The 128,576-nt window shown below is 36.4% G+C and overlaps 6 protein-coding genes, 3 long non-coding RNA genes and 12 pseudogenes across 18 annotated transcripts; 5 read left to right on the forward strand and 16 right to left on the reverse strand.

Annotated features, from left to right (window-relative positions):
- Positions 1-5,346: 5,346 nt before the first annotated feature.
- LOC104709477 (tRNA nucleotidyltransferase cca2-like) lies at positions 5,347-6,887 on the reverse strand (annotated as a pseudogene).
- A 570-nt stretch (positions 6,888-7,457) lies between these two features.
- LOC147939951 (uncharacterized) lies at positions 7,458-8,400 on the forward strand (annotated as a pseudogene).
- Positions 8,401-9,938: 1,538 nt separating this feature from the next.
- On the forward strand, positions 9,939-12,478 carry LOC147939952 (protein CANDIDATE G PROTEIN-COUPLED RECEPTOR 8-like; annotated as a pseudogene). The gene is made up of 6 exons (XR_015564524.1): positions 9,939-10,306; positions 11,203-11,394; positions 11,559-11,721; positions 11,829-11,932; positions 12,016-12,097; positions 12,181-12,478. The product of XR_015564524.1 is annotated as a protein CANDIDATE G PROTEIN-COUPLED RECEPTOR 8-like (transcript).
- Positions 12,421-13,498, reverse strand: LOC104707075 (acyl carrier protein 5, chloroplastic-like; annotated as a pseudogene). The gene is made up of 4 exons (XR_015564525.1): positions 13,364-13,498; positions 13,005-13,130; positions 12,795-12,917; positions 12,421-12,715 (listed from the first exon to the last, which is right to left on the reverse strand). The product of XR_015564525.1 is annotated as an acyl carrier protein 5, chloroplastic-like (transcript).
- Positions 13,499-14,493: 995 nt separating this feature from the next.
- LOC104707077 (sodium/hydrogen exchanger 1) lies at positions 14,494-18,822 on the reverse strand. Of its 2 annotated transcripts, none has more exons than XM_010423352.3 (14): positions 18,354-18,822; positions 17,611-17,909; positions 17,403-17,521; positions 16,934-17,031; positions 16,762-16,821; positions 16,629-16,675; positions 16,341-16,535; positions 16,205-16,251; positions 16,048-16,114; positions 15,837-15,937; positions 15,492-15,732; positions 15,334-15,396; positions 15,168-15,251; positions 14,494-15,067 (listed from the first exon to the last, which is right to left on the reverse strand). In XM_010423352.3, the coding sequence occupies exons 2-14, from the start codon at positions 17,776-17,778 to the stop codon at positions 14,738-14,740; spliced, it is 1,620 nt and encodes a 539-aa protein (XP_010421654.1). In that variant the 5' UTR covers positions 17,779-17,909; positions 18,354-18,822; the 3' UTR covers positions 14,494-14,737. The 2 variants fall into 2 exon arrangements, with proteins under 2 accessions (XP_010421654.1, XP_010421653.1); XM_010423351.3 differs by having other exon boundaries at positions 17,611-17,904; positions 18,354-18,817.
- A 1,883-nt stretch (positions 18,823-20,705) lies between these two features.
- LOC147939953 (uncharacterized) lies at positions 20,706-21,229 on the reverse strand. Its single transcript, XM_087461095.1, has 2 exons — positions 20,956-21,229; positions 20,706-20,872 (listed from the first exon to the last, which is right to left on the reverse strand). Exons 1-2 carry the CDS (start codon positions 21,227-21,229, stop codon positions 20,706-20,708), a joined length of 441 nt encoding a protein of 146 aa, XP_087317221.1.
- Positions 21,230-21,646: 417 nt separating this feature from the next.
- On the reverse strand, positions 21,647-22,471 carry LOC104709478 (uncharacterized). The gene has a single exon (XM_010426086.1). It carries the CDS (start codon positions 22,469-22,471, stop codon positions 21,647-21,649), a length of 825 nt encoding a protein of 274 aa, XP_010424388.1.
- Positions 22,472-26,941: 4,470 nt separating this feature from the next.
- LOC104709479 (protein HASTY 1) lies at positions 26,942-35,642 on the reverse strand. Of its 2 annotated transcripts, none has more exons than XM_087461908.1 (22): positions 35,106-35,456; positions 34,411-34,512; positions 33,819-33,962; positions 33,624-33,704; positions 33,467-33,536; positions 33,116-33,186; positions 32,882-33,045; positions 32,725-32,796; positions 32,403-32,640; positions 31,987-32,049; positions 31,592-31,870; positions 31,401-31,514; positions 31,161-31,287; positions 30,897-31,066; positions 30,661-30,762; positions 30,038-30,141; positions 29,666-29,951; positions 29,297-29,538; positions 28,684-29,187; positions 28,302-28,596; positions 28,150-28,206; positions 26,942-27,096 (listed from the first exon to the last, which is right to left on the reverse strand). In XM_087461908.1, exons 1-22 carry the CDS (start codon positions 35,217-35,219, stop codon positions 27,070-27,072), a joined length of 3,426 nt encoding a protein of 1,141 aa, XP_087318034.1. In that variant the 5' UTR covers positions 35,220-35,456; the 3' UTR covers positions 26,942-27,069. The 2 variants fall into 2 exon arrangements, with proteins under 2 accessions (XP_087318034.1, XP_087318033.1); XM_087461907.1 differs by lacking the exon at positions 26,942-27,096 and adding an exon at positions 27,466-27,928 and having other exon boundaries at positions 28,023-28,206; positions 35,106-35,642.
- A 2,204-nt stretch (positions 35,643-37,846) lies between these two features.
- LOC104707079 (uncharacterized) lies at positions 37,847-40,508 on the forward strand. Of its 4 annotated transcripts, none has more exons than XR_002033112.2 (4): positions 37,847-38,086; positions 38,668-38,739; positions 39,729-39,881; positions 40,125-40,508. It is a non-coding gene; the product is annotated as an uncharacterized LOC104707079 (long non-coding RNA). The 4 variants fall into 4 exon arrangements; XR_002033111.2 differs by having other exon boundaries at positions 38,668-38,744; positions 40,125-40,506; XR_015564618.1 differs by lacking the exon at positions 40,125-40,508 and having other exon boundaries at positions 38,668-38,744; positions 39,729-40,118.
- Positions 40,509-40,865: 357 nt separating this feature from the next.
- Positions 40,866-42,768, reverse strand: LOC104709480 (putative nucleolar protein 5-1). Its single transcript, XM_019228732.2, has 4 exons — positions 42,642-42,768; positions 41,870-42,070; positions 41,280-41,780; positions 40,866-41,199 (listed from the first exon to the last, which is right to left on the reverse strand). Exons 1-4 carry the CDS (start codon positions 42,702-42,704, stop codon positions 40,996-40,998), a joined length of 969 nt encoding a protein of 322 aa, XP_019084277.2. The 5' UTR covers positions 42,705-42,768; the 3' UTR covers positions 40,866-40,995.
- Positions 42,769-48,351: 5,583 nt separating this feature from the next.
- LOC147939954 (uncharacterized) lies at positions 48,352-49,913 on the reverse strand (annotated as a pseudogene).
- A 2,749-nt stretch (positions 49,914-52,662) lies between these two features.
- On the reverse strand, positions 52,663-53,214 carry LOC104709481 (agamous-like MADS-box protein AGL97; annotated as a pseudogene).
- A 3,644-nt stretch (positions 53,215-56,858) lies between these two features.
- Positions 56,859-59,971, reverse strand: LOC104707080 (putative nucleolar protein 5-1). The gene is made up of 9 exons (XM_087460446.1): positions 59,801-59,971; positions 59,441-59,542; positions 59,319-59,360; positions 59,040-59,219; positions 58,794-58,958; positions 58,390-58,590; positions 57,776-58,273; positions 57,557-57,691; positions 56,859-57,367 (listed from the first exon to the last, which is right to left on the reverse strand). Exons 2-9 carry the CDS (start codon positions 59,516-59,518, stop codon positions 57,077-57,079), a joined length of 1,590 nt encoding a protein of 529 aa, XP_087316572.1. The 5' UTR covers positions 59,519-59,542; positions 59,801-59,971; the 3' UTR covers positions 56,859-57,076.
- On the forward strand, positions 59,949-62,410 carry LOC104709482 (pentatricopeptide repeat-containing protein At5g27110 pseudogene; annotated as a pseudogene). The gene has a single exon (XR_015563178.1). The product of XR_015563178.1 is annotated as a pentatricopeptide repeat-containing protein At5g27110 pseudogene (transcript).
- A 1,094-nt stretch (positions 62,411-63,504) lies between these two features.
- On the reverse strand, positions 63,505-72,038 carry LOC147939955 (agamous-like MADS-box protein AGL80 pseudogene; annotated as a pseudogene).
- Positions 72,039-75,299: 3,261 nt separating this feature from the next.
- On the reverse strand, positions 75,300-76,337 carry LOC147939956 (agamous-like MADS-box protein AGL90 pseudogene; annotated as a pseudogene).
- A 12,431-nt stretch (positions 76,338-88,768) lies between these two features.
- On the reverse strand, positions 88,769-89,690 carry LOC104707082 (uncharacterized). Its single transcript, XR_754547.2, has 2 exons — positions 89,420-89,690; positions 88,769-89,168 (listed from the first exon to the last, which is right to left on the reverse strand). It is a non-coding gene; the product is annotated as an uncharacterized LOC104707082 (long non-coding RNA).
- Positions 89,691-89,879: 189 nt separating this feature from the next.
- On the reverse strand, positions 89,880-90,493 carry LOC147939957 (uncharacterized). Its single transcript, XR_015563729.1, has 2 exons — positions 90,394-90,493; positions 89,880-90,294 (listed from the first exon to the last, which is right to left on the reverse strand). It is a non-coding gene; the product is annotated as an uncharacterized LOC147939957 (long non-coding RNA).
- Positions 90,494-97,842: 7,349 nt separating this feature from the next.
- Positions 97,843-98,710, forward strand: LOC104709484 (agamous-like MADS-box protein AGL93 pseudogene; annotated as a pseudogene).
- A 15,026-nt stretch (positions 98,711-113,736) lies between these two features.
- LOC147939958 (uncharacterized) lies at positions 113,737-115,038 on the reverse strand (annotated as a pseudogene).
- LOC109125928 (uncharacterized) lies at positions 115,023-119,357 on the reverse strand (annotated as a pseudogene). Its single transcript, XR_015563223.1, has 5 exons — positions 119,257-119,357; positions 118,952-119,014; positions 116,979-117,055; positions 116,596-116,901; positions 115,023-116,500 (listed from the first exon to the last, which is right to left on the reverse strand). The product of XR_015563223.1 is annotated as an uncharacterized LOC109125928 (transcript).
- Positions 119,358-128,576: the final 9,219 nt, after the last annotated feature.

Below are 128,576 nucleotides of genomic sequence, written 5' to 3' on the forward strand. Positions count from 1 at the left end.
TTTCCTATAAGTTTGAATAAAACATCCAAGATTTTTGAGTTGATACACATTGATATTTCCACAGCATAATGGCAGGGTGGAGAGAAAGCACAGACACATCCTCAATGTTGCGAGGGCGCTGAGGTTTCAGGCCAATCTCCCAATTGAATTCTGGGGTGAGTGTGTTTTTACTGCTGGTTATCTGATTAATAGAACTCCAAGTTCTGTTTTGGGCAACATTACACCTTTTGAAATAATTTTCAACAAACCACCATCTTATGATCACCTCAGAGTTTTTGGTAGTCTCTGCTATGCTCATAATATAGGACATGGAGGTGATAAGTTTGCATCAGATAGTCGAAGATGTGCATTCATGGGGTACCCACATGGGAAAAAGGGTTGGCGTTTGTATGATCTTGAGAAGATGGTATTCTTAGTATCACGTGATGTTGTGTTTTCCGAATCAAAATTTCCTTTCTCACCGGACATGACCTTGCCTCTTGTAGACGACGAAGAAGATGGTCAAGTATTGTGGGCACCGATCTCTGAAGGTATTGTTTTAGAAGAAGATTTGGGTCCGAGACTTACTCCAATAACCGATCCTGAACCGAGTCCATCAATAAACAATATCACGCCAACTGGGCCTTTACAACCGGCCCAAAATGAAAGCTTGATTATTGAGCCCAGTTCCAATCCTTCTTCGTCTTTGACGCGTTTACCAGAAACTGAGCCTCCTACAATCCAATCACAGCTCGGCAAAGGTCACCGGAAAAAGACTCAATCAATGAAGTTAAAGGACTATGTCATGCGGCAAGCGGTGAAGCAACCAACAGAAGAAGCAAATTGTTTGGTTTCATACCCAATTATGAATCACGATGATGTTCATCGTTTTTCTGAATCTCATATCGCCTACATAGCTGCTGTTATCTCTGAAGTCGAGCCAAAATCCTTTAAAGAGGCCATGACAGATAAACATTGGCGCCAAGCTGTTGGTTCAGAATATGATGCATTAGAGGAGAATAACACATTTACGATTGAAGATTTACCTCCGGGCAAAACAGCGATTGGTAGTCATTGGGTTTTCAAGGTCAAATTTCAATCGGATGGAACGGTAGAAAGGTATAAAGCATGGTTAGTAGCAATGGGGAACAAGCAAGTTGCAGGAGTTGATTATGGTGAGACCTTCTCCCCAGTCGCTAAAATGGGTACAGTTCGCTTATTTTTGGACATTGCGGCGAAACATGGTTGGCAGGTACATTAGATGGATGTCCACAATGCGTTTTTTCATGGAGATTTGGAAGAGGAGGTTTATATGAGATTGCCACCAGGTTATCAGAAAGAAGATAAAAATAAGGTATGCAGACTTCGCAAATCTTTGTATGGTCTCAAGCAAGCTCCTAGATGTTGGTTTTCCAAATTATCAACAGCTTTGCTTGAATATGGCTTTGAACAAGCACTTGGAGATTATTCGTTGTTCACATATGAGAAAAACTCTACATGTTTACATATCCTTGTATATGTAGATGATTTGATCATTACAGGGAGTTGCGAGGCTGCTACGAAACAGTTTAAAGAGTACTTATCAGCAAAGTTTCATATGAAGGATTTGGGGTTTTTGAAATATTTCTTAGAAATAGAAGTTGCAATGAGTGCATCAGGTTTTTATCTCTGCCAAAGGAAGTATGCTCTAGACATAATTTTGGAAACAAGATATCTTGGAGCTAAGCCTATAGCTTTTCCTTTTGAGGAAAAACATGGTTTGGCTTTTAACACTTCGACTTTGCTTGAGGATCCAAAACCGTATAGACGTTTGTTAGGCAGTCTTATCTATTTGGGAGTAGCACGACCTGATCTGGCTTTTTCAGTCCACATTTTGGCACAGTTTATGCAAGAACCGAGGGAGGATCACTGGCAAGCGGCTTTACGGGTCGTCAAATATTTGAAGTCTGATCCAGGTCAGGGTATTTTGTTAAGAGCAAACACAAACTTTGAAATAATGGGTTGGTGTGATGCTGACTGGTCTCGCTGTCCGTATACTCGACGCTCAGTCACAGGATATTTTATTCAGTTTGGTGAATCACCAGTCTCTTGGAAGACTAGAAAGCAGAAAACAGTGAGTCGGTCTTCGGCTGAATCAGAATATCGAGCGATGGCTGATCTGGTTCAAGAGTTAAAATGGTTAAAGCGCATGTTATACACGCTTGGAGTTCGCCATACACAGCCAATGATTGTTCTTTGTGATAGCAAATCAGCAATTCATATAGCGATGAACCCAATGTTTCATGAGAGGACAAAGCACATAGAAAATGACTGTCACTTTGTCCGGGATGAAGTGGTCACGACGAATATTGTTTTACAACATGTTCAGATGACTTATCAATTGGCTGACATCTTTACAAAACCAATTGGACGTGATGGTTTTTGGCGGTTTCGAAACAAGCTAGGCATACATAACTTGTATGCTCCAAGGGGGGATATTGGAGTTTAGTGTAGATTCTGGTTGGTAAAGTATATTCGTATCTTTCTTATACGTATCTTTGTTGTTGCACCTAGATAGATTCTCCTAGATTTCAGTGTTCGGTTTGGCATTCTTGCTATATATGTACTCGCTCATCAGTCTGATCAATATACGAACTTCTTTGGCTTCTGTATCTTCTTTAGTTTGTCTCTGGAGTTAGTTCTTTCAACTTGTGAGCTTTTATCTCCGGAAAATGTATAAAAACTATATAGAGTATAGATAGGTCCAAATAATTTTATGTAGGTAAATTTATCTATAATAATAAAATTTTATTGGTCCAGAAAGTAAAAAAAAAAATCAAATTGTAAATGATGTAAATGAAGGTTTAATTTCTATATATGTAAATAAGAACAACAGAGAAATATTTTATATTGTAGAAATATTAGAATAATGAAATTTTAAAGAAAGAATTGTTGTTGCTCAATTTATTATTGTGTTTGATTTTTATTTATATATTAATGAGAAAAAAAGAAACGTAATATTTTCAGTTCAAAATTATAGAGAAATTTTTTAAGTACCAGTTTGAAATACCTTTTGTCAGTATCAAAAGTTGTTCTAAGGAGAAATTAATTCATATTTGACCAAAAACTCATTTTATATAGGCAAGTAATACTTGGGTATTAATTATATTTCCTTTACAAAAAGAAATAAGAATATTTTAGAAAATTAGAATTGCCAACTTAGTTGTATGTGTATTACTGTTATGTTGTGATTGAAAATCAAAAATAAAAATTTTAATTGATGTGTCACATTAAAAAAAAAAAAAAATTGATGTCTCAAGATTGTAAAGAATTCTTCTGTTCCATTTTATTAGATTTTTTAGCTAAAAGCACAATGTTTAAGAAACCATAAATGTTTGTTATTATTTTTACATAAAAATTATTATTAAACATTTATTCAAAAAAATTAACCAATATAATAAAAGACTGAAAAATACAAATGGTCATAACATACTAAATAAACATAAATAATGTATAGAAATCTGGAAGAAACAAAATTCTTATAGAATGGAACAAAAACAAAAGGCTAAACAAATAGAGTTTTATGCTTTTAATTTTTTTTAGTAATGATCTTTCACTTATGATCATCGACCTAGCTTTTTTTTATATCTTTGTTCTTTCTTTTGGCATCAAGTATAATCATCTAACTAAATGACCCAAAAGTTATTGGCTATGAATGTTTGAGAGTTTTCAGATAGTTTTGGATTTTAGATTTTGGTTTTTAAAATTTAGATTTGCTTTTAGTTTGTGGATTTGGGGAATTAGTATAAATAATAGAAAATGAAATCTAGTAACATTTCCATAAACTCATAAAAATGAGATATTGGATTTTGTTAAGAAAATTGTTCTATAATTGGATAAACCGATGGTTTTTGAAAGACAAAAACCATATACCATGCTAAAAACCAGTAAACCACTGTCATTCAAGGCCAACACTCTTATTAAAATATTCTGACCAAAACTAAAATGAGGATGAGACGATTGAGTCGGAGAATGTGCCAAATCTCAATTACATGAAAACTGAAAGTCCAGAAGACTTTTAAAATTTTGAAAGCAACGAAAATATTGATTGGCTTGGCAGATTGTGCCAAATCATTTACATGAAATAAATAGTTTACTTTTGTTCAAAAAAAATAAAAAAATTGTTTAGGTTCAAGAAACATATCACTTGGATGTATTTTGGCTTGTTTGAGATTTATGTCAAATGTATGATTTTGTTTTCTTTTAAAAAAAGAAAAAGCCTTCTGCCACTTTGGTCACATGCACAACTCGATTGTGACTCATCAACAAAGCCAGTTCTCAAACATATATAGAACAAAAGAACACAAAAAAATAAAAGAGGGCAATGTCTTGTAAAAGGAAACAACAGCCAAAGATGCATAATCATGTTCAACGAAGAGAAACGATTTTGATCGAGACATCCCCTTAGTCCCACATATGCATATCCTTTCCCACAAACAGTTAATGGACCTAAACAAGATAGCTAAATTACAATATATAGGACATGAGAAGATGACACTCCAACTTAATTCCTTTGAATCCATTCTTCTTCAAGTACACCGTTATTGACTTATTGTACAAAGACCAAAACTCTTTATCTCGTTAAATTTATATTTATTACATGAATATTCTAACGTACACAAATTTTCCATATTATTCCACCATTGTGATTAGCCTAAGAAAGTTCATATAAGTGGTAGAGTTTTACATCGCACTAGCTAGAAGTTGTGGTTATGGTTTCAGTAAAAGGTAAAGATAAAAACAAGAAGTCATGAGATAAATAAAAACAAGACTATGTCTATAATATATTAATAGATTAGACAAGTTAAATGATAAATATTGATTACTAGTTAAAGAACTCGATAAAATATAAAAAGCTAAAACAGTTTTCAGTTTCACAACCATTTTGTTGCCGTGTTGCGAGTACTCCTCAATGCCTTGTTTGCTCTAAAATTTTGCCTCCCGAGTCCTAAGGACATCTGATATCTCCTCTTCTAGATATTTCATTTATTTATTATGTTAGTTCAGGCTTTCTTTGATTCACTATTATATATTAAAAACATATTTTTGTCTACTAATTCTTGTGTGGTATATATGAGCAAATTTTTACTATTTGGAGTTTTGGTAAATACAGTTTCTAGTATAAAATTCAGCGAGTCTGAGATTTGGTAATAATTTTTTTGTAGCTACGTCAAGTTATATTTTAGTTCACAAGTTTAAGCTTTGTGTGTGGTATTATATGATTTATATATAAAAAATGCCAAAGTTTGAGAAATTCTCAGTTTTAAGTAACCTCATTAGATTTAAAGATTACAAAACAGAGCGAGCTACAGATTGTACATTCTAAATTCACTCTGTTCTTTGTTTTTTTCCTTTGGTTTCTCTCATCCAATCTTTGCATTTATCTGCTGAGCCACTAGGATAAGCTAGTTGCCATGTAAGCACTTTCTGTTGCCATTTACGGATGATGGATCCTCCCGTAAGATTTGCGATTTGCATGATCTCTCTGCCATTCACCAGTGGCTTTACGTCCCCAATTTTATCAAGACCCATTTCACAAATGGTTTCCTCAACTGTTAGATAAAGTTCATGCGTCTTGTCTAGTTTGAAGTCCACTTGCCCGGTTTCTTGATCTTCATTCATACCATCAAACGTACACAACAACAAAGACGTTAAGAGTGCAACACGCCACAAGTCTTTGATTTCTCTAAGAATAAACCCTGTGGTTACTCTTAGTCTTGAAGCTGCTGGGACCTCTGGATCAAGAACATCAGTATCTGAATCAAGTTGTATAACATCATTCTTCGACTGAAGGGGAGGAATCAACGGTATCAATCTCTCTGCGGTGCAGTGTATATTCAGAACTTTCTCAGCGTCAATGGTCTTCCGCTTCATGGACATTTTGAAGATTTGGTTAACAACAGGAACGAGCTTCCCCTTCTCGTCTTTGTAATCTGCTTTCCTAAAAGGTAGAAATAAAGCAGCATATAGAGCAAGTCGTCTTTCTTCATCGCTGAACTTACTTATCCCAAGTGTTTGGATGAGACACCACATAGCATCCAAGTAGGCTTTACACAATCGTCCCTCTGATGGTGTAGGCTCCAAGGAAAAGACTACACTAAAAAGTTTCAAATCACAAAGACAAGTAACCGCTGAAACTGGTCCATTCCCGGATATCATCGCATCGATTTCAGTCCCTATCCGCTCCCTGCTTATCTTTCCTCCAAGAGCTAGCTTTACTTCCTCACTTGAAGCAGCTTCTTTAAGTTCTTTATCTAGCGTAAAACCAAACCTAGCACTAAACCGAATTGCTCTAAAAACTCGCAAAGGATCATCAAGAAACGTAACTTTCGCAGGCAAAGGTGTAACAATTTTCCCGGACTTAAGATCCTCGATGCCTCTTTTTGTAAGATCTTCAACCAAACCAGTATTGATGTTATAGAACAAACTATTTATGGTTAGGTCTCTTCTATAAGCATCTTCTTCAGCGGTGCCAAACTTCATCACCGTAGGAATACGACTAGTTTCTGTATACTCTTCACTTCTCAAATTAACAAAATCAATCCATTGGTCATAAAGCCGCATCCTTGCTGTTTCCAAGTGTTTGGATTGGTCTGGCTTCTTTTCAATAATAATAACTCCTTGTACTTGTTCGTCTATAGAAGATAGATACTCCTTGACCTTATCAAGAAACGCACTTCCCAACATATTATCAATAGCTATGTCAATATCATTACTCTCTTTCCCTAGAACTTATCCCGCACCCAACCACCGGCGACACGAAGCTGTGTGTTGAGGTTGCAATAGCGAAGAGTACCGAGAAGCCGGTCGAATATTTTCCTCTCTATCTCAGTCAGATCAATCTTCTCCTTCACTTGGACGGTCGTCATCATCGAGAATTAGTAATTAACAAACACAAGCTTTTATATCCTCCAATATATTTCTTCTATAGAGAACTAGAGACGCAAGCTTTCATGTACACAAACCTATATTTTATACGCATCTTAAACTTGTCACAACTCACAACTATAGATATTTCATATTTCCTTTATTTTGTATATGTAATTTTAATAGGAAATTATAATAAAATAGAAAACTATAACATAAACAAAAAAAAATATATAGAAACAATAATAATTACCCCTAGAAAATATGTAAAGCGCTTAACTAGAAAATCCCACAAATTACAGTATATCGCATTTGAGTTAACCTCGTCTTTCACGTGACGGCTAGCTAGGAATTACCTTGTTAATCGTTAATTAACCCTAGTTTCATTACTTTGTGTCTTAGTCTTAGATAATTTTGTTAGTAAAGATTATAACAAACAAGAAGTTCCCTTGAGTCGGAGTCTAATTAGGAGTATAGATTTGCGAGTAAATATTTGCTTTTATATAGGTAACAAATACAGGTTAGACCTCAATTCGAATTACAAGAACCATTAGTATTAATGTATTAGAGATATGACATCACGTCTCGGCAATCTCCGGCTTTACAAGTTTGATGTGCCTTCTATACTTTGACGTCGGAGTTATATTAGTAAGTCGAGATGGACAATGGGATTGTCGATTTCGATTGACGCGATATATCAGACAAAGAGAAAGAGATTCAAAGGCTCGATTGTCTCATTCATTTGTAGACTTACTTGGTCGTTTATTCTTCAGGAGAAGAGAAAGATTCTAATATAGCTAATCAGATCTTCACTTACTTAGTCTCCTATTTCTCTTTCGAGGATATTGATTTCGTACCTCCCGCGTGTCCCGTCCTTGTGTTCCACTTCCATATCAGAGAGTTGCATCAGAAAGATCCTGCTCCTAAGATTGAGATCATGGAAGCTGCTATGAATGTGTTAAGACTCGCAGCAGACACTTTTTTGGATGTAAAGGAAGATGTCGTTTGAGATACATTTGTGCGGTCGATAGCTCCAATCGTAGATTGTTACCGAGTTAAAAAATTGTGCTTTCTTTGTGATAAAAGGGTATCTTAAAGAAAAGAGATTGTTTACAACAGTATGCAATCACATATTCCATGCTACTTGCATCTCAAGTCACTTGTTGCATACTCCTCAGTGTCTTGCCTTGTTTGCTCTGCGAACTTGCTACCAATCGACATTTGATTAAGACTTAATTTTACTATGTTAAGTGATATTTGAAGATGTTGTGTTGACTGAAGTTTTATAAGGTCAAGAATATGTCATGAAACCTCTACTAAGACAAGAAGTGATGGTATGAAAAGAGACGTAGATACAGAGATGGAATTGTCATAGATGGTGTGACAGGTCATACAAGGATATTAGACAAAACTGATACAGAGGCTGATGCATTACATGATATAGATGTTGGTGGAGCTGACACAGAGGAGGAAGTATTAGTTGATACAAGTGTTGGTACATCAGACCTTAAGTAGCACTTGGTGGTCGTTCTGACACAGTGATGGATACAAAGCAGAGAAGAATATAAGATGTTGAATCAAGAACCCTGCAGTTAGATATATCATAAGATGTATCAAACGTCTGAACCAGTTCTTGTACTAGTTCCGACGTTAATACATGAAGTAGTACAAGAAGCTGAACTGAAAAGTTTGAGTACATAAGCTTATGACCAACTTGGACAAGCCAAGTGGCGGCTGCTGAACTGGATGAACATTTTGAATGGAAAATTCAAGATGGGATCATGGAGGTAAACTTTCATATTTGTTGTATAATACTCCCTTCGTTTCAAAATATAAGATGTTTTAGAAAAGTTTTTTGTTTCATAATATAAGATGTTTTCAAGTTTCTATGCAACTTTTAGATTAGTTTAGTATTTTATATTATGCAATATTGTTTATGATTGGTTGAACTTGTTAAAAGTAAAAACTTCTTAATCTGCGTGTTTTAGTTAAAACATCCTATTTTTTGAAACAGAGGGAGTAGTAAATTTCATTTTGTTGTATAATAGGAAAATTGTCAACCCTAGGGGTTGTACTCCTATTTGTTTTATAATAGGAATGTTGACAACCCTAGGAGTTGTGCAATTGATATAAATAACAAGAGGGTGCTTCATGAAGACTTGCGCGCTTCAAGATAGTTTCGAGAGATGCACACAAGATGTGTAGTGTCGCCCCATCAATAAGGTAGAGAGATCTTTTGATGATTTATTCATCTAGAAAAGAATGATATGCATAGTAGTGCTTGTATCATATGTAGTTGTAATTGCTTTCTTGCTCTAATAGATTTGTTCTGGACTAAGTCCCAAGAATATATGTAGGAAAAACTGAACTCTGTTAACAAAGTTCTTACGTTATTTACTTTATGCTCGTACAAAGTCGAAGTCAATCATACACGTACTTAAGCATATAGACTTAGCCACAAATATATGTTTTCAATATTAATTCACTTTTGTATATCAAAGTTTTGGTTTTATTGGTTCTTTGTTTTTTTTTCTCTAATAAAAGACCTTTTAGAAATGAACCCTCGTTATATATATACTTAAAACATGTTTTGTGGACTAGTCATTTTGTAGTTAGAGCATATTCTTATGCTGTCTTCTTTTGCTGTTCTATATTGCGATGTTGTCACAAGTAGAGGTCACGGTTTTTCAATCTTGGTTCGAAGCATTTATTGATAGGTTAGTAAACCCATCTACGGTAGCTACCTTGTGTAAATTGGCTACTTAACTCAGTAACACCGTGACTATAGTTACAACTTACAAGTTCAGCTATACAATCAGTTAAGTACTCAAGTTACTTACTAACATGTACTGAACTAACAGTGAGATTTCTAACTTCAATTTGCGGGAGTGAACTGTGGAGGGTCTATTTGATCAAATTATTTACTTAGTGGTTTTTTCAACACGTTCTTAAAAGCTTCGTATTATATTTCTCTCCCTAGTATATTACTTTAATTACAATAAGACTCAAGAACTATCTTATATTTACTAATTTCAACCTCAATGTTTGGTTTTGGTCAGAAATCATTTATTAGGTACCCAAATTTCCAAATCCAGTTTCGCTCTCTCTCTCTCTCTCTCTCTCTCTCTCTCTAACCATTGATGAAATGAGAGTTCTTGAGGAAATTGCAGAGTCACCATTTCTGATTTCAAGGCTAAACCCTAATTCGACGGCCAGTGGATATGGATGGGTCGATAAGTGCCATGGTTTCCTACATAACACGGTTCTTGTTGCGGCTTCTCTCTTCTTTGTCGCCTACTTAGCTTACGAGGCGAAGAAGAGCTTGTCTAAGCTCTCGAATCGGAGATCTTATATCATGATCGCTTATTATGGGTGTCTTTGGCTTGTTACCTTGCTCAATCTTGTTTGGTGCTGTCTCCAGGTTTGTTTTGATTTTATAAAGATCGCTACTTTGATTGCATGAGTGAGATTATTATGACTATTTTAGGCTCTGGGAAACTCAAAACTGAAGAATCTGTTAGAAAGATTAGAACTTTTGATTGAATGATGAGTATATTTAACACTATTTTATTTAGTCTCTCTGAATCTCAAATTAGAAATTTTAAGACTAGTTCTTTGGGAGGGATACATGTTTTTGGATCCAAGTAAGATGTGTTTTGTTAGGAAGATCGTAACTGTAGTCCCGGCTGTGTATGGAAATGGGTAAATGTTCCTTGTCTCCATTTAGTTTCTTGATTTCGATTCAGTTATCCGAGTAATGAAAGAATCTTTCAGAAAGATCAGAACTTTGATTTAGGCACATGGAAACTCAGATTCCGAATAATCTTTTAGAAAGATCAAAACTTTGATTGAATAATGAGTATATGAAGACTATTTTAGGTTCTGTGAAACTTACATTACTAAGATTATTTTCAGAAAGATCAGACCCGAGTATATTAAGACTAACCTGAGCTCGATGCAACTCAAATTAGAAACTTTTTGGTCATAAATGTAGTCATTAGATTGTTTTTCGAGGGTTTCTGGATAGGTTATTGCCTAATGAAAGAATCTTTCACAAAAATTACAACTTTGATGGAATGAATGAGGATATTAAGACTAATCTAGGCTCTTGAAACTCAAATTAGAAATCTTTTGGTCATAAGTTAAGAATGAAATCATAATAGTATGTAGTGTTTCTGGATTGGTGTGAGATGTGTTTTGTTAAGAAGATCGTAACTGCAATATGCTGTTCATGAAAATGAGCTAATGATCCTTGTATCCATTAACTATTCCAGGTTTAGCTTATCATGTTTCATGTAATTTTTTTGTGTGTTACAGGGTTGGGAATGTACTCCTGGGAAAGAAGTTGTTTGGAATCTGTTAACTTTGGTCACAACATCTGGAATGTTGTTTCTGGAAGTAAGCCTAGTGGCTTTTCTCTTCCAAGGAAACTATGCGAGTGGTTCAGAAGCATTGACGAGAACTTTCCTTATCTCGGGGTTTGTTATTGCTCTTGATTTGCTTTTCAAGGTATCAATCTTCTTCATAACTACTACACGTCTCAACTTTGTCTACTCTACCCTCTGAACAAATCTTAGATATGGTGAAATGACAAGTTTATGATCTTTCATTGGTTTTGCCAAACTTTCTGATATAAGTTTAGGCCTTACCATTTCTTTTCGCCTTATATTCAGACACTTTTTCTATTTGGATTTGGTGTGCCATTGTTTATTGACAACAATGAAAATGGAAATACGTTCAAATGGGGATTATGGATCATTCATAAGCTTCTACTCACTGGCGTTTATGGGATGATCTTCTTGATGTACAACTCTAGGCGGAGAGAAAAATTGCCCGGTAAGTTGATCAGAAGCTTCTACATTCCTTATAGTCGCACTAGCCCATTATATTGTTCACTGGTTTCTTTCTATTTCTTTTCATTCATATCTTAATGTTTTTAACAGCAAGGCCTGCATTTTTCAAGTACATAGCCATCATGTTTGCCTTATACGGACTTTACCTAGTTGCATCTGTGTTTACTGCAAACGGCGCACATTTTTGGATTCTGGTAACTCTATCTGATACCATCCCAACAGAGAATATTGTTTTATATTCAGCTTCTATCTGCCTTTGAACTCAAAATACTTACAGGTTGTATGGGATCATGAGTGTTTCCTACCACGCTTTATACCTTCCTCTTCTTTACTTTACTTTTCTCGCAGACTTTTTCCAGGTTAAAAGTCCTCATCATTCATCTTCTCTCGCTCTGTCGCTTTCCTTTTCTTTTCCCTCTAAAATGCAAATGGCTTTGTGCAGGAAGAAGATCTGAACTTGGAGAATGTATACTTCTCAGAGATGAAGGACGCTGGATTCTTCGATTCTGATTGGGGATAGAACTAGGGCAACAAACATCTTCTAAATCTGTATATACACGTTGGGTAGGATCTCATAGGAGTCATGGCCACTTGTTCGGGCTTTGGGTTACATTTTAGGGTTAGCTGTTGTGTGTCTGTCTGTACTTGTCCCTCATGTTTCCTACTCTTTTATAAATCTAAGTTTCATGTGAACCTCTCTGTTCCTTTTAACTGATAATCTAAAGGAAAGTTTTGTAGTAGTCAAAAGATTGACACAACTAACCACTAGGGCAGAGACATACAACAAAGCATTGACACAATTGAGCAAAAGACAATAAGAAAGACAAAGCCGTTGGTTGTTTCCTTAATTAAGCGGTCTTTTCTTGGACGAGTTCTTCAATGAGTTCAGCAGCCTGTTGGACTGTTGCAATCTCCTTTGCTCTTTCTTCCGCCATTGTTATCCCAAACTCTTCCTCCAAACCCATCACTATCTCAACCTGCAAACAGATCACAGTTTGGTGATGGATGGCCATTAATGAGTTTTTGAGACAAAAAAAACAATTGGTGGATACATACTGTGTCGAGAGAATCAGCTCCGAGTTAAGTAAATTTGGTTCCTGCAGTGACTTTTTGATCATCGGTGAGCGACAATTGCTTCTTCACAATCTCAGACACTTTCTCCACTGTCTCTTGCTTGGCCTTGAAGCACATATAAAAACCCCTTTTAGTCTTTGGAACGCAAAGATCAAATAAGCTCAATGAAAAGTGAAATTTAAATCAACGTACTGCACAAGATACTTGGAGGCGAGCAGGCATCGAACGTCTTCGTAGGCTAAAGGAGAGATTATTTTTAGTCTTTCCATCGTTGAAAATCGAAACCTGTTTTTGAAGACTGAACCTTGTTCTTGTAGCCTGTTTTTTACCATGCATCAACAAACGACAAAGATTTCGATGAGAAGAGCTTTCTACAACCATAGTTACCGGATTTTTATTGAGTTACAAGAACAAAGTTTCTTAGAAAGAAAATCTTTATAAATTCTTCAATATTGATATATAGTATCAGTCTATCAGAAAATGATATTATAATCGATGGTAACGAGGAAACTATTGTATCGTTAGCACAAAGAAGAAGAGGAACTATGTACCGAGACACGAGCTTGCATGGAGATTGAGGAACAGAGAGTTGTCGCCATATTATCGATCTGATGGAGAAAGATGGCGGATTGTTCAAGGAGCGTGACTTACGATTTGTAGTTGATATGGCACTAAATGCGACTTGTTCTGTATTTATAGCATAAAGTGGTCCGGCTGAAACGATTCAATGACTGGGGACAACATATTTGGGTTATTGTAGGGCTCATTCGTAGATTACATGAAAGCCCAACTAAAATATACTCAGCGTTTTGTTCCGTAGTTGGACTTGGAGTTGGAGTTATATTATTTGCAACCGGTGTTTTTCTGTTATTTTTTTTTGGGGTTTTCTAAGCAAAATAATTACTTTTTTTTACAAGTTTATTCTCTATATACAAAATAAATATATTCTATATGTCAAATCGAATCTTAATCCGGAAAAAATTCAGCCGCCATTAGCGCGACTGAGATCAAATATATCATTCAACAAAAAAGGGTTCAAAGTTATAATTGAGAAGCGTAAATCAAAAAATTAATGTCAATGGAGCATTTTACAATGTCATATTTTGCAGTTGTTAGTAGAGATTTCATCTAATGGTAATCATGTTTAATATGTTTGCAGATGTTTTTGTTTTTTATGTTTTCCAAACATTCATGTAGGACTATTGATAGTTTCAACTTGTTTAGAATGTGTCTAGTAGGGTTACGACACTTTATGCATTTCAGGAACATTACAGTCAGTATTTCAGCAATAAATATTATGGTCTTGTAATAATCAACTGTGTTGCGAGAGTTTAAGAAAGTAATATTGAAATCGTTCGAACAATGATCTTTTTGCAACGAAAAACAAAATTGTAATTGCTGATCAGTATGACTCATACTGTATGAGTATGCAGAAAACAAAAGTGGGTTTATAACGTTTACACAAACTTATTGAAACAAAAAGTGAGTTTGCCGGGGGAAAATCAAAGTTAAAAGGATAGTATCAAATGTTAGCTTTTCTTGTTTACATTTTTCTTTGATAAAATTTTAAACAAATTGTGGAATATGTTTAAGATTGTGACAAAGAGTAAAACAACAATACAGAAAGCATTTTGTTTATTCTTCTTGTCCAACCCGGCAGTACGAATCAGATCCGGTCAAGTTCGAAGCAATAACCAAAATCAAAACATAAACAAATGTATAGTTTTGTTACAACAAAACAAATATGAATATACATACATCACTCAGACCTTCCCAAAGTTTTTGGCTTTCTGCTTTCAAAACGTAGGACAAATTTCTGTCCTCACAAACAATATTACAAATGGATAATTACACAAAAGCATAATTTTAATCACCCTTTTCTACCAAAAAAATAATAATAAAGCTTTTTCTTCCACATTTTTTCCTCATGCCTTGCTGAGATCAGGAGGGTCTCTCTCAGTTGGAGAACCAGGGACGAAAGGGACAAAGCCACGACCTCCAAAGACGGGTCGCATGAAAGAGTCATCGAACTGTCTCCAGTAGTAATGCACGGTTCGAGTGGGACGTGTCAAGAAACCACGTATACTGTCAGGCCGAGGCACATTGTGGTTCCCTGAAGGCTCAATGAACGAGTCTTGGTCCAGCAAAGGAATATGGATGGATTTTGGGGTGTTTTCATCAGATAACATGCTCGTTGTGGCGCTCTGGTGCGGCAATAGGTAGCTTATGAGCGGTTTGGTCAGCATACCAAACACCTGAAAAGACCAGGTTGAAAAGAATCTAGTTACCAAATATCCAATCTAACTTTAAAAAAATATGTTATGTAACCAATTTGAATATCCGGAGATTACTTACCACTGTGCTAAAAAGACAGACGGTTATAGTACTGGTGATCATGATTGCATTTCCTCGTACCTCCGTGTGTCCCGCCCTTGTAAACTGCAACCGTTACAAGTGTTAAATAATGATTCGTGTTATTCAAAGCTTCATATAGAGTAAAGAAAAGACATTCTTATGATACCTTGTTGTATGCAAGAGCCATTGATACAGCACCTCTCATGAGACCAGACCACCAAATCACAATCTGGACGACGGTTGGAAAAAGATAAATATAAACCGGTGTAAATATCCGGAAGAATTATTGAATCTTTTATTAGTACCAAGTGGAATGATACATACCTGCATGTTAAAGTTGATTTTCTCGTTTTGGTTCTTCTTCGCTAGGTTAGATAGAAACGATAACGGAAAGATGAATGCTGCTCTTCCAACCATGATAAGGCCCATTAGGATTGAGCTCACTGCGATTGATGTTCCAGGGGTGTCACTCACGGATCTCCACTTGTCAATGTCCAAGGCATCCATTCCGACATACAAGAAAATAAATGTCTCCGCAAGAAAAGACAAAGTTGCAAAGGTATGCCTGTGTCATCGGAAAAATTCATATGATAAACATTGGGGAGGTACAAAGTGTTTTTGAACTAAGTTAATCTCAGTAAAAAGGTGGAGAAACTGGAGTTTGCATACTTGGTTGTGATTCTTGAGCTCTCGGTTACGTTGTGCCATGTGTAATGGGACATCACAATACCACAGAAAAACACAGTGAGAATACCGCTCAAGTCGAAAAGCTGCAAGCCAAAATAATGAAACATCAAATATAGTTTGTGTGTGAATGCAATTTTAATGTATTAGTGTCAAACCTCAAGTGGCTTGGTATAAGATTTTATTAGAATCTAACCTCAGCAAGCATATAAGAAAGATACGCCATAAGCATCATGAGTGCAACCTCTCGGTCAGTTGAGTGCCTAAGACAAGCAATGTGGGGAGATATACATTAGACCAAACACGAAAAAAACTTGCAGAAAGCAGTCACATATATGACGCCAAATATGTACCTTCCAAAATAAAGCTTTTTAATGACATACGCACTTATCAGACCGGTCTGCAAGATAATGATAAATATTTTAGATGGTGGTGAACACAAGTGCAAGGTACGAGAAATAAAGGCAGAGAAGAAAACAATGGACTTACTGCAGCACCAAGCAAGGTACTCAGCAGAAACAAATACAAGAAGTTTCCAAAAAGATGAAAAGCAGCTTCATGGTTAAGATGGGTGAGGTCAAAGCTCTGAATTGCGTTGAAGACCACAACTGATGTGGCATCATTCACAACACCTTCTCCGAATACAAGACTGTAAAGCAAAGGTGTCTCATCTTGATTCAGAACCTATATCACAACACCACATAAACAACAAAACTTTTGGTTCACTATGTTTCTGAGTTTATAAGTAGTTCCAGTGATTTGGAGAAAACACATTACCTGCAGCGTACACACAGAATCTGTCGCGGCAAATATGGCACCAATAGCTGAGAATTAAACACCAAACAAACAAATCAAGTCTCTCTCGAAAGAAAGAAAGCCAATAAAGCAAAGCTCTTAGTTCAGGCATTACCAAGAATATCACCCAAGTCAAAGGTACCAATGTCCAATTTCTTAAAGAACTGCGTTACACCTGTTTCAAGCACCACCAGCTGATAATCAGTAGATATACAAAACTATCTGAACCTAATCCAAATGCAGCCTTCAGCAATGTTTCAGCTAAACTGAATGGTAAGTAAGGTTACCTAGAGATATGATCGTGCAAGAAATAATAGTCCCAACAGCACCGAAAAGCATAATAGTCACGAAATTGCGAAAAAACTGCTTCTTTTTTACTTGAAACCTGAAAAATAGACAAAAAGAACAAACAAAATTATCAATCTGAGAAAGCATGAAGATGAACAGAGTAAATCCATGGGACCACTTTTAGTTGCACGTGGATAAATCTAACTACTACAAAGAGAAAAAAAAAAAGACATCATGCCCTCCTTATTTATTACAATCACAAGTACTAGAAAAAGGTTGATGAATGACAGTTATATTTATAGAAGCAGAGAAATAAACACATCTATAAAGCTTTCTCCTAACTTTTGTCATCTAGAAAATCACATAATGCATGTTTTGCGTAACCAACTTTGGTAGGTAAAACCCGTGGTACTAAAACGTATCAGATCGTCCTGTACAAAAGATTTTATGTAAGAAATGATGACTAACCCTGCATTGAATATAATGGGTGGCAAAAGATATATGAAGAAGAGATCTTCACTGAAGACGAGCAGATGTGAGCTTTTTCCTTTACTAATCAACAAAATGGAAACACCAGTACCAAGTCCCTGCAAACCACATTTGCTCAACATGTCATTTTCAAGATGATTGATTCCCTATTCGATTCTACTGGAGATAATTCGCAGTGGAAACTTACAATCAATAAGGCGGTGATGGATTCGTTCATCCATCGGTTTTCTTCTAAAAGATGACCAAGAACAATACAAGCACAAAGAAGTGCAACAAAGAGATTCAACGCAACCACAGAGGCGTGATCAGATGTAGTCAATTTAGACGCTAGTGAATCGAGATGTGATGCCAACATTGTTTATCTTCTAGATCCACCAACCCCTCCCAGATTCGATCAAGTACAAAAACTAGTCAGATTTTATGGATCAGCAAAATCGGAAAAATCTCTTTTATCTTTCCGTGCTGTCCATTCAAACCAATCCTGTACTAACATCACCAAACAAAAATCTTAATAAATCTCTACATGAAAAGTAACAAAAGATATAAAACAGAGCTGAGACTAAACAGTGAAGCTGTGTATGACTTAGCAGCTATAACATAAAAACATTATTAAAACACACACACACACACAAGGGTTTTAAAAAGTGAATCCAAATCTGAGACTTTTGAGACACACACACAAAAAACAAAAAAAAACAAAAAAAAAGCACAAATCCCAAAAGGCTAAATATTATAAACGAGAGAACAACATAAACCAAATTGTCAAAATTTCCCATTTTTGGGTATTACCCAAATCTAACAAGCACAACGGGACATGAATTAGGTCGAACTTTTTTAAAAAACCCAGATTTTAAAATTTCCCAACAACAACAACAAAAAAAAACACCAAAACTAGACAAAACAAAAACGATGGATCTGAATTTGCTTTACCTTGAACAACAGCTTCTTCTTCTTCTTCTTCTTCTTCTTCTTCTTCTGGGTAATCTAAGTGTCTTCCAGGAAGATATAATTCTGATTCAAAGAGATCAAAACACGAATTTCGAAGCTTCGAAAGCTAAAAACCTGAGAGAATCTTCTTCTTCTTTCTACGTCGAAGACGAACGAAACAGAGAAAGAAAAAAAAAAAAAAAAAAAGAAGGAAGTCGAGAAAATTACGGGACTGAGAAAATTTAAACGAATTCGAATTTTGCTGGAAATAGAGAGAGACGTGTACGGTCCCTTTTTTTTTTTTTTATAAAGATAAACGAACGAACAAAGAAGAAGAAGAAGAAGATTCCAATTTCTAAGTGGAGAGAGCGAGAGAGAGAGAGAAGAGAGAGTATTATTCTCTCTGTTTGTGTAATGAAAGTACAAATGGCTAATTTTACAGCCGTTGATTTACATTTACGATCTTCAATCTGAACAGTGTACTGTCTGAGGGGTTTTAACGTTAACGTGGACTTTATCGCAGATGATTATAACCCCTGACATTTTCGGCTGTTTATTTTATTCTACTATTTTAATTAGATCAATGATTTTATTTCTAATTTCCTTTTTTTTTTTTTGAAAGATTGACAACTCTGTTTTGGATTATTTTTTTTAAAAATGTAATGTTAATTTATATTTAAATATATATATATATATATATGTTTTTATAGCTTGTGCAGCAATTACTTTTAGAATGCAAATAGCTGAAAAAAACAATTTAAATCGCTTCCTAAAAACAAAACTGAAGCCACATCTGAAAAGTTTCATCATATCTCTGATTTCCTAATAGTTTAATGACTTGAAGTTGATCTCATACGGCAAAATCGCATCCTAAAAACAAAACGGAAGCCACATTTGAAAAGTTTCATCATATCTCTGATTCCCTAATAGTTTAATGACTTGAAGCTGATCTCATACTTGTCGGTCGATCCATTCAACATTAGATGTTACAGTCTTGGGTGTCTCATCATGCCGTCGACTGTTTTTTTCCCGTCAAACCGTATAAATAACCACTTGGAAGACATAGCGGATAAAGAATCCCTCTACCAGTGGAAGATGTAGATTTGATAGATAAGCAAGAAGAATAGACTAATCAGTCTTATATCGTGTTGTTAGCAGACCCTGAGCAAGAGCCGACCACACTGATGAGACAAAATGACAAGAGAAGAAAAGATGATCTCAAGTTTCCATGGTGAGTTGACATAGCACACAAGTGCCCGTAGACCCCCTGTTCCACGCAACCATACGAGCACCCTTCGAGAGGCGTTCAAGAGCTGCCAACCACACACAAAAAGCAAACTTTGGGGTAGCATGACTAAACCAAAATCCCTTTTGCCATGCCACCGTACTAGATATTGTGCGAATGTGATTCCAAGTATCTCGAGTTGAAAACTTAGGGCGGAAAACATCATTCTTACCACTCCAAAGCACTCTATCAACTCGTTATTGGCGTTGTTGCAAGTGTAAATGCAATGCATCCTCTATCACATTAAGATGGTTTGCACGGTGCCTTCGTCGTCGACGGTGAGCCCATGCCTCCGCCACAAAACTCTGCCAAGCTTTCCCCAAATCAAGAACACTGCTACACCAAACCTATGAGGAAGTGTACCCAAACCCGACTAGTTATCAAACCAGAAAAATGCTTGCTCCCCATTTCCTGTTTCCACCTTACAAAATGTTTTAGCTAAATCCCGATACTTAAGAAGTGTAATCCAGATCCAAGAACTCCGAGTAGTGGAGCTCTTCACCGACTAGAATAAAACTTGTTTCAACAAATTCATGTGAACTCATTTCATCCATAAAGAGTCACCATGAGAAACCAACCGCCAAATCAACTTCAAACAAAAAACTATGTTAGCCTCCTGAAGTGCTCGCAACCCAAGCCCTCCCTCTGTTTTTGGTTTACAAACAGCCTCCCAAACAACCTTGGCTTTCCGAGTGTTCATCTCTGTCCCCGACCAAAGAAAATGATTTAAACTCATCAAGACATTCTTTAGGCAAACGATAAGCAGCCATCCAAAAGTTACAAACACTCCAAAACACAGAAGATATTAAGTTAAAATGATTGGCAAAAGAGAGATAACGAGCCGTCCATGACCTAATCATCTTCTGAATCTGCTCCAATAACGGTGAACAGTCTGTATTTGTTAGACATTTAGTGACTATCAGGAGCTCCAAATAGCGAATTGGCAAAGAGCCATCCCCAAAAAAAGAAATTAGCAGAGTCCAAGCGTTGAGCGACACCCCCTCCCCCCACCCCGGCCAAATAAAATATACATTTTTCATACTAATCGCTAGACCGAAAACATTTGCAAACTACTTAAGTACCGCTATGATCCCCTCAATTGATTGTAGTTTCCCATTAGAGAGAATCACTAAATCGTCCGCAAAGCTAAGATGAGTGAGACCTAGGTTGTGGCACCGTGGATGGTACACAAATAAGTGCTCACCAGCCGCCTTGTCCAGTAATTTAGAGAGGACATCTATGCAAATTACAAACAAATACGGAGACTAGAACATCCTTGACATAGCCCAAGAGAAATTCTAAAAAACCCGGCTAGCTCACTATTGATTTGGACCAAAAATGAGGTGGTAGTAACACAAAGCATTATCCACTGAATGAACATAGGTGGAAATTGCATAGCAGTGAGAACCTCAGACAAAGAGGACCATTGAACCGAATCAAAAGCCTTTGAAATGTCAATCTTAATAGCACATTGTCTAGAGAGGGAGCTCTTTTGGAAATCTTTAACTATCTCTGTAGCCAACATCACATTCTTAATCAATAACCGGTCTTTCACAAAAACAAACTGATTACTGGAAACAAACTTTGGCAGCATTCTTTTAAGTCTATTTGCAATGATCTTTGAGATAACTTTATAAATCATATTACAACAAGAAATAGGTAATAGTCTTTCATCGCCACTGCAGATACTTTCTTGGGAATTAATGCCATGATAGTAGAGTTGATACCTTTGGGCAGAACACCTTTTGCAAAAAACAGACTGAACCGGTAAGACAAATTCTGTATCCAACAGCTCTGAAGTGGATTTATAAAACTCCAAAGTATAACCGTACGGACCAGGCGACTTATCAATGGACATAGAAAATAGAACTTTCTTGATCTCCTCACCTGACAATACTCGGGTTAATGCTTGTTAATCAGCCACAAAACAACGAAATAGCAACAAGAGCTCAAACTCATCCACCGTGGAACCCTCAAAATCACTAGGAATAGCCTACAGAAAATCTTTAACTTATCGTTCAGACTCCACCTTAATTTCATCCTCCTTCACAACCACTCTTTTGTCTTGGCATTGTATCTCCTTAACAGAATTCATAGCTGCCCGCATTGTAGCCGCTCTAGGGAAAGCTTTGTTATTCCTATCACCCACTTGCAACCAATGCAACTTTGATTTTTGCTTAAGATATTTCTCCTCCAGACAAGCTAAGAACTCCCATTGCTTAAAAGCAGTGTTCTCCACCTCCATTGGCTGTGGTGATGGATTAGCCAAGTTGGCATGTTGCTTTTTGCACAACGAATCAAAAGCTTCCTTACTCTTCCAAACCAGATTACCCAAATGATGATTTTCCAAAGACCGCAGAGCTGATTCTAAGCCTTTACGCTTCTTAGAAAAGCGGAAAAGAGAGGAAGTGGATAAAAACAGAGGTTGTGTGTCCTGCCAATAGGAACCAACTATCGGTAGATACTCCTCCATTTTCGTCAACAGATTAACAAAGTTAAACTGTGCTCCCTTCACCATGATCCGAAAATTCAAATGATCTGAACAACCCCCAACATTAAACACGATATAAGCGTGTGGATTCGATCGTTTCCATGCAGAATTCGCCATCACTCTATCAAGCTTTTTAAGAATCAAATCATTTTCCCTCTTATAACACCATGTAAAAAGGAGAACATGAGAGGCCACATCCGAGAGAGAACAGAGGTTAACAACCGTTTGGAAATCCCGCATCGGATGAACATCGACATGGAAATGCTTCCCCATATGCTTATTTTGTATAAGAGGCGAGTCATGGTGATCTTTGATCTCCTGCCATAAAAACTTATGAGCCTCCATAGTGTGCAACGCGTAAACAAAAGAGCAAAATAACTCCTATGTTTCCTCATCAAGCTTCACTGAACAAATTATTAACTGCCCACTCTTCAAAAATGGATCCAAACTCACATTATCTTTCCATATACCCAAATGCGACCACGACTATTATGTTCATAATTCGTCAAAATAGACCATCCCAGAAACAAACATCTCCTCAACCACTGAGCTTTTGTTTCCCGAACCATAGTCTCAAGCAGACAACCAAACTGAAATTTGTTTCCCTCCACCCACTGTTTTATTACATAATGCTTAGAAGATTTGTTAAGACCTCAAAAATTCTAACAAAATCCTGATATTAATGTTTTAAGAGAGGCTTTTTACTCTGGTCTCTATGGGGATCCCTGGCAAAATGAGCAGGATGGTTTGAACCTTGTTTATTTGCCGCTTTGGTACCCCGAAGCAAATAAGTTTGCAAAGGCACATCTGTTTGTGATCCACGCTTAATAGTTGTCCTAGTTTGACGAATTATGACATTCTAATCCTCCAAAGAAGTTTGATTTACTTCCTCCTCAACAACCGTCTCAGCCTCCTTTTGAACCATATTTATTGCCAAATTTTCCTCCACCTTTTCTTCCTCCAGAATAGAGTAGGAGTTTTTCAATAGTGAGACATCTCCAAACTTAAGCTTTGTCTGCTTATTCCCCATACTACCATAGCCTGTTTTTTTGTGTAATCAACTCTTCTGCCTTCTTCTCCTCCACTGAAGCAAGTAAAACGGTATCTCAACTGGGATTACTCGGAACCAGAGCTACGACCAAACTTTGAGACCCATGAGCCTGAACTGGAATAGAACTAAGATTTTTACTTACTACCTTGTCAAGGGACAGTGGCTGAGCTTGCTTTTCAGGAACGACATACGCCACAGTGGACAAGCAGGTAGAACTGAGATGACCCCACTTTTGACAACAAGTACACCTTGGTGGAAGCCAAGGGTAGCTATATTGGACGACAGAGTCTACCTCCCCTTCTTTCTCGTCTGTGACAATATGCTCTTTGGGAAATTCTTTCGTCAAATCGGTGTCTACCAAGATCTGAGCTTCATCAAATCTGACACACACCTCGGTTTTGGGATGCAACCTAATAGGCATACCCACTGCACTCGCTAGAAATTCTAAACCTTTTTCCGTAAACATTGTGGGTGGAACGTTCTTAAGAGTTAGCCATAGTGGAATGACTTCATGGCTGGTTGAGCTTCTTCAGCAAAGGGAGTCCACTTAGAAACGATCATAGGTAGATCCGTTATATTCCACATTCCACGACTCAACACCCTATGCCTCATTCCGAATATGAAACTTCACCGCTGATTCATTCAAAACAAATACATCAATCAAAAACGTATGATCGCCAAGCCTCCCGATCTTGTTCACAATCATGTGAATCTTTCCAACAATGAGGAGCTTTTGAGTTTAGGAATTTCAATTACAAAATCCTCCCATAAAGGTTTTGCATCCACAAACACCTCACTCGGCACTACAACCTTCTTATTTCCATCCACCTCAGAAATTACAAACTTTTGTTGAGTGAAAACACGTTCTTGAGCGACTTGCAGGAAGGAAAACTTCCCGTTCTGAACCACTATCACCGGTTGAAGCGACGACGATTTGACTGGACTTCCTCCCGACGAAACCTCTACAAGATCCTCCGAAACCCCCACACTACTTCTCCCCTCTTTTTCTCCCTTTTCCAGACCCCTCTCCCCCAACCTACATCAGATCTACCGTAGGCGGCTAGGTGAAGTCTCGGACAGCATCATATGTGACAAAAATGTCATAAACCCTAGTTGCTATCTTTTCACCATTGCCACGTAGCAAAATAAAAGAAAAAGATCACTAATATTTTCAAATATTAGGATCATCTTATTTTATGCATACTAATTTATTTTAAAAATATTAATTATATGTCTATGACATTTTTGTTTATGCAAGACAAGTTTTTTTTTGTCATCTTATCTTTTAAGATAATTAAATAAATGCCAGTTACTTTTGTCTATGACATTTTTGTTTTTGGAAGACAAGTTTTAGGTCACTTTAGTTATTATAAAGTTATGCCTCTAAATAAAAATGGATAAGTGTTTCTCTAAACAGACATGAAACCTACAAATAGCTGATGTGAATAGTAAACATTGAGAGTTTCGTTATTCAGTAAGACAAGCTATGGTAGTATATACCTAATATATTAATTATATAGATTAGTTTTCTGGCTATTTATTTTAGTTTATTAGATCAAATGAGTTTTCTATTTGTTTTTGTCTTTTACAGTACCTTGCTTTTGTTTTTGGAAGACAAACAAGTCTTTTTCTTTGTTTCCTCTTTTTTTGTTCGTCAGTTTGATAAAGCTTTTTAGTCACATTTTTCCTGAAATTTTATCTACAAAATTCGAGTTTCATTTGTATATATTTCAAAAAACTTGATGAAGTAATCTAATGAAAGATAATATATATAGATGCAATACTATGTATAAACTTTTGTTTGAGGATCACGAGAAAAATTAATTTTTACTATTTTTTAATGAGTTTATTTATAATTTATAATTTATCAATAGAATCTAAGTTTTTTTTTAAATTATTTTCAACAATTATCTTTAAGAAATTTCTTTTGATTGATTGATATTTTTTTATAAATCTATATTCAAACATTTAATGGAACATAAAAATATGATAAGGATGAGTTTTTGTGTAGAAGAAATATATGAGGAAAAGATCTTATTCATATTGAGGTAGTTTTAATGGCAAATTTGAGGAACCAAAGGAAAACTAACTTCTTAAGTTATAGTATATTATATATATTTATTTATTTATATATAAACTCTTTTCCAAACTTCTGAAATTGCATTTGTAAAATAAATTCTCTAAATTAAGCTATCAATTATGGTAAGATCTTTTTCAATTAATGTGTTGACAAAAAAAAACTTCTTAAGTTATTCATGATTAAGATTTTGTAACGATTGTAAGATGTGTACACATTAAGTCATACAATATGTGTACACATTAAGTCATACAATATGAGTACACATTAAGTCATTAACAATATTGTATATCGGAAGTTTCGGATTCATGCATTGCAATCCAATTTTCACCATATATGATGAGTGCTACGACTAAAGATAAAATAAACTATAGGATCTGAAACACCCTGCGAAAGTAATAATGATATAAAGAGATTACGAGTCATGTAATTGTTAATTAGTTTATAGATGTAACTCATAAAAAAATTAGATTAGTGAGAGTCTATATATGTTATAACCATAAAATCGACTAGTTAATTATCGTGGTTCTACCATTTCTCTTTTAACAATCATATGACATATATGTTCTGAATCAGAAACAACGCAACAATACATATGTACACAATACACACACCCATATATATATATGTTTGAAAAAAAGAAAATAGTTTGGTAAAAGAAAAAAGAACTTGTTTTGATATTCTTTTTTTTTTTTTTTTGAATATTCTTAAAAAACGTGTTCAGTTTACTACCATATCTTCTAGCCATAATGCCATCAAAGAGGTTACGGATCTTCTAGTTCCCGTGTCTAATCACCTTTTTTGTCAACAACAAATAATTTATTTTTCAAGAACAAATATTATGTGAATTAAGTCTCCTTTTTTTTTGTAATGACATAATAACGAACGTAGCAGCACAAATTATTATACTACGTGTATTAGTATTTTTTTTGTAATGTTTTTTTTCTAATGTTGTTCTTCTATCAAATAGTGTGAGATCTCCAATTATTGAGTGTCAAAGGAATATAATATAATCAATTAAACCAAGATTCAATCTACGTGAATCGTGACGATATGATAAAATTTTCTTAATCTAAATCATACAAACTCCAAAGTCTATCCACGTCCTAGAAATTATTTTAAAAACACAGCCGATCGAAATCCTCATTAAAAAACAATTATCTGAATCTCTTTGAAACTGGATTATAACCATACACAGTTGTCAGGTATTTAACGTGCAATTTAGTGCCAAGCAAGAAAGGTATATTATTACCAAGGAAAAAAAGAGAGGATAATATTAACATTATTTACATAGACTTAGTCACGTAATTTAGATAAGTTATGTTATATAACTTATAAGTATATTGTTGTTCCTACGAACAAATTGTTTTTATTATCACGGTTATATAATACATAAATTGGCCCATGGCTTTTCAAATATTTAAAAGGTCATGTCGAATAAAGTAGGGCCAAATTCATATAGCTATCCACTTCTTTTGGAATTAAAGGTTATGTACAAATGTATCAGTCATCACCTACAGAACCAAATATTCTACTACCTGATTCCCAAATTTAGCTATTTACAATAAGGTATCTGTCTCTGTTTTTTCTTTTTTGCTAAACGAGTAAACATCATATAAATGAAAATAGTTTGGAACTTTGGATATTTGACTTAACTATAAGTAAAAAAGATACGGGTATTTCTCTATTTTTCGAGAAAAAACAAACAGCGCATTTTTTTATTTCTTTTTGTTGTGAAAAAAACAAACAGCCCATATGTCGTCCAAATGACAAAAACACTTAAATAATACTCCCTCTATTTCAAAGTATAAAATGTTAGAAACACATAATAAGAAATATATACTTTTTAAAAGTTTAACCAATAATAAACAAAAGTTATATAAAATAAATAATATAAAAATATGAAATTAATTTAAAAGTTGTCTAGAAAGTTGAAAACATCTTGTATTATGAAACAATACAAAATCTGTAAAACATCTTATATATACAAAATCTGTAAAACATCTTATATTATGAAATGAAAAGAGTACTTTTAATGTTTAAAAATATCAATTCGGAAAGGAAACGATTGTTAATTGTTCTTCTTATATAGATAGATTGTTAGACCAACCCTCATTTCCTAGAAATCTAATTTTTATTTGGTATTTGTTGGATTCTTAGTCATGCTCATGCAGACGAGTGTTCGTATCTCGAAAGTGAAGATATCAGAGCTTTCGAGATTGAAAAAAAACACTAAAAAGCCGGAAAGTAAATAACACTTTTGAGATCAGAGCTTTCTCTACATCAATCATGGATGTGCCAAGGTTCGTGGATTCGTGTACAAAGATACAAATATGGGCATTTTATAGAGAAGTAGCATCGCAATTTCGATAGGTTGGATATGCGAAACCTCGTTTATGCATCGTAAGTTCAAGGAAACACTTGCTCCTCAATGTATCTGCTCATCCATCTGTGTGTGTCAAACAAACAAAAAGCCGCTTCTTTGTTACCTTCCGCAAAATCTTCTTTACCGACTAATTTACATATCTGTACGGTCTCGTTGTAAGAATTCATCCTCTTGCCTCTCTTTAACTTCATATTATAATGGGTTCACCTCATAAAACACTAGCCAGCCCAATTGTTTCCCCTTCGTTTTCTTTAGCTTCTGAAGTGTTTGCTGGTCCACGTGACCTCACTGGAGGAAGGAAAAGTAAAAATAGAAAAATGTCAAGAGTTTGAGGCTTCTTTCATATGAAACTTGCGTCGTATAGAAGAGTAGGGATGCTTACAAGTGACATTGGTGATAACATTAACGGTTTTCTGAGCAGCAAGCGCTCTTAAGTTATTCCCTGTACCTAACAGCAACAAGCTTTTCATGAGCTGCTTCTGCTCCTTGGGACTTGGAGTTTTCGCCACAGCTTCTTCAAAAGCACGCAAGTCGTTGGGAGTGAGACAAGGGAGTGAAAGCAAAACCTGATACAACCAAGAAACATTTTTCACCACAGTCAGATTTCACAATACAGCATGCAAAAGGACTCCAGAGTGGTTAATTCTGTAAGAATACTGACCTGACGGGGAGCTGGGTCTCTGTCAGCGAAATAAAAGAATATTTCACGGCATAGATAAACTAGATCAGCGCTGTTAACGGCATTTGACTCCATGGCTAAGCCTTTAATGACCGCATAAAACAAATCTTTTGACACAAATTCTCTGAGTTCCACGTTATTTGTTAGAATCGCTAGAAGGACAACAACACCACAAAAGCAACAGACTTTGGTGGTTGCTTCCCCATCTGTCCATGTAAATACTTCCAAACAGATTTGCAGTGCTGGGAGAGCCATGTTTTTGTGATTTAGGAGGAAACTGCATATATGATACACTGTTAACTCTATTCTCATCCAAAAAAGTTACCCAAGTAAAGAAGTTGAAAAGCAAGAACAGTATGCATACCCCACAATAGAGTTGGATCTGAAAGCTGACAAATCCTTGAGAGTAGACATATCCACACGGCCCACATGGCCTGGATGCTCCAAAATTGGAAGCCCAGGGTTTAAACCAGGAGAAGCTATCGTTGAAAGGAGGGTGGCAATCTCCCTAGTTAATTCCCTCAGAAGTTTTTCTTCCATTACTTCAAGTTTCATGTCAGGCCCATTTTGTACACCAAACGAATCTGGAACTTGTGCTCTGCCGTCACGCATAAGACTGGCCCAAGAGGAGCTAGTAGCTTGCTGACAATGAATAAACAACGGTTGCAGGAGCACTTCAAGCCATGACTCCCACATGTCAGCCGGACAAGATTTAACAACAGAAACTACAAAGGCGTGAATAAGCTGTCGTATGTGCCTGAACTCCATCGACTGTAGGTTCTCCATGAGTGCCACTGCGACATAGTTCGCATCTAGGCATTTGAAGAATGTATCTCCGATTGTTGTCGATAGACCCAACACATAGTATCTGCATTTGTAGACAACATATATACCACACAAAATTGATATAGTTTAGCTAACCAGGAGATATAGAAATGTCGTACGTAAGACCTAAAGGAGGTTACTAGATCCCTTACCCACTATCTCGGATACCTTTCAACCAATTTCGCACATTGGCTTCATTTGCCTCTGATTGTCCGCCTTTACCACCATCAAAAGATCCATCAGCATACACCGAAGAGACTTTTGACAATTTAGGATTTGCTTCCCCAAGGAGACTATATCGCTCAACATCAGGCATTGTCATTGCTGCCCTCATCTCTGGGGGTAGTGTTTGATATACTGAGGGAGACCAAAGGGAATGGATAACACGGAGAAGCTGAAGAAACAGGATAAATAAGTGTTAACGCGTTAATCTAAGGAAATCCTTACCAGGTTTTGGTAGCAACATAGTTTAGTTACGTGTTAACTAAGAATATTTAAGTTTTGAGAATATATACACATACTTTTAAGAGAGGTGGCAACATCCAAGATAGATGATGAGCCATAGGATGCAAATCTTGACTTTTTACTGAGGTTGTATTCAAGTTGCTTTTTCCATGTCCACTTCTCTTGAGAGCCTTCTCAAAGAATGTAACAGTGTGGAACAAAGACCACATGAAGGGCGTGTTGGAGCAAAGACGAACAAACCCCATAGGATCTGATAGATAATTATTCTGCCACTCTGCTTGGACCCACTGTTGGCTCAGTGGCTCCAGTAACCAAGCAAGAACTTCTTGCTGCTGTTGAGCTCTGCACCAAGATCAGACCTAACTTAAGAACATGATAAACCTAATGCTGGATAAATGCAACAAAAGAATAAAAATAAATCATGTTACCCTGCTGCTGAAGCCATAACAAGAAATGCTTCACCCAAAATGTTATGCTCCCCCTGGAGCAAAGTTCCTTCTCTTTGCATATATGCCATTGTATCAGCAATAGTCTGTATCAAAGAAGGAAGTTAACATGAAAATCGTACCACATTAAAGGATAATTCCGAGAGGCAAATGTGAAACAACAAAAACGAAAAGTCGTGCAGTAAAGAAAGGTGTTGCAATGGATAGTGGTCGTATAAGAAATACTGTACATAATTGCGAATAGGCGACCTTCACAATATAAGTTCATCGGTTTAGCACATAAATGAAGTCATAGTCTAAAATAATCATGAATAGGTGAGCTTCACAGTATAAGATCAACAACCAACGTGAACAAGACGTATAAAGTAAACACCTCTGATTGAAATCCTGAAAACGAACAACCAGCTCAAAGATTTTCCTATGCGTGCAGTGTGGTCTCCAATATATATATATATATATATATATATATATATATATATATCCGAGCATATAAGGCAAGCTAATCAAAATCACAAGGGAACTTTCCAGCCATAAGATCTGAGTAAAAATAGGTCCTGGTTTTTGATCTGAGTCTCTAAATGGATGGAGTGGGAGATCAGATTTACCTTCATGTGAGGCAGAACACTTTTTTCAGCGGCTTTGGCTATTCGTATAAAAGACGTACAAATCTGTAATCTTGCAATTCTTGAAGTACTAGTTGCTGGATCCTGCCAAGGAAACATGCTATAAATTTACTCATTCACTTCTTGACTCTAGGCAATGCACATTGGATATTGTTTGTATATATATGCATGTGCATGGATAAATTCAATCACTGAAAATATGTAATATAGTAGGAAACCTTGACAATGTGTGGAAGAGAGGTAAGAAGTTCAAATAATTTGTTGATAACACTCCCAACTGCATCTGGGAAATACTTGAGGAAGGGACCAACTGCATCCAGATAGTGTGCATGCATTTTTATAAGTTCCGGCTCAGTCCATTTCAAAGAGAGAAGCTGCTGAAGCAAGCCTGCTTATCAACAAGCCGAGAATGAATTAATGGGGTTTGGAAAATGTGAAAAATAAACAAAAGCTGGAAGAATATAAAATATGCTATCACATACCTTCAAATATTCCACGCAGTGAAGAATGAACTTCAGAACCACCACCAGCAAACTCATTTGACCCATCAAACACCGTTGCCACAATACAATCGAAAGCCAATTGCAGGCTGTCCATCACTGCTACATCCTGAAAATGCACGTTTGTATCAAGATCACATATAAATACTGAATATCACAGCTATCAAAACTAGAAGATTGTGAATAAACTCAGCAGAGAAAAGTAAGACTTTGTGAAAAAACCTGAAGAGGCACTGGAGAAGCCAATAGATCCTTAATGAGAGTGATAATCCTTTCGGCTATTTTAGTACTAGAAACAAGGGGCTTGTGAGAAGCAATAAACTTGATCAATTCTAACTGCACCAAATAAACAAGTTTCAGGTTAATGTGTTGTTTGCGAAGTACTATCTAATGCATTTGTCTCAAGAACTTACAAGCCTTGATCGGTATTGGCCAAAGTCTCCCTTTCCATCGAACTCATCACTCCACAGTTCCAGTGGCCCAAGAGAAAGAGCAATTCGTGGAGGGACTTTTTCTTTCTTGAGCATTCGCTGGAAAGACACATCCAAGATTGCGCAAGAGATATCATCATTAATAAGACTAAGAATCTTTTTCTTTTCGCTCTCAACATGGCTTGAACTACCAACTGCTGGTCCCTCTCCACTTAGATAAGCAGCAGCCTTCGGCTTTGTAAGTAAATCCCTCATTAATGCCTACAAGACAATGCAAAAGAGCACAAATGTCAGCCCGACAATCTTTATTATGTCTGTGGTTGATATTTTCCAGTGGATGGTAGGCGAGGAAGTCGTTATTATAAAATACAACATACCAGCCAGAAGTGCATTGCTTCAAAGTGAAGACCCAGCTTAAAGTGTTGAAAGAAACCAAGCATCTACGTTAAAAATGAGAATAAAAACAGTCAAACAAACGTGTCCAAAGTAAAAGATTAAAATAGTGTTAAATAAAACAAAATAGCCATAAACCACATCGTAACAGAACGTAAAAGAAATAAAAAATTGCCAAAAAACCATCTAATTGAGGAACAAGATTAGGATAAGATAACAAAGCTTTTGAAAGGTTGGCTCATGATTAGAAAGTACCGATTTATGTTATATAAGAACTAGTCCATTATGAGATAAAGTGCAGCTACATCCTAGCTGATGATTTACTTCCCAGGTTTTCCATGAACATTATAGACAACTTCAACTTCATCATTTAAATTCAATTACATAACGATGTCAGTACCTGTTGAAGATATAAAGCCAGAACACCACCATCACTAGCAATACATTGCAAGTTTGTTGAGCCTAAAGAAACCAAACTTTCACATATGCACTCAGCAAACTCATAATCACTTTCATCTATAACCCCAGCATTTGAGGCTGATCTGTATAAGAATTCTCTGGAGACATTCATCAGACTCTGAAACAGACTGCTGATTGCAGAATCGAATTCAGAACCAGGAGCATCACTGGGTCTTTTTCTGCAGACAAGGAAAGTTTTTTTTCTCTCATATGTCTACTAGAAATTATATAGATATATCAGGTCAAACAGCCCAGTTGCATACCTTGAGCAGACAAGTTTGAAAAAGTCACAAGCATGAAGACGGAAGTCATGAGAAGAAAGTAAGACACCACACCTATTACAAATTTAGGGAGCACGTTTAGCAGGAAATATTTAAATGCTGATGATCTGTATAATATTTTCTCCATGAGTAACCTTACCCATTAATAATTCCATATCTGGAAAGATCTAGAACAGGAGCCCATTCGGCATATGCATTGATGGCATTTAAACAAGCTATAACCACAGCTGCGTGCTGTTTTGCCAAGTCAACCTGTTGCCTACTGGCTTCACTCATCGCAGCTCCAAAGTGCCTCTCGAGAAGCTGGATTATGTAATGAATCAAATTACCGCTACAACAAACAACATAAATGAGTGAAAAAAATGTGGCATACATTATACAATAAAGGCAAAATCTCAGGCAGAGATTGAGTAAGTCCCCGCAACAATAACCGACGCCTGTCACCTGGAGAGAAAGTCCAACTAAAAATTAGAGAGGAAAACAGACAGTTTAGATGAAAATTTTAGACTCACAAGGTACATATAAACTATCCAGATTAAGGTGCCATTTTTGTAAAATATATCAGTCGACTAACGACCGAAAGCTTGCACTTACAATATAATTAAATTTCGAAGGTTAGCAAATATGTGTTTTTGTAACCTCACTATTATAGCATGAACAAAACTACAACGCTGAAAAGCGCAACACCACAGAGAAATGAGGAAAAATAACCCCTCTTAGATACCTTCCAAGTCCTCATTGTGAACTGTTATATCTTCTGGGAGCCATCTTAACATCATTGAGACCACTTCAGCCTGGTATTTTGAGATTATTCAGTAAGATTTTACATCTCCGCCTTATAAAAAAATTGAACAAATTAAAGAAATGAGAAAACATTATACTTGTAACGGGCCCTGTGCAGACAAGGAAGCAAGTGAAGGAAACAACTCCTGCCAAAGATCGGGGCCTTCTCTTCTAACAATCTGCAACAAGAAAACAATATTAATCCACGAGTTGGTTCACGCGAGCACCAGCCGCAACAACAGGAAACTATGACCAATAGAGAATGAATGCAAACACTAAGAAACTTGAATTACCTCAGCTACAAGGGCAGCTGACTGACTCTTCAGAGACCACTCCTCACACGGACTAGCAATCTCGGACATTAGTTCAACAGATAGCTTAGCAAAATCCCTGCGCTCTGAGGGGCTTAATTCCTCCCACCGTAGTCTAACCAAATGCTGCAAAAAGAGAAAGATAGCTCCAGATAAAGTTGGTATGCTTTTCTTAATATAATGTTTGCAATTATCATGGATAGATATAGCACACACAACACGCTGCATTGAGACATTGCGTAGGGTTGAGATATATTCAAAACTCAAATACTGATAAGGTAATCTCATTACAGCACTGACATAAAGTCATTAAATTAAGTTTATAAAAAATATATCGAAGAAGTCCATCAAAAAAAAATATTGAAGAAGTCCATCAAAAATTGACTTGTTAGGTAATTAGTTTCCCAGAAGAGTCTCCCAAGTTTCTCATTCTGTAAGACAATATTTTAAAACTAAACCTCCCGACTATTTTGGATTGCGAGTTTAAAACTCTGAAAAAAATGTAACCAAAGTTATGTATCTACCCTTTCGCCCTAACATCTAAAATTTCGCAGTTTAACAGCTTTGCACAAACCTGTAGCATTTTGAAGGCATGCAGTCGAATTTCCGAAGAGCACTCCTTTTTCACTAGAAGTAAGGAAATATTTGCTAGAACCCTGATATCTCCAGATTTAATCTGCAGTTATTGTATCAAAACAGAAGGCGTACAGTTCAATAAAACGCAAAGAAGTTTATAAAACCCTCAGGTATTCAAGAAATAATCAAATAAATTGAACAAGATTTATGCTTGCCCAAAACAGCGATCGATATTTAATATTTGCCTAAATAGAGTTGAAGGTAACTTCCAAACGCCAAAAACATCTCTGAAGATGATCCATAAGGCAAAACAAAGAGCTTGAAAGAAATCGTAAACAAGGATCACTAGTAATCAAATAACAGCAACTAGCAGAAACCACTCAGATAACAGCAACCGAAAACACAAACCCTAAAACCAAAAGCTAGGCAAATCCTTAAATCGTAATTTTGCCAGAATAAACCCTTAAGCAGGATCGCTGAACCTTTAAGAAGCCTCCTCAGCATTCAGATATATAAACCTCAGAGAGAATCGCAAACACAAATACCTAAAAATAGTGAAAGCAATACAAAGCTACTTAAAACTTAATACACCGGAAATTACAGCACACTATTCTCCACATAGACGCAAACCGATCACAGAGAACAGATTGAGGGAAAAAAAGAAGAAGAAGAGAGTGTGAAGTTTAATCATACAGATTCGAGGAATGCAACGGCGGCTTTGCGAGCATCGGGAGTAGAGTTATAATCGAGAGTAGCGAGAATCGCCTGGGCGACATTACTGGCCGTGGAATTGGTGCTAACATCCATTGTTTCCCGGCGAACAAGAGCTTTCCCTTCCGTCGAATACCTAACACACGCAAAGAAGATTCCTATTCCAATTCCTAGTCGTCGTCTTTCAAAATCAACAGCGAGAGAGAGAGAGAGAGAGAGAGAGAGAATAAGGTCGCTCTCTGGTTTTTTAAGTAAATTAGAATTAAGGACTAAGCCGACTTGGAGAGAACCTTTTTCCGGGTTTTGGGGATTTCACAAATTATTTAGTGTATTAAATAAAAAAAACTTCCGTTTTCGAATAAAATGTGGGTTATACTTTGTTTGTATGCAAAGCTGATGAAGACCAGTGTGGGTTATCAAGGACATTCTCAAGGTTTATGGTGAAGCAGATGATTAATTTGGATAAATCTTCTAATAACTTTTGGATCTAAAGTGGACTTGGTTGTTAAAACGCTAGTCAAATATCCAAGGGGGAACAGGCACTTAAATTCATGAAAAACTCAAAAATACGTTGTCGGGATAGTTTGCCAGATCGCTCTCCCAGGATGGTAAAGAGATATTGCTGAAGACTGTGGTGATGCTTATGCCAGTTTTCGCAATGTCATGTTTCAAATTGTCTAAAGTTACGTGTGAATCTTTTTCTAGTGCAATGTCAATGTCTTCCTTCTGGTGGAATTCAGTTGAAAACCAAAGGAAGATTCATTGGATTGCTTGGGATCGATTATCTTTGTCAAAAGAGAAAGGAGGTTCAGGATTCAAAGACATTGAATTGTTCAATCAGACACTTCTGGCCAAGCAAGCTTGGAGGTTAATCCAATACACTAACTCCCTTTTCAACTGTTTAATGAGAAGTAGATACTTCCCTGAAGACCGCTTCCTCTCAGCAGTTCTTGGAAATAGATCTTCTTTTGTCTAGAAAAGCATCATTCATAAGAGAGTGTTATTGGAAAAAGGTCTTCAGCAAAAAGTGGGGAATGGTAATTCTTTAAAAGTTTGGTCCACACTTTGGCTGGAAGATGGTAGAATAAGAGCTCCTTTCCTGAAAAATAATTTGGTGGATTTGGAACTAAAGGTGAGTGATCTAATCGATCTGGTTGCTAGGAGTTGGAATCCTTTGGCCCTCGATGAGCATTTCTTTCCACGGGATGTGGAGTTGGTTTGAGCTATTAAACCTATCCTTTCATTGTCAGATTTGATGGTGTGGAAGCACAATAAGAGTGGGGAATATAGTGTAAGGTCAGGGTAATGGTTGGCGTGTCAGGTTTTTAAAGAAGACTAGATTACCTTTGCAAATATGCTTCCCTCTCTTAATTTTTTTTTTTGAAAATTTCTCTCTTAATGGAATCAAGGTCTTGATTTGGAAGTTGTTTGCTCCTTCAAAGATCAAAATCTTTTTATGGAAGGCAGTTTCAGGTGCTATTCCGGTAGTAGAAAAATTAAGATCCAGGGGCATGCATTTAGACTTGCACTTTCAAACTTGTGGAGTGGAAGGTGAATCCATTAACCACATGCTGTTTTCTTGCACTCTTGCTAGACAGGTTTGGGCTCTATCGGGATCCCTTTGCCGGAGGATGACGTTGATCCAAATTTCATTTATCAAATTTTCCATTTAGTGCTCACTCTTAGTAAAAATGTTATGCTGCCCCTGCAGACCAGAAGATCTCTTCCTTGGATTCTTTGGTTGCTATGGAAAAACCGTAACAACCTCGTCTTTGAAGGCAATGTTGTTCTTATTTCAAATTTGGTAAAAAGATAAGAGAGGACAGAGATCAGTCGTTTCAAGCAAATGAAATGGATTTTCTTGAAGAAGGAAGGGTTCAAAAGAAGCCGCAGTCTCATGTTCGGGTATGGAAGTCACCGAACAAACCTTGGTGGAAATGTAATGTGGCTGTTTCGTGGGATATAGATAAAGCTACTAGTAGTGCGACATGGGTTTTAAGAAACTCAGAAGGAACAGTTCTTCTCCATAGCAGAAGATTCTTTGGGTTTATTTTATAAAAAGGGGAAGCGGAATTGCAAGGTCTCATTTGAGCTATAGAGAGTATGATGAGTTTGTGCATCCCCGAGGTCGTCGTTGCGATGGATCAAAAGGATTTGGTTGATGCCATTCTCATACCAATAGCTTGGCAAAATTTCAAATTGCAATAAGAGGTCTTGTTGCAGGCTTTATACCTTTTACCTTCCCGTAAAGTGATGTCAGAAGATAGGAAGGCAAACCTTGGTGCTTCTCTTATAGCAAAGAGTGTCACTCGGGATGAACGATCACAATCGTATGTAGCTTAGGGCTACCCTTTTTGGTTACAAGAAGTTTTCGAAGCTGAACAATTCTTTTCATAAACTGTATTTTTGTGTTTGTATATTGATTGTCCTCGTCTCCTTGTTATTGTCAAACTCATTTGGTTTAATTAGTGGAATCATTCGGTCAAAAAAAAAGAAAGAATAAAATATACTTTTGTAATGGTTTTATATATATATATAATTTTTACTTATTTTTGTTATAAATACAATTCAAAACAATTTAGCTTTGCAGCTAATTCTATAATATTCATTCTCTTATAACAATATTGTTAATCAATCAATATTGCTTTTTAGTTGAAGGAAGAACTCAGTGAGTTCAACTCACACATCAATAAAAATTAACAACCAATAAAATTATAACAATTAATAGACATCAGCTCAATTTTGATTACCTGTCATCGTTCATGTCAGCGTTCGAATTATCTAATCTTTCTCATTCTCCTTCTCCGCTTCACCATGTCTCGAGGACTCAGTTGTCACTGTAAAAAAAACATAAACGGGGAAGGGGGTATTATCAGCGGATCTTCACTCTGCGACAAGATCCGGTGATGTAACTGTCGTTCAATATATAATCTGATCTAATCTGTTGGCTTTTAATTCTAGGGGTAAGAATTCTCGGACTCCGTATATTTTTTTATATTTTTTTCTATCTTAGCAAAAACACTCATCTTCGATTTTAATTCTGGTTGATTGTGAAAGTTTTAATTATCTGGAGTCGTTTTGTTTCTCTTATGATTACTTAATGTTATTTGGCACTACCTTAGTTAGGGTTCATGGCAAGCTCCGTGTTGTTTTTTTAAAAGTAGTTATCATTGTTAATATAATTCCTCATGTCTTTTACCTTTATCTCTATCTTTTACTTGTTGATTATGATAGCCTGGTTTGGTAACTATGCCACAGGTCACTATATTGTATGTATCAATTCAGAAAGTTACATGGCTTATATAGGCAAGCAAGATAACGCTGAGAAGAGTGAACTGCTTGTACTATATTTACATGTTGATTCCAATTCTTTATTATTTTTGCAATCTTTACTGTTTTGATTATTTATATGTGCATGATAGAATTTTCACGGATGTCTTTTCAGAATTAGTATTTGTCAACAAGTACAATGTAGAAACTTCGTGTATACTATAATAAGCATTCACAAAAGAAGAAAGTTTAATGAGTTGTGTATGTTTTGTAGAGAGGAAACTCACGGTTTGAGGGTTGCCATCCGATCATTTTGGCGAAGAGCAAAGCTAGAGCCATTTAGAAAGTAAGGTGATTGGTTTTCTCTTCTCCTTTCCCTCTGGTTTTCTTTTTATTGTCCACGTTTGTCGATAAACCAAGAACAGTTGAGTAATTTATTATGTTACAAGCATCAGAATTTGTACCCCCCCCCCCCCCCCCCCCCCCCCCTTCTTGTTTCTTTTTAGCCTACAAATTCACCCCATAATCATTTCATAGAGCCTCTAAAATTAGTTTAAGTATATAAAGTTATCTCTGTTTTTTTTGTTTGATAAAACGGAAAACCTGTTGGCAAAGAATGTATGAGGAAGCAAGCGAAGTAGCGAATGATGTAGTTGGTAGCATGAGCATTGTTGCTTCATTCTGTGCAGAGTAGAAAATGTTGAAAATGTATAAGAAGAAATGTGAAGGTCCTACGAGAAATAAGAATATGTCAAGGCATAGTCAGTGGTATCAGTTTCAGAGTTTCTTTCCTTTTCCTCTTCTCTTCTTATGCTACTAGTTTATATGTCGATGCAAGGCTTGTCAAAGACGGCAAAACAATCTTTGATTCTGTTTTCAGGGTAAAAAGCACCAAATGTGTTTCAGAAACTCATGATTCCTGTTTTTGTTTGTGCCCCTTTCTAAAGACTGTTATGTTTCGAAATAGGTTTCTTTGCTTTGACAATGGTAGCAATCTCTCAGTCAAGTTCATTGTCTCCTGATTCCAGTAAAGCTAGCAATGCAGCTGCATCGATCTTTACAATTATAGAAAAGGAATCAAAGATTGATCCAAGTGATGAGTCTGAAATTGTTCTTGATAATGTTAAAATATCCTTCAAGACCAGATGTTCAGATCTTCCAAGATCTCTATCTATCTATTTGTGGCGTTGGAAAAGTTAGATATAGAAGAACTGAAACCGATTGTCAAATAAAATAAAAACTATAACCATATAAGTTAGTTTGATATAAATCCAACTCAGTTCGGTTCAAGTAAATTATAAATCCTCTTATTCTATTTTTGGTTCTCTGTTTTAGACACTAGCTTTGATTGGAGAGAGCGGAAGCGAGGAATCAACAGCGACTGCGTTGTTGCGAAGGTTTTACGAGCTTGATTATTGTCAGATCACTTTTGATGGAGTTGAGATCAAGACATTTCAAGTGATATGGTTAAGACAACAAACCGGATTGGTGAGCCGAGAACCTTTTTTGTCCAATGAAACGATCAGAGCAATATTGCTTATGGTAAACAAGAAGATGCTACTGAAACCGAAATAGTATCTGCAGCTGACCTATCTTACGCTCATGGCTTCATTAGTGGCCTACAACATGTAACTTTAAGTGGAATAATCGAACGAAATAAACAGATTGTCTAGCCCTAATTCCTAAGTCCATGGCTTCAGATTAAACTGAAAGATTTACTTACCATTGTAGGTCTATGATACAATGGTTGGTGAAAGAGGTGTTCAGTTATAAGATGGGCAAAAAAGCAGAGAGTATCCATAGCCAGAGCAATTGATAAAGGCCCTAAGGTGTTGCCACTTGATGAAACCACGAGTGCTCTAGACGCTGAGTCAGAGGGTTTGGTCCAGGATGCATTGGACCGGGTTATGGTTAACCGAACCACCGGACGTTGGTGGCACATCGGTTATCAACTATCAAGAATAATGATGTAATTGCGGTGGTTAAGAATAGAATCATAGTGGAGAGAGGAAAGCATGAGACTTTAATTAATATCAAAGATGGTGTTATGCTACTTTAGTGAGCTTTTAAATCTTCAAGCAACAAATAATAACGAAAAAACAAAAATTTACCATAGAACACAATCAAATATTTTATTAATTTGATTTGATTCTAAACAACATAAAAATATATATTTCAAAAAGTACGAAACAAAAAAATTATGAAATAAAAAAATTTAATAATCTTTTATTAAAGTTACATTTAAAGACTCTTTAACGTTCTATGAGGATGGCTGTTTTGGTTTGATTTTTTTTGTCCGTAATTGGGATAAGTTATGGTTGGGGTTTTTAAGTTTTACAGTTTTATAAATAAAAACCATGTATCGCGGTTTCGGTTTGATTCTGGATTTCTAAGGTTATTCAGTGATTTTACAACCAAAAAAAAAATATAATTTTACTACATAAATAAAAAAGAATCTAAAAAGAAAAAATAAACTAAAGAATATGATTATCTCAAATATTCATAAAACCCAAAAAAGAACCTAAAAAAAAACCATCCTGGAACAAGTAAATTGTGCTTTTGATTGGTTTCATCAAGATGGATAAGAGAAATTAAGAAAAGTTTACAGAAACCATAAAACGAAATAGAAAAGAGCAATTAAGAAAAGCAGGATTATTATCATCTTCTTTGTCTTCTTTGCCGGCTCTTGGCATTCTGCTTCTGTCTTCCCATTCTCCTTCGAAGGCTCCTCAGTTTTGGCTTCTTCCTCATCATCAGACACATGTCCTGAACCTCTTCTTCGGAGATCTCTCAACCGTTCTTCAAGCTGTCAAGAAAAATTAGACCAAAAGGAAGAAAATAGCTAGGATCGGGCCGAGAGAGGAAAAATTATTGAAGAGTACGTACCTTTAAGAGGCTTTGCACTCCCATAGAGTTGCCTTGTCGGCCATCACCATGAGCATCACAACGGATAGCAAGAGCAACTTTTGCAGCTAGTGACCGAGAGATTTTAGCCTTGTGCTCTGGTGCAGCTTGGGCAACCAGAGGTGCGTGGTAAATGAGACCATACTTTGGAGTGTTGTGTCCGTACTTGAAGGCTCTTAATAGGGCCTTTTCAGATCCAAGTATCTGAATCTTGCACGCAGGTAGCTTTGAGAGGTTCAATAAACTACCACGATGAGAAATTAGGCGTGCACCAACCATCTCCCCGACAAGTGCAGTTAGGTTTGGTGCAATTGTGTTCATTCTGCTCTTCAAGATGCCATGAAGCTGAGCTCTGCACTCAGTAAGAGCAAGAATCTGGTCACAAATTTCCCTGATGCGCCTCAAGTTAAGGTCACTGACTTGAGGTCCCGTAGATATCACAGCAGCATTTTTTAGTTTTGCTTCATCTTCATCAGTCAATATCTGAGATGACATTAATTGGACACATAAAATATCTAAGTATCAAATCCAGACAAATAAAAGACAAAAGAGAATGGTAAACAAGTTTTAACCTCAGAGAAGTCTAGCTTTGGTGCATTAATCCGATTCCCCATTAGCTTTACAGCCTTGACATATTGGATTTTGTCATGTACGATCTTAGCGAGCTCAGGAAAATGCAAATTGTACAATTCAGGAAGCCCCGTTGAGTAAGTGTTAAGCTCTTCGTCAAGATCATCAAGCTTTCCTATAGCTTTGATTACAATGGTCTCCACCTAATAAAATATTAAGTATTGAGGGGATAAGTAAACATATATAAGACGTAAAACAAACACAATGATCATCGACAAACTCAAACATCTCTCTTCTCTTCCCAAAACCTAAAGATTATGATTAGAATTAAATTAATGGTCTACATATCATCTACATATGATGAGTTTAATTATCGACTTTTCGATCGTCATAACTCATTAAGTTTACGATCAATCACCAAGATAACATTGTTTGCTAACTTCCAAGCCAAAGAGTATGATATATTAATATTTGTAAGTACTATGGCGAAAATATTTGCACACTTGTCAAATAGATCAATGTGGGTAGACAAAAAATTATTTCTATCTCCAGTGCAATATCCAAGAAACAGAACCCACAAGGCAAATTGCATGCCAAAAAAGCATGACCATAAGACGTACTTAAGTCGATAATTTATTTTGAAGGAGAGTATCCAATTAATGTATAAGTAACACGAGACGTAAAACAAACACATCATAGGATATACAGAGGAACTTAATAGCAATTTAGACCAAACATTGAGCTAAATATAAGACAATATAAACAAACGACTACCTTTTCATCAGAGCTGAACTTTAGTTTGTATCCGGCAAGGCTATGAGACAATCCCAGGCTCATTGTAGCTAAGCTAGATCGTGATCCTCCAAAAGAGGGAGAGAGAGAGAGAGCCTTAGAGGGTTTATATAAGCTGAAGCGTTAGATATATAGGGAGAGAAGAAAAAAGGAGCGAATAATTTGCTAGGTTTTATATGGGTGTTGATGAGGTTCAGAGATTCTTAAAATATTATGTCGTCAACTCTATAAATTTATCAAAAACAAAAAATTGTTTATTCTCGACTAAACAGAAAAGAAAAGGATTATTTTGACTATTTTTGAACGATATATTCCTAATTGTCAAATATTGTGTCAACGCTATATTAATCCTAAAAATAACAAATATGTGCATCGGTAGATTTGGCCTGATCATGTTAAAAAAATATATATCAATATATATATGTAAAAGAAGAAAAATTGATGTTTCGACTTAAAAAAACAGGAAAAATTTTAAGTGAAACAAAAAAATATTTTTCTTTATTGTGTACTAACCAAAAAGTATTATTACTATTTTTCAGAAATAATATATTTCTATAACAAAATTATAGTTAAATTTTTAATTATAAGAAAACAACTGTATAATAAATTTTCCAAAATACCAGCCTTACTTCAAACAGAAAAACTTATAAAAAAAAAAAAAAAGATTGTTACTCTACCAAGCATAAAAAGGACAAGGATTATACTATTTTTAAAGGTATAGTCTATAAGAAAATCTTACAGTTAGTTACTGAATCTTTTTTATTTTTTTTGGGCAAAAGTTAGTTACTAATTCTAAAGCAAGATTTTATTAAGGAATATTAACTCCACTTTTTGTTATCAATATTATCCTAAAGAAGAGAAAAAAAAAAAATTTGCATCTGTAGATTTGGCCTCGTGTAAAATAAATTGAAAAAGTATATATACATATGGAAAAAAACAGATGTGTTTTCGATTAAAAAAAGGAACGATTTAGGAGTGAAAAAAAAATTGATTAATGTGTACTACTAAACAGTTTAGTGAAAACTTAAGAAAAAATATTACTATTTTTCAAAATGATATATTTCAATTAAAAATATACAAATTTTCATTTTAAGAAAATAATATCACAAAGTTTCCACTACATCATCCTAATTTCAAACGTAGAAATTTATAAAAAGACAAAAAAGGATTATTGATTGATGGTGCTTAAGAATATTTTAACATTAATATAATTGAAATTAAATAAAAATACAGAATAAATTTATGATTTGATCCTAAGTGGGTCACCACATTTTTCCCCTTTACTTGTTGATTTCTCAAATTTCCTACATGAATTTTTTGTTTTCTCATTAAAAACCACCAAAACAAAGTTTGTTTTTCTTAAAACTACACAAACTTCATTTTTTTTTATCCAAATAACTACATTTTTTTAATTAAACCGATTAATAAATCGAAAACCACTAGCTCGGTGTGACTTAATCCAAATTTAATCAAATCCAATCCAATTTTGACCCGATACTTCTTCTTCTCCACCCGACCTCAATTTTCTTCTTCTTCATCTAAAATCAATAACCACGTCGGTTTCAGTTTTGTAATTATGTTTCATAAAGCTAATCCTTCTTCTTCATTGTGACAATCAGAGGAATTTGTTTATCAAGGCGATTTTGGTTTCTCAAATTTGGCTCTCTCTCGATTAGTTCCTCCAAAGCAAAAGCAAGCAAGCTTCTTAGATTTATTTGGTCTATAGTTATAAATTCTTGGAATTGAGAATCGTTGCATCTAATTAAAAATCCCTAATTTCTTTTGAGGTCCTTGAAATAAATCCCTAATGTGATTTGTTTTTCTTTTTTTTTTTCAATGATTAATGCAATCAAAGGAGTCGATTGAACACAATTGAAGTCATGGATTAATTTTCTTTTTGTATTTGTTTGCAGCGATATTCTATTGACACAACAATTCAATGTGAACATGAACAACAATTACTCATTTGTGGTCACATCACATGTTATAGCAGATGATTTGGAATGAGAAAGTCTATGAATTTCCTTAGATCATTCATAAAATACGTACATGGCTTTATATAGCTTGATCAGTTACACTAGATCTGGGGAGTTTCCACAAGATCATGAAGTATACAAACAGGAATAACAGAGTCCTAAAAATATGTAATAGAATATATTTTATGTCTATCACCCTCCCTCAGTCACAGCGGCGGAAGAACGGTGAGGCTGCATCAGAATCTGTTATGAAGAGACGTCGGTAGGCCCTTTGTGAAGATGTCAGCGTATTGAAGGGATGTTGGAACATGAAGAACCTTCACTTCTCCGATAGCAACCTTCTCAAGCACAAAGTGAATGTCTAACTCAATTTGCTTTGTACATTGATGCTTCACGAGATTGGTGGAGAGATAAACCGAGCCTATGTTGTCACAATAAACAACGAATGCACTCTTGATGGGACGATGGAATTCAAACAGGAAATTGCGTATCCAAGTTCGTTCAGCAGTGTTAGCTAAACCTTTGTACTCAACTTCTGAGCTTGATCATGATGGTGTCGGATGTCTCTTTGCTGACCAAGGAACGAGATTAGGGCCAAGGAAAATACAGTAGCCGGATGTTAAACGCAGAGTATCAAGGCATCCAGCCCAATCAACATTGAAGTATGTCGTGAGAGTATGATTTGACCTCGAAACATTCGAATGCCATGGTTTAGTGTGCCTTTGATGTAGCGGATAATTCTCTTGAGTGCTTGAAGATGTGGTTGTCGTGGATTGTGCTTGTATAAGCATATCTGATGAACAACATAAGAGATGTCTGGCCTTGTCAAAGTTAGATATTGTAATGCACCTGCTAGCTTTCAGTAATACGTCGGGTCTTCAAGGGCATCATCGTCGTTGACGGAGAGTTTGGATTTGAGGTCGACCGGAGTGGCAATTGGTTTGCAGTCCACCATTCCAGCTCATGTAATGATGTCTTCAGCGTAGATGGATTGAGATAGGAACAGGCCATTTGCATTGAAGTCCGCCTTGACGCCGAGAAAATGACATAGCTGTCCAAGGTCCGTCATTGGGAATTCAGATTTCAGTTTGTTGATGATGTGTTGAAGGAGACTTGTTGTAGAGGCAGTGAGTAGTATGTAATTAACATAGAATAGCAGATAAGCATAGTCATGATTTCAGAAAATTTGAAAACCATGAGTTCCATGCACGTGGCGCTTGTTTTAAACCGTAAATTGCTTTGTTGAGCTTGCACACATATTGTGGGTAAGTTGGATCAATGAATCCTGGAGACTGATGCATGTAAACAGTCTTCTGAAGATCTCCTTGCAAAAACACATTTTTAACATCTAATTGATATATAGGCCAGTGCAAAGCAACACCCACGTTAAGAACTGTGCGTATCGTCGCTGGCTTAACCACCGGACTGAAGGTCTTATTGAAATCAGTTCCTTCTTCCTGGGATTTGGCAGTGGCAACCAACCGAGCCTTATGACGTGATAACACCCCATCAGCATCATACTTATGCTTGAATAACCACATAGAGCGCACAACATTCACATTAGGAGGTCGAGGTACCAAGTTCCATGTCTTGGTCTTAAGCATAGCACCGTGTTCATCAGTCATTGTGGGGTTCCTGTTAGGGTCAGATAAGGCGTGGATGTGGCTTTTAGGAAGAGGAGATTTTGTATTGGTGAGCAGGGAAATAATTTGTTTCGGTTTCATAATTCCCGATTTTGACCTTGTTTGCACTGAGCATGGGTTCCGGAACAAAGGGTCTGGACGAGTGGGCCTTGATTGGGCTCTAGGAAGGACTGGTTTGTGGAGAAAGGGGCTTGAAGTATCGACTGAAACAGAGGTGATGGTTCGTCAGATACCTCTAAGAAACGATAATTATCGTTTGGTGGTTTTTGTTCAGCTGCAGGAAATATCTCCTCATCGAAATAAACATGTCAAGTGATGATTATTTTCTTTGTTTTTAAATCCATACAGTGATAACCACGATGTTGAGAGGGGTAGCCGAGAAACAAACAGGGAGTTGATCTCGGTGACAGCTTGGGAAGATTAAAGTGATTCAATTTCGGGAAGCAAAAACACCCGAAAACTCTAAGATGTTCATGTGATGGTTCTTTGTGAAAGAGAAGAGTATAAGGGATTTGATTTTTAATGGCTTTTAAAGGAGTGATGTTAAGAATATGAACGGCAACATGAAGTGCTTCAACCCAAAAAGTTTGGGGCAAGCAATCTTGAAACAAGAGAGTTCTTATGGCCTTGTTAATTGTGCGAATGATCCTTTCAGATCGGCCACTTTGCTGGGAAGTGTGAGGACATGAAAATGCCATGAGAAGCAAAGTAATTTTGGAATTCGGAATTATTGAATTCTCCACCATTACCTCACTCTTTGGGCACTTGTAGTATTTTCTACCTTGATTGTGCCTAGAAGCACACACTTTCCGTTTCATCTGTTTGCAACAGAAACATTGGATTGGAACACCATAATTACAGTCCGCTCTTGCACAGCCACTGTCATAGCTTGGTTCAGTTTCAGAACTCTCAGTGTAGCTGATTGGCATTGTTAGTTATCGAAACATGAAATCGTCGCCGCTTCTCTTTGCTACTTCTGTTCTCTTCTTCGAAATCCTAGATTTTTGGGAAGAAAAAAAAAAGAAAAGGAATTGAGAAATAGGAGAGCGGGTTATAAAATAAATATATTTTGGAGAGCACATGTCTATCTTCAGAATTGACGGCAGAATAATATTAAAGTACATATATTTTTACTCATAGTTGTACTTAAGTGTCCAGTTGTTCCTATACTAAGATAGTTGTACTTTATAAAGATTTTCGTGTTTTCTTAGTTGGACTTTACTTAACCTTTAGGGATTAAAGTTGGTCACATTTGGTTCCATGATAATTCATCACTAAAGAGGTTCTTGTTGGAAAATTTTAACGATATCATAATTTTCCAAACTCACAATATTTTTTGATGTTATGGACTCCTTCTCACCTCTAATTTATCTTTATTTCAGCAGAATACATATTTGCGATAGAAGACATTGATACACAACAAATAAAATGGTCTTAGTTGTTCTTGTTGAACCTACTAGTTGATCCTGTTGAATCTACTAGTTGTTCCCGTTGAACCTCTAAGTTGTTCCAGTTGAACCTTATTATGTGATAATAATAAGCAAATGATATTCTTAGTTGCCCCCATATGAACCTGGTTTTGCGAATTACCAACACATAACACATACATAAAATGAAGAACTTAGATTGTCAAAAGTTACAATTAGTTCTGCGATAAACAACACAAAACATAGATACAGAAAATAAACTTAGGTGTCCCCAGTTTGTTCAGCGGGATTTGGAGGCTGCAACCACTTATCGAAGTTTATGCCAGTCTTAAACTTCATTTGTCTTCTCCTCTTACGACGACGTTCCCCAGTAGATGGGAACCTCTTTTCTTGAGATCTTCCACCACCAATTTTAGTGTATTTCGGCGGTTTAGCGATTAATTGTCGAATTGCAGCAGGAACATTCCAGTCAGACTCATGCGGTACAACATAAATTATTTTGTAATATGCCAATGCCACGTCTCAATCAAGTAATATATTGAGCAGAGATCATGCATTTCAATATGCACTGTTATTCCATCTCTCCTCATGAGGTTTCTGACTGCGGCCATGGCATGGACACATGGGTAATTGTCAATATCAAAACATCTGCAAGAACAACTTTTTATTTTCAAGTCCACCAAATAAGTCTTCCCATCTAGACCTATAACGCTGTACTCAAGGTGGTAGCTGTTTAAGTCACTGTTAAACGAGCTGCAACTACATAACGCTCATGCAATTCATTCTCCACATAAGGCACCAGTTTCCTTGTGTCTGATGCACCAACATGATCTTTCCTATGTTTGTTGAACCATTCAGAAAATTTCTCAACAATAGCATCAATCATAGGCAACAAATGGAACTTTCTTGCTTCACGAAACACACTGTTTATTGATTTTGCTGCGTTGCTAGTGTCGATGTTGTACTTATCTCCTTCAAAATGATATCTTGTCCATTTTTCCAACCCAATCTTTTCATCTAGATACTTAGCGGCATTAGGAAACCTACATCTAAAATCCATAAAATCTCTCTCGAAATCATTCTTAGTATAAATATGAGTGTGTTCATTGAATTTATCCAAAGTTATATCCTTGTCAATCTTTACATGGTCTCTAAGGTTTTGAGCCAAGTGATATATACATTGTGCATGCCTTGCACTTGGGTACACCTCTGAGACAACATATATTATGCTTTTATGCCTGTCACTTATAAAAACCAATTCATGATCATCCGGTACGACAGTTTTCAGCTTGTTGAAAAACCATGGCTAACTAACATGATTCTCAGTATCAATCACACCAAACGCAATGGGGTAATGGTGATGATTAGGATCCTGAGCTGTTGCGAAAACTAACATACCACCATACACTATCTTCAGAAATCTTGCATCAACAACTATTACCTTTCTCATTTCCCTAAACCCTTCAATGCTAGCCCCTAAAGCAATAAATAGGAACTTGAACCTTTTTTCTTCGTCCAACTCGACACTTGTTATTGTCCCAGGATTCACCATTCATAACATGTGTAGATAAGATTCCAAATTCTTGTAGCTTGTTTCAGGACTCCCTCGCACATCTTTAACATGATGTTTTTTGCCTCTCAAGGCGGTGGAGTATGAACAATGCAAACCAAGTCTACCTCAAACTATACTCATGATGTTTTTAGGAGTCGGGGTATCAAATATACCTGGATAATCTTCATGCAAAACAGATGCAACTAGTCGTGGTGTGCCTTTTTGTTTTATATAGGTTGTACTGTCAGACCGAGAGCATGTATGCATGTTTTTATGTATTTTGACACTTTAAAAATCAGAATCCTTAATTTTTCCAACTCGTAAATACCATTCACAACCTTTCGAAGCTTGACTACATTCTACCATAAGTCGCTTCGTGTCAGACTTAACTGTCTTCACACTATAAAGTTCTTATTTGCAGTCCTATTAAGCAAATCCCATACTGCTTCTTTGGACGAAAATTCTTAAAATATTTCAAGACCAGTACCATCATCTCATTCTTTAAATTCATGGCTTACTTCTACATGACGTGGAGGCTCAACATATTTATACCTAGCATCCTCAGCAGAATCCACATGGTTATCCAAACCGACTACATTCTCACAATTTCCATTGACAACATTTTCAACAATCTCCATTGTCTCAGCATTCTCCATTGTCTCTTCAATAATCGGTTGATCAATAATCAGTTCTTCAATAATATGTTCTTCAATAATCGGCTCTTGTTGTGATCTTTCCCCCTCTCTAAAAACAGTAATGATTCCACATCATGAACAACCTCATAATTCACACCAACAGAACTTCCATGCTCCACTCTTGACAGTTGCTCGACACCATTTAACAACTCCACATGCAAAACTGGTTTAAGTCCACCTGTATGCAAAACTGGTTTAATTCCATTTGTATCCACTGACGTTAAATATACATATACGTCATCATAATCTTCAATATTTGACTCTTTCTGAGCTTTAGATTGACGGTAACTCAATTTCGGCTTTCTTGCGGCTTCATCTATTGTGCTCTTCTTCCGTATCTTATCTACTAACACCAAATACATTATATTCTCCAAAGATGATGTCTTAAATAAAATAGTATATAATGGATTTCCGGAAATCCACTCATGCTCTGAATAGTGCCCTCCAATGTCATAATGTAAGCTTGTGTGGTTATTCCTCTTCATCGCCTCATGGAAATATAAGCATATAAAAGACAATTACAAAGCCGGAGTTGGACCACTTCTACCACTTGTTCTTCTATCTCTCAATTGTACCATGTTTACCAGTTATTCTATTATCGCTAATTTCTATTTGTCTGCAGCTTTTGTCAAAACTCAGGGATGGGGATTCTCTTGATTCAACCTGATTCAGAAACAACATACTATAACTACCAATGCAAATACCTAATCGTTTCTTTAAATACGATTACCAATCCAATCTACATACTAAAACAACAAATTCTCCACATCAAATCCCTAAAATTTTTAAAATGTACATTACCTAATTAATAACTGAATCACTTACATGAATTAAGCAACACAGATGAGAAGTGCAAGAAGGACGAGGTGCGATGTTGTTGCGTCAAAGCCAGAGCGCTGTCGAACAGCAGCAGGGGACTGGATCGAGCTCAAATGGAGAGGAACGAGCTCGCGGAAGAGCTTTTGTTTTTTTTGGTTTTTATTTTATTTTTACAATTAATTAAATTCAATAATTTCATTAAGGCTATAATGAGAATATCTTATTATGGGCGCCGCGGCATGCAGACTCGAAAGTGGCACGCAAGATTATAATTTTTTTCAGTGACCTTCCAGCAATCGACTCTTTTCTATTCCTGTTCTTCTTCTTCAGCTAATCTGATCTACAAGAGAAGCAAATCGACGGCTGCTGCTTACGGTCAGAGTTTTAGCCAAAGGAAACGAAGTGGGTTTTGGTCTTTTCTTCATTTCTACTCTTCAAAACATCAGATCAGCAGCACCACCAGAAAAAAGTCGATAACTTTAGTCATTCAAGGAGGATAAAGAGAACAGAGACAGGAACAAAGACATCTACGAGCGTCGGTGGCCAAATTGATAGTTGAGGAAGAAGATGAAACTCCTGCTAGAAACGACAATTTCTGTGCCATATACCCGGCAAATTGACGGTGATTCCATCTTATTCTTGCTATATCTCTCGCTGTCATCTCTTTGGAAAGAGAAAGAAACCTTAATTACAAGTAAATTCCTAGAGATTTCGAGTTGACTTTTAGGCTTTTTAGCTATGAGATTTATGATTTCTCTGGTTCAATGTTATTTTGTTATTTATATAATTGATTCTCAGACTATGCTTTCACTGTAATTGAGAGTTCAAAGCCATAAGACATGGATGATGAAACCTCTGTTCAAGAGAAGGAAAGGAACTCTGATAGGATAAAGCAATTTACCTGATTTGTATTGCTACGAGTACGAGATGATGCAATATGACAATGCCTTGAGCTGCTACGAGAAGGCTGCACTTACGAGGCCTATGTATGCTGAAGCATATTGTAACATGGGTGTCATCTATAAGAACCGTGGTGACTTGGAGATGACAATCACTTGTTATGAGAGATTGAGAGGTAGCATATCTGTTATAAGTGTGACACTAATATAGTCATCTTTCTTACCTGAAGAAAAAGGTTCAGTTTTGTGTTCTTGCCTTTGCATTTTGTGTTGAATTTGTATATTTGCTGGTTTATTGCTCTTATGTGATTGACTTTGTAGAAGAATATGTAAACTTTATTTTTATTATTAAGCTGTGGTATCTTTTGATATGATTACAGGTTTTGCAAACAACAAGACGGTGACCATTTAGGCAGCTGAGAATCATCTTCTTGGCTGTCTCACTTTGAGTCTTTCTATCTCTCCATATGCAGCTTCCACAAGGGACTTTTTCCGCTCTGGTGTCGCAATCTTCCATGTAATGTTACTGCTTCGCCAATGCCTGTTTTTATTAAATCAATTTGAACATCATCATCATCTCTCTGCATCAATTTGATCTTAATCTGGTAAGAAGACTTCTCAAACCTTCAGTTATATAATCAAATTGTTCAATTTTAGGCCTTAGCTTTGAGGATATGAAACAAATACTATATAGATGCACACTAGCCTTTTCGTAGACTTGGTTGTGTTCTCTACCAAAACCATATCTTGTTGATTTTCATGTTTAGCAACTATGAACTATCAATGGAGGACCCTTTAAATTTTACAGTTTTAAGAAATTCTTAATATAACTTTTTAAAAAAATTATAATAAAATAATTTTCAAGCAATTTCTTTAAATTCATTGATGGAGATGCTCTAAAGGGTTAAAAGGTTTTTGTTAAATTTTGGATTTAAAATACTGTATATATAAAAAAAAAATCAATATTACAACAGGGGATACGAGAAAAGAATTTAAGAGAGAATAAGTTCCTACGTAGAAGGGCTAGAGTTTAGATCAAAACCTCGATCATAATCCTCGTCGAGAGAATAAGTGTTAGGGTTTTGTTCGGTGTTTGAAACAGATTGCAATTTTTCTTTCTTCTCAAGGCAAGCCATCACATGCTTCTTCACTCTCTCTATACGATCCTCGAGGATGTTTAACTCAGAGAGATCATCACAAGAATGGTATAGATCAGGGTCTTCCCACCAAAACCCTAATTTGGATTGGGGTTTAACTTCAATCTTAGGAGGTGGCTTGCGATTTAGGTAACAATCAGCGATCTCGTGGGCAGGAGAGTAGCCGGAGAAGGAGTAAACAACGTTGGAGATCTCTGAGGGAAAGGTTACGAAGACGGCGATGTTGGCTCCGGAGAGATGACAGAGATCGGCGGCATTGGAAAAGACAGTTTGACGGCGTTTAGAGCAAGCCACGGCTCGTTGCTGTTTGGTTTCTCGTTTCTTAGTTTCGATTTTTCGTTTTGTTCCTTTCTTCATTGTGGACTCAGACGCGCTTGACTACGGCATAATGTTTCTTACCGAGACAAAGAGATAGAGAGAGCAGCGAGAGAAATCGAAAATTAGAGAAATAGAGAACGAGAGAGTAGAATGCATTTATATAGATATTGTAATGATCGGGTCAAACTTAGATCTTGTTATTGTTTTCCTTTTTTATGCCCGTAATCGTATATTTATTTATTTTCTGTTTTACGTTTTGTGTTTTTTACTAGAAGTTTTTAAATAGTAAATATCACCACAATAACTGCAGAAAAAGGAAAGAAAAAGGGGAAAAATGTCAAAAAAAAAAACAAATTTTCAAATTACGGTAAAAAAATCATAACTTCTGAAATGTCATTTAAATAATTAAGTTTTTGTTGATTTTTTTAAAAAATAGATAACTTTTGTTGACTAAACCATTTGAGGCCTAACGTTAAATTTTCGGTTAAACGACAATGACGGAGTTAACTTCCGTCAGAATCTCTGTTAAGCCAAAACGATGTCGTTTTAAAACAAAATATTTTGAGCCCAGCAGGATTCAAAATGCCTACCTTTGGATTTAATTACAAGCTCTCTACCATTGAGCCACAATAATATTTTGATATTATACCAAACAAAGATTTATATATATATATACACGTAACCAATCGATTAAAAATAATAAAACAAAAAAAAAGTTATCTGTAATGTATTTATATATATACTAGAATTTGTACCCGCACATGCGAGAGATTTTAATTTTTTTTTATCTATATAAATTGTTGAACTCAAATATAATCATTCCAACTTTTGAATATGAATTTATATAAACACTGAACTTACTTTACTAAGTGATATACAACAAATATATTATTGAAGATAATATTTTTTTGTGACATCTATTTGCGTGAGATTTTAAAATTTTTTATCAATAAAAATCATTGAATATAACTATAATTATTTAAAGATTAAAAGATAAATCTATATAAACACCATACTTATTTTACTAATCTATATATAACATATATTGTCTAGTGTCACAATAATGTTTTTCTGGCAAATCAACAATATATCCTTTAATAACAAAAAATGACTTAAGAACCCTACTGGAAGAGTAAACAATATTGTCGACAATCTTCTAACCTTTTATCCTTAGAAGAGTTTATTCCATATTTATATCCCATGAAAACATATTTTAAAAAATTCTAACGTCGAATGTGGATTATTGATCTAATTATAGAGTCCATTTAAACATATCGATATCACACAATAAATGCAAATATACAAAGTTTCATGAACAATTTTAATATTATGTCGCTGTAATGGGATTGTCCAAGTGCATCATCTACCATAATAGAATTTCTGACCAAGTCAAGAATGTCTAAATGGTGAAACATTTAAACCCGACAATGAATATCTAGTCATTAATCCAAGTTACATATTTTTCTAAAACTTCATATGTTATTTGCATATGTTAATTTTGTGATGCAACCTCAACTTCGTCTTCTCCAAAAAACATAATGTACTTTATATTTGTTGTTTTGTCAATATTTTGGGTTAAAATCATTTGATAAAATTGATGAAATCTCGAGCTTGTTTTATATATATATATTAAAATTGTAGCTCCACTTGATAATATATCTTATTCTAAAACTCATTAACCCATTCTAAATTTTGGAATATGATCATTTTTGGTTATAATTTGAATAATAACATTATTACTAAAACAAATTCATAGTATTATTTTTACTATTTTAAAATTTTTATTTATTTTACTTAATTCATTTATATATATTTATTAATTTTATTATTTACTAAAAAATTTATATTATTCTTCATACTATTTTAAAATGAATTAATTTTAGTTAATTAGTTTTTATTTATTATTATTATTATTAATTATAAATAATAAATAAACAATTAATGAATATTTAAATTAGTTTTTTATGCAAAAACGGAAAAAATATTGATTAGGTGGATGATGATGTGGAGGAAGGAGAAGAGAGAAAACTAAACTTTATATATATATAGATATTTTATCATATCATTACTTTACATATATATATATTAACGTTTTAGAATATAATATATATAAAATATAAAAAGCAAAAATGAATATAACTTTTTTCTTTGCTATATAAATATTAGGCCTGGGCATAAAATCCGAATCCGAACCGAAAAATTGGATAAAAACCAAACCGATATTGAGGAAATAACCGATCGGTTTTTGTTTTCATTACTTTTGGATATCAGATTATATCCGATCCGAATCGATATCCAATATATATCCGAATATAACCGAGAATATAAGAAACAACTTTACAAAGATAGATGTATAAGTAACTGTATACGACACACATGAATGGTAGATATAGATATACACACCTAACTATACACAATATACACAAATTGTAGATATACTCCTATATCTACGTTATTGTTTATTTTGGTTTTTATTTTTTTTTCACTGACACGGTCTTATATCTCACTTTGGATGTTAATACGTCATACTTTTATGTATTGGTATAATTTTATGTTAGTTTGAACTTTAAACTTGTTATTTGTTTCATTTCTATTTTTTCACATACTCGGTTAGTATGGTTTTTTGAATACAATCGTATTAAAAAGTATCCGAATAAAACCTTATCCAATAAATTTGGTTTCATTTTGGTTATCTACAATATATCCGAACGGATCTGAAATTTGAATTATCCGAACCGAAACCAATCCGAATTTTTTAAATATCTAAATGGATGTTAGAGCCAATATCCAAAAAATCCAAAATTCAATCCCATATCCGAAGGTCCAGGCCTAATAAATATATACCGATTAAACAAACTAAACACAAATTAGTTTTCAACAAGCGATTGGTGTAAGATTTAAATGTCCCAAATTTGCAAGATCTGATATGATTGGCCTTAGCTCCAGAGTATTATTCACCAACCATCATTGCATAAGTGAGACATACAACGAAAAGGTTTAATTGTTAGGGATATTTATTTAAATGGGGCTTTTGTGGGCTAAATATTTGAGATTGGGCATTATAGTCCGTACTCTCCAATTTAGGCCTTTTTGTGTTTGAGAAATTTCAGTTTTGTCCCTAGGTATTTTCTCCTTCTCCTTCCTTTTCTTCGCCGAACAAACGCCCGTCAACAGACTCAACACCATCTCCAAACCAATGATATTTAATCAGTTTCTCTTTTGGATGAAGGAAGCTAAACCCTAAGGGGATACTATCTAGTGAACCCAAGGGCAATTCAATCATAAACATTGATCGAATCAAAATTCTTCTTCAACTTTCCATAAACCAAACAAGGAAACTATAGAAATTATTAGACGGCTTTTTACGGATGGGAATGGCCGGCGGTCAGCGTCCATCAACTGAAAGATTTGAGCATTAACGGTGGAGCAAACAAGGAAACTATAGAAATTATTAGACGGCTTTTTACGGATGGGAATGGCCGGCGGTCAGCGTCCATCAACTGAAAGATTTGAGCATTAACGGTGGAGAGATCTGGGGGTGAGGGAGATTTCTTCATTTGTTTTAGGAGGTAATTTCGTCATTTTAGGTTAGTTAAAATGCTTGTTTTTGTAAGTACGGGTAATAAGTCCTGAATTCATAAAAAATCTAAAAAAAATGCCCAATTCTGTAATTGTTCCTTTAATTGTTAGGTCTTAGGTGGTCGAGACGCAAGTTTTTGGTGAAACGGGCAACACATAACCCCCTTACAAAAGAAAGAACAGTTGGTTTTCAAGTTTCAGAACAAAAGGAAAAAAAAAAGCCTTACTTAACACCTAACGCAAAAGAAAACAAACACTGTTTTTTTTTCTAGTTAATTTTACTGCGTTCCTGGCAAAACGTAACGAAACTAAACGTGTACTCATTCACGCAAAATTTTTAAACCTCTCCTCCTCAGACTTCACTCTTCTTCTTCTTCTCGCTCTTTTCCTTCTTCTTGGCAGGCATTTCAGCTTCTTCTTCCTCGTGTTTTCTCTTCTTTTTCTCCTTCTTTGCGGGTTCTACGGTTTCGGGTTCTGCTTCTGATTTCTTCTTCTTCGACTTCTTCTTTGAAGGCTCCTCGGTTTTGGCTTCTTCCTCATCATCAGCCTTCTTCTTCTTCTTTTTGTCTTTCTTCTCTTTGACACCGTTCTCTGAATCCACTTTGGGAGTTTGAAGAAGGGAGTCTGCAGCAGCGTTATAAGTCTGCAGAAGACAACAAAAAAGCTTAACACTTTAAGCAACATTACAAAGAAGCCAAAGCAATACTAAACAAGCTAGAAAAGTCCACAATCTATCCAAAACATAGTTGCAAAAATCCACGATTCAGAAGTTTCTCAAACATAATTACAAAAGGAAGTCGAGGAAACAAAACTAGCAGAGGAAAAATCTGACCTTAGCAGGAGTGATCAGACCTCCGGAACCCTTCTTCTTATCCTTGTCGTAAACTTCAATCTTTGGTTTGCCCTTAGCTGAGCCAGACAGACGTCCTAGATCTCTTCCTTCAAGATTTCTCAACCGTGCTTCAAGCTGTCAGAAAAATACACGTAACCATCAATGAAAGAACAATATGTAAAAGGGATTGGACAGGAGAGGAAATGTATAGAAGAGCACCTTTAAGCGGTTTTCCACTCCCATAGTGTTATCTTGGCCATCACCAAGGGCATCACATCGGATAGCAAGAGCAGCTTTTGCAGCTAGTGACCGAGAGATTTTACCCTTGTGCTTTGGTGCAGCTTGGCCAACCACAGATGCGTGGTAAATTAGACCGTACTTTGGAGTGGCGTGTTTGGTCTTGAGGGCTCTAAATAGGGCTTTTTCAGCTCCAAGAATCTGAACTGTGCTCCCAGGTTGCTTCGAGAGGTTCAACAAACTACCACCATGAGAAATTAGGCGAGCACCGACTAGCTCACCGACAAGGGCAGTGAGATTTGGTGCAATGGTGTTCATTCTGCTCTTCAAGTAGTCATAAAGCTGAGCTCTGTACTCAGCAAGAGAAAGAACCTGGTCACAGAGTTCCCGGATATGCAACAAATCAAGGTCACTGACTTCAGTTCCCATAGATATCACAGAAGCCTCTTTAAGGTCTGCTTCAACTTCATCAGACAATATCTGAAATGAGATTGGACAAGGGAAATATGTGTTAAAAAGGCATAACTAGTTTCAAGGAAAAGCAAGCCGAATCCTAAAACAGATAGTCAAAAGAGAATGGTAATGAAGGGATTAACCTCAGAGAAGTCTAGCTTAGCAGCATTAATCCGATCCCCCATTAGTTTTACAGCCTTGGCATATAGGATATTGTCCTGTACGATCTTAGCAAGCTCAGGAAAATGCCAACCGTACCATTCACGAACCCTCATAGCGTATGTGTTGAGCTCTTTGTCAAGATCATCAAGCAAACCAATAGCTTGGATAATCATGGTATCCACCTATCAAAAATAATATTAGTATAAGGAGAAAGAAACACAACATAAAACAAAACACAGGACATACATAGGAACTAAATGGTCGGACATTAATGTTGGAGAAGCAAATAAGGATGCCAAAAGTTCCATAATTTATCAAATGTAACCAACCCAACAAACAGTAATCCAGAGAACTAAATAGACGCCGAAATAGATTCAATGACTACCTTATCAGAACTGAACTTTAGTTTATATCTGGCAAGACTGTGAGACAATCCTAGGCTCATTGGAGCTAGATCATTATCCCCCAATCCAGATATAAGTTCAGTAAGCTGGCTTCTGACACCTCGTAAAAGCTCCATAACAGCATTGTTGTGAACACAGTCTATTTTCTACAAAAGTGAAGCAAATCCGTAAGAAACAACCCATCTTCATAAATGAAAGAGCATACCAGACCAAAACAAAGTACAAACCAGCTTCTCCTTGATAATATTTCCAAGCTTGGAATCAGCAACAGCTAAGGTTTCACCATCACAGTTTGCTTTCAAAAACTTGCGTAGACCCTTGCTTGGAGTTCCATCAAGCAATTTAGCCACAGCTTCAAGAGCTTCAGATGTGTTGTCAAACTTGTCAAAAGCTTTAAGCTTAACCATCTGTAACAACGCCAAAAATGATATGAGAAACCGACACACAACAATATATGGCAGTCTCTAAGTATAAAAACCATGTGTAGAAGAAACAGAAGTAATCACCTTTCGGGCTGACTCTGCAGTCATGAACTCATTACCCAAATCCTACAAAAACACCAAAATTTACAAACTTAGAATAAAATACACAGACAAGGAGAAGACAGCACAAGGATGAAGATAATAACCTCAGCATTAGAGAGCTTTCCTTCCTTCAATACTTTAAAGAGGGCAAAACCACCTGGCGTCTCAAACAGTACTAGCATTTTCACAAGCTCCTAAGTCAGCCCCTGAAATCAAAACACCCTTAAAATCAACTCAATGTCTCAAAGTCACCATACTTACAAAGTTCTTTTAGGAGCTACAGAAACTAAGCTAGTAAGAAACCATATTCAAGAAAAAGCCTATTTCAAGTTTACAAATCCGACAAAAGAAAACAGAGTACATTACTCTGTTCAAATTCTTCAAAATCAGACAAAAGAACAAAACTTTACTTAGTCAAAATCTAGAACTTGGAAGCTAACAACGAAGAAAGAAGATTCAGTTACCTCGGAGGGTTTACGCACAGACAGAGAGAGAGAAGGAGAGAGAAAAAGTTTCAGGAGCCGCGATTTTTCTAGGGTTTAAGATGGTATATATATTTGTTGAAGAAGGTTCAGAGATTCTCCAAGACGCTGCGTTTTATTGCAAAAAGGGGGCGAATTTTGTAACTTTTAATCAGCTAGGGTTTTTAAAACGAAGTGATTTTTTAAAGAATTCAGCATTTTGGGCCTAATTTAACTCGGCCCATTAATTCAAAAGACACCGTTGTCTTGAGTACACAACAATCATGTTAAGCCAGCGACATGTAAAAATTAAGACAAGAACACAAGTTTAAAATGGAATCTTCAAAGTTGTTATTTTTATTGCGAGAGTGTACAAATGCAAGTCGTTAAGACAAGCCAAGCTTGTTCACCAGAGAATACTCACGGTGGGGTTACGTAGCGACGTCGTTTTATGCAAAAGTCTCATCAATGTCTACTTCGCTTGTAAAGACCATTGCTCGGCGAGACTCGTCTTCGAGAACATGGATACACGATCAGATGTTTACATTTGGAACTCGCTTGTGTCTGGTTATTCAAAGAACTCGATGTTTCATGACGCTCTTGAGGTTTTCAAGAGATTGCTTAATTGCCCATTTTGCGTCCCTGATTCTTTTACGTACCCGAATGTGATTAAGGCTTATGGTGCGTTGGGTAGAGAGTTTTGTGGTAGAATGATTCATACTCTTGTGGTGAAGAGTGGGCATGTTTGTGATGTGGTTGTAGGGAGCTCTTTGGTTGGTATGTACGCAAAGTTTAACTTGTTTGAAGATTCAGTACAAGTGTTCGATGAAATGCCTGAGAGAGATGTTGCTTCTTGGAACACGGTTATTTCGTGTTTTTATCAAAGCGGGGAGGCAGAGAAGGCTTTGGAGTTATTCGGTAGGATGGAAAGTTCTGGATTTGAACCAAATTCAGTTTCATTGACGGTAGCCATATCGTCGTGCTCGAGGCTAATGTGTTTGGAGAGAGGGAAGGAGATCCATAGAAAGTATGTGAAGAGAGGGTTTGAGGTAGATGAGTATGTAAACTCTGCTCTTGTAGATATGTATGGGAAGTGTGACTGTTTTGAGATGGCTAAAGAGGTTTTTCACCAAATGCCTAGAAAGAGTTTGGTTGCTTGGAATTCTATGATTAGAGGTTATGTCTCTAAAGGAGATAGTAAGTCATGTGTTGAGCTTTTGAATAGGATGGTCGTAGAAGGAACTCGACCGAGTCAGACAACCTTGACCAGTATGCTGATGGCTTGCTCTCGGTCACGGAATCTCCAACATGGAAAATTCGTACATGGTTATGTGATTAAGAGTGCTGTAGATGCAGATATCTATTTAAATTGTTCTCTGATTGATCTATAATTCAAGTGTGGTGAAGTAAAGTTGGCTGAAACCGTCTTTTCTAAGACTCAGAAGGACGTTGTTGAGTCATGGAATGTTATGATCTCTGGTTATGTCAGTGTGGGTAATTGGTTTCAGGCTGTTGAAGTTTATGACCAAATGGTGAGTATTGGAGTGAAGCCAGACGTAGTAACTTTCACAAGTGTTTTACCTGCTTGTTCGCAACTGGCTGCGTTAGAGAAAGGCAAACGGATTCATATGTCCATTAGTGAGAGCAGGCTCGAAACAGATGAGTTGCTGATGAGTGCACTTCTTGACATGTATTCTAAATGCGGCAATGTGAAAGAGGCTTCTAGAATTTTTAACAGTATGCCAAAGAAGGATGTTGTGTCATGGACAGTAATGATCTCTGCGTATGCATCTCATGGTCAACCCAGAGATGCCCTTAACCATTTTGATGGAATGCAGAAGTTTGGTGTAAAACCTGATGGGGTTACTTTTCTTGCTGTATTGTCAGCTTGCGGTCATGCCGGGTTAATTGATGAAGGTGTTAAGTATTTCAGTCAAATGAAATCAAAGTACGGAATCAAGCCTAGTATTGAACACTACTCGTGCTTGATTGACATTCTTGGCCGAGCAGGTCGGTTGCTTGAAGCTTATGAAATTTTTGAAGAGAAACCAGAGATAAGAGACAAAGCTGAGCTTCTCAGTACTCTTTTCTCTGCTTGTTGTTTGCACAAGGATCATTCATTCGGAGATAGAATCGCAAGATTGCTTGTGGAGAAATGTCCAGAGGATGCATCTACCTATACTGTCTTGTATAATTTGTATGCCTCTTGTGAGTCATGGGATGCAGCAAGGCGGGTCAGAAGGAAAATGAAAGAAGTGGGACTGATGAAGACACCTGGCTGCAGTTGGATTGAGATGAATGAAAAAGCGTGGCATTTCTATGCTGAGGACAGGTCTCATCCACAAGCTGAGAACATTTGTGGAAGTCTTGCCCTTTTAAATGGTCACATGGAAGCTGGTCAATGATTCTTATGGTGTTGCATCTGTCCCAAGGAGACTGTATCTCAGGCTATGTCCAAGTAACACAAATGCTGGTTTCAGAGCAAAGTCATGCATTCAGAGCATCTGAAGCTTTTGAATAAGGTTGCTGGTGTTTTAAATGCAACACTGGATGAATATTGTTTCACATAACAATTAAGAAGCATGTTCCACAGTAAAGTCTTTCAAAGCTCAACCTAAGCATGTTCAACATTATCAGCCTAATCTGACCCTTGTCGATTGCTTCACATTCGTGCTGCTTCTCGTGGTTCATGACACCTAGGACATGACTATCTCCAAGACTCCAACGTAAAACCTAACTACAAGGAACGGGCAAGGACGTTTTGGCCTTTCATGTGAAAATATGCACTGAAGATCCCACCATGGATCCTTGATACATACTCGTCCGGTAGTAATCTGTAAGCCTAGAGGACAGAGGGTGACATTCATCTCAGACTTGCCTAGCTAGAGCTACTCTGTAATGATATATGTCTTGTTTCTCCAATGATTTTTAAAATTATATATATTTTCGAAGATTATGTTTCCTACTTAATTAAACTAAGGAAGCATTAGAAAAAACACTAAAATGTCGGGGTTTATAAAATTGTCCGTCAGAAACCGAGCTCACGATTTCAAGATTCACTACTCCCGATTACACATTAGAAATCCTATACCAACAAGTTAAAACACACTAAAAAGGAAGAAGAGTAACCCAAAAACAATCATATATATAAGGTCTCTTTATTGGTTGATTTTCATTTAATGTTTTTTAATTTTTTTTAAAATTATTTAATTGTTTTAAACAATATTTAAGACTCAATTAACACAATACACTTAACTCATACATTAAAATAAAATTATAACTGAAAATAAAATAAATTATGCATTAATTTTATTCAAACATAATAAAATATTATTGTAACTCCATAATTTTAATTTTAAATGTAACTTCCATAAATTCTTATCATATAAATAAGCATTATCTTATTCTCTCATATTGACTTTCTTTTACTTTCACATTTTCACATTCTCTCATTCTCTTCCACTTCTTTCATTCTCTTCCACAATAGTACAATACCTCAAATCATTTTCTTTTTTTGTTTGTTTTGTAGAAACATGTTTTAAGAACTGAGTTTATCAATTCAACTTATTATATTTAGTTTTCTTTAGGTGTGATCGACTATATAAACTCCCACAAGGAGCAAGATTACACCGTGGAGAAAATGAAATTTCATTCATGAGAAAATATATCTACATGTCAAATCAACCCAAACATGCATGTAACTAAAACAAACTGAACTCAAAAATAACGTTTTATTAATTGAAAGATTAAATAGCGAAAACTTTAGATACGATCAAATAGCTCCTCACCAGTACTGTTTCTTATTCAGATCCAAATCCTTATTTGTCGCTTCATATTCAAAGTATTCTGAATTTGATCTCGAATTTTATCGTAAAAATCCAACTGATGAAGAACCCATCTCAATCATAGCATAACACTAGATGTTTTTTTTGTTTTTGTTTTTTTTTTAAGATACCATTTCATTCATGAGCCCTTAACTGGGAAGTACGCTATTACAATTTTCCGGAAGAACAAGATAATGAGGATATCCAAAGGAGATAGGACTGAATCCTTTATACTTGTTAAGGAGGTTGAAAGTGAGAGTACCAAAGGCAGAGATAGGTGTCCTGTGTGGAAGTAACCGATGTTGTGTTTGTTGATGCAGCACGATCAAGCCACAAGAGTCTTCTCCTAATAGTTAGCTGTATTTCCTTCTGAAGTTGAATTTCGGTGTGCGAGTTTGAGCTATGTAACCTTGCGTTACGCTCCTTCCAGATGAAGTAAATAAGAGCATGGAAGACCAATTTAGAAATTGAATTAAGTCTCCTATTTGTAGTGGGAGACTTAATCCAATTTAATAGGTCTTCAAAAGTTGAGGATGGTGGAGTTGGCATTGAAGCGAAGAAAAGAGACCAAAGAGTGTTGGAGTAAGGACAATAAAATAATAGGTGGTCCCTTGTTTCATTACCGGTTAGGCAGAGAAGACAGTATGGTGGGACTGGAAGATTCCAGCGGATGAGTCTATCCCGGGCAGTAAGTCTACCAAGAACTATAATCCAGGTTATAAAAGCCATTTTTGGAATTCTCTCTTTAAACCAAACCTGAGAGGACCAGGAAACAGGCGGACCAGGGGGATGCAAGTGACGCCATGTACGCATGGAGGAGAAAGATCCCTAAACTTGATCGGGTGTGAGGTTCCAGTGGTATATATCACCACTAGCATCTGGATTAGGAGGGCTTTGGTCATGAAGGCAAGTTCAGAGTAGTTGGGCGAGAGGATGGCGTCCCATTGGAATATTCCACGCACCATTCAATACTGCTTCGCTTACTGAAGCTAGAAAGCTTATGCCAGTTACCCGTGGAGCAGAATCTCCAAGTAAGTCGATGAGTGGTCCAAGACCAGTCCAGTTGTCATGCCAGAAAAGAGAATATGACCAGAGAAAACACTGCAATATATGAACGGTGTCACGAGAGATCTGAGCTTACAAAGACGCCTCCATATCCAACTACATGTGGTACGAAAGTCAGCATCCCAGAAGCATTTGCCTCTGATCAGATGTTGCTTGACCCAGGAGACCCATAACGATCCCGCTTGCGAGAATAGAAGCCATATCAATTTGAGGCCAAATATCTTGTTCCAGTCCAAGAGCCTCTTAAGACCTAACAGCAAACTGTTTCCCAAGAAACATTTGCTCCTCGAGCAGAGTCAGCAACGCCGTTCCACAAAAACGCACTGCAGATTTGCTCAAGCTTCTCCATGCATCTGTTGGGGAGCAAGAAGATTGACGCCCAGAAGTTGATTGTACTGTTGATAACCGACTGAAGGAGTTGTAATCTGCCAACAAAAGATAGATACATGTTCTTCCAAGAGTTTATACGACCTTTGACCTTGTCTATGAGTGACTGATAATCGGATTCTGAGAGCTTATAAGTGATGAGAGGAACTCCCAGGTACCGCATTGGCAGAGAGCCATGTGAAAGGTTGTGCCTCTCAGAAATTTCCCTGAGTAAATCCCTATTGTCTCCATCCAGATAAAGGCAAGTTTTCTACAATTTTATTCCGAGCCCCGATGCCTCCTTGAACTGAGCAATTATGTCAAGTATATTCACTAATGAAACTTCACTCCCGTCAAAAAAGATAAGAATGTCATCAGCAAAGTTGAGGTGAGTTATAAGAGGGTTTGCGCACAACAGGTGGGTTCGATAATGACCTGGCAGAGCCGCCTTATCAAGTTGCTTTGAAAGGATGTCCATGACTAGGGTGAAGAGAGGAGCTGAGATGGAGTCACCCTATCGTAGGCCTTTTTTTCCAGGAAAGAACCCAATCAGCTCACCATTAAATCCCACAGAGTAAGTAGGGGAAGTATAACAAGCCTTCAGCCAATTGATGTAAGTAGGAGGGAGATTATAGGCTTCTAGAATATTTGACAAGAATCCCTAATCGATATTATCGAATGCCTTGGTCAAGTCGATCTGGAGACAACCTCTTGTCAATGGTCCTTCCTTATTGAAATCGGCAACCAACTCGGATGCTAAAAGAACATTTTCGCATAGTAGCCTACCAGGAATGAAGGCGGTTTGGTTACGCTGAACAACCTGACCAGTGAAGAGCTTGAGCCGATTAACAAGGATTCTAGATATCACTTTGTAAATGGTATTACAGCAGGAAATTGGCTTGTAGTCAGAGAGTTTTTCCGCTGCAACGGTCTTGGATATGAGGGCAAGGATAGTAGCATTGACTTGTTTAAGAAGTCTTCCAGTCTTGAAGAACTCAAGAACAACTTCTATAACAGTAGGGCCTACAAGAGCCCACGGGCCAATGAAGAAGTCAACCGTGAAGCCATCTGGTCCCGGGGCTTTGTTCCTTGGAAGGGAGAAAACGGTGGATGTGATCAGTTCCGGAGTTGGGATGGCAGTAAGGGAAGCTGACATTTCCCCTGAGCATCTGAAAGGATGTAGTTCTCTTATCGTCTCAACTAAGAGTGGGAAGTGTTCCAAGCATCCTAGAGTAGTATTCAATTATCATATCCTTGAGTAGACCTTTATCTGAGACTCTTCCTCCCCTGTCGTCTAGGAGAGATCTGATTATATTCCTGGCTTGATGATCCTTCACCGCATTATAAAAGAACCGAGTGTTTGAGTCCCCTTCTGAACACCTTCGCAATCGTGACTTCTCCTTGAGAAAAGACTCCTCTGCTGCTGATATAATTAACCATTTATTCCTTGCCAATTTCTCCTCTTCGAATAAAGCTTAATTGGGGTTGGATAGAAGTTGTCTTTGAGTGAAATCCAGAGCCTCTAGTGCTTCTGCTGAACGAGCTTGGATATTACTGAATTGGGTACGGTTAAGTGTCTTACATGCCACCTTTACAGCTCTCAGTTTCTGACAAAGCTTGAACATGGATGTCCCCGGAGCCATTGGCAAATTCCACGCTGTTTCCACAAGATTAGGATCATCCGGATGAGACGCAAAGAAGGTGTAAAACTTAAATGGAACCTTACGCCTTTCAACAATCTCAGCGGTCGCCACTAGGATGGGGGAATGATCCGAACCATCCGGGGCTTCAAATAAAGCACTTGATTGAGAGAAGGCTGTCATCCAAGCTTCATTGACCAAAGCTCTATCAAGTTTTCGAGTAATGGGATTTAGAGGCTGTCCATTAGACCAAGTATGAGAAGTTCCTCGACTTGCCAGTTCAAGAAGTTCACAGCCGTCTATGCATTGTTGGAATTCAGCCATCCCCTGAATTGGAAGAGGATAAGGGTGGAGAGAATAGTGCTCATCGGCTCTAAGTATTTGGTTAAAATCTCCAATAATCATCCATGGATGAGATCTTTGAATACTGTGTGAATGCAACTCCTCTAAAGTCCTCCATAAATCCCTTCTTGCTATCATACAGTTCCTAGCGTAGACAAAGGTTACTGAGAAAGAAGTCGAAGTAGCCGGATCAAATAGTAAACATGAGATGACCTGATCAGTCCTCTTGAGGATGATGACATTGATAGCTGGATCCCACACTAACCAAATTCTGCCATTTTGGGCAAGAGAAGAGTAATTGAACTCATAGCGCCATCCCGAAAAGTTTCGAACAAAAATAGAAGAAGCATTTTCTTCCTGTACATGAGTTTCCAAAATACCTCCTATAGAAGGTCTACTAGACTGAACCCATCTCTTGAGCTCTAGCTGCCAGAGGGTAGTATTCAAGCCCCTTATATTATATGAAAAAAATTTCATCATTATCAAAAGCTAAGCTTTCAAGCATGATGAAGATGGGAACGACCCTGAACCGAGAACCGTCCTTGACCAGAGAGCTTGGTTTTTTTAGTTATTGTATTCGTGGTAACATTCGAATTACTAGGTGACTTAGTAGTCTCCTTGGATGAAGAGGGAGCTACTGAGTGCACATGACCGAGTTCTAGTTAAATAGCTGATGTAGACTTGGCCGAAGGTGATTTAGAATGGTGTTGGACAACCTTCCAGTCAGTGCTAGTGTCGGCTGATGGGGACTCAGCTGAAGGGGAGTCAATGTATATGTGGGTTGCTGGTGGAGGTAGGACCGGGACTGTAGTAGATGGGGAAGAAACCTGAAGAGCGGTACCTTCGTTGATTACTGCAGTTGAACCATTAATCGTCGAGGAATCTGGGATAGGTATGCCACTAACTAAGTGTCGTTTAACTTGCCATGAGGTCTACAAGCCCTTAGAAGAGCGCAACGTCTTCGACAAGTCTGGAGCAGATGATGCAGCTGGAGAGAAGGTGACAGAGGGAGCTTTGGCGGTGTCAGGGGGAGCTGAGGTTTTTTCAATATTCGGAGCAGAAGGGCAACGATGATACAAGTGACCATATACGTTGCAGAAATCACACTTTGGCGGGAGGCGAGGGTATTCAACCCAAATTCTGAGCTCATTTCCAGCATCATCCTCTACTAGCACAGATTGAGGGAGAGGTTTCTTCAGCAATATTTCTACCTTGATGCGAGTATCTTCTGTCAAAGGTGGAAGTTGGTTCTTTTTAGTGTGTAAGGGCCTCCAATCCCTGACGCTATTGTGCTTAGGCCTGGGAGGGAGTACAACTGAGGAGGTACATTCTTGAGGATGACCCAGATCGGGAGAGAGACAAGTTTGAGCGGTGTTAATGTTGCTGTCGGAGACCAAGGTGTGATAGTGAAGAGACAATTGCCTGCTTGCCAACAACCAACTTCTAACACCCATTTATGAGTGAGATCCGAAGGTATGTATATTAGAACCAAACCATTCGGTAGGCTCCTGATATTGATTCTACCATTCTTTCCCAATATCGGGTTAAGATATACAAATATTTTACCTGGAGGAGGAGGATTGCCATGGAAATGTGCCATAATGTGCTCCTTCCAAGTGTCCGAAGACTTGAGTATGACAGAAGATGGAGCCCGAACCCGAGGAGTGCCATCCTCATTGAATTTAGGGAGATCTGCTTTGTTGATGTTACGAAGGCTGGGGTTGAAACGCTCGGCACAGGGAAGAGTGGTATCATCAATCATGGGCAGATCCGGAACGTCATTCGCTGAATTCGGTGGAGTGGGTAGCGGATCCAGAGCGCCTGCAGGGATCTGCTGAAGCTGAGCAGTCGAGGAAGGCAAAGTAACTACAGGTTCCGCACTAGGGGGAGGCTTAGGAGACTTTGGGGATGGAGCCGAGTCTAAATCCATGTTAGAAAGGAAGAGGGGGGAGAAAGGAGAAGATTCTCAACGGCGGCGTGAGGCCTAACCGTCAGACGGCGCCGTTGGGAAGTAGATATAGGTTTTCGCCTTTTTAATCGCACTTTTTAGAGAGAGAAAAAACAATTTACCAGCATTCAATTAGTTTTAGAGAGATAAAAAACACTTTTTTCTTGCATAACACTAGATGTTGTAGCGGTCATAACAAGAACAAAGGAGGAAGATGATTCATCATCGTTCCTCTTCAGAATCTCCATCCTACGATAACATCTTTGAGATGTTGTTCAATTATAGAACCCAAATCTCAAAGATCACATTTCGGGAGACGGGAAAACCAAAGTTTTGCCACTAAGACAATCAAACATGATGTTTTTCATCTCCAAGTCTTTGTTCTCTTTCCACACCTTCTTTCAAGACTCGGTTGCTTTGGTGATCCTTTGTTGGAGAAAAGTCTCTTGGTTGACCGTCTTCTTGGGCTTGTTCATCACCAACATCATCTTCCATTGGGACACTACCTTGTAAGCCGTCTCTCTTGATGGCCACACCTCCGGGTTGGACTCTTACGCATTGTTGACGACAACACATATTGGGACGTCACATAGAGTTGCCAACCTTGAGCTTTCTTCAAAACATTTTTTTTTCCTTTTTTTGAATGTTGATTTCGTTGCTGTTTCATTTTCTACGAAACTCTTTTTCACTTTCTAATAGGGAATATATGGGCCATGGGCCATGGAGTTAAGATGGACCAAAGTGTGACAACCCGTCCCGCGGATCCCACTAGCCTACCCGCTAGCCGCCCCAACGGACCCCAAGCTGGCCCTGCAGGGCATCGATCCTAATCTCTCACTGTGGATAGGAACTATTCATCCGAATCCACCAGTAGGTTATTGGTGCGCCAGGCGTTCCTCGAACCCTGGTCCCCATCCTTTAACAACCTTCCCACAGGACAAGCTGTCACCAATTGATCTGCAGGTCAATAACCTACTGGTGGATTTGGATGAATAGTTCCTATCCACGGTGAGGGGTTATGATCGATGCCCTGTAGGGCCAGCTTGGGGTCCATTGGGGCGGCTAGCAGTGAGGCTAGTGGGGTCCATGGGATGGGTTGTTACAATAAACATCCGTGTTCCGGGATTAGAGTTTGCGATGTGTTGAGTAAACCAAAGGGGTGGATTTTAATTGATTTTGATTTAATTAAATCCTGGTTTAATCTAATTAAACCAAGGGGCTGTTATTAGAGAGGTGATTTTTAAATCCATATGAAATTGTAAATTCTAAAAATCAAAATACATGGATTTTGAAATAACATGTTTTATCCTTGGATTTGAATCCTTCTATTTTATACTTTCAAATCCATTCAAATATATTTAAAACATAATGTGGATTTTGAAATCCAAAAACAAATCATTTACTGAATAATATGGGATTTTAACAAGTATTTATAAATTATAGACCAATAACACATCATTTTGATAAGTATTTTAAAATCAGTGATTGAATAACACATGATTTTAGTTTGGATTTCCAAATCCATTAAAATCATAAAACCAATAACCCCCTCCAAAAATCCCTAATTTCTCTCATGAAGTCATGCCTCCTCTCTTCTTTTGTGCTTTTGTCGACATTGTCATCATAGAGAGGGAGAGAAAGATAGATAACTCTTGGTTATTGGGTGTAAAAGAGAAAGAGAAGGAGATTAAGATTTTTCCTTAGAGTATAGAGAAAAACAAAATTGTCAGGGTTTCGAAGAAGGAGGATCTGACTGGTCAAATCGTTTCGAAAGGTATTGATTTTTGTTAGGGTTGTAGCTAAGAGATTTTCGTAAACTCTCATTTTTACAGAAGTGAATTTGAGTTAATAGTTTAGGAGATATTGGCAGTTTCATGGGGCGTTTCTTCTCATTCGCGGATTGAGACCAGAGGGTGTTTCGGGATCGATTGCGGTTTCATCTGAGAGCTGATCGTGCTGAAATTTTGTGGGAAGCTTCTGTACGTATAGACCTTGCTTTTCACTGGAGGGATTAGAAAGTTAATGGTTCGTTTTGATTTCGTGGTTTCACTTGTGAAGTTGTTCTTTTCTATTTTTTCTGGCAGTTTGTTTTCAATGTTTGTTTGTTGTTGTGATTGGTTGTAGGAGCGAGTTTGGTTGTTTTTGGATATTTGAGAGCCTCTCAATTGGTTGTAGTTAGTTTCGTGAATCACTTGTTAAGGTGAGTGCGTGACCATGAGCTTATCTAAGCGATTGAGTTGTATGACTTGTTTTGTGTGATGATTTATAGGTGTGGTGAAAGTGTTATTGGTTGTTCTGTTTAATGGTTGGTTTGTTATATTTTATTTGTAGTTGTACTCTTGATTTGCTTGTGTGTATAGCTCCTAGATGGGAGGATCGCCTCAATGGGTATTTCTGGTAATACTCACGCATCTCATTGTGTTTGTGGTGCAGGTAGAGACAAAGTGTGACCGTGAGATCATGGCAATGAAGAGGAGGATGTTGTAGGGACTTAGTTTTTATGTTTTGATTTACGCTAGGTTGCTAAAATTGGAATGTTGGTGTTAGAACCATGGTTTAAGTTGCTAGATTTTGGTATATGATTCTGGTTAATTATTGGTTTATTATTATTGGTATTTTCTGCTGTTTATTTGGTGATCTAAGTTTCTGCATATATAAATAAATATTTTTTGGCTAATTTATTTATTATTTATTATTTATTATAATTTATTTACAAAAAAAACGGGTCAGGTCGTTTCACAAAGTCCATTAAGATTTAGCATTACGAGATTAGGGTTAATATACCCTCAATCTTATATATATGTTTGTATAGCCCCTATTTCAATTACACAAGATAATACAACACAATAATATTCTTCCCAAAACCATTCTCTAAATCTATCATAGTAGCAGAGCTTTGGAAGGCGGTCAAATTTTTGAAGGCGCTCAAAGTTTTGTAAAGGCCATCAGAATTATGGAATGCACTCAGTGTTAAAGTCTTAGAGCTGCGGAATGCGCTCAGACTATTGTTTAGGTCTTAGAGTTGTGGAATGCGCTCAGACCATTGTTAAAGCCATCATGGATGTGGAATGCAGTCAGAATATTGTGAAATCCAAGAGCTGCGACATGCGCTAAAGTTGTTATGAAGATAAAAGATGTTGTCGAAGGCGTGCTCAGAGTTTTGTGAAGAGCAAAGAGCTGTAGAAGGTGCGCTCAAAGATCAAAGAGCTGCGGAAGTCGCGCTCAAAGTTTTGCGAAGATCAAACGGATGCGGAAGGCACGCTCAAAGATCAGACCGCTGTGTGGATTGAGCTACAACGGATTTGGATTTGAGTTAATAATCGAGAAGATATCTGCAGTTTTGTGAGGTACTTCGTCTTAGACGCGAACTGAGACCAACAAGGATTGTAAGTGCGATCGTGGTCTTGTCTATTATCTGATCGGCACGATATTTTGGGGGAAGCTCTGTGACATCTAGGGGTAGCTTTTCACAGGAGGGATTTGATAGTTAACAGTTGGTTTTTGTTTTATGATTTCGTCTTTAAGACGAAAGTTTATGTTATTTTTGTCAGTTTTGTTTCAAGGTCATTTTGGTTGTGCGACTTGTTGTTGGGTGTTTTTGGACTGATGTAGACGCGAGAAGAGTCTCTCCTGGTTGTGTTTTGTTGTTCGAATCACCTTGATAAGGTGAGTGTGTGACAATGAGCTTATCTGAGCGATTGGGTTGTATGACTTATTTTGTGTGATGATGTGTAGGTGTGGTGAATGTGTTATGGGTGTTTTGTTTAATGGCTGGTTTGTTACGTTTTTATTTTGGTTGTACTCTTGATTTGCTTATGTGTATAACTCGTAGATGGGAGGATCGTCTCGCTGAGTATTTATGATACTCACGCCTCTCATTGTGTTTGTGGTGCAGGTAATGTGGACGTGGAATCATGGCAATGAGGAGGATGATGATCTAGGGTCTCGGTTGTTGTGTTGTGGTTATGTTAGTCTTGTTGGAACCTGGTTAGAAGCTTGCTAGGTTGCTGGTTATGTTAGTTTGGTTTATATGTTTCTGATGTGGAGGTTATTGTTGATTTATGTTAATTGGAGTTGAATATGTTGGTTTATTGTTTGAGTTTTTAATTAAATATTATGGGGTATCTAATTATATTATATATACTAGGTTTTCACCCGCGGTACACTGCGAAACTAAATTATAAATTATTGTATTTTAAATAATAATTTTTAATTTATTTAGTTTTGAAAATTTTAATTAATTTATAATTTTGTTTAAAATATTTCTTCTTCTTCTTACGTTTTATACAGTTTACAACCTAATTACATTAAATTTGTTAGATAGAATATAAAATTTTACAATACTTAGTTTTGTTTTCAATAATTAAACAGAGGTATATGCCTATATGGTATGCTATTGTATATTTTTAAGTGTATACAATTTATTTTTAGAATATTAAAAATGTGTTGTAGTATGTGTAATATTTTATAGTTTATACACTAAATAATTTATAAGTTAATTTTCCAAACTATAACTACAAATCTATAGTAAATGAAATAAACTAATAGTTTTAATATTGGTTCTATAGTCCAAACCCGTCATGCTAGTCGGATCACACAACATGTTCAAATATTTTTAATTCGCAAAAACTCATCATATGAAACCCGTGAAAGAATATATAGTATGTGAGGTTAAAAATCATTTTTTATCAAATCAATTTTTCAAATTTTTATCAAGTAAACAACGATAGGGGTGAACCTCTTCATTCACCTACTTATTTTATAAAGAAATAAAATTTGTATACATTTTCAATTATGTTTGTTACCTTTTAAAACACTTAGTTTCTAAAAAAAATGGAATATAGGTAAAGTTAATTTGTTTATTAAATTAATTATTCAATGCAAATGACATGCATGTAAATAAGTGTCAACTTTAGGATTTATTTTATAAATATCTCCAAAAAATATATATATAAATGGTTAAAAAAAATGGGCCTGATTGTTTCACGAAAAAACAGAAAGATCCAAGCCTCACATCAACTGTCCAATGTCACACACGCTCAGATCTCTTTTCCCATGCGCTGATAACACCTAAACAAATACATAAACCTTCTCGTTCGCTTACAGAATGATACTCAAGGAGAATTCTTTTCTCTCTTCTTTCTGGAACGAAAATACGAGCCTTAGGGCGTCAAAACACTAGGAGGTTGAGTTTCCTTTTTAGACATGAGCCCTAGGGTAACCCAAAAAAACAGAAAAGTAACCCGAACCCTAATACACAACCAAAATTGGTTCAAGGGCATAACAACTCATATCTATAAAAAATTGTTGCTCTCATATATATATATATATATATATATATATATTTTTACCCAAATCAAAACATTAATATAATATTTGATTTCTTTTTCTTTCTTTTTGCAAATGTTATAATGAAAATAAGATACTTCCTCGGAAAAAATTAGTTAATTTGCGCACATCTTTGGTGCTATATGCTTAGTTATATATTTTTGTCATAATTTATAAAAGAAAAGACTGCACCAAGTGTGGTTTTTAAATAATCAGAAAATTTCAGATAAAATTAAATTTGAATGTGCTGTGATACGCATATGAGTTTCCCCTGTTTTAGAAATTGCTAGGCTCTAGTCGGACGGTCGAGGTATGCCTAGTGATTAATTAATTAATTGGAGATTATACGAGGATTAATCGGGGACTACTTTTAGGGTTTATATCTAACATTAGAAAGTATATATATTATTTTATGAGTAAAATTACAAATAACTCCAATGGTGTAGTGGTTCAATCTTTATAACTGAGTCATATATCTTTGGTTCGAATCTCAGCTGTTTTTTAATCATTTCGTTTTATCAGAGGGTAAAATCGGTATTTTCTCTTTATCTTATTCCTTCTGGCTGCACACCTACAACCTTAAAACGCGAACTAGTATATTTTTTTCCGTTTTTATCTTTTTTTGTTCGATTTACACCATACTTTATACAAAATCTTCATATCTAATTATAAATAATTGATTTTTATCATAAATCTAACAAATATTTGAGTTTTCTTCACATATTCGATTTATTGGCCGAGGTTACTAAACTCGCGGTGGTTGGATGCCGCCGATTGCTTTTCCTGCGATTAACCGGCTGCTGTGACCGATTTTTAAAACAGGGGAGTTTCCTAATAATCAAAATAACATAAATGTGTCAAGGTAGAACCTTTAACCAACAACAATTAAATTGGGATAAAAAAAGCAAAGACAACATTAGATATTTTTCTTATGCAATGAGAGAAAAAAAAAAAAAAAACTGAATAGTTCACTAGAGAACATGTTTTTATTAAAAATTATTGCTGATGAAAGGAGCATAAACACCGGTGGCAGAGGCGGAGGTGGTGACGAAAGGCATGTGACGGGTGATACCAAGATCAACGTTTGGTTGTTGGTCATCCATGAATGGAATATTGGCATGTACTCCATCATAATTCATATTTTGTTCCACCATCATATCCTCGAATGATACTTCTTGATTCATATACTGATTTGAATTCAGATTATGGTTCAAATCTAAATTCACATTCTGATTCCAAGGCATGTCATTGTAAACTGCTTGTTGAATATGATCATAAAATTCAGGAGGAGCCTTATATAGAACTGGCTCCTGTTGATATTGATTCATACTCATATTATGGTATTGAATGATATAAGAATTAATCGGAACATAATGTTGATTCATCTCCTGCTGATTTTGATTAAGATTCACATTTTGGTATTGAATATGATCATTAAAGCCACATGGAACACTTATCGCGGCAGTATTCGGCACAACAGGAAAATCTGCAACAGTAGGAGGATCCATATCCATGACTCCAGTAGGAAGAGGAGGGATAGAAGAAGACTCACCAATTTCTAAACGAATCTGCATCCATCGGGTAAGCTGACCAATATAACGATTAATATATCAATACAAATCGTGAATGTCCTTTGCGTCATAAGGATGCTCCGACATCTTCCCTTCAAGACAATCAAACATAAATTACTTAACATATAACTTTCGGTTCTCAGTAGCGAAGTTGTCTACTTGGTCTTTTACTTCGGCAATCATCTCCCTCAAATAGATCTCTTGATTCATCATCTGTTTGTTCCTTTCTGCCACCGGCGTCTTCATAAATTTCGAAGTCACCTCTTCTATGCTTTCTTTTGACGGCCAAACCTCTGGTACCGATAGGTACGGACTGTAGATGACCCCACAAACTTGGACACCACATAGAGTTGTCAACTCGTGGAGTTTCTTTGTTATCCCTTTCTTCCTCTTCATAAATGTTGCTTTCCTGGATCTTTCATTAGCTATCAAAAATAATTTCAACTTCCTCCTCATTTTTTTGTGCGTCTAATTTGTTGGCATAAAGACTGTTTATATAGGAACGAAAGGGTGTCTCCACTCATTAGATTTCTTACTTTCTTTCTTATCACTTTGATGGACTCAATATTACTTAGTTACAGTTCCAGCCAGTAAATCTCTTATTAATTAGCCACGCTATTATCTATATATGGATCCTTTTATTTATGTGTTTGGCTAATGCCTTATCAAGTTATTATTAGTTTAAACTTGAATATAATATTATCTATTTATAATTTTATTTTACGAAGACTAATTTATTTGAATTTTATATTTTTCATTTTACCTAGAGTAATTTCTAACGTTATATTTTAAGAGAATGTGTTTGTAAGAATTTTAAGTAATTAAAAAAAAAAAAGTAATATATGTCAAATTGTGATTTAAAGGATACCTTGTAAAGTTTGTTATCTGTAGTAAACTTATTTTGGTTAAGGATGTATGTAATGAACATCACAATAGAACTAGAGCGCAAGGTTAATAATATACAAATATCTTTATGAATACCATTTAATTTAACTAATTAGTCATAAAGGTAAAATTAATTTATTAGATAAAAATTATCTTAAAAAATCACATATTTTGTTTGATAAAGAATTTTTTTAAAAATGTAATATTCATATGATTTTAAACTCTATATTGCCTAGAAGTTTCATCTAATTTTGTTTAATCATAAGTTGATTTCAATAAACAAAAAGTATAATTTGGGTAAAATTTACAGTTTAATACTCTAATATGATTTTTTTTTTTTTTACTTTTCTACTTATACATTCACATGGAATTATGAGGTGGCCAACAAATGCCCCCCAATCACCCATCTCTTATTTGCGGATGACAGTCTTTTTTTCTGTAAGGTCGCCAAGGACCAATGTGAGGCCATCTTGAGGATTTTACGGAATTATGAGGCCGCCTCGGGTCAGCAAATTAATTTTGCGAAATCCTCCATCCAGTTTGGTCACACGGTTGCGGAACAGACAAAACTGGAGATTCAAGGGGTTCTAGGGATCACAGCTCAGGGTGGTATGGGATCGTACTTGGGGCTGCCCGAGAGTTTAGGGGGGTCGAAAACAAAAGTGTCTTCGTTTGTCCGGGAACGATTGCAGGGTCGAACGACGGGTTGGTCGGCGAGACTGCTCTCTAAAGGAGGGAAGGAGGTTATGATCAAATCGATTGCTACTGCGGTACCGACGTTTGTGATGTCTTGCTTTCGGCTACCGAAGACGATCACATCCAAATTGTCCAGTGCGGTGGCAAATTTTTGGTGGAGTTCGGATGGAAGGACGGGTGGTATGCACTGGCTTGCCTGGGAGAAGCTTTGTTGTAGTAAGCAACAGGGCGGCTTAGGGTTTCGGAATGTCGATGATTTTAATTCGGCTTTGCTGGCAAAACAATTATGGAGGCTTATTGAATATCCGGATTCTTTGTTTGCCAGGATTCTTAAGGGTCGGTACTATCGGAACTCGGATCCCATGGAACCGATTCGTTCCTACTCTCCTTCCTACGGGTGGAGGAGTATAATTTCAGCTCGCTCTCTGGTACAAAAAGGGCTTATTAAACGTGTTGGTTCGGGCGAGTCCATTTCAATATGGACTGACCCCTGGATACCAGCTCAATCCCCGAGACCAGCTCTTAGTAAGGGCCCTTTTAAGGACCCTTCTCTTAAAATCTCACACTTGATTGATTCTCGGACACGTTCATGGCGGATGGATGTGCTCTCGGACCACTTTGATCCTGGCGATGTTGCATTGATAGGTGCACTGCCCTTAGGAAGCTGCCCCAAGGATGATACTCTTGGTTGGCATTTTACGAAAAATGGGAGGTATACTGTTAAGTCTGGCTATCATGTGGCCCGTTTGACGAAAACAGGGCCTTTTAAGGCGGTTGGGGTCGGACCAGAGATTACTTCTCTTCTGGCTAGTGTTTGGAAGGTGCGTTGCCCACCAAAACTGCACCATTTTATGTGGCAGGTTTTGTCAGGGTGTATCCCGGTTTCACGAAATTTGCGGAAACGTGGCATTTCATGTGATTTGTCCTGCTCACGTTGTGGTGCAGAGGAGGAGACAGTAAATCATGTCTTGTTCCTTTGCCCCCCGGCACGTCAGGTGTGGGCATTATCCCAGGTACCGGTCGGTTCACAGTGTTTTCCGGTGGAGTCAGTTTTTGCAAATATGGATCATTTATTGGACCCCAATAGCCCGGGCTCTCATGTGTCCGCTTTCCCGTGGATTTTGTGGTATTTATGGAAGGCGCGTAATGCAAAGGTTTTCGAAAATATTACAGAACGCCCAGAGGAAACGGTCCGGATAGCTGAAGGTGAGGCTGTATCCTGGCATAAGGCTCAGGAGGGAGGTGAAGATGGGGTTAACTCTGACCAACCTACGGTAGCCGAATCCCGCCCACAGCGGCCCAACGGCTCTCTACCTTTGTTCTTTACAGGTTACCGATGTTTTGTGGATGGTTCTTGGAAATCCAATGATCGGTTCGCAGGAGCAGGGTGGTTCTGTATCCAGCCCCATGACCCAAGGCCAGGAAGGGGTGCTACTAATTTCCGGCAAAGTCTTTCCCCCTTACACGCTGAAGTGGAAGCTTTCATTTGGGCAATGCGCTGCATGATCGGACACGATTACTGTGATGTGGCTTTCTACTCGGACTGCGCTGACTTGGTGAAGATGGTGTCTTCACCGCACGACTGGCCGGCTTTCTCGACTTACCTACATGACATAAGGACGGACAGGGAGGAGTTCTCTTCCTTTTCCTTATCTTATATTTCCAGAGATGCAAATTCAAAAGCGGATCTTCTTGCACGCTATGCGCGCACTTCTCCGCAAAGTGTTCTGTATGTAAACAAGTTCCCTACGCATTGGCTCGTTTGAGCTAATCTATTGTTGTCAAAAAAAAAAAAAAAAAAAAAAAAAAAAAACATTCACATGGAATGCATATACACCTATGCAGATATTATTCCTTTTCGGGCATTATGACCAACTATTTTTGAGTAAGGAAAAAAGGTATACGTAACTGCACTTTTAGAAATAAATTTTACTAGCTAATTATGAGGACACTAATATCGCTGGCATTCAAAATAACAAATTTCACTAGGAATTACAGCTTATAATGTCAAAAAAAATTATCTTATTAAAATCTTTAAAATAAATAGCATATATATTGGGGTTTTAAATTTAAATTTTAGATAGGAGCTCGTGTCAAATATGAACGAAACTTATTTTTTTTAACTATTGTAACATTCCGAACCCATAAAATGGTGGGTGTCTGTCTATACTATCAGTGTTTAGCGCGATCGAGTTAATTCATGTTGTTTTGTCGGTTTTGTGCAATTTAAGGAAACCCTATGGCTCTCTTATAAATAGGTTGATGCCATGTTGTTGCCTCTGTGGCTGTCGTCATTCCTTTGAGAAAGAGGGAAAGAGATTTGAGGGTTTCTTGTGAGATCAAGTGAGAAAGAATCGAGAAGAGCTTGGCTTGGCTTTGGTGTGTGAAGCAGAAGGAGAGAGATCAGAGGTCTTGTGATGTGAGAAAAGGATTGTTGCTGCTTGTGTTGCATTGTCAAATAAACCCTTGTTTCTGAAACGATCCGACTCATACTCACTAACATCCTAACATCAGTCAACTTAGACTGCACAATTAATAGAACATTAAACTAATAATGCTCCAATAAATTAAATAGCGAATAAACCAATGATTAAACAATGATTAATATCCAATTACCAGCAATGTCATAATGCAAATAACAAACATCCTAATATCATCCTAATGACCGACTATAACAACAAGCAACCTAACAGAAGCCAAACACCAATCAAACGAGCCACTATAACATCCACCTCTTCATCGTCTTGATTCCACGATCACACTTTGCCGTTATTTGCACTACAAATAACAATTGAGATGCATGAATATTATCACAAATACTCACTAATGCAATACTCCTATCTACTGGGCTATACACAAATGATTGAGAATCTTTAAACAACAAACAATAAATACAATCAAACCATAAACAAGGAACAAAGCGTCAACTTCCTGCTGACAGAGTGACCAACACCTGCTCGACATTTCCAAAAATCCTAATTTGTGTCGACCAACACCTCCACATGGTATCGATCAACATTAGTAGAGTCTCCACGCCATCCTCGCATTGGTGACGACCGACACCCTCATGGTGTTGATCAACACTTATGTCGAGCTCCTTCGATCTCCAGCCTAGATCTCCAATTCCAATCACCTCACACTTGTCCAAGACATCCACATGAGCGAAACCAAGCCATCGAGAATACGAAAATTAAACAAATATTTAAGGGAATCAATCACACAACTCATAGAACCCAAAAACACAAAGTCTTAATGTGACACCCTGGTTTGTGGAGAGGTTTAAAATAATTGATTTGGCCACCTATGTCACCAAAGTGCACTTATCGATTCAGTCAAAGGTCCAGAGAGAACTCCACCGTTAAGCGTGCTTAAGCTGGAGTAGTTTCAAGATGGGTGACCTTCCGGAAAGTGATTGTCGGAACTGTGCGAGTGAGGAAAAACCACAAAGAACGATCATGTGATGATTTATAGGGATGGTAAACAAGTCTTTAAAGCCTCTCGGACATAGAAAACCGGACGTCAGATATGGTTTGGCCCACAGGACATGAGTCGACATGGAGCCCACTAAGCGAGGTGGTCCCATGGGTCGGGAGTGTACATGGGGCATACTAAGCAAGGTGACGGTCAGGACGTTACAAGTGGTATCAGAGCCGAACCAGACTAGTGTAGAGTCGAGTAGGCTCACACCATAGGGACTGATGTTCTTGGTGCACAACGAGGACGTTGCAGTTAGTTAGTAGGGGCGAATTGTGATAGCCAGGTTTGCGGAAAGGTTTAAAAGAATTGATTTGGCCACCTAGGTCTCTAAAGTGCACTTATCTTTTTGGTGAAAGGTCCCGAGAGAACTCCAAAGTTAAGCGTGCTTATGCTGGAGTAGTTTCAGGATGGGTGACCATCCAGGAAGTTATTGTTGGAACTGTGCGAATGAGGACAAAATATAGGGAAAGATCATGTAGTAATTTGTAGGAAAGATAAAAAAGTCTTTTGAAGCCTCCCGGACGTAGAAAATCGACTGTCGGATATGGATGAGCTCATGAGCCTAGTGAGAGGACGTCCCATTAAGGAAGGTGTGCCCATGGATTGGGAGTGGACATAGGGCCCACTAAGGGGTGGTGTTACAATCAAGCTTAAATCAGTTATGGTTATACACTCACCTCTTTCAAGGAAGATTCTGACAGTAAACCCACGAAAATAACACCCTAGCAAGCCTCTACCACATCTTTAGCCTTAGATCTCCACCCATAGGAACAATCTCTCAATAATAGGCAAAGGATTTCTTCCAAAAGCTCACACGACTCAAAAGAAACTCTGCTTCTTTTCTTTTTCTCTTTGGAAACGACAAAAGAGACTCCCAAAATCTCTAGGTCGACTTCCAACTTAAATATCACGGTTAATGGTTTTTTCCCATACCAAACCGCTCTAATTCGACAATTTAAAACAAATCGTCCAAATTAGTAATTGATGGTGTCGATCGATACCCATCCAGAAACCAACTCTGGAAGAATCTATATAAACCATATAAGGCGAACTCTACTCTGGCAATGCCAACACTAGTGTGGTAGTCAACATCTCCTTCAGGCTTTTGCAACCCTCCTCACACTCGAGTGACCACACAAAAGGAACATACTTCTCTGTCAACCTAGTCATCCCCTGTATAATAACCTGCCAATCCAAGGAAACTCTTGAACTTTGTGGCATTCTGCGGTCAAGGCTAATCCCTGATGGCCTGAATCTTCTCCAAATACACAGAAACTCACTCTGCATAAACAATATGACCCAGAAATCCCATCTCCCTCTGCCAAAAACTGCAATTACTCAACTTAGTAAACAGCTTATGCTCCTGCAGCTTCTCCAACAATGCTCTCAAGTGCACAACATGCTCCTTAGGACTCTTGGAGTACACCAATATATCGTCGATGAAGATAATGACGGAAACATCCAAAAACTCCTGAAATACATAGTTCATTAACCTCATGAATGTCGTTGGTGCGTTAGTCAACACGAAAGGCATCAACAAGAACTCATAATGCCCCTACCTCATCCTGAAAGTCATCTTCCACACATCTGCCTCATCTATAGGAATCTGATGGTAACCCGACGCCAGATCAATCTTTGAGAAGCAAGTAGCACCTCTCAACTGATCCAACAACTCATCGAACCTGGTAAGAAGGTACTTGTTCTCCACAATGACCTCGTTCAGACCCCGATAGTCAATATACAAGCGGAAACACTCGTCCTTCTTCTTAATGAACAACACCAATGCATCCCACGGTGAAATGCTTGGACGAATGAATACCTTGCTCAACAAATACTTCAGCTGCTTCTTCAGCTCTGTCATCTCTGTTGTAGCCATCCTGTAAGGTGCATTGGATAATGGTGTTGTCTCTGGTTCCATCCAATCGTGAAGAGATCAGACCGAGATACTGGAAACCCCAACAACGACTGGAACACATCCTCAAACTCCTCAACAACCCGAATACCTCAACCTTAGACTGTCCCAATGACTCCGGCTTTGAAATTGTAACTAGATAGGCCTCACGCCCCTCTCAATCATCTTCTCTGCCTGCATGGCCGAGATCATGAGACTTCCTGAAATAGGTCTCACTCCTAGAAATCAGTCTCACTCTCTAAAATACCAACTTTCAAGATGCTCAAATGTCACTCTACCCCGATGACAATCTAGATGTACACTATGTCGATGTAACCAATCCATACCTAGAATAACATCATACAACTCCACGGGACTGGTAATCAAATATGCTAGCATCGACTCTCCTGCAATCTGAATATTAACACCCCTCATTGTAACACCCCCGAACCGTTCTAAGACTAAGAACAAATCAGATGCATTCCTTGTGATGCCCGTAGACGATCTGACCAGGGTTACTATAACAAATCCAATATCTTAGTCAGTCCATCCGCGGGTATCGTTCCTCTCAAACACGGCGTAAGGCTTTTCAACCATTACCATGTCCGCGAGTTGTGTTAGTGCGGACAAGACTAATATTGAGTGGAACACAAGGCGTTTAATAAAAATATCATTTCATTTATTAAATCGTTGTAAACACTTACAAAGGATTGGGATCCCAGAGCCTAAGGTCCAAAACGAGTCAATAATTACAAATCTAGTTTTACAAAGGCAACAAACTCTACTCTGGTGTCCAGCGTCCGTGCTTTCTCAAAAGATCTCTCAACTATGGTTACCTGAAAAACAAAAGTATAATCTTGAGTAATCTAAAATTACTCAGTTAGTTCGGGATCTCTAACAATCAACAACCCTAAACCCAATCTCCAAAACAACAATCAAGCAAACAACACACAATCAAGCTTAAACAAGCAATCATACTCCATACAGAGTACTCACAATGGAAGCTAACTAACACAAATAACATGACACCACAGCCATCGCACTACTTACTACCAAACCTTAAGGCCTTTACTATTAATGCGACTTGGATTTCCCACAAGGCAATGTCTTCTGACCCTTAGCCACAAAGGCTAGAAGGATTACATCCCTTCCCAAAAACCGTGTAAAAGGGACTTATTCCCTTACGGAAAAATTTACTACTTCGTCAAGTAGTGCCCGGTGGTAGCGAACTGCTCCGAGCCGTTGGGACAATCACGATCTCGTCACTCGCTAGCCATAGAATGACTAATTCCAAACTACTCACTATGAGCCTAATGTAATCTCATTACTACTCGCATTATATCTACTAACACATAAGTCAATCAAGCAATGACAAGATTAGCTAAGAGCAATCGATCAATCAATCAAACAAACAAACAATGAAACAATCAACATGAAACAATTAAACAACAACATACACAACGCCCAATTATCATGCCAATGTATACCAATTATTGACCATGAACAACCAAGCAGCATAACGGTGATACCAACGATAGCCTTAGGCCTGGGCGTTTGGGTACCCGTTCGGGTTCGGGTCAGGTATTTCGGATTTTCAGGTATTTCGGTAAAAAGGTCCTAGACCCATTCAGGTATTTCTAGTATTCGGATCGGATTTCGGATAAACACCCATCGGGTTTGGGTTTTACCTAGTACCCAAAATATATTTCAGATTTAGGTTCGGTTCTGATTATTTACATCTTAAGCTGAACAAAATACTCGAATTCAATCTGAATTCCAAACAAATCCGAATTCAAATCTCTCCAACTGAAGAAAATTTATGGAAAACACCTTATTATTGAAAATGTTCTATTTGTTTTCTTTCTCTTCTTTGTATTTTTTAATATCCAAAAATAATATTTTAGTATTTAGAATGTAAAATAAATAATGCATTTAAGTCTGTATAAAATAATTATAACCTTTTATATCTAAAATTTCAAATAACGTTATAGATTGTGGGGACAATTGCATCTAGTAATATATAAATACTTGAAGTTTTAATAATAACAACGGATATTTAAGTGGCAAAATGGTTACAATGAACCCCTTAAATGCTTAAGGTAGTGGGTTCAAGTACTGCTAGTGACTATGTTGCCTTGGGTTATGTCGGGTTAGTTCGGGTACCGGGTTCGGGTACCAGGTTCGGGTATTTTTCCCAGGGCTAGATAGCCTAATCTCAATAATTAATGCACAAGGAATTATGATAATTAAATTCTCACATCAAACAATAGATCTTGGAATCATACTAAGTATAGTTCCTAAACCTCACACAAACGACACAATCTTAAAATAAATAAAGCAAAGATGCTAGATCTAAACCAACCAATCAAATTGATTTCACGTAGAAACGTAGATCTAACTATAATGCATAATTTACACAAGTATAAACATGCAACCTCAAGCCTAAACTCAAACACAAAATAAAATCCTAGTCATGTGCTACTAAAAATGCTTCAATACTCACCTTGGCCTTAACGTCGAGAAAACGACATTCTACCCTTGCCCGCCTATTGATCTCGATCCAATTAGCTTTATCCAATGATGGATCTAAGCTTTAGACCGAACCAAAAACATAGAAAATATTCTAAAAAGAATAAAAGACTAAAGGTAGAACTTACTTACCGGATACCCGACCACGACTCTCAACTCGACCAATTTTTACCTGACTCGTCCCGCAAGCTTCTATAACTAACGAACGGTCTAACTAACTACCTACGGTGGGATTTTTGGTTTGCTGATGAAAAATAATGAATGGATCTCGTCGCTTTATATAGTGAAAGGAGACTTAACGCCCAAGCTAAGCCAAGCACGAGGTGGAAGATAAGCTTTATCCAAAAGCTTATCTAGTTTCTATGTTTATTCTTATCCAAACTCAAGCTTGTGTCCACTTATGTTTACCACACGCCTTCCTTATCCAAGCATGTGGTACAACATGGAAAACACACTCCAAGCTGGTGACACAACTACTTGCACCACAAGCACCTCTATGATAAAGCAGCTTTTCAGTCAAAACTGAACCAAGAGTTTTTCGACCAATTTTTACGGCTAAACTGATGTAATGTGGTTTGTACTTAACCACTTACTAAACATGGTTGTCTCTGTATCCAAACCCGTTCAATCTTCGCTCGCTTGTCTCAGCCATAATAGCTCATTCTCGGTAAAACTAGTTTTTCTCTGATAGAAACTAGTCACTTCCACAAACTCTGAATATTCCTCGGCAAACTTAATATTTACCTTGTTCAAAATGCAACTCTTGACTGAACTTGATAGCTTGTTGATAACCATTCAATAATTGATAGATCTTGTCCTGTATTCAACTAACGACGATGGTGTTGATAGCATATCAACCAAATGTTGGCCCTTCCGATAATTGTTTCGGTCATGTCCTTTGACCGAATGCTTATCATCTTCCTGTAGCCTTACTGGCCATTGCCACTAATAGCCGGTCTTTCCCTTCTCGATACTTGATGGTAGCCGATAGAAATCTTAACTCACTCATGATTTGATATAAAAATCAATTCAACCGTTTTTCTTCGCTCAATCCTTCAAATAAGGCTTCGGTCGCACATCCACGTTCGCGACCTTCCGTCCGTATACTAGGTCAAAATCAGGGTTATTACACTCGTCCATCCAATAACCCTTAGAAACTCGCCTCCCTCGACTCTACAACACCCGACAGCTCTTTGGGATCTCCTCTGATATTGGAACTCTATGCGTACTTCGAGGTAATGAAGCAATGAGTTGCTCTAGGATCATTCAAGAAGTGGGACTTAAACCCGCCCACCAATAAAGTATCTACACAAACTTCATGTGTTAAGAACCTAGCAACACAGTCCATCTACGGTGAACTCCAACCACAAATGCTGCCACGATTGATTTAACATGCCTGAAGGCTTCTCATAAGCCTCAAAACATGGGCCTGCTAGCCCTCCATGGCTTAGTCCCACACACACACAGAAACCATTTTCCTTTGTTTCGAAGAGGATGTTCAAGGACTTCATGTCACACACAATTGACTAACTCACATAATCAACCAAAACATGCAATCCAAACATTAACAACGAAATTCACAATGAACCCAAACCTAGAACTGTAAGGGCTATAATACAAAACTGAGACGAAACAACCCATTTTAAAAAAAATATCTATTGATCTCATTCTCACTAACATCCTAACATCAATCAACTTTGCTGGTCGAGTTAACTGAACATTAGACCAATGGTACTCCAATAAATTAAATAGCCAATAAACCAATGATTCAACAATAATCAATATTCAATAACCACCAATGTCATAAAGCAAATAACCAGCATCCTAATATCATCCTAATGACCCAAATATAGAAACCTAACAAAAGCCATAGACCAATCAAACGAGCCAATAGAACATCCACTTTTTCATATCCTTGATTCCACGATCATATTTTGCATTTACCTGCACCACAAACAACAATTGAGATGCATGGGTATCATCACAAATACTAATAGAAGCAATCCTCCCATCTACTAGGCTATACAGACAAGCAATTGAGAATTTCCAAACAACAAACAACATAAACAATCAAACCAGAAACAAGGAACAAAGCGTCAGCCACCTGCTAAAAGAGTGGTGTCGATGGCCACTTGCTAAACATCTCCAAAAACTCTAATTTAAGTCATTTGAGACCTCCACATGGTGATGATCAACACTAGTAGAGTCCCCACACCATCCTCACATTGGTGTCGATCGATACTTATGCCGAGCATCGTTCTCCTTTGATCTCCAGCCTAGATCTCCAACTCTAGTCACCTCTCACTTGTCCAAGACATCCACAAGAGCGAAACCAAGCCACATAGAACACGAAAATCACACAAATATTCAAGAGAATCAATCACACAACTTATAGAACCCAAAAACAGAGAGTCTCAAGCTTAGATCAACTATGATCATGCACTCACCTTTTTCAAGGAAAATTGTGACACTAAACCCACGAAAATAGCACCCTAGCAAGCCTCTATCACGTGCTTAGCCTCAGGTCTCCACCCACAGGAACAATCTCTCAAGAGCATGCAAAGGATTTATTCCAAAAGCTTACAAGATATTCTCCATTGTTTCTTTATCTCTCTGGAAACGACAGAAGAGACTCCCTAAATCTCTAGGTCGACTTCCAGCTTAAATATCACGGTTTAGGGTTTTTTCCAAACCAAATCGCTCGAATTCGATGATTTAAAATAAACCGAATAAACCAGAAATTGATGGGTGTCGATCGAAACCCATCCCGAAACCACCAAAATTGATTTGCCGATGTTACCATTTTGTGGTTAGTGCATGACCATGACTTATGTTACAAAATTGAAATAGTTTAGTTCGTTAATTGTGATGTGTGGATTGATTTCTTGTGTTTTGAATTTGTTATTGTTTCCCTTTTGTGGTTTTGTTCTATATGTGCATGCTCGTGTTGAGGAACGAGTTGGTGCAAGAGGAGGGATTTGTTACTGAGAAAGATGCAAGGATCAAGCGAAGTTGTGTTGCAAACTCGGTGTTGATCGATATCAGACGGGGTGTCGATCGACACCAACTAAGTAGCCGAGGAGATTAAGCATTGGGTGACGATCAATTCAATAGGAGGTGTTAGTCGACACCAACACGTAACCGATGAAGAAAGTAATGTGGTGTCGAACAATACCAAAGGTGGGTGCCAGCCAACATTGACATCAGTTGTGTATTTGTGCAGTTCATGATTGCCCTGGTTTGGTTGTGTTAAATTGAAATTTTGAATTATTTTTTATTTTTATCTAATGTTTTCTTATTGATATAGTTTATTTTTTTCCTTTATAACCAGTTTTTCTGTTGATGACCTGCAATTAACAATACTTGGCTGCTTTAGAAAAAGGTGTATTTTTAGAAAACGAACAAAAAATGGTGAAGAAAATCCCAGGAATATTATTAGAGCATCTCCATTGGTTGGTGCTTAACAAAGTTGCATAATAATTTTTTCATTACAAATTTTGAAAAAAGTTAAGTTAAGAATTTTATTAGGAAACTGTAATGATCCTTTTCAACAATGACAAATGACAAATGGAACCTGCAGAAAGTGCAGGATATCAAAATCAAAATGAGTTTGATCATGGATATAGCCAAAGTTGAAAGCGCTAACGTTGATAAAGAGTGGAGGCAGACAAACATAATCTTTCGCAACAAAATTCATAAAACTCCAGAGAGATTAACACTTGTTCTTGTGACTCTCATCACTGAAAAATTTCCGCTTGACAATCCGCGAACCACAAAGATCCGCTGATCATGGCTAGTCCCATGATCGTCTTTAACACACAACAAAAACATAGAAATATATCAAATTTAATTCAAAGATGTCTTTAACACACAACCAAAACTTATACAATCTACCAACAAAAACAGAGAAACTAGGGCTAAAACTTGCACAAAATTTCGATATATAAAATATGGCTTAATATATAAGTTTTGATATATATCTCCACCTTAAGAGAGTAAACAAAACAAAATTTCACCTAGTAATATTCATAAATCTGTAGCTTCCGATAAGCCGCCCTACCTCAAACGAGTCAGCGTTGGTGATCAACCCCGCCGCCCCCACATGCAACCGCAAAGTCAGTCGATTCCGTCCGCGCAAATTCAGAATCTAACCACCGGAGAATCTTAAAGATTTCTGACTGTTCAATTTGACAGAACATTTCCGAAAGTTTTGCCGATGAAACAATCGTAAAATAGGGAGAGATACAGATAGAGAGAGACGAGAGAGAAAAACAAAAAATTAAAATAAAAAAAAACTTTTTTATTCCCAGCCAATCCTATTGACATCCACCTGCTTATTAACGATTTTAAAACATCTAATACTAGTATTTATTCCCGTGCTATGCACGAATATAATTTGTTTATTTAAGAATTATTCTTTTAGAAGAAAAATAATAATATTCTTAACATAATATTAAATCAATACTGTTAAACCACACCAAAAACAAAATCTAAACAATACTGTTAAAAGAAATTTAATATTTTTGATTTTGTAATCCGTTTACTACAATTTGATATAGATATAGTTACATATTTTTTTCCTCAATATGTTGATCTCTAACAAATAAAGCCATTAAATAATCATAATTTGAGGGAAGAATGGAAGATCACAAAAAAAATAGTTACTAATTAAAATGATACTCAAGAGTTTCTCATTTCTATGAAAATGTCGTCGTGATGTTAGTATGAATATGTTGTTTCCACTCTTAACGTGACTCTGTTTTGACCATAATGAACTCCTTAACGTGACTCCTCTCGATGATCAAATCTTTCAGATCTAACTCCATTATTGTTGTTTCCTGCCAACGGCTTGTAGCTATTCACGTCTAGTACGTGTTTGATCTAGTTGTTCACTTTTGGTCCCGTCAACTATTGGTTTGTAACAGATTTCTATCACTGAAAAATGAAAACAGAGAGAGTTACTATTGACCCAAGAAAAGAGAGAGAGAGAGAGAGATAGACTATTGACCCAAGAAAAGAGAGAGAGAGAGTTACATTGTTTCCAACCGAAGGTGGCCATGGTCCTATTGCTGAGTTATAGAGGTAGGACATTAAAAATAAATCTATCATTTTGTTGATGAGCATTTTGTCGAGTGGTTTTTAGAAGAAACTTGCTATTGCATTGGTTTTTATATTGAATCTTAAGGAAGTTATTAGAAGAAGTTGAGATCATGGAAGATGGAGATCATGGAGAGATCTTGGTGATTGAAGAAGCATTTTAATCGGAGAGAGAAACATATAAATGACTTATTTATTATTCGGAAAACATGAATTTGCTTCAATTATCCGATTTTTTAGGGGAGTTACAGTGTTCGATTTTCTTTTTATTCTGCTGTACTTCTAAATTGAAAACAAAATCCATGTGGCAGATATATATTGGTCAGGTGACTTGTGAATTATAAGATAAAAAATTAACATTAATCCATAATAAATTTTTTACTGTTTTCATTAAAATTAATCAGATTTATTATTAAACAATTCTAATAAACTAACTAAGGACCATCGATGGAGGTTGTCTTACTGAACTTTTTGAAGCATCTGTATCCCTACATTAAAACTAAATACATGACTATATATATTCCTAAATTTTCATTAATTAGCTGGCAAAAATGGTATGGTTTGAGATAAGCATTTACCGTTAATGGGCCGTGTACATAGCACAAATAGTTTTTTTTAACAAATTCGATTAAAAATAAATGACCATGATGTATCAACTAGGCCTCGGCATAAAAACCGTACCTGAATATCCAACCTGGAACCCGACCCGAAAAACCGGGTTCGGGTTGGATACGGGTTTGCCTATAAAACCTTATTGGGTTCTATTTTCTAATACCCGTGGGTTTGGGTTAGGGTCAGGTAATACTCGGTACCCGTTTGGGTACCCATTAAACCGAACATATAAACATATTAATAATATTTATCATTAATATAATGCAATTACCCCAAAATTATGATTATAATTTTGAATATTTCATTTTGTTTTATACCTAAATATCAAAAATAATCAAAATATCTAAAATATTTTGTTATGTAAGTCAAAATTTAACTAAATTTATTTATATTTAATTATATTTTTTTGGGTACCCGGTAGTTCGGGTACTAATCGGGTTCTAAAATTTGTAACCCAAACCGACCCGAACCCGATAGTACCCAAACCGAACCGAACCCATATATCTAAAAATATCCAATGGGTTCTATTTTTCTAAACCCGTTTACCCGAACCCGAATGGATAATACCCAAACCCGAACGGGTTACCCAAATGCCCAGCCCTAGTATCAACAATCAGAATTGGATGCAAGAATTCAAAAATAATCAACTCACCTCGGTTATCCGATTTTTTAGGGGAGTTACAGTGTTCGATTTTCTTTTTATTCTGCTGTACTTCTAAATTGAAAACAAAATCCATGTGGCAGATATATATTGGTCAGGTGACTTGTGAATTATAAGATAAAAAATTAACATTAATCCATAATAAATTTTTTACTGTTTTCATTAAAATTAATCAGATTTATTATTAAACAATTCTAATAAACTAACTAAGGACCATCGATGGAGGTTGTCTTACTGAACTTTTTGAAGCATCTGTATCCCTACATTAAAACTAAATACATGACTATATATATTCCTAAATTTTCATTAATTAGCTGGCAAAAATGGTATGGTTTGAGATAAGCATTTACCGTTAATGGGCCGTGTGCATAGCACAAATAGTTTTTTTTAACAAATTCGATTAAAAATAAATGACCATGATGTATTAACTAGGCCTGGACATAAAAACCGTACCCGAATACCCAACCTGGAACCCGACCCGAAAACCGGGTTCGGGTTGGATACAGGTTTGCCTATAAAACTTTATTGGGTTCTATTTTCTAATACCCGTGGGTTTGGGTTAGGGTCAGGTAATACCCGGTACCCGTTTGGGTACCCATTAAACCGAACATATAAACATATTTATAATATTTATCATTAATATAATGCAATTACCCCAAAATTATGATTATAATTTTGAATATTTCATTTTGTTTTATACCTAAATATCAAAAATAATCAAAATATCTAAAATATTTTGTTATGTAAGTCAAAATTTAACTAAATTTATTTATATTTAATTATATTTTTTCGGGTACCCGGTAGTTCGGGTACTAATCGGGTTCTAAAATTTGTAACCCAAACCGACCCGAACCCGATAGTACCCAAACCGAACCGAACCCATATATCTAAAAATATCCAATGGGTTCTATTTTTCTAAACCCGTTTACCCGAACCCGAATGGGTAATACCCAAACCCGAACGGATTACCCAAATGCCCAACCCTAGTATCAACGATCAGAATTGGATGCAAGAACTCAAAAATAATCAACTCACCTTGGGTATCCGATTTTTTAGGGGAGTTACAGTGTTTGATTTTTTTTTTATTCTGCTGTACTTCTAAATTGAAAACAAAATCCATGTGGCAGATATATATTGGTCAGGTGACTTATGAATTATAAGATAAAAGATTAACATTAATCCTTAATAAATTTTTTACTGTTTTCATTAAAATTAATCAGATTTATTATTAAACAATTCTAATAAACTAACTAAGGACCATCGATGGAGGTTGTCTTACTGAACTTTTTGAAGCATCTGTATCCCTACATTAAAACTAAATACATGACTATATATATTCCTAAATTTTCATTAATTAGCTGGCAAAAATGGTATGGTTTGAGATAAGCATTTACCGTTAATGGGCCGTGTGCATAGCACAAATAGTTTTTTTTAACAAATTCGATTAAAAATAAATGACCATGATGTATCAACTAGGCCTAGGCATAAAAACCGTACCTGAATATCCAACCTGGAACCCGACTCGAAAAACCGGGTTCGGGTTGGATACGAGTTTGCCTATAAAACCTTATTGGGTTCTATTTTCTAATACCCGTGGGTTTGGGTTAGGGTCAGGTAATACCCGGTACCCGTTTGGGTACCCATTAAACCGAACATATAAACATATTTATAATATTTATCATTAATATAATGCAATTACCCCAAAATTATGATTATAATTTTGAATATTTCATTTTGTTTTATACCTAAATATAAAAAATAATCAAAATATCTAAAATATTTTGTTATGTAAGTCAAAATTTAACTAAATTTATTTATATTTAATTATATTTTTTCGGGTACCCGGTAGTTCGGGTACTAATCGGGTTCTAAAATTTGTAACCCAAACCGACCCGAACCCGATAGTACCCAAACCGAACCGAACCCATATATCTAAAAATATCCAATGGGTTCTATTTTTCTAAACCCGTTTACCCGAACCCGAATGGGTAATACCCAAACCCGAACAGGTTACCCAAATGCCCAGCCCTAGTATCAACGATCAGAATTGGATGCAAGAATTCAAAAATAATCAACTCACCTCGGTTAACCTCCCCCCCCCCCACATTCATGGCATAATCGTTGAGGTCCGACGGTTCCACTTTGTCTTCCCCTTTAAAGAAGTGATGGAGACGGTCCTCTGTGGTAGACCTTGGGCGTTTGCACACAGAATGCTTGTCTTGCAGAGGTGGACGCCACTCATGAATCCAGGCAATCTGAATTACATCCCATTTTGGATTCATATCCGTGTGCATTCCCCTCTAGTACATGAGCCAGGAAGTGGTTGCTCATATTGGTCAGGCTATGGGCATGATTATGGATTTTGACTATGGCCAAGCCGCTTCTCAGAGAATGGAATATGTTCGTGTTCGCCTGAATTGGGATATCATGGATCCTCCAATATACCCCCGGATCAACACTATCTTGCGATTTCGATATGAGAGATTTCATGGTTTTTGTGAAGCATGTGGTCTCCTCGCTCATGATTCTGGGGCATGCCTACTTCAAAATGGAGGTTTTTATCCACATTCTGGTGATGAAGATAGCAGTGACGATGATATCCCACCAGCCGCTCGTCAAAGACAAAACATCCACATCGAAGAGATTGTTGACAATGATGTCGCTGTGGAAGATGGACTCCCCAACAATGGATCGGTGCTTGATTTAGATTTTACAATTAAACAAGGTTATATATTAGTTTAGATTTTACAATTAGAACGAAATTATGTATCGATTTGGGTTTACAAATGAGGTGATTGAGGTTTAGATTTCACAATTAAAAAGAAACTATATGTCGATTAGGGCTTACAAATGAGGTGATTAAGGTTTAGAGTTTACAATTAGAACGATATTATATTTCGGTTTGGGTTTACAAATGAGGTGATTAGGAGTTAGATGTTACAATTAGAACAAACTTATATGTCAGTTTGGGTTTACAAATGAGGTGGTTAGGATTTTTATTTTACAATTAGAATGAAATTATATATCGGTTTGAGTTTATAAATGAGGTGTTTAGAGTTTAGATTTTACAATTAAAATGAAATTCTTGGTCGGTTTGGTTTATAAAAGAGCGGTTTAGGTTTTTCTATTTTACAATGATGTATACATATTTTGTTTCCTTATTTTATAAGGAGATGAATAAAGAGGTTCACTCCTAGGGGTGAATTCAAGTATTGTCCTTTTAAAAATATCCTTTTTTATTATACAAAATAACTAAATTTTAAATCCTAAACCCAAAATACTTAACCTTACCTTAAAACTATATCCTAAATATAAAATAAAGAACCCAAACCTAAAAAAAAAAATTCTAAAATTTAACTTAACATATTGTAATTGTGTAAAAGAGTGTAAACTTGAAAATTTTCAAAAGATATGATATTTTTGAAAATGGGTATTTCTAACAAGTTCTCTTAAAATAAAGTTGAAGTAACTGTCGTATGTATGCTTGTAAAAATTATTTGGTTTGACAAGAAAATATAATATAATATATTTATTTATATAAAGGAGAATATTTACAATCTTTTTTCTTTTAGGATTAATAATGGATTAAATAATTTTTTCTCATTAAGATATCATATTAATTAATTGTGATATTTTTTTAATATACAATTTTCTTATAATTATCTTTTTGTGATTGGGTAATAAAATAGATTTTTGAAAATCAAAAACCAAAAACGTATCTAAAAACTAGTACTAGTAGGCCATAATCCCCTATATAATAAAATGGAAGTATACAAGATTGTTTTGTAGACTATATAATTTTAATAAGTTGGTTACAAATAGGTTATAGATTAATTTATATATTAATTGGTTACAAGTTAAATAGTGGGTACAACCTTAATTTATTTTAGGAAGATTTTATTATTAGAGCACATTGTTTCCAAAAATCTTAAAGAGAGTGTTCTAAATAATCATTTGATATCATCTAACTTACCATATTAATTTTCTTTATTAAATTATTCATCAAATAAAATATTTTGATATCTAACTTCATATATTAATTTGTTAATTATCATTATACTTCACCTCTCATTTTTATATATGAGTCTATTTTGTGAAACAAATAAATTATCATATTATTTATTATAATTAAAAAATAGTTATTTCCGGATATACCATAAGTTGAATTTTTAAAAACAAATATAAATGGTTCAATCTATAAAATATTCAAGTTTTCGTAATATTATTCTTTAAAAATAATATCTATTGAATGAAAATTTTTATTGAGTAACAGGTCAAAATTTGAATATTTAAATTCAATTTTATACTTTTTTTGTTGAATTTTATAATTTTATATAATATAATAAACTTTAAATAATTTATTTTGAAATATTTTTAAAATATTGAAACTTGATATAAAAGTTAGAAACTATAAACACTCTAAATGTATTTGTTATAGAAATGTCAATAATATATCACTATAATATGAAATAATTTCAAGAAACCAAGTATATTAAAACAAAAAGTATAACAATATATTAAATTACTCATAATATAATAACTCATAATATAATAAATTTTAAAAACCAAATTTACAAAATTATGTCTTATAATGACATTCAAGTCATGATGTAGAATATATATTGTTCAAATAACTTCACATATATAAACTAATATAACATACTCAAATTTTATTTTAAAATAGAAAATATACATATATTTGTATAATAATAAAATTTAATCAGTGTTATAGTACATGTACTTATCTAGAATCATTAACAATTTAAAACTTATAAAATATGTTGCTTTTTTCAATCAATCATATATAGCATATGATTTTATTGCATATGTTTTATCCAAAAAAGCTTTTAAAAACAATCACAAAAGTTATATTTTATATAAAAATTACAATATAAAAAAATGAATGTCAACCCGTGCTATAGCACAGGCCTTAATCTCTATATAATAGCAATCCAAATAAATGCGAACAAAAGTTATGTCTTTTCAATGGTAGCTTTTGGATAATTTTCTAAAAAAATCTGCAGAAAATTTCAATTGTGTGTTTTATGAAAAGTTGGAATTGCCCATTGTAACTGTTTTTTTTTTTGGTAAAAAGTTGCAACTATTCATTGTATAATTGTATTTATTTGAATATTCATATCTTTTGAAATCTATATATATTTGTATGTTTGAACTGTTTTCATTTCTTTTGCTATGATACAAAATAATATAAAATTTTAATCTTAACGGTTGTTACAACTTTCTAAATTATTCTCTAGTGTTCATTCTTTTAAAAGTAAAGAAATTTCTCCAATTCTTAATTAGTAAAAAAAAATTGGAATCATGAATCTAATACAGTTGTATATGCTCATTGTAGAGTTGTGCCTTTTACCATAAAATATCTATATAATATATTTATTTGAAAAAAAAATCACACGGTTGGCATATGTTTTTTTGTAAAATCGTACGGTTGCGTCTGTTCATTGTAGAGTTGTGTCTTTTACCATAAAAAGAAATCATACGGTTGCTTCTGTTCATTGTAGAGTTATGTTTTTTCACCATATCTTATTTACAACTTTTTTCCCAATAGTTATGTTTATTTAAATGTTTATGTCTTTTGAACATAACTTAGCGAAATAATTTTGAATTTTATTATTTAGTATTTAAAAATTTAATTTAAAAATACTTCCTTTGGCCATGGCGGGAGTCTGAATCCTAGTGATAAATAAAAAGAAAAAAAAAACTAGTGAGAACAATGTAGGGTTTTTTTTGTTCACTGTGATTAATTATATACTACAATGGTTAGATTGATTTTAGTAAAATGGAAACCGAATCTCATTCAGATTGTGACAACAAACTAGAAAAATCCAAACAGTTAAATTAGTAAACGTGTACATCAATATTATTTAATGAAGAGAAATACACTTCAAAAAAAAAAAAAAAATTATGAAGGCCTTAGATATGGAAATCTAATTCTACAACGGTGAAAAATGAAATTATGAACCGTGTTTTACACTAATTCTTCTCAAATCTCGAAGAGTGTCCTTTATTTTCTCTCTGTCAAGAAACTAAAGCTTCTTCTTTTCTATTTTTTTTTCTCTGTAAACAAACAACGTACAATGGCTTCTTCTTCAATGTTGACGAAGGACAAAACAACAAAATTGTTGTCGGTGAGAAACCGAAAATGTTTCAAAAAACAACCCTCGCTCTCTTCCGTTTCAAAGAAGACAACAAATCTTTCTTTGAGAGAACAGACCATGTTTAAGAAAGCCTCCGAGCTTTTAATCCTGTGCGATATCGAAGTCTGTGTTACATACTACGGCCATGATGGAGAACTCATCAAGACATGGCCGGAAGATCAATCCAAGGTTAGAGACATGGTGGAGAGATTCAGCAAACTAAACGATAGAGAGAGACGCAAGAAAAGCACAGACTTTTCTCTGTTTCTGAATAAGAAGACCCTCAAAGACAAAATGACATCTTTAGATATCAAGGACAACAGATTCTCTGAGAAAGTATTGGAAATGGAGGCTTCGTTAGAGAGTTCTCTACGGGTGTTACAAGATAAGCTTCTTTGGTTACAGAACCAGACGGAACCCGATCAGAACCCTGTGGTGTCTTCCGCCGGCTTCTTCACAACAGATCCATCATTGATGAGCGGTGTGTCAAAAACAGAGCAAGACCTATCGACGCCATCATTGACTCAACAACATCAGAGCAAAGTTTCAGTCTTTCTCTATAACCATGACAACGGTAGCTTCTGTCAACTCCCTGACTCTGACTCTGTTTCTAGCTTTGACCCATCGATGAGTACGGCTTCACTTGGGGCACAAGGACTTTGTCTAAGAATTTACAACACGGATCTTCCCATGGTGTTTCCTCCTCAGATTCAGATTCAGACACAAACCCCACCACTTGTCCACTTTGATCAGTTTGCGGGGTTGAATAATCAAAATTCCGTCGTCTTTTGTTGATCCAATGATGTTCTCTTCGTACAATTGAATTAGGTCTTTGACTAGGTCAATGGTTTATTATTTTCTATTATGTATATGATTATGAATGTTAGATTATGAGTTTAACTCTTTTAGCGAAAAGTATCTTCTTGTGGCCGATTTAGATTTAGGGTTTGTTAGAAGTCGACAATTTTTATTATCCTTTAAATTGTATGTTTTCTTGACAATGAATGTATTTTTTTTTTCTCAAATTACTAACATAGTCTTGGCTTCTTCTACTTTTTTTTCTGAGTCTTAAATTTGAGCTTGAAAAACCTGCTATATTAAGAGTTTTTATACAGTCGACATTGAATGTTAAATGTCCATTATTGATGTAGACAAGTAAACTAATTGAGGAATTGAACCTTGTTTCTGTGAAATCAACGGTTCAATTTTACGAATGGATGTAATGGAGGAAGAGCTTCTCGAAAGAGAAGCAATTATGCGATGAATTCGAAAAGTGTAGTGTAAGAGAAGAGGAGGATTTGATAAGCAAGTTACTTGACACTTATGTCAGATGCTCTTGTTGCAGCTTCGACAGAAGATATTGTTAGAACTAGTCTAGTTATTTACAAACCAATAAACAATGTCATGTTTTATATATGATTAAAATTTATATATACCCAACCAACCAATCAATCAAACGATTCTTCACTTGTAAACCGACGCGAAAAACTGATATTTTCCTTGTAGCCCTAATTACACCGGAAAGAATGGCAGAAACTGTCGATACAATCTACACCACCGTCTTAACGCCGCAGCCTGAATCAGAAAGCTCTAAAAAACGCAGTTCTGACGCAACATCTTCAAAAGTCGAAGCAGAACCAGAGAAAAAACATGGAGGAACCACCACGATCTCCGTTTGGCCACCGACTCAGTTAAGCGGCGATTACCTCTTGAATATGCTTATTGTTAGCAATTAGTGAACAAAGAATGAGACAAAATTCAAAAGAAGCTTGGAGGACAAGTAGTGCCAGCTCAAGTGATGACTCACGTTCAGGACCACAAGCTGCAACAATCTGATTTTGCCGCCGAGCCTGTAAAAGCAAAAGCAAAAGAGGAATTCGTCTTATTTGCTCCCTGCAAAGAGACCGAGTGATGTCACTACAATAATGCCAAGGAAGAGACAACTTGTAGAAGCGGCTAGAAAGGGAACTAGGATTATTGAGCAAGCATCTATTTAAGCAAGTGTATGTATGAGAGAGAGATAAGGTTAAGTAGAGAGAACATAAACAAAGAGTAAACTTGTGTCTTATGTTCTTGGGGAAACAGAGAGAGACTAGAGAGATTGAATCGAGTAAGCTATAAGGGGTTCAGTGGGTGAGAGATCTATTTGTTGTAAACTCTGTGATTAGTGGATCCCGGGAGTCAGTTCCCGGCCCAAACGTAGCTTCCTCGTTAACGAAAGTGAACTGGGTAAACATTTGTTCGGTGTGCTCTGTTTTCATATCTTTTGCTCTGTTTTCGTTCTGTTGCGTTTTGAGTTCGTTGAGGGTTTATTCCAAAACAAACCTAGACAAGTTCTCTAAATCCTTGGTTCAAGTTTATTCAAGCTAAAGTAATCAACTTTAGCCTCTGTTAAGCTTGTCAAATTGGTATCAGAGCGTTGGTTGCATTGTTTGGTGGTTCTATAAAGTCCGCTCAAGCAGAGGAACCATGTTGTCGGCAAGGATCGAGGTAGAGAAGTTTGATGGACGAGGAGACTACACGCTGTGGAAGGAGAAGCTGATGGCTCACTTGGATATTTTGGGTCTAACGGTGGCTCTCTCGGAAACACAAGTTTCAGTCTCAGATCTATAAGAGTCTAAGGGTGACGAAGGTGGAACCAAAGAAAAGGGGAAAGAAGCAAAGGAGATAGACGAGCTTCTCGAGGAGAAAAGAAGAAAGGCAAGGAGCACCATAGTGTTGAGCGTTTCAGATCAAGTACTGAGGAAGATCAAGAAAGAGAAGACTGCAGCTTCTATGATCAAAGCTCTAGACAACTTGTACATGTCGCTTAAGTCGCTTCCTAGGCAGTTTGATCAGTTAAGAGACACCCTGAAATATAGTACTAGAAGAACTAGGTTAACTCTAGATGAGGTTCTAACTGCTATATACTCTAAGGAGTTAGAGTTTGGGTCAAATAAGAAGAGTATCAAAGGTCAAGCTGAAGTATTGTATGCAAAAGACAAAACTGAGAACAGAGGAAGGTCTGAGCAGAATTAGAAGGGAAACAAGAATAGGTCCTGATCTAAGTCTAAGAGTAGAAAAGATTGCTGGACTTGTGGAGAAGAAGGACATTTAAAAAACGCATGTCCAAACAAAGGCATGTCACAAGGAAACAAGAGGGATCAGGGAAACGACTGCAAAGGAGAAGCTGCAATGGTGAAAGGAAACTCAGCTGATGGTGCAGGGCATTATGTGTCTGAAGCACTTTATTCTGCAGAAGTAAATTTGGAGAATGAGTGGATCATGGATACAGGATGCAGCTATCACATGACTCACAAGAGAGACTGGTTTGAAGAAATAAGTGAAGATGCTGGAGGATCAGTGAGGATGGGAAACAAAACTACATCAAAGGTCAGAGGTATCACCAATATCAGGATCAGAAATGAGGATGGATCAACAGTATTGCTCACACATGTGAGGTACATTCCTGATATGGACAGAAACCTGCTATCTATGGCAACAATGGAAGAGCAAGGATGCAGTTTTTAATCCAAGAACGGGATCCTTAAGATAAAAGAAGAAGATCATACCATTCTGGTGGGAAAGAGGCATGAGAAACGTTATCTTCTTCAAGGAAGACCCAAAACTGGTCAGTCTCTCGCGGCTGAGAGGTCACCTGACGATATAGTCTTATGGCACTGGAGATTGGGCCACATTAGTCAGAAAAACATTGAAATCTTGGCAAAGAGAGGTTTTCTGGACAAGAAAAGGATCACAACTCTAAAGATGTGTGAAGACTGTATTTACGGAAAAGCAAAGAGAGTCAACTTTGTCTTAACTACTCACGGTACCAAAAACAAGCTCGACTACGTACATTCGGATTTATGGGGAGCTTCAGCAGTGCCACTGTCTTTGGGAAAATGTCAGTACTTCATCTCATTCATCGATGACTACTCGAGAAAGACATGGGTTTACTTCCTAAAGCACAAGGACGAGGCATTTGAAAAATTTGTTGAATGGAGCACTTTGGTGGAGAATCAAGCAGAGAGGAAGATCAAGATCTTAAGAACCGACAACGTTTTAGAATTCTGTAATCACCTATTCAATGAGTTATGCAAGGAGAGAGGCTTAGCGAGACACAGAACATGTGTTTACACGCCCCAACAGAACGGTGTTGCAGAGAGGATGAATCGCACGATTATGGAGAAAGTAAGAAGCATGTTGAGTGATTCTGGAATGCCTAAGAGATTTTGGGCTGAAGCTACTAACACAGCAGTAATCTTGATCAACAAAACACCCTCATTTGTATTAAACTTTGAGATCCCTGATAAGAAATGGACAAGAAAATCTCCAGTTTACAGTTATTTAAAGAGATTTGGATGTGTTGCTTTTGTTCATACGGATGAAGGCAAACTAGTTCCTAGAGCCAAGAAAAGAGTATTTCTAGGCTATCCAGAAGGAGTGAAAGGGTACAAGGTATGGTTACTAGAAGAAACGAAAGTTGCAGTAAGTAGAAATGTGTTATTTCAAGAGAATGCAGTCTACAAGGATCTGATGTAGGGAAATCAAAACTCTAAAGAAGAAGCATCAAGCGGTTCTCTGGATATTGATATTGAAGAAACAGGTGATACACGCTTGGGTGGAGATCTCCTGGAAGAAACATAATCCCTGAGAGATCACTCACCTGTTCAAAACGGTCACCAAACAGAGGAGAACGCAGTCCCTGAAGATCCTGCACATGATTCACCTGAGAGTTATCATTTGGTTCGTGATAGAGAAAGGAGACACATCACTGCTCCTAGGAGATTTGATGTGGATGGCTACTTTGGAGAAGAAACAGATGATGAAGATGAATTTGATGGAGAGGCTCTGGTCACCACATTCGATGGATACAAAACAGAACTTGCAATCTATCAAGCTGCACTACGAGATGCTGATTGGGAATTATGGAGAAGTGGAATACTCGAAGAGATGGATTCTTTACTTAAGAATCACACATGGACTGCAATCATACCGCCTAAAGGACAAAGGATCATCGATTGCAAGTGGATTTTCACGCGTAAGCCTGGGATTCCTGAAGTTGAGAAGCCGAGATTCAAGGCCAGACTTGTTGCTAAAGGGTATGCACAAATAGAAGGTGTTGATTACACTGATGTCTTCGCACGAGTGGTAAAACATGTGTCCATAAGGATCTTGTTAGCCATTTTCGTAGAAGAAGATTATGAATTGGAACAGTTAGACGTCAAGACTGCATTTCTCCACATAGAGTTAGAAGAAAAGATTTATATGGAGATCCCTGAAGGTTTTGAGAGTCAGTTCCAACTAGGACAAGTGTGTCTACTCAACAAGTCACTATACGTCCTGAAACAGTCACCAAGAAAGTGGAACCAGAAATTCGACAGTTTCATGACTGAGATTGATTTTGAGGAGAGTGCTAGAGACAATTGCGCTTACATCAAGACCCTTGAGGATGGTTCTAAAATCTACTTGCTCATCTATGTTGATGACATGTTGGTGGCAGCTAAAGACATGAGTGTAATTTCAAGTTTGAAACAGAAACTCAGTGAAAGATTTGAGATGAAGGATTTGGGAGCAGCGAAGAAGATACTCGGTATGGAGATCATAAGAGACCGAGAAAGAGGAACATTGAAGCTCTCCCAAGAAGGTTATCTGGAAAAAGTATTGGAACTGTACAAGATGGAACAAGCGAAGAAGCAAGACACTCCACGTGGAGTTCACCTAAAGATGCAGGCTGCTACTGAAGAGCAACTGCACAAAGACAAGGAGTACATGAAGATAGTTCCATACTCTAATGCCGTTGGGAGCATTATGTATGCTATGATCGGAACAAGGCTAGACTTGGCCTATCCTGTTGGTGTCATTAGCAGATTTATGAGTAAACCAATCAAAGAACAATGGTTAGGAGTCAAGTGGGTGTTAAGATACATCACGGGAACACAAAAGATGAAGTTGTGCTACCGAAAAGGGTCTGATTTCCTCATTAGAGGTTTTTGTGACTCTGATCACGCAGTAGATGTCGATAGAAGAAGGTCTACTGGTGGCATGGTCTTCATCCTTGGTAGAAATACTATTAGTTGGAGGTCGTGTTTACGGAAAGTGGTGGCTATGTCCTCCACTGAAGCCAAGTACATGTCTCTGAGTGAAGCAGTAAGAGAAGCATTATGGCGTAAAGGTTTATTGAAGGACTTTGGCTATGATCAGAAGGCAGTTGAGATTTTCTGTGACTCTCAAGGCGCCATAGCTCTTTCAAAGAACAATGTGCACCATGATAACTCTCTAATTTACATGTTTTAAGCATCACTTTTTGTCCATATTTTGCATTGTTTCTATCATAACCTTAGCATTTTTAGGTCATTTACTGTAGGAATCCACATTTAGGCCATTTAGGGTGTTGCATTCTCGCATTTGCATAATTTGGATGAAAACAGGTGCTTAAGAGCCGAAAACGGGGAGAAACAAGGTCAAATCTGAGCATGTATCTGAAGGAACTATGGAGCATGAAAAACAGTCCAAACACCAACCCGATTGAAGAGGATCTAAGAACAGAAAGAATAATCCGAGGACCTACCTGAAGAGCAACCCGAGCACATCCTCGTGCATCCCATCGAGCAGACCCTCGGGCAGGATTGGGAAGCTAGGGTTAATGGGTTTCCATATATAAACCCCCCTCTTTTTCCTCTCGCCCTAGCATGCCGCAGACCCTCAAGCCAGAGAGCAAGAGCTTATGAGAGAGATCTAGAGCGACTCAAACTCTTTTCCACTTTTTTTAGGATTTATTTTATATCTTTTTGTTATTTCTTTAGATTTCTACTTTGTACTCTATTTTCTCTACTCTATCTTTCATTACAATGCAATTTTCGTTTATCTTTGTTTCTATGTCTTTTGCAATGATTTCTGAGTAGTGTAGTAAAGTTTCTAGGGATGGGATAGATGATTTTGTGTTCTTGATCGGTTAGGATGTCTTAGTTTGATTGTTTATGTTTTATAAATTCCCTTCTTGATTAGTGTTCTTAATGTTGTCAACAAACCGAGAGGGTGAGATTAGATCTAAGGTGTTTTACCACCGAGAGGTGTAGATGAAATGCTTGAATCAACCAATGCTAGAGATTTACTCACTTAGCCTAAGAGATTAGATGAGTAAGGGGTTTATTGACAATAATGAATCGGTTCATATTGCCTGCTTGGTCATGTTTCTCCAACGAGAGTTGGGTAGGGGAGTGATCAAGGTTGATTGTTTCTATCACGAGAGTGTTTTAACAAGATTTTAGATATTCATTGTCTAGGGAATATTTGCTTGAGGCATGTAAGACATCTGTATTGGTCAGGAAAACTTAGGATTCTATTACCCCATCCTTAGAAGCTTTCGTATTTTAATTGTTTGCATTTTTATTCATCACTCGATCCCTTACCCGAACAGGTACACGATCACCTGCTTCGAGTAACCACTCGGGTTGTTCATACGTTCCTTTTTTACTCGATCACCCCACCCGATCCTGTACTCGAATGCTTGCATCGAGTGCTTAGGTCGTGTGATTCCTTGTTTATATTATTTTCTTTTATTATTTTAGGATTGTTAGACAAAACCATTTATTGCTTGGCTTGACTTGCTTGCTTCTGATTGCATCCTATCTGCTACCATAACAACCATTTGGATTGATAACCCTTTGTACTACAACTGCATAGGGAATTGATACCCTGGATGAAAATCTTGTTATCAATTTGGCGCCGTTGCCAGGACGAATGGGACGAATGAGTATCAGTACTACATATCCGAGTACGAACCCAAGCCTTTACTCGAGGAGACTGATCGAGTTGATGATCGAGCACTAGTTCGAGAATCACAAATTGAAGAACCACCCGAGGTAGGACCCGATGACTCACCTGATAATGGTGATCGGATGATACATCGAGTAGATGTTCAGATGAAAGATCAACCTTAACTCCCTCAAGCTGAAGAAGGTGAACTAGAGGAAAGGTTCAACGCCGCTCTTGACATCCAGTTAGAGGCACTTGCAGAGCGAATAGCCAAGCGAAAAGCTCCACCTCCTAAACTCTTGCCACCAAATGAATTCAAGAGGAAATCGCCAAGGAAGTAGCTCAGCTGGAGATTGAGGTTAAGGAGGCTATCAAGGAGATTGGGAATGCAATATTGAGGAGTGGAGTGTGTTTAGATCCCGAGTTGCGAATCGAGGAGAAATTAGAGGATCTCGGCTCTTTTACTCTGCCGTGTTCAATAGGACTCCGGATTTTTGACAACTGTTTGTGCGATTTGGGAGCTTCAGTCAGAATCATGCCACTGTCAGTTGCCAACAAGATGGGTTTCAGCAGTTTTAAACCGAGTAGTCTGTATTTGGTTTAGCTGATAGAACAATCAGACATCCGATTGGTGTCCTGGAAAACTTGCCTCTCAGGATTGGAAGAGTGGAAGTTCCTACTGATTTCATGATCCTTGATATGGATAGGAAACCAGATGATCCACTAATCCTAGGAAGACCATTCTTGGCAACAATAGGAGCAGTGATTGATGTGAAACAAGGCAAGATCAGAATTGAGCATGAGGAGCATTTCAAGATGGATTTTGATGTTAAGAAAGGTATTAAAGGGCCAACCATTGATGGTCAAGTCTTTTCCACTAAGACAAAGCAGAGAAAAGTCAAGCATCTTGAAGAAGTCAACACTACATTTGATGTGGAACCTAGACAAGACTTGGAGAATCCATTGAATCAGCCTCCTACAGTGGAAAGGATTCCAGAACCTTTCCCTCCTAAATCCCATGTTTAAAGAGCATGAGGAGTCAAGCTTAGTGACTTAAAACAAGCTCACTTGGGAGGAAGTCCCAAATGTATCCTTTATTTTGTTTTAATTCTTACTTATTTATTTTATCTTATTTTCTATTTTTGCATATTTACATTTATAAAAAAAAAAAAAAAAAAAAAAAAAAAAAAAAAAAAACAAGAAGAGAAGAAAGAGAAATTTTGGGGAACTCGAGGCTCTACGCGAATCCGTACCCGACGCGCCTGGTCGTGTTCCGCTTCGAGTGGCGAGTGAAGTCCGAATTCAACAGCCCCAAGCCCACTCTCGGTGAACCCCAAGAAGCCAACCCTCTCTATTTAAGAAGCCTCAACTCCACAACTCCATAATTCCCTAAGTTTTCTCTAAACCCTAAACTCTTTGTCTTCCAAACTTCTTCTCTCTCTCTCTAGAAATCGAGTTTTCTTTGTCTTTGTGGACTAACCCTATTAATCTCGGCCTAGTCTCTGGTTTTACATTCAAGGATCCACTAATGGCACCAAAGATGAAGACCTACCAAAAGAAGAGGAGCAAATCAACCTCCGCCGCTGCTAGAACCGGAGGTGAAGCCGCCGAAGCTCGTGATTCCCAGGGAGGAGGAGACGTGTCGCGTTCCCAACCGTTGAGTGGACGTTTTGTATCCCTAACCCGATGCTCAACCCGATCCACCACCCGAGAAGGTGCTCGAGCAACCGATCGGGTAGATGCCCGTGTTCTCTCTCCAGACCCAGTAGCTGTTGCAATCCGCCGATCTCCTCGACGTAGGGACCTGTCTACGCCTGAGAGAACCGTTACTGATCCTATGGAGGTCGATTCTAATGCTGGTGGAGGAGAACCAGAGGAGATCCAAACCTCGCGGTTAAGGAGCAGAATTGCGGTTTCAAGAGGAAGAGACCAGCCTCTGAAAGGGCTGAGAAGGTGGCCGAGAGAGCAGCTGAGGAAGAGGATCAAGACACAGAGGAGGAGAGCCGTGACCGAGAGGAGGAGCAGAGAGACCGCACACGCCAGGCTTCGCGGAGGCTGAAGCAGAAAGAGGTGGAGACTCCGGCCAATCTCTTCAAAGTCTTCCGCAAGATGAATTTTGTTGGTACCCGCTACCCTCACCGAGAAACGATGAAGCAGTTGGGCATCGCTAGAGACATCGAGTTCCTGTTCGACATGTGTCATCTGGGCAAGATGATGCAAGCCAACCTTGAGGCTTATGAGGAGGAGACGGTTCACTTCCTCTCCACGCTGCGGTTATACTTTTTTTAAGACCACTCGACCCTACTACCTGATGGGGGGATTGGGTTCATCACCTTCTCTGTATGAAACAATGAGTACCGGCTTACATTCAAGGAGATGGAGAAGCTCTATGGTTTCAAGGCTGGGAGTGGAGAAAACATGGAGGTGAGCAAGGAGGAGATGAAGTCCCTATGGCTGACAATAGGCGACAAGCTTCCTTACTAGTCTACAAGCTCCAAATCAGCTCAAATAAGGAGCCCTGTTTTGAGGTATTTTCACAAGTCTCTAGCTTGTACCATATTCGCTAGGAAGGAGACTGGGAATGTGAACGATCATGAGCTCCAGATGCTAGACATTGCCTTGTGTGGAGTCTTAGCCAATGCTAGGGATGGTACACCGCTAGTAGGGGATGTTGCGGATACTAGCATGGTCTTTGTGCTGCTCGACCAGTTCCTCTACCTGAAGTCTTGGGCAATGAAAACTGAGAGGAGAGATAGAGCTAGAGAGATCTCCATAGGAGGATTGGTCACACCAATTTTGGTAGCTTGCGATGTGCCCCTAAAGGAAGTGGTTCATGAGCCGAGATGGCTAGACATCGACTACCTCATATTGGCGAGGTTCCTGGCTTATGAAAAGCCAACCAACATGCTGCTCTTCAAGTTTGTCCATCCAACTGCTGGAGCCACCCAAATGATCCTGCCCAACATCGTGTGCACCAAAATCCGGCTAGGGGATAACATAGACTTCACACCACCTTTGGAGGAGCTATACAACCCGGAAGAGGAGTCCGAGGCAGGAGAGAGAGAGACGACTGGGCAAGAACAGGGAGACAACTCGGATGAGTATGATTTTGAGGAGTATGTGTGCTCTCAAAAGCAACCTGTTGGGGTGAGGGAAGCTCACAAGAGGATCAGCTGGCTGAAAAGGATGAACAAGTTCCTAGCCAAGAATGTAAAAGACCTCACTGGCTCAGTGAAGGTAATGGGAGGACAGATCAAGGAGCTGCAAGACAAGGCAATTTGTGCCTCAACTCCCACTTCGGCATATGCACCCACATGGATGGGGAGAAGCGGACCGCTAGGAGGAATTCGAGGACTGACACCTCCAGAGCCTCACAGGGCATCGTCCTACGAGCCCCAAGCAGAGGAGGATGTCACCAGACCCGACAGATCGCGGAGAAGCCACTCAGATGCCTATCCGACGCCTAACCCAATGGGGTACACGATGCCCTATCCGATGCCCCAGTCGAACACCCAATCGGGTGACCACTCAGGTACCTTCCCTATGCCTTACCAGATGCCGTATCAGATGCCCTACTCAATGCACCCTGCAAGCGGTTACATGGGTGATAATTCTGGACCTCTCGATGCATCACTTTTTGTCCATATTTTGCATTGTTTCTATCATAATCTTAGCATTTTAGGTCATTTACTGTAGGAATCCACATTTAGGCCATTTAGGGTGTTGCATTCTCGCATTTGCATAATTTGGATGAAAACAAGTGCTTAAGAGCCGAAAACGGGGAGAAACAAGGTCAAATCTGAGCATGTACCCGAAGGAGCTATAGAGCAGGAAGAACAGTCTGAACACCAACCCGATCGAAGAGGATCGAAGAACAGAAAGAACAATCCGAGGACCTACCTGAAGAGCAACCCGAGCACACCCTCGTGCATCCCATCGAGCAGACCCTCGGGCAGGACTGGGAAGCTAGGGTTAATGGGTTTCCATATATAAACCCCCTCTTCTTCCTCTCGCCCTAGCAAGCCGCCGACCCTCAAAGCAGAGAGCGAGAGCTTATGAGAGAGATCTAGAGCGACTCAAACTCTTTTCCACTTTTGTTAGGATTTATTTTATATCTTTTTGTTATTTCTTTAGATTTCTACTTTGTACTCTATTTTCTCTACTCTATCTTTCAATACAATGCAATTTTCGTTTATCTTTGTTTCTATGTCTTTTGCAATGATTTCTGAGTAATGTAGTAAATTTTCTAGGGATGGGATAGATGATTTTGTGTTCTTGATCGGTTAGGATGTCTTAGTTTGCTTGTTTATGTTTTATAAATTCCCTTCTTGATTGGTGTTCTTAATGTTGTCAACAAACCGAGAGGGTGAGATTAAGATCTAAGGTGTTTTACCACCGAGAGGTGTAGATGAAATGCTTGAATCAACTAATGCTAGAGATTTACTCACTTAGCCTAAGAGATTAGATGAGTAAGGGGTCTATTGACAATAATGAATCGGTTCATATTGCCTGCTTGGTCATGTTTCTCCAACGAGAGTTGGGTAGGGGAGTGATCAAGGTTGATTGTTTCTATCACGAGAGTGTTCTAACAAGATTTTAGATATTCATTGTCTAGGGAATATTTGCTTGAGGCATGTAAGACATCTGTATTGGTCAGAAAAACTTAGGAATCGATTACCCCATCCTTAGAAGCTTTCGTATTTTAATTGTTTGCATTTTTATTCATGACTCGATCCCTTACCCGAACAGGTACACGCTCACCTGCTTCGATTAACCACTCGGGTTGTTCATACGTTCTTTGTTTACTCGATCACCCCACCCGATCCTGTACTCGAATGCTTGCATCGAGTGCTTAGGTCGTGTGGTTCCTTGTTTATATTCTTTTCTTTTATTATTTTTGGATTGTTAGACAAAACCATTTATTGCTTGGCTTGACTTGCTTGCTTCTGATTGCATCATATCTGCTAGGATAACAACCATTTGGATTGATAACCCTTTGTACTACAACTTCATAGGGAATTTATACCCTGGGTGAAAAGCCTGTTATCACACCATGAATGGACGAAGCAAATTGACATCAAGTTCCATAAGATCCAAGATTGCATAGCAGATGGAGTTGTGGAAGTGACAAAGATATCCACAGATGTAAATCCTATAGATATCTTTACCAAGGTTGTGCTCGTTAGCAAGTTTCAAGCAGCATTAAACTTGCTATGTGTGAAGACTGAGTACTCAGGAACCGGGAATGGAATCCAAAGACTAATCAAACCAAAATCTCTCTCTCATTAAAGGTAAGTACACTTGACATGTTTTTTTATTGTTGTTCTTGATTCACTAGGTGGAGTTTTGTTAGGAATTAGTGAACAAAGAATGAGACAAAATTCAAAAGAAGCTTGGAGGACAAGTAGTGCCAGCTCAAGTGATGACTCATGTTCAGGACCACAAGCTGCAACAATCCGATTTTGCCGCCGAGCCTGTAAAAGCAAAAGCAAAAGAGGAATTCGTCTTATTTGCTCCCTGCAAAGAGACCGAGTGATGTCACTACAATAACGCCAAGGAAGAGGCAACTTGTCGAAGTGGCTAGAAAGGAAACTAGGGTTAATTAGCAAGCATCTATTTAAGCAAGTGTATGTATGAGAGAGAGAGATAAGGTTGAGTAGAGAGAACATAAACAAAGAGTAAACTTGTGTCTTATATTCTTGGGAAAACAGAGAGAGACTAGAGAGATTGAATCGAGTGAGCTTGTAAGGGGTTTAGTGGGTGAGAGATCTCTTTGTGGTAAACTCTGTGCTTAGTGGATTCCGGGAGTCAGTTCCCGGCCCAGATGTAGCTTCCTCGTTAACGGAAATGAACTGGGTAAACATTTGTTCGGTGTGCTCTGTTTTCATTTCTTTTGCTCTGTTTTGGTTCTGTTGCGTTTTGAGTTCGTTGATGTTTATTCCAAAACAAATCTAGACAAGTTCTCTAAATCCTTGGTTCAAGTTTATTCAAGCTAAAGTAATCGACTTTAGCCTCTGTTAAGCTTGTCACTTATCAATATATTATCCACAAACTCGTGCCTCTCCAAGAGATACGAAACGCTTAACCCTGAGGAAGCTTCCGCCGTTGCGAAATCTATCGAGGAAGATGCTTACGTCGTCGGATCAAAGCTCATGTCGAGTGATGGGATTAAAAATCTTGAGGCCTATACCGAAGAGTTTAGCTATCCTATCACTAAATGTGCGGAGGACCGATGGAAGAAGATGAACGCAACTGCAGTTCCTGAACCAGAAGAGGTTTAATGTTTCAGTTTTACTCTCCTTTTGCTTGTGCTAGATTCTTCTTTTAAATATGACTTGTGGATTTTGAAGGTGTTTATTCTTTCTAATATGACTCGTTGCTTGCTTTGACATCAGCTTAGGCCTCTATGGATGTTACAACGATATGTATCGGCTTATGTCTCTATGGCATCAGCTTATATCTTCTAGTCTAGTTTGATTTTTTTCAACAGACATTTGCATCGACAACTACTAGTAGTAACTCTATTTGCAGCTTACCCATTAGGTTATGTAGCGTTTTGAAATTGAGTTTGGAATAGTATTCTTGTAATCTTATACCATTAAGATTAAGCTGGAATTTTTCAGGACTGACAATTGGTGAGTTTGGTGTATGCATGTAGCTTACGTTTGGCTTGTAGGTTACGTAGCGTTTTCTCGATTAGATTTTGACTCCTTAGCTTTAAAAAGTACCAGTATGACTGACGAGGCTGATTTTTTTTGCTCGATTTCTTGTGAGTGACATGAACTTACAGTGAGTTAGGAGTTATGTAAAATATCATTGTCTTTCCTTTTTAATTCTTGAATTAACTATTTTGGTTTACCTAACTTCATCAAAACATGTAACATCATTGCCTACGCTTGGCATCACCAGGTTATTGCGCGTATGTGGTTATAATCGTCTGTTTTATATTCCTTTCTGTTGGATTAGATAATGGCTAAATTGACTACATATGAAATCTACGTTATGAAATGTGCAAATATATATTCTTAGTTCTTGTGTTACTTTCATATTTGCTTTGATTATCTTTCTATGCTCAGTTTGGTATGTGTCGAGTTCATCCATCTCTGTATTCCTTCTAATCTCTCTGATTTCACTGATTCTTTGGTTTTCTCTAGTCTTCTCTGATTTAATATTTCATTCAGAACAAATAAAGTCTTAAGGTTGGAGTTCCAGTTCTTCCCAATTCAATTATCAATTTGAGAATCCATATCTCCAACCCTAATCATGCCCTTTGTGATTTAAGATCTTTCAGTTTTGATACAATAATATAGTAGCTACTTGGTGGATTAGTTAAGTATAAAATAGACAAATAAAGCTTGATGGTACATGTGTCTAATGCTAAACGAATTTGGAGAAGCCAGATGTGTTAACTTTCACAAGTATGATATTTTCTTTCTCCATATTTATATATATTTTTGTCACCTTTTTCTTTCATATATTAAATTGTCTGTTAGCCTTTTATTTTAACATGGAGCTATTTTAAATCCTAGGAGAAAAAGGTGACTATAAATCCCACAATATATATATATAATTATAATATACCACTGCATAACATGCAACAAACAACATACGATACGAAAGAAAAAGAAAAGAAAATCAGAATGGCAGAGATCACGTTCTCTTCATCCCTCGCGCATTGGGATCAAACTAAGAGGAATTTGGAAACTGCGATAGAAGATGTTACGATGCAAATTGTACTTCTTTTACATAGGCTCCGAATGGTAAAAGCAGTTCAAGCGCTGCAGATCGTGTAGATCATGCAGTTCATGCTGAACAAGTGCAGATCGTGTAGATCATGCAGTTCATGCTGAACAAGTGCAGATCATGCAGATCATGCTGGAAAAGTGCAGATCATGCTGATTGAGCAGTCTAAATTATATGCTTGAATGATAAAAGCAGATCAAACAGTGTAAATCATATATTAAACTATAAAGTATTTAAAAACACATCCAATTCAGCAAATTTATTTAAAAAATGATAAAATTATTGTAAAATAAACATAATTTTTTTTTAATATAGAATATTTTCTAAATAATTTCACAGTTTGAAAACATTAAACACAAATTGTCCAAATGCAACAAAAATAAAACTTAGAATAGTTTAACGGAAATTATTTTGATTTTCCCATAACATATATGCAATATTTTCTCTAGTGTTTGCCGTTTGATCTCCATCAGCTATAGCCGTAGTCTCCATGTCACCTTCATCATTCTCAGAATTTGTGTCGCTAATATCAGTATGCTCCATTACTTCGGCAAAATCTTCATCAAAATAATTTGAAATTCTGATAAAGTTATGTAGTCTCATTATAGCCATCACCACTCTTTTTTGAACATGAGTGTTATATCTAGGAAATTCACAAAGGATCCTCAATTTCTTCTTCCAAACTCCAAATGTCCTCTCAATGACAGAACATAGTGATGCATTACAACGATTAAATAGTTCTTGTTTGTTCTAGGAGGAGGACCATTGTTGAACTGTGACATATGATACCTAACAACCCCATTCCGTGAAGATCTATAAGGAGCCAAAAAACCTTGTTTATTTGGATAGCCAGAATCAACTACATAATATTTGTCTGCAGGAGGCAAAGGAAATTCAGCATCACTATCTTGCGCCATCGTGAGAACTGTTGTATCGTGACATGATCCCGGTGCTCCATTCCAAACATATGTGAACAACATATTCAAATCACATATCCCCATTATATTAAACGAGGTTCTATCATGGCGATTCCAATACATTCCTTGGAGTTAAGGTTTAACTTTTACACATACATGAACTCCATCCATGGCTCCAACAAATCCACTAAAATATGGCCAATATCTTCGATCCATTTGCAGTCGTTCAGGAATTCGACGTAGTTCTTGTCTCGTTGGAGTCTTCATATAATCACAAGCAAGTAACTCAGTTGCTCTAAGGACTTCAAAAAATTTTCTTTGCACTGTCTCTTGCGTTCGTCCAAATCTCAATCCAACATCTCTTTGAACTTCATTGTGGCCACATAATCGTAAAAACATGGCCACTCCCTCTTCGATGCTTACATTCATTATAGGTTGTAACCCATAACTCATTTGTAACTTGTCACACAATGCTCTAAAAACATCAAGTGACATTCTTAGTAACTGTAGACACGCAACATTATCTTCTTGGACTCGACGCCATATATTTCTCCATCCTAAACCGTTATCTGTTTGCACTGGACCTCTTTCAAAATATCGGTTATAGTATCTTAGTGACGGTTGAATTATTAACTCTTCAAATTGTTCATTTTCCAGATTCCACAACTCAACTCTCTCATCGTAGTTTAGATTGTGGGCACCTTGTGATCGCAACTGACATATACGAAATGCCTGAAATTTTATAAAGATAACATAAAACTAAATTAAATTGATGAAGATTACATTATTCAATAATAATAAAAACATAACATAACTTTTAACAATAAAGTACAAATGGTATAACTAATCATCAGATCCTGAATCACTTTGCTGATTTTCATTTAAATTTGGTCCTTCTTTATTTCCCCAAATGTTGAATAATCCTCCTCGTCTACGTGATCGTGATGTTTGCCCTCCTGATGCATAATTCGTGAAATCATATTCTGGTGAAACTCCTCTAAAACCGTTATCGAAAGAGGGTACTTCTACTCCTTGAGAAACTCCTTGTTGAGCATTTCTTGTAGTCTCTACTTATGTACCTAGTGAGAATCCATGTTGCACATTTGTTGGAGGAATACATTGTGGAGCATTTTGTGATGAACCCCATTGTTGAGTACTTGGTGGTGAAGTCCATTGAGGCGCATTTTGTTCCGTTCTCCATTGTGGTCCAGTTGGAGGTGTACCCCACTGCAGAGCATTTGGAGGTGTACCCCACTGCGGAGCATTTGGAGGTGTACCCCAATGCGGAGCATTTGGAGGTATACTCCATTGTTGAAAATTAGAACCCCATTGTGGTGCATTTTGAGGTGTGCCCCATTGTTGAAAACTTGGACCCCATTGTGGAAAACTCGGACCCATTGGCCACCAGAATTTTGACCCCATGAATTATTACGACCAGATGGACTACCAAAAGTAAAGTTGCTTGGATTAGGACTTCCACCATTTTGCCCGGAGACTAACCGCTTTCCCACAAATTCGTTGTTCCGTGTGTATCCTGTTAAAGCTTGTAAAAAGCGCAACTTATCTTCTGTGGTTCTTTCAGCTCGATCAATAAAGTACTTACGCCAAAATCTTTCTTCTTTAAATGCATGAATGCAAGCCCAATAAAAATCTGTTTCACTCGGAAGCTCCAACGATTCAAATATCTTGACAGCATTATCAAATTCTTCGTAATTATCTAGGTCGAAAAAATTTGGACGTAATTGTTGTAAACTTTGGCGCTGAAACTCTCTGAAACCATTCATTGTATCTGTTAGGGTTGCCTCAAATGACTGTTTTCTACGACTTCCTCGTGACCCACTTCCAATAGAGATTCGTGAGCTTCCTGCCCCTCTTTGTGAACTACTTACCCGTCTTAGTCCACCTTGTTATTGAACTCTTGAAGCAGGAGTATGAATTGGAGGAGCATGTGAAGAATTATGTTGTAAATGATCCTGGGTGAATTCATTAGAGGGATGTGTTTCATCGTTGATATAAACGCGATACACCTCTTCATTTTCTTGTGTCTCAGGAACTTGACTTTCGTAATTATCTATACCCTCATTCATTAACTCCTCTCTTCTTTGGTGCACAGAGTACTGAGACTGTGATTGTACATCATGTAAGATGAAACAACGTTGCATCACATCCCAAAAGTCAGGCGGTTTTCGTTTAAATGATTTTACAATCTTACATACCTGTTAATTAGATTACAACATTTTAGTATACAAGTTTAATGTATACTAAAGTTACTAAATTTTTGTTGGTTGTGAAAGATATTTTAAATACTTACTTCACGATCTTTCCACCATGAATCAGATGCAGATATAATGGATGTAACAGGATCAACCGTAATTCCCGTAGAACCTTGCAGAAGTTGCTTGTACTTCTTATATTTTCTTTTTAGTTGATCAAGTTTTTCTTTAAAAAACCGATAGTTTATATTTAGATTGAACTCCTTGTTGCATTTTTCAACCAAGAACTCTCTTCCAAGGGGTGTAGGATCTTTGAAGCGGTAACCATCCATGGCAATTGCTTGATCGTACAAATCAATAAATATCCTTTCTCGATTATAAGTCCATTTGAAAGTTTCTTCGATCTACAAGTTTTAAATATTTTTTAAATTTATTGCAATTAAATTCTAACTAAAACTTAGACAAATGTGAAATATTATACTCGTGCTGATGTTTCTGTAGGAAAATTTGTATCTTCTTGCACGGACGAATTTCTGTTTTGTCTGCGGTTAGCCATACCTACAAATACAATTTTAAATTGATTTTTCGTTATTATATATTTCAGAAAATTTTAAAATACTAACTAATATTTTCTCACCAAAAAGTTGATAATAACTTATTTACCTTAACTTACATAAACTATTATATCTAACAATAAATCTTATAGTAAATTTTACTTATGATTGAAATAAATGATTCCAAATTTTTTTTAGAACAATATTTTACAAAACTAAGTGAGACTTATAAATAATCTACAAATTAAGTGAGATTTATAAATAATCTACAAAATCATGTGAGACATATGCATATATATTCAATATAAGAGACTCATATATATATATATATATATATATATATATATGTGTACTTAAAAAATATCATAAGCTTTAAAAGTTTCTGAGAAAATAGATTTACAATATTCTAAATCATTATCTAATAGTAATTATTGAGTTCATATCACATTTTTTAATCTATAATAAAAATAATTATCTATCATTAAATCTGATTAAATAAAGATTTATGTATATAAATTTTTCTAAACATGTAATCCTATACAATATATATTCATATTATATATTAATATTAGGAGAAAATATACCCAACAATGATGAATAAATATGATAAAGTAATCTTAACTTATTTATCTTAACTTAGATAAAGTATTATATCTAACAATAAATCTTATAGTAAATTTTACTTATGATTAAAATAAATGATTAAATTTTTTTTAGAACAATATTTTACAAAACTAAGTGAAACTTATAAATAATCTACAAATTAAGTGAGATTTATAAAGAATCTACAAAATTATGTGAGACATATGCATATATATTCAGTATAAGAGACTTATATATATATATAGATATATGTGTGTGTGTACTTCAAAAATTTCATAAGCTTTAAAAGTTTCTGAGAAAATAGATTTACAATATTCTAAATGATTATCTAATAGTAATTATTGAGTTCATTGCAAAAATTTTAATCTATAATAAAAATAATTATCTATCTTTAAATCTGAGTAAATGAAGATTTATGTATATAAATTTTTATAAACATGTACAGTAAAACCTCTATAAATTAATACTCTATAAATTAATAATCACTATAAATTAGTAAATTTTGCTGGTCCCAAGTCGGGCCAGTGTAAAAATTAACAATATTCGATAAGATAATAAGATAATAATTTTTTTGAAATCTCAATGTAAAATATGGTCCCAATAATATCATAAATTAATAATCATGTAAATTTATTTATATATATATATATATACTGATATAATAGTGTATGTTTCTCCTAAAACTCATTTCTATAGAACATTTGTAATGTTGTATTTTCAAACTATAATGATATCTCTAAAATATTTTATAACATGTCATGCAAATAATTAAATTTTAAAGTTTTAATTTTTAGATATGCATCATTTACAATTTGATAATTAGACAGATTATTAAAATATGAGAAGTAATAATAAATTTGAATTTATGTATGTCATGTGTATAAGTCAATTTGTTTATAGTATTTGTAATTTATTGTCAATAATGCTTTATAAATATTACAAGTTCAATTTCTAAACCATAAAATTTATAACATCCGAAAGTTTAATCTTATTTTGCTATAAATTTTCCAATTCATAATTTAAAAAAAAAATTAAAAATATATCTATAAATTAATATCACTATAAATTAATAAAATGTCTTGGTCCCAACATTATTAATTTATAGAGGTTTTACTGTATCTATATTTAAGCACCACCATATATATATATACATATATACAGATATAAAATTAGCATTCTCATTACATAATTGGTTGAAAAATAAGACAGTTTACAGTAACTATTATATAACATAAATAGAACTACTAACATATTATATAGCATAAATATATTTATTTCTGAAATAAAAAATACATACCTTTGAACAAAAGAATATGGAAACAAGAGGTGATAGGTAGAATCTTTGATTGTCTTTTGAATTCTGTCCAAAAAAAAAATTTGATGTTACAACAAATATGATATAGCATAAATAGAACTACTAACATATTATAAGCATATATTTATGAAATAAAAATACAGACCTTTCAACAAAAAAATGTGGAAACAACAGGTGATAGAGTAGAAGCTTTAATTATTTTTTGAATTATGTAAAAAAAAAAAGATGTTACAATAAATAGAAAAATAAAAAAATAAAAAAATGTGTTTATTTATTTAAAAAAATACCTTTGGTGGAGAGAAGATGAATGAAAATAGAATTGATAGGAATTTGAAATATTTGTTTGTGTTGGTTGTATTTTTTTTTTTTTGTTCAAAATTTTGTGTTGGTTGTAAAAGTGAGCAATGGTGTGTTATATAGAGAGTAAATGAGATGAATCTGTGGGCAAAAATTTGGATCTGCCGATGGGCAGCTTCAAAAATGCTGTGGGCGAATTAATTAGTGGTTCTCCTGCATTTATAGCTAAAAGACAAAAAAAATTAAATTGTGGACAGATAAACTGCATTAGTTTTAAAAAGAGTGAAAATTGTTGAATGGTGCTTTTATGACAGAACTGTAGGTATGGTCCACTGTACTTTATCTGCCACTCCAGCCATACAAGAAACGCACCAAATCTCCTGCAGATATTGATGCAAGATTGGCGGAAGCCTTTGAAAATCATGGGTTTTTGCGAGTCCGACGGCGGATCGCTTTCAAACGTATACAGGATGTTATTGTGAGTTTGATAGACATAATGGAGCCTCCACCATAGTCGACAGTAACGAGCAAATAATTTTATTTATCTCGTTAATTATGAAAGGCTTCGACTCAGGTGAGACTTTGAGCGTTTCTTGGTTTCTTCTATTTCCTTCCGCTAGGGTTTTCTCTTATATAGTCTTTTTAATTTGTTTTTCACCCTCTCTAGATTTCTAGGTCTAGATCGGAGATGAATCACTAATCGGGTTTTGCTTGAATCCCAAGTAATAATTGGATCACCTTCGTTGGATTGGATATGCTGAAATTTTCCACAATCGAGGATGCTTGGATCACACGCCTGGGTGATATTTCATGCACTGATAAACGCCTGATCTTTCTGGTACCAATGAGTTTACAAGGGATTGGAAATTGGATGCAACACATATGTAAACCTATTTTGTGGAAACTCCTCAGGAATCTCGATTTATGTTCTTATACAATTCAAGTGACTGATTGAGATTTTTTTTTTTCCTTTCAAACAGTTACTTGGGTGAATATGGTACTTATCTTTATATCATAAAGATTGAATCTGGTGAGGCCAAGGATATCTTCATCGTGGGTTTAGCTTCAATTATATGCTTCTGGATGTCAATACAACCTCTAATTCAGTGAACACACGACGATGAGCACATTGCTTCCATGCATGTGGAACACTTAGTAGGCTTCTCCACTAAGCTAGTCTGCAAGAAAAAAGGTAGTTCTGACTCTTGAGTCTCGTTGAGCATCCTCTCGTTAATTATTCCAGTAGTACTTTATCATATTTTTCTTAGATATTCTTTGTCTCTTTCTCTTGGAGTTCAACTAATGGATCATTAACGGTTTTTAGTCACTTTGCTAAGTAGCATTATTAATCTTAAACCTGCAGTTTCTAACAGTATTGCAGTTTTGTTTTGCAGGAAGTAACTAGAATCTATTCTGGCTAACGTGAAAGAGAAGCTTGATGTAGCAGCATTGCTTCAGGTCACTGGTCACGCATACTCTCTTTGATCAACAGAATCACATGCATTCTTGGCTCAACATGTAAAATTATCAGATGTATTGCATTTCTATAAGAGTCTTGTGTCACCTCTATCCTACGTACCATTTTCTATTTCATCAAATCATTTTTATTTTTGTCATGCCCTACTAGCAGCTATCGTATTGTTTCTTCTTGTCGTTTTTTTTTTTTCTGGACAAAAGATTTATCGTATGTGGAATGTCTCAGGCTTTAATTTAGTTCTGATGTCGCTGAATGATTAGGAAATTCGCTGAATTAAGGACCTGCTGCATTAAATTAATGTGTTTTAGGAAGCTTTAAGCTACTACGTGCATCGTCGAGCATATATACTTCAGACTCATTACTAAGATTGGATTACTTACAGCCCAAAGCTATTTTGCCAATATATAACAGTTTAATAGGGTTGATACTTAACCAATTGTATACATAACGCCATTTTGTTGCAAAATTTTGTACAACCCTGTTGTTGTCCCACGCTAGTATTGTATCCGATCATTAGGAAACTTACAGGAACAACTAGCACAAACGGCACCGCAGTGGCAAGCTATCAAACAAGACTTTCATCATGAAACATTGAACCACTTCAAAATAATTAAAGTTTACTTGTTCTAAGTTAAATTGTTATTAAGATATATAATAAAATATCAAAGTCACTCAAAAAAACTTTATATAATTAATTGTCAAAAAAAAAACTTTATATAATTAAGTAAATATTTATCAGTTAAATATAATATAATAAAAATGTGTACAATAAAAATACTGAAACAACCCAACCCGTTTTTAAAAAAAATATATAATAATTAACTAGTGATTTCATACCCACTATCCACCTAACCAAAAAATCTAACCAAACAGGAAAAATAACCAAATGAAACCATTAAACCAATAACCAATAAATAATAAACCAATGATTCAATTCAATAGAGTCATAAAGCATAAAACCAGCAACCTAACAATATTTTACTGACTCAACGCTAGCAACCTAACATAAGCCAGACTACATCCAAGCGAGCCACTAGATTATCCTCCTCTTCATCGCCTTGATTCCATGAGTCTTTTATAAACACTCACTGAGGCAATCCTCCCTTCTACTAGGCTATACACACAAGCAATTGAGATAACTCTAACCATCAAACAACAATCAACAAAGACAACAAGAAAAATGCATTGACCGACACCAACCAGTGCATCGACCGACACCAACTAGGTTCGCTTGCATCGACCGACACTAATACTGCATCGATCGATGCATGCTCAAAATTTCTCGAAATCTCTAGTTGCATCGACCGACACCTCTACATGGCATCGACCGATGCTCACATGTCGAACATTGATTTTCCCAGAAGTGTCTCGCTGGATATCTGTTCCTAAAACATCAAAACATGATCCAAAGCCACAAAGAAGCCTCACAAAGTCTCCAACAACTCATAAACATTCTAATAAGTCAAGGAATCAACCACATAACACATGAACACGAGGATCAGAGAAATCTCAAGCTTAGATAAGCCATGGTCCTGCACTCACCTTTGCCAAGAAGATTCTGACCCTTAAACAAGCGGGTCTACACTCCTAGCAAGCTCCTACAATGATTTCAGCTACAAATCTCCTCAAGAACAGCCACAAAACTCTCAAAAACTCACCAACACCTCAAGAACACCTTCACTCTTTCTTTTTTCTCTCAGAACGGCTAAACTTGGCTAAAACCACAAAATTTTCTTTAAATATGTGAGTTAAGGGTTCCTAACCCAAAACGCAGCGTTTAACTTACTCACTTTGTGACTAAACCGGTCTTGCATCGACCGATGCAACACCTGCATCGATCGATGAACATCCCAAACATTTTTAAAAAATCTGCACATTTCTCAAACAAGACATAATAAAACCAAAAGAAATTAACACAATAAAAACAGAATGTGCTTCTTTCCAGTGTTGAAATCGATGAACATTCCAAACATTTTAAAAAAAATTTGCATATTTCTCAAACAAGACATAATAAAATCAAAAGAAATTAATACAATAAAAACAGAATGTGCTTCTCTCCAGTGTTGACACCTCAGTTAAAACATGTAGCTAATCAAATTATAAAAATTAATGCAGCTCAACTTTGATATCCAATAATATTCATATCTCCTTCTATGTCAATTTTTTTAGTTAATTTGCTGCATATAAAAAAAATGCCCCAACCCTAATAGGCTAATAGCAAAATACCATTACATAGGAATCTAATTGTACTCGTAATTAAAAGTAAGTAAATATCCCAAATCATAGAGAGAAAATAGGTGAAGAAATGGTTGTCGTTCAATTACTCAGCAAACCCAGATTCTGAGATCGAAAAGCAGAGATCCTATTTTTAATTGTTTACCTGATGATTATGGAGATCGAATCCGAAAAATTGTGACAACTACGGTTAAGTTTGTTGTTCCTTTCCCTCCACGTCACTTTCCATGTTCTACTCCAAATTACTTTACCTTAACGGTGACAGTAGGAAAGATTGGAATATTGGATGTTCATTGGAGATAACAAAGTAATCAGCTTAAATGACGATGTTGCTTTGTATTTCTTTGGAGACGCACTTTGAATCTGGTAAGAGGTACGGTAAACCACACGGCTTCACAGATCGAAATTATCTCCAACAATAGAAAGATAATGAGAGGTAAGAGTATGAACGCCGTCAGAAAGCTACAATGAGGAGATATTGTTAAAGTATGTGGTGAGAGTCAACACAGGTTTTGGCGTGAGGTGGTTGAAGAGAGACGAAGAGGATGAAATTAGATGTTTCTGGTTCAGGCCTGAGTGCCTGACACATGTGTGACTTGTTACTTCATTTTTTGGAGACTCCCCATGTTTCCTATTGGGCCTTTAAGTTTGGCTTTCACTTGTTGTTTAGATTATGATAACATTTAGTTGATAATACAAGAACACTAAATTATGTATACAAAAAACAATAATTATATAACTTGTATACAAAAACTATATCATCTAATGGATAAAAATAGTTTTAGAAAATTAAAAACGTTAAATATTTTCAGTACAATTCAAATTATAGTTGTGCATCATTAATATCTTTAACAGAAGATGTTTTATTAAGTGTGATAGTCGATAAAAATATACACATATATTACAATAAAGATAAATTAATTATTTGTAAAAGGTTATACACATACACTAAAAAAATAAGAACAAAAACAAATACAATAATTGACTGTACAAGATATTTATTTATAAAATAATATACATCATTTTTTTTTAACAACATTACATATTATACGTCTGTCTTTGAGAGAAACTCGATTTAAACCCGGATTTAGTGAAAAGGCAATAGAGGTGAGTACGAGTGGCCCACTTGCTGCTTCTCATATATATGTCTTGTTTCAATTTCTACATGAAATATTCATGAAAAATTTACTCATAACAGTTTCGTATAAACTCTCTAATAGAGCTACTAATCCTCTTGCTTCTCTCAACAGAAGAGCATGTAATGGACCATAATTCTAGACTAAATAACATTAGTTTGTTAAGTGTTAGAGATTGAAAGACCAATATATTGTTTACTTGATTAGTTTTAAATACATCTTACAAAAAAGTATTGCACATACCCTAGGTATTTACTCATTTTCTTAAGATGAATGTTTGTTCTTTTTTGTTGCATTTTCTGATTTGCATATAGGGTATATTCCAAGTATGGTTTTTTTTAACAGTGATTTGTGTTCATTACCTATATAAGGAGGGGCTGTTAAAATTTTTGCCTATACATGTTGCTATGTTTGGAAATTTAATATTGATAATAATAGTTCATAGGTTTTATGAGCTGTGATTAGAAAACTAACACTAATAATGGTGCTCAAATGCATCATAACTAGGATATACCGTGGTACACCACGTGCAATTATTTTTACCTTTTTTTTCTAAAATTATCAAACAGTTTTTTTTACAACACTATCAAATAGTTAGTTTAGTTAAATTCTCTTTTTTATTTTGTAGTTTTGGAAGAATTATAGATGTTATGGTGCTATCTACACATTGTTGTATCCAGGATCCTTCTTCTATATATTTTTTTTATATTGTTTGATAAGACTAACTATATTTATTTACAAAACTTTAATTATATTTTACAAAAACATACCTTTTACAAAACAATATATATTTTTTTATATTTTGTTTCACAATATATATTTTTTATATTGTTTGATAAGACTAACTATATATATTTACTTATATTTTTATATATATTTTGATAAGACTAAATATATATATATTTTTTATATTATATTGTTTGTAAAACTTTCATTTTTTTTTGCAATCTGTCTAATTTTGAATACAAAATATAAAGCATCAAATTCTATATATTTGTCACTATATAGTTTAGATCAAATGAAATTTAATATGTTTAAGACCTATTAGATTAATTGTGAGTTAAGATAAATATATAATGTTACAGTAAGAAAAACTGAAGTAATTATTTTAATATTATTTTTTTCGAGTTCAGATCTCCGACATAACCAAGAAAAAATTGAGTAAGTGTAATATTTGTTTTCTTTTCAATTTCGATTAATTTCCAAAGTATCGCTTGACAATTTCGTTTCTCTTCTTAAAATTGGAGTATTTGCGTCTGTAATTGATTCTTACGAACTTTGATTTTGCTACTCATTGACGTTGTCTGCACTCCAATGGGGGACTTAAAGAAGGTGCTGAAGTCGTTCTCTTTACCCAGATTTGTTCTCATTCTTAATTTCTTTTTTTAAGAAGTAGATTATTACTATTGTTAATTCAATTAACAATACCGCTTTAAATTTTAGGGAGCCGCAGAAGAAATCGATGTTATATACTTAGCATCGTCATGTTCCCGACTTATGTTTCTTGGTGAAACATAGTCTTCTTAAAGCTATAGAGATGAAGGTAATTTTGAGTTAATTTTTGGAAATTAGTAGCTTGAATCAGAAACAGGGTCACTCTGTTAAGTATGAGTCAGCTAGAAATTCTCAATGAACTTTCACACACCAACAGGCAGTTTGTTGACATAGCGGTTCACCAAGTCCTTCTTCAGTGTAGGATGGATTTAACACCCTCTAGAGATTAGACTGAATAAATCATATGCTTAACTATTAAAAGGATGTTAGGAACTAACGAATTCAAAGGTAATATTAACCTTTTCATCAGAGAAAATACATTCAAGAGTCTCGCCAGTCATATTAGTATACTGGCGCCATAAATGGAGAACTTTCACCTGAATTCTCCTTGCGGTTTTGTAATGACGGTTGTGACAACCCGTCCCGCAGACCCCACTAGCCCTCCGGTAGCTGCCCCAATGGACCGTCCGTGGATCTTCTAATCCCTCTGCTAGCCGTCCCAACGAACCCCAAGCTGGCCCTGTAGGGCATCGATCATAACCCATCATTGTGGATATCCAAATCCACCAGTAGGTTATTGGTGCATCAGGCGTTCCTCGAACCCTGATCTGCAAATCAATTGGTGATACCTTGTCTTGTGAGAATGTTGTTAAAGGGTGGGGACCAGGGTTCGAGGAACGCTTGGCACCAATAACCTACTGGTGGATTTGGAAATCCACAGTGATGGGTTAGGATCAATGCCCTGCAGAGCCAGCTTAGAGTCCGTTGGGATGGCTAGCGGGGGGCTAGTGGGGTCCGCGTGACGGATTGTCATAGGTTTTAACATGAGTGTTTGAATATTTATTTCAAGCTACTATACATATATTTCACTATTGTACGTTGGGGTTTGATACAATGTTCTAAACCACGATATACGTGGTCGTATATTCAGGATTGTTTTTTTGCTCTCTTTTCTTCCTCTCTATCTCATGACATTACGAAAATCAAAAACACAACAAAGCCTGATCGAGTATTAATCAATCACAAGAACATCAACAAGTTTCTAATGTAAAAAAAATTCTCTTCCTGAGTGTTCTAATCAAGAAGCATAAACATCACATTATTGATATATATCTCAAAGAATCTCTTTTTTGTTGCATTTGTATCAAATCCTTCTAATCCTTTGACTGAAGCAACACCTCCTAAATTCATGGCTCCAGTTGTGCATTGTCCAACCCAATGGTAATTAAGTTATCGTTTGGGTGTGGTGGTGCTTGTATGGGGTGGTGAATGACACATATATATACTTTTTAAGGTTGTAAGTAGGGTTTTCACATATTGAGTGGTATATAATCTTGATTCGCATGTTTAGAGTATATGTTTTACGATGTTGTTTGTTTTGATTTAGGGAATATTGTTAATGCATATTCTTATCTTGACTCTAGTTAGGATTATTTATGTTCATATATAGAAAAAGTTATAAATCATATATTGTAAAATTGATACTGGGGTTAATAGTGCATATGTTACGCTAATAAAAGTTTTCCAAATTTGTATGTGAACTTTCTGTCTTAATTAGATATTACCTAACATTTAAGTGTTTTTAATTAGTTGCTATATTACAGGGATCAACAGATACGTACACACCAAATCAGGATATTTTGCGAATAAGAGGATCAGTTTTGCAAAAGAAGTAATCGCACATATCTTTGGAAGGATCCATTTGTGCAATCAGTTTTGATTTTTTTTTAAAACCCAAACCGAATAAGTGAAAAAGAAGGTGGCACAAATTTGTACTTCAAAAATGTTAAGATAGATACAAAAAGAAAAAAAAAATTGATTTTAGTCAATAATTTCATTACAATAATAAAATAAAAAATAACTAGAAACAAATAATAACAAAAACCTAAAAACAAAATATTACCAATAAAAATGAGGGAAAAACAAAAATGCCCCTTTTTCATTTTCCTTTTTTCATTTCCATTTTTAAAAATGCCCTTGGGAAGCGTCCATTTTTAAGAGTACCCCTTTTTTGTTGAAAAATTGATTTCCTTTCGTGTTCGTCGGATCGTAAACTCTTTTCAAGTTTGTGGTTAAGATTTGGTTTTTCTTTGGTATATTCAATCTGAAAAATTGATTTTCGATCGAAAATTCAGATCGATAAGTTTCTTTGATATGGATTTGGAATATGTAAACTCTTGCAAATTTCGATTTTTGTTACCTCTCGTAAAACACTTTTTAAAAGCCCCTTGTTAAACAATTTTCAAAATCCAGATTTAGATCTATCTGACGCATTCAGATCGATAAGTGTGTTTGATATGGATTTGGAATTAGTAAAGTCTTGTAAATTTGGATTTTTGTTATCTCTTGTAAAACACTTTTTCAAAGCCCCTGTTAAATCATTTGAAATCAATTTTCAGATCAATCGTAGTTGAATTATGTTGATAAAGTGTGTTGATAAGACGAATTCAGATCGATAAAGTGTGTTATTGAACTTTAAAAAACCCTTTTAAATCTCTTGTAAATCCGTTGAAAACTTTAATTAAGTTTGTTTCTTTAAACAGATGGCAGCCAGTGATCTTGAAGCCCTTGTACTACCAAAAAGCATATATGATATGGGTTTTGAACCTATTGGTGGAGCAACCATATGTCAACATTCAGACTTAAACCTAGTTGACTAGGTTAAAGGTGTATTAGGAAAAGGATCTTTCAAAAAGCTTCAAGATTCCTTCCTTGGGCCTATCATCAAGCTTTCTGCCAGAGACATCAAATTTTCTGGGAAAATATTCCACTACTTGATGCAGAGAAGGCTGAAGACTACAGGGAGTAACTTATGGTTTACCGTTGACATGCAACCTCTTCGGTTCAGCATGAGAGAGTTCTTTCTCACAACAGGTATTATAAAGTGTTTTCAATGGTTTTAAAAAGGCTTTAAAAGGTTTTAAAACCCTTTTACAAACCCTTTTAAAAGGTTTTAAAACCCTTTCAA

The sequence above is a fragment of the Camelina sativa genome, chromosome 8 (genome assembly GCF_030686135.1).
Source record: "Camelina sativa cultivar CO46 ecotype springtype chromosome 8, ASM3068613v1".
Lineage (NCBI taxonomy): Eukaryota > Viridiplantae > Streptophyta > Magnoliopsida > Brassicales > Brassicaceae > Camelina > Camelina sativa.

Coding starts and splice junctions, on each gene's coding strand:
- LOC104707077 (XM_010423352.3), bottom strand. CDS start 17,778: ATGTTGGCATCACATCTCGATTCACTAGCGTCTAAATTGACTACATCT. Junction 16,115..16,204: donor AAAAAGCTTTATTTTGGAAG/GTACATATTTGG, acceptor TGCTTGTCTTAG/GCACTCAACTGACCGAGAGG. Junction 15,733..15,836: donor AGCTCAAGAATCACAACCAA/GTATGCAAACTC, acceptor CCGATGACACAG/GCATACCTTTGCAACTTTGT.
- LOC104707080 (XM_087460446.1), bottom strand. CDS start 59,518: ATGCTAGTACTGTTTGAGACGCCAGGTGGTTTTGCCCTCTTTAAAGTA. Junction 59,361..59,440: donor GAAAGCTCTCTAATGCTGAG/GTTATTATCTTC, acceptor GTGTTTTTGTAG/GATTTGGGTAATGAGTTCAT. Junction 57,692..57,775: donor GAGTGGAAAACCGCTTAAAG/GTGCTCTTCTAT, acceptor TTTTTCTGACAG/CTTGAAGCACGGTTGAGAAA.
- LOC104709479 (XM_087461907.1), bottom strand. CDS start 35,219: ATGGATGTTAGCACCAATTCCACGGCCAGTAATGTCGCCCAGGCGATT. Junction 33,187..33,466: donor TCACAATGAGGACTTGGAAG/GTATCTAAGAGG, acceptor CTTTCTCTCCAG/GTGACAGGCGTCGGTTATTG. Junction 31,515..31,591: donor GCCAATACCGATCAAGGCTT/GTAAGTTCTTGA, acceptor TATTTGGTGCAG/TTAGAATTGATCAAGTTTAT.
- LOC104709480 (XM_019228732.2), bottom strand. CDS start 42,704: ATGAGCCTGGGATTGTCTCATAGCCTTGCCGGATACAAACTAAAGTTC. Junction 42,071..42,641: donor AGTTCAGCTCTGATGAAAAG/GTAGTCGTTTGT, acceptor ATATTTTATTAG/GTGGAGACCATTGTAATCAA. Junction 41,200..41,279: donor GAGTGCAAAGCCTCTTAAAG/GTACGTACTCTT, acceptor TTTTCTTGACAG/CTTGAAGAACGGTTGAGAGA.
- LOC147939953 (XM_087461095.1), bottom strand. CDS start 21,229: ATGCTGCCAAAGTTTGTTTCCAGTAATCAGTTTGTTTTTGTGAAAGAC. Junction 20,873..20,955: donor ATTTTTGGTCCAAATCAATA/GTGAGCTAGCCG, acceptor TAATTTGCATAG/ATGTCCTCTCTAAATTACTG.
- LOC104709478 (XM_010426086.1), bottom strand. CDS start 22,471: ATGGAGGCTCATAAGTTTTTATGGCAGGAGATCAAAGATCACCATGAC.